Genomic DNA, 144,179 nt, shown 5'->3' with positions numbered 1-144,179 from the left:
ACATGCTACAAAAGACTTCATCCACAGCAGATGCTGCCATTTGTGTGGGATGAGGTCCTTGGAGATGCATCGTAATATTTCACTAGTAACAAGTGACATCACTGTCTCCCAGTGAACTGATTGGCTGACTTGTCACGCTGATCAATATAGCCCACAAAATGTCTGCCACTTTTCAATGCGCCTTTTAAAATCAGCAATAATAATATAAAAGTGGAAGGGAAACCTTTAATGGGATATTTGCTGCGTTACAGGAGGGTGGACTTGATGTTTTTACCTCAGAAAAGGTGGAATTAGAGCCTTATACTATACTTATAATATGCGCATTTTGAACCTTCCAGAAGTAGTTTTGGAAAAGGGCCTCTCTAGGGGATGATGCAAACAACGCATTAACGTGACAGATACAGCAAAGACCATTCCAATGTTCCTCACCAAATTTAAGCCAAGAAGTAATTTAGAATAAAAAAAAAAGTGTCCTCAAACGACAGGCTGCACCGAATGTGTTACTGTATTCGTTATGCATAATTTCTGATGGATCCGTAACTAGGCGCAGCTCTTTTAACATGCGCAATTTGCAAAACCAAAGAGCATTTTTGGATCAGTGCATTTTAAATTGCATTTCGTGAACATACCGTAATTCCAGTCTGTAGACAAGGCTCATTATGTATCTAAATGGCTGCTCAGTCACCTAGATGCAGAGGATTGATCCCCAATGTGAATTTTCAGACATCGACCTTCCGCGATGTGACAGCAGGCCTGAGATCACACAAATGTAACCTACCCTAACATCGGTGCGGTGATTGGTGACAAGATGGTCTCTTTGCACAAATGTGCAGACTTGACAGCAGGTGACAATGGGCGGTATTCAATGAGAATACCTGCGAGGTGCAGCGAATCCTTTTTAGGATTCGCTGCACATTCGCCACGTTCCGGAACCGGCGGGCTCCGGTATTCAACGTGTCAGGGGCTCGCTGCCCCTGACTGGCGAATATGAACTCCTGCGGCGTATGCCGCAGGGAGCCTGAGGACGGTGGCAGGCAGAGAGATGGAAGTCTCTCTGCCTAGCCCAGAACGTTTGTGGGGGTTAGGTGGGCTCCCCGGGTGCCAGGCAGCACAGGCTGCCCCCCGGGGGTGCCAGCAGGGGACCTATATTCACTATACCCTTGAATAGAGTGATTCACCGTTTTAGTCAAAAATTCGCCAAACAGCACAAATTCGCCATAAAAACATCGCGAATCAGGCTCATTGAATACCGCCCAATGTGTCCACTGTGTGCGATTCACGGTGGGAGAATTTGGAGCAGAAACAAATTTGCAGACTTAGCACCTATAGTAGATAGCAAGAAAGACTGAGAGACTCTGGTGCAGACTATCTGTCCATATAAAGAGGGGCCGAGAAGTGAATCGGTGCCCTCAGTGCAGGGCCGGTTAGGCTGTTTTTGTTTTCTTTTAGTTTGTGCTGAAAGTAAAAGTCATTCATTGATTTACCAGGAAAGTTGTGTGCGGACTCTGTCTACCTGCACAATACACCCCCTCTACTGAGCAGAGTGCCCTTATATCACCGCAGTACCAGTCAGACATCAGGGTTGCTAGAATAAGGAATGTTTACACATTCACCCATCCTGGGGTTAAAGTGTGTGTGTGTGTGTGGGGGGGGACACGTGGAATGTTAGGGCCACAGCCCTGCAAAGAAATTCAAACAGAAAAGACTGTCCCAGCAGCTTTCTTTTCTGGCACGGCATATGTGATGTCTAGCTGTCACATGGTACTACTTATGTGGGCATTGTGTATAAGCAACACTACTGTGTGGCATACATGTATAAGGAGTACTGTAAGGCGTAACATGAATAAGGGACACTACTGTGTGCTATAGGGTGAGTAAGGAGCACTACTATGTGGTGTAATATGAGGGAGCATGCAGAGGGATGCCAAAAACCCTGTCACTGGCCAGGCTCACCCAATGAGGAGGAAGGGGGGGATTAGTTCCACCTCCTCTCCAGGACCACTTTAAGCCCTGCATCCATCCATAACATTCCGTCGATGCTGATATAATGATAGTCTGCAACTTTATACTATATGCAATATACAGATAATCCATAATTATATCAGACCAACAGAACACAATAAACATGCAGGGACACAGCTGGGTGTATGGTCACTAAGGACAGCTTGTACATGATATACAGTGAGGACTATCAGAGTGTTGCCATTGGGAAATCAGTCACATCTCCTCCTGGTGTGTGATATCCTGGGCGCAAGGTGTGGTACGATTGCTGGCAATATTACAGGTTCCAAACAGCCATACTGAAAGTTAATCTGCCCCTATATACTATAATTTATTCCATCATATGGAGGAGTGTGTGTGTAATGGGAAATATGTCTCCCGTCCCCAGTGATGCTGAGATATAACACATTCTAACGCAAACCAAGAAGTGACGGTATCACTGTATTCACTATGCGCATTATTAGATGGCTCCATAACTGGAAACAGCACCCTCTACAGGACGGAGGACCAAACAACGTATCCCTGCTCCTTGTAATGCATGTAGTGTGAAAAACATGTCCACTATTTTAATTTCAGTTTGTGTAAGAGTCTTGTGTGACAGGCAGTTTATTCACCTCGACCGGTGAACAACTCGCTGATGTCGACCAAGGTTTGAGCCATCGGAAAAGCAGCGACCGCACTGGGAACACACAAACGGCCTCTCCCCGGTGTGAGTGCGCTGATGCTTCACAAGGTCACTCTTGTGCACAAAGCATTTGCTGCATTCTGTGCACTTAAATGGCCTCTCCCCGGAGTGAATCCGCTGGTGCTTCGTAAGAACAGATCTATCTGTAAAACATCTCCCACACTCCGGGCATGAAAATGGCCGCTCCCCGGTGTGAGTCCTTTTGTGTGACAGGAGGCGTGTCCTCTGATGAAAGGATTTCCCACAAAAAGAGCAATGGAATCGTTTGTCCTTGGTGTGACATTGCTGGTGGGAACTAAGAGCCAATTTGGAGGTGAAACGCGCTCCGGAAACAGAGTCTCTATACAGATTACTGGCACTATGCGTCTGCTGATGGGTGACGAGGGATGAACGATTAGGGAAACATTGCTGACACTCCGAGCACTGATGCTTCTTCTCGGGATAGTGTGAGGAGGCGTGCGGACCTGTTGGGGACAAAAGCACTGAGATAAACCCTCTGACATTAACGTTGCACACACTTCAGCATAATGGAAGCAGCAATCTTTTCTGGGACAGATGTTAGACAGAGCTGACATTGATTACATATACATCAGAGGCTAGCAGTTAATCATTACATACGTCAGGTTGTACCCTGACAATTCAATTCCGTTTTGGTTCATGTTTTAACCCAATTGGCATTTATGTTAGTGCTTAATTTTGTATACAGTGTAATCTTTAGATGGGTGATTGGTGTTTGTAATATGAATATAATATGGGTTTTTTAATAGTGTTTGTCACTTTGTATATCTCAAAGGGCATAACTCAACATTGATCGCAAAGCACATTTTTTTTATTCAATAATCTTTGTTTTTTCAAGAGATAACAAAACAACTAAAAGACTAAAATAGTAAAATCTCCAAACAGAAGGGCTAGCTTTTAGCAATCAAACACATTTGTAATATAGATTGTTTTAAAATACTGCAAATGCCACGTTCAACTGGCAAAGCGCATTTTTTAGCAAATGAACAAGACCATGCTGCACCGCATGTGGGGGAGATGTAACATGTGCAGAGAGAGTTACATTTGGTTGAAGTGTGTACAAATTAAAATCTAAATTGCAGGAATAAAAATAAAGCAGCCAGTATTTACCCTGCACAGAAACAATATAACTTACCCAAATCTAGCTCGCTCTCTGCATATATTACATCTGCCCCACCTGCAGTACAGCATGGTTTTGCCCATTTGCTAAAAATGTGCTTTGCAGTCAAGTCTGAATAAGGCTCAAAGGCCAATATCTGGTCATAGCAGATCAGACATGCTTCTGGATCCTAGGACAATATTGTTCACCTTGTGTCTTCAAAATCTAAAACCATGTTATATAAGGGGATTTTGGTCCTACCTGTAAAATCCTTTTTTCTGAATCCATGGTGGACACTGGGACAGTGGGGTGTGGGTGGAGCTTCAGCTACAGGCACCAAGTAGAATAGAGTTCTTCAAGTGCAGCCCAGGCTCCTCCTCCTCCACGCCCCTACAGGCTTCAGTTTGTTCAACAGCTTACCCGCAAGGTACAGGAAAAGGAAGAGAAATAGGAAAGAAACCAGCAACCCAAAGGAAGAATAAGTTTCAGGAAGGTGTAAGCCGACCCCCATTACTGTAGATCAGTGTGCGAGGGCGGGCGCCCAGTGTCCACCATGGATTCAGAAAAAAGGATTTTACAGGTAGGACCAAAATCCCCTTTTTTCATTCATGCCAATGGTGGTCACTGGGACAGTGGGACGTCCCAAAGCTGTCCCTTTTACGGGAGGGAACGCACCTGAGCTGCACTGATGACGCGTTGCCCAAAAGCAGAATCTGCCCTGGCGAACGTGTCAAAATGGTAAAATTTTAAAAAGGTGTGTGGAGAGGACCAAGTGGCCGCGCGACACAACTGTTCTGCTGAGGCTCCCTGATGAGCCGCCCAAGAGGCTGCTACCGAACGCGTGGAGTGGGCTCTGACAGAGGATGGAACTGGCTTATTAGAAGATACATAAGTCTGTTTTTATAGTTAGCCGCAACCATCGAGCCAATGTCTGCTTCGTTGCCGGCCAACCTCTCTTGTTTGCATCATAGAGCACGAACAGGGCCTCTGTCTTGCGTAAGGATTGGGTCCTATTAACGTAAACTTTTAAAGCTCTTGTAACATCCAAAGAGCGTAACTCTGGGGAGTCCTCCAACTGGGAGAAGGCAGGGACAACAATATCCTGGTTTATGTGAAAACTGGAAATAACTTTGGGCAGGAACTCCTTTTTAGTTCTTAAGACTGCCCTGTCCGGGTGGAACACCAGATACGGAGATGCACTGGATAATGCTGACAGGTCGGAAACTCTTCTGGCTGAAGAAATAGCCAGTAGGAACACCGTTTTCCATGTTAGCCACCTGAGCTCTGCAGATTCTAGGGGCTCAAACGGTGGTTTTTGCAGTGCTGAGAGTACCACTGTGAGGTCCCAAGGCTGGATTGGGGGCACAAAGGGAGGTTGTATGTGAAGGACGCCTTGTAAAAAGGTCTGTATAGCCATCCTCTTTGCTAATTTCCGCTGAAACAAAATAGAGAGAGCGGAAACTTGGACCTTTAAGGAGGACAACCTAAGGCCCAAATCCAGGCCCGCCTGCAAGAAGGCCAGGATCCTGGAAAGACGAAACTCCCTAGGCGGAAGGTTTTTCTTTGCACACCAGGCGAAAAAGGCATTCCAGATTCTATAGTAGATCCGGGAAGAAGCCGGTTTCCTTGCTGCTACCATGGTTTTTATGACCGGTAAAGAAAAACCTTTCTCTCTTAAAACTTCCGTTTCAAGAGCCACGCCGTCAAAGCTAGCCTGCCTAGATTCGGATGAAGGCATGGTCCTTGTACTAGCAAGTCCGGACGAGCTGGCAGCCTCCAAGGTGGCTGCAGAGACATCTCCCGAAGGTCCGAGTACCAGGCTCTGCGGGGCCAGTCTGGGGCTAGAAGGATTGCTGTGGTCCCTTCTTGTTTGAGGCGCCTGAGGACTCTTGGAAGCAGTGCTACTGGGGGAAAGATGTAGACCAGGGAGAATGGCCATGGAGCCGACAGGGCGTCCACCAGATATGCCTGTGGGTCCCTTGAGCGAGCCCCGTAGCGGGGTAACTTTTTGTTGACGCTTGAGGCCATTAGGTCTATTTGCGGGAGACCCCATTTGTTGACTAGTTCCTGGAACACGTCCTCGTGGAGCCCCCATTCGCCTGACTGTACCTCCTGGCGGCTCAGAAAGTCGGCCTCCCAGTTCTGAACCCCTGGGATGTGTACCGCTGACAAAGCTAACAGGTGATGTTCTGCCCACTGCAGAATGGATGTTACCTCCCTCATGGCAGCTAGGCTCCTGGTCCCCCCCTGGTGGTTGACGTATGCCACCGCAGTGGCATTGTCCGATTGTATTTTCACCGGTTTGGAGTGAATCAGAGGGCCTGCCGACTTGAGGGCTAGCAGGATGGCTCTTAGCTCCAGTATGTTTATTGGGAGCAGCGCCTCCTCCCTTGACCAACGGCCTTGGAAGGAGTGTTCTGCCAGAACAGCTCCCCACCCTCGGAGGCTGGCGTCCGTCGTTAACATCACCCACTGAGGAATGATAAACTGGCGCCCTTTTTGAAGGTTTAGAGGACTGAGCCACCATGTGAGCGACAGACGTGTCTGCCTGGACAGGACAAAGGTCTGTGACTTTAGGCCTGGTTGGGAACGGTTCCAGTGACGCAGCATTTCCCTCTGCAGTGGCCTGGAATGGAACTGCGCAAATTCCGCCATGTCGTAACAAGAGACCATCTTGCCTAGGACTTTCATGCACAAGTGCACCGAGACTCTGTGCTGCTTCAGGAAGAGCTTGATGAGGTCTCTGAGAAGTATCCACTTGTCCTCCGGTAGGTAAACCCTGAGGGTTTTGGTGTCTATCACGGCTCCGAGATGCACCATCCGTTGTGATGGGGTTGTTGAGGACTTTTTCCAATTTATGAGCCAGCCGTGGGTCTGCAGAAGGGAAACCGTTAGCTCCAGATGCCCCTGGAGTGTCTGTGCGGATTGAGCTAGTATCAAGAGGTCGTCCAGATATGGTAGTAGACGAACGCCCTGGGCCCTCAGGGCCGCTGCCATGGTGGCCATAATCTTTGTAAAGATTCGTGGCGCGGTTGACAGCCCGAAGGGGAGGGCCACAAACTGGTAGTGGTTGCTCTTGACCGCAAACCTGAGGTAGCACTGGCTGTCCGTCCGAATTGGCACATGGAGGTAGGCATCCTGGATGTCCAGGGATGCCATGAAGTCCCCCGGCTCCAGAGCTTGCAGGACAGACCTGAGGGACTCCATCCTGAACTTGGGAATGCAGAGGTGTTTGTTCAGGCCTTTCAAGTTGAGGATGGGCCGGAATGACCCGTCCGGCTTTGTCACCAGGAACAGGCTTGAGTAGAAACCTGCTCCTCGCTGAGAAAGCGGGACAGGCACTATGACCCCTGCTGCCAGCAGGGAGTGAATGGAGCTGGTCAGAGCAGCCGCTCTGTCCTTCTCCCGGGGCATGCTTGTTGTGAAAAACCGAGATGGCGGACGCCCCTGAAAGGAGAGGGAGTAACCCTGGGTCACTATGGTGTTTACCCACCTGTCGGTGGTAGTGGCCTGCCAAACCCCGGCAAATGACAACAGGCGACCGCCCACCTGATGTGGTTGGTGGGCCGCCTGATCCTCATGCTGAGGGCTTGTCGGCCTGTTTTGGGGCCTGACGGCGACCCGCCCAGGACTGTTTGGTCTTGGGAGCGGATGGACGCCTTGTGGCGGGCTGCGCCCTTGATGAAGGCTGACCCCTGGGTCTCCCCTGTGGACGGAAGGTCCGAAAGGACTGAGATCTAGGCCTAGCTGGTGCTGAAGGCAGAAAAGCTGTCTTGGACGTTGCAATGGTGGCTACAATCTTGTCCAGCTCAGAGCCGAACAGTACCTCCCCTGAAAATGGAAGGGCCTCTAATGCCTTTTTGGAATCAGAATCTGCGTTCCAAGTGCGCAGCCACAGTGCACGTCGGGCAGCAATTGAAGAGGCAGAAATTTTTGAGGAGAGGGCCGCTGCATCTATCGCTGCCTCTTCCAGGTATGTGGCCCCTTCCCTAATGAGGTCCACCGTTGATAACAATTCAGAGCGACGTGTACCTGAGGATATCTGCTCCTGTAGGGAGTCAGCCCAAGCTGCAATCGCCTTTGCCACCCAGGCTGAAGCCATAGCCGGTCTTGCTGACACGCCAGCATTGGAAAACACAGACTTTAGGCAGTGCTCAATCTTCCTATCAGTAGGATCTTTAAGAGAGGCCACTGTAGGAATGGGAAGGGTAGTAGCCTTAACTAGGCGGGCCACGTGAGCATCAACCTGTGGAGGCTCCTCCCATTTCTTACGGTCCGCTGGCGCGAACGGAAAGAAGGAAATCAGGCGTTTGGACACTAAAAACTTTTTGTTAGGGTGTTGCCACGCTTCAGATAAAACCTCATTTAAGTCTGAATTTGAGGGAAAAAGAGCCAACTCCTTCTTTTTCTTTTTAAAAAGAAGTGTGTCAGGTGTTGTGGCCTGGGTGTCCTGAATATTGAGAGACATCCTAACAGCCTTGACTAAGGAGTCTACTCTGGACTGGGTCATCCTTTCCTCCTTGTCAGGTTCATCTATGTCGACATCATCTATGTCAGGATCATCGTCTGTGTCGACCCCCACCTGGTCGTCCAAGTCATCCCCAGCATCTGATTGATTAGAAGCTAAAGGGGCCTGTGCTTTGCGTTTAGGTGGAGCCCTCAATGCAGACTGCAGAGAAGCAGACACTTGGACTAAATCCTGAACAGAGGAGGATAAACCCTGTACCCAGGATGGCTCTGATGCAGCAACAGCAGGCTGAGCTGGCAATGGCTGCGCAGCAGACTCTCTGTTTGCAGCTAACTGAGTTGCTAACTCCTTCATGGCTGCTGAGAGAGTGGAAGCCCAACTGGGTTCCCCATGTGTTGGGACTGAGGGGCCCCCCAGGGAGTCCTGTGCAGAACAGCGTTCACACAAACCAGCTTGCTCCTGTATGGAGGAATAATTCTCCTTACAGTTAGCGCATGTATAAGCATGCAGTTTAGGTGTATCCCTAGCTGGCTTTGCTTTGGGGTTTTTCTGTGACATGTTAACACAGACAGGCCCTGTGTGCACTGAGTAACAATAATACAGTGGACAGTAACACCCTCTGAAACTATAAAGGTATACAGATGGATGACAGTAAAAAAGACACTATACTCTCTGACTCTCAGCTAAATACTGAGGTACAGAGGGCTGCTGAAAAACCTGTTCCTGTAGCGTGTAGAGGAGCAGGGATTCTGGTGCACTTCTCCCACCGTGTAGTCCCGCGTAATGGCGTCTTCAGTACGCTGCTGGGGCGTGGGGAAGCTAAGCTCAGGCGGGAAACCAGCGTTATGCCGCTCTGAGCGTGGAGGCGGGGAGCTGTGGATCAAGGTCCCGCCTCCCCTGGAACCATCAGTGCCCTGCGCCATTAACAAAAATGGCGCTCCACAGTACGGCTCCCTGGTGGTCTAGTGGCCGCGCAGAAAGGACTGGGTGCCACTGCCAGGGTCACCCGGGCTGCACCCCGCCCGGTGACTCGACCGCTAGCGGTGCGCACTTAAAAGGTGCGCGCGTCACCTCACATGGAGGGCCCGCTTACCTGTGGTGGAGCGCGGCGTCCTCCGTGTCATGAGGAGAGCGGCGGGTCTGGCTATGGAAGTCAGCGCGCCGCTGCCAGCCACAGGGGAGCAGCGTAACGCTGTCTCCGTGTAAAAATAGAAAAAAATAAAAAATAAAAATGAAGATATCAGACAGGGCACGGAGCCCTGTCCCATGGTACCTGTGCCTTGAGGCACCAAGAAACAACTGAAGCCTGTAGGGGCGTGGAGGAGGAGGAGCCTGGGCTGCACTTGAAGAACTCTATTCTACTTGGTGCCTGTAGCTGAAGCTCCACCCACACCCCACTGTCCCAGTGACCACCATTGGCATGAATGAAAAATTGTATTTAGAGGTTATTTCCAACACTCAAAATTGAAAGTGCCCCTACTGGTTTTTTTTTTTTTGGTTTAATGATTTAGTTACTATGGGGAACATCTTATATTCAATAGAACTGCCATCTTAGTAAATTTACACCTAAAGGCTCACTCACTGAGAGGATTATTACATTATATTTATTAGGAACCTACAACGGATTGCATCTTCTGTTAGGAACATTCATAAGAAGGTCTCTCAAGGGGGATATAACCTTGTGTGATAATACAGGCAGAACCCTATTTGCTACAGCACCTTAAATTCCTACCTGTATCTTTAGGAAGCTTGTAGGTATTGGTCACGTCTCTCACCAATACCATAACTGAGGAAACTACTATGTACTGGCTACAATGTGGCTGTCCCAGGGCTTAGGTACTCTGGGTATATGATGAATATTAGGTATAACTGGATGGTCTGATACCAGGTATTAATGACTCAATATCTATTATTGAAGGAAATCCTTAAAGTCAAAATGATGAGTCATATGGTCTGAACGTCAGCCTCTCTCTCAACTGAACTGATCTCAGCAGCAAAGACCTCTGTGCATATCACCTGTATGACACTACTGTCTGTACGTCAGCCTCTCTCTCAACTGAACTGATCTCAGCAGCAAAGACCTCTGTGCATATCACCTGTATGACACTACCGTCTGTATGTCAGCCTCTCTCTCACCTGATCTGATCTCAGCAGCATAGACCTCTGTGCGTATCACCTGTGTGACACTACCGTCTGTACGTCAGCCTCTCTCACCTGATCTGATCTCAGCAGCATAGACCTCTGTGCGTATCACCTGTATGACACTACCGGCTGTACGTCAGCCTCTCTCACCTGATCTGATCTCAGCAGCAGACCTCTGTGCGTATCACCTGTATGACACTACCGTCTGTACGTCAGCCTCTCTCACCTGATCTGATCTCAGCAGCATAGACCTCTGTGCGTATCACCTGTATGACACTACTGTCTGTATGTCAGCCTCTCTCACCTGATCTGATCTCAGCAGCATAGACCTCTGTGCATATCACCTGTATGACACTACCGTCTGTACGTCAGCCTCTCTCACCTGATCTGATCTCAGCAGCATAGACATCTGTGAGTATCACCTGTATGACACTACTGTCTGTATGTCAGCCTCTCTCACCTGATCTCAGCAGCATAGACCTCTGTGCGTATCACCTGTATGACACTACTGTCTGTACGTCAGCCTCTCTCACCTGATCTGATCTCAGCAGCATAGACCTCTGTGTGTATCACCTGTATGACACTACTGTCTGTACGTCAGCCTCTCTCACCTGATCTGATCTCAGCAGCATAGACCTCTGTGTGTATCACCTGTATGACACTACCGTCTGTACGTCAGCCTCTCTCACCTGATCTGATCTCAGCAGCATAGACCTCTGTGTGTATCACCTGTATGACACTACCGTCTGTACGTCAGCCTCTCTCACCTGATCTGATCTCAGCAGCATAGACCTCTGTGCGTATCACCTGTATGACACTACTGTCTGTACGTCAGCCTCTCTCACCTGATCTCATTTCAGCAGCATAGACCTCTGTGCATATAACCTGCATGACACTACCGTCTGTTCGTCAGCCTCTCTCACCTGATCTGATCTCAGCAGCATAGACCTCTTTGCGTATCACCTGTATGACACTACCGTCTGTATGTCAGCCTCTCTCACCTGATCTGATTTCAGCAGCGATGGCCTCTTCTTTACATTGCTGGTAACACATCCCATCTTCTGGCACAGCCTGTCATACAATAACATGTGTCACATACGTGTACCACCCACACGTTACAAGGGACATGTCTATAGGACACATACAGGGCAGGGACACGGGAATAACACTGTATGCTGCACTGTGAGACATGTGAGGAAGCAGAGCTGGGAGAGGTCAGACCGGGTTCCTCTACCTGATAATCCTGGCTGATCATCCTGTTCTCTTCTCCCATACACCCCGGAGTATAGAGCGGGGTCTCATATGGGTCTGCGGGATGTGTAGGATTACACCCACCTGTGGGGAATGGGCACACACATGTATCTGTATAAATGGTAATGCAAAAGAACTCAGCCGACACAAACACATTATAGTGACGGATATGGCGGAGAAACATAGAACCAAAGTCATCCCAAAAAAACACTGTATCCCGACTCCCGGCTAATGGTCCATTCTCCTGCAGTGCCGCAGGCAGCAGCACAGGAAAAATCTTGGACACCCGCATAGTAACCAAAGTAGTGAAGAGGCGACGGTCGTTGGCCAACCGGAGTGGGTGGGAGGAAGTGTGTAGGGACATGTGAAAGGAGATATAGGGAGCAGTGCAGTTAGAAAGTCTATGTGAGGGTGAGGAGTCTGAAGAGGATTCTGTAGAGGAATGGGAACTAGTGTATATTTCCTTGAATAGGCTTGGCAGAAGTCTAGCTTCAGAGTTGAGGACAGACTGGAGGGGAGTGATCTGGTAGCACGGGAGGCCAGTGAGGAGATCAACCCATGAGGTAACCAGTGAGGATAAGTTTTGGGAGAGGAACGGCTAAATGTGAGTGATGTTGCGTAGCTGGGACTGACGAGATTGGATGTGGGGGCAAAGAAGAGGGAGGAGTCAAGAGTAACACCCAAGCAGTGGAGTTGGAGAACAGGGAGATGATGGTGTGGTCAACAGTGATGGAGATATTGTTGGAGTGGGGGAGATTGGACACTCTGGATGGAGGAAAGATTAGGAGTTCGCTTTTGTCCATGTTGACCACTCAGATAACTCTAGGAGGATCTGGATACCTGAGACGGAATAAAGGAGGAGAAGTATAGTTGCATGTTGCCACCATAGAGGTGGCATTGAAAGCCAAAGAAGCTTATGATAGCGCTTAGGTAAGCGGCGAACAAGCCAGAACAGTGCTAGAGGCCAAACATTTACCCCATACAGTAATATTGTACCCCCAGAGCGTCTGCGTCTCTCACCTGAGCTGATCTCAACAGGAATGGCCTCTTCCTTACACTGCTGGTGATAGATCACGGGTCCCGGCTCAGCCTGTCATGCAAGCACATAGAAACATAGAATGTGACGGCAGATAAGAACCACTTGGACCATCTTATCTGCCCCTTTTTTAAACATGTTACCTCAAACCATATTTGATCCTTATTTTTTTTGTAAGGATATCAATATGCCTATCCCAAGCATGTTTACATTGTACTACTGTATTTGCGTCTACCACCTCTGATGGTAGGCTATTCCACTTATCTACTACTCTTTCTGTGAAGTAATTCTTCCTCACATTTCCCCTGAATCTTCCTCCCTCTAGTTTCAGTGCATGTCCTCGTGTTCTGCTGCTCCTCTTCCTGTGAAGAATGTCTCCCACCTGTACCATCCTCCCTCTAGTGTCAGTGCATGTCCTCATGTTCTGCTGCTCCTCTTCCTGTGATGAATGTCTCCCACCTGTACCTTCCTCCCTCTAGTGTCAGTGCATGTCCTCGTGTTCTGCTGCTCCTCTTCCTGTGACTAATGTCTCCCACCTGTACCTTCCTTCCCCTAGTGTCAGTGCATGTCCTCGTGGTCTGCTGCTCCTCTTCCTGTGAAGAATGTCTCCCACCTGTACATTCCTCCCTCTAGTGTCAGTGCATGTCCTACTGTTCTGCTGCTCCTCTTCCTGTGACTAATGTCTCCCACCTGTACCTTCCTCCCTCTAGTGTCAGTGCATGTCCTACTGTTCTGCTGCTCCTCTTCCTGTGAAGAATGTCTCCCACCTGTACATTCCTCCCTCTAGTGTCAGTGCATGTCCTCGTGTTCTGTTGCTCCTCTTCCTGTGAAGAATGTCTCCCACCTGTACCTTGTAAAAACCCTTGATATATGTGAAAGTTTCTATCATGTCCCCCCTTTCCCTTCTCTGCTCTAAAGTATACATATTAAGATCTTTTAGTCTTTCCTGGTACGTTTTGTGATGTAGGCCATGCATCATTTTAGTTGCCATTCTTTGTACAGTCTCTAATGTATTTATATCCTTCTGGAGATATGGCCTCCAGAACTGAACACAGTACTCTAGATCAGGTCGTACCAATGACATATACAGTGGCATTATTACATATGTCACATACACGTCCCACCCACATGTTACACGGGACATCTCTATAGGACTCACACACAGGGCAGGGACATGGGAATAACACAATATCCTGCACGTGAGAAGCGGATGTACAAGGAGGAGAGGTCAGAGCAGGTTCCTCTACCTGATATTCCTGTGTCACGGTCCTGTTCTCTTCCTCTATACAGCCCGGAGAGTACAAAGGGGTCTCACAGGGGTCTGCGGGATTTCTAGCACTGCGCCCACCTGCGGGGAATGGGTACAGAGCATTACATTACAGTAGGTATAGTTATTCTATATACAGCCCGGAGAGTACAGAGGGGTCTCACAGGGGTCTGCGGGATTTCTAGTGCTGCGCCCACCTGCGGGGAATGGGTACAGAGCATTACATTACAGTAGGTATAGTTATTCTATGTACAGCCTGGAGAGTACAGAGGGGTCTCACAGGGGTCTGCGGGATTTCTAGCGCTGCGCCCACCTGCGGGGAATGGGTACAGAGCATTACATTACAGTAGGTATAGTTATTCTATGTACAGCCCAGAGAGTACAGAGGGGTCTCACAGGGGTCTGCGGGATTTCTAGCACTGCGCCCACCTGCGGGGAATGGGTACAGAGCATTACATTACAGTAGGTATAGTTATTCTATATACAGCCCGGAGAGTACAGAGGGGTCTCACAGGGGTCTGCGGGATTTCTAGTGCTGTGCCCACCTGCGGGGAATGGGTACAGAGCATTACATTACAGTAGGTATAGTTATTCTATGTACAGCCTGGAGAGTACAGAGGGGTCTCACAGGGGTCTGCGGGATTTCTAGCGCTGCGCCCACCTGCGGGGAATGGGTACAGAGCATTACATTACAGTAGGTATAGTTATTCTATGTACAGCCCGGAGAGTACAGAGGGGCCTCATAGGGGTCTGCGGGATTTCTAGCGCTGCGCCCACCTGCAGGGAATGGGTACAGAGCATTACATTACAGTAGGTATAGTTATTCTATGTACAGCCCGGAGAGTACAGAGGGGTCTCACAGGGGTCTGCGGGATTTCTAGCGCTGCGCCCACCTGCGGGGAATGGGTACAGAGCATTACATTACAGTAGGTATAGTTATTCTATGTACAGCCCGGAGAGTACAGAGGGGTCTCACAGGGGTCTGCAGGATTTCTAGCGCTGCGCCCACCTGCAGGGAATGGGTACAGAGCATTACATTACAGTAGGTATAGTTATTCTATGTACAGCCCTGAGAGTACAGAGGGGTCTCACAGGGGTCTGCGGGATTTCTAGCGCTGCGCCTACCTGCAGGGAATGGGTACAGAGCATTACATTACAGTAGGTATAGTTATTCTATGTACAGCCCTGAGAGTACAGAGGGGTCTCACAGGGGTCTGCGGGATTTCTAGCGCTGCGCCCACCTGCGGGGAATGGGTACAGAGCATTACATTACAGTAAGTATAGTTATTCTATGTACAGCCCTGAGAGTACAGAGGGGTCTCACAGGGGTCTGCGGGATTTCTAGCACTGCGCCCACCTGCGGGGAATGGGTACAGAATATTACATTACAGTAGGTATAGTTATTCTATATACAGCCCGGAGAGTATAGAGGGGTCTCACAGGGGTCTGCGGGATTTCTAGCGCTGCGCCCACCTGCGGGGAATGGGTACAGAGCATTACATTACAGTAGGTATAGTTATTCTATATACAGCCCGGAGAGTACAGAGGGGTCTCACAGGGGTCTGCGGGATTTCTAGCCCTGCGCCCACCTGCTGCTCATCCAGATAAACATTGTAATATTTATCCAATTAGCTATTTATATACAGTAGGATACAATTACACACAATGTATTGGTCATGTGACCCAATCCCCCTGCTGTCTCACCTGAGCTGCTGGGATCAGGGATCGGCTGCTCTTCCTTACACTGCGGGTGATACATCCTGTGTCCCGGCTCATCCTGTCATACAAGGACAGAGATATTATTACACCGAGCGTCTATACCAGAAGGATACACAGGATAAGGATATGACAGTAACATAATACAGAAGAGATAATGTAGCCAGTCCCGCTACCTCATATTCCACAATGATAATCCGGTTCTCTTCCTTTATATAATCCCGGGAATACAGAGGGGTCTCACATCGTCCTGGGGGGCTTCTAGAGCTACACTCACCTGCGGGGAGAACAGACAATGACAGCCATATAGCAATGCTTAGTAATAACAGCAGCACATATCACTGCACAGGACCTGGCACTAGGTGTCGGGGGTAACAGATGTCAGCTGGAATTGGCAGTCACTTTGGACCCACATGCAAAGTGAATGGAGGCCAATTAGGCCCAAGCTGCAGCGTTCAGGAACAGCCAGGAGAAGGGCGGAGAGAAGTGACTGGATGGTGCAGGATAGAGACACACCCCCTGACAGATGTTCTCTTACCCACTGAGTCAGGCATCTGCGAAGGGTCCATTACATCGTCCTTGTGTCCGCCTGAATAGTCCCACTCTGTCACAGAGAACGAGACCTCCATATCCTTACACTTCCCAGGCACCTGCAGCATAGGAGAGCTGGTTACATGACTTACCGCCACACCTAGGAGTACCGTGTAATACATTCCCCTGCAAGGCACTTTGGGAGATAATGGGTCAAGGATCAATTACCGAGTGCGCCCTGACCAATCACCAGGGGTCTAGTAATGCCTAAGTATTAATACACTTTAGCATAATATTTAGAATGTAAGATTCGACGAGCATGGCCTTCTCTTACTTAAACTATCTTTGATGGCACCAAATCCTGTGGTTTTCTGTCACACGGATACTTCTTCCAGTGTCCTCTGCTGATGCAGCTACATTTACCCTGTACTTGTCCTCTATTGGCTTCAGCTGTAAATCACTGTTTTACATATTCGTTTATGCTATTATTATCCTTTATATGGCGCCAAAAGGGATCCTTAGCGCCCAATGTACTCTGTAATTGGGCGCTGAGGATCCCTACTGGCGCATATAAATAAAGGACAATAATAACATAAGTCAGGTAACAATCAAACACCCTTATAGCATTTTTGGTACTTGTTTCCTAGCATGGCGCCCATCGTGTGCCATCGCGTATGCGATGGGACCCGACCGACTCGATTTCAGGCTTTTTTTCACCTTTCCTGACAATTGTAAAATCGGGTCCATCGCATGCCATTATAATGGCATGCGACGTGACAGACCCGATTTTACATTGAATGCATTGTATTCAATGTTAAATTCCTATGTAAAATCGGGTCCATTGTATGCCATTATAATGGCATACAATGCGACCAATGCGATGGACCCGATTTTACATAGGGAACAATGTTAAATGGCCCCCCATACCCGATTTTTGATTGTATACCCACCCTGATGGCTAATTTGTATGTGAAATGCCCCCCCCCCCCATTAACGCCACCCAACGATGAACGACAACCCGAAGCGTGGCGAGCGCAGGGGCAGCAGTACGCGTCCTCCGACCTTTTCATACCCCCACTATCCATGTCGGCGTGGAGTTAATTTTATATAGTGTGGCGAGCTCACCGAGCCCGAAGTGTGGCGCGGTGCCGCGTAATACCTGTGAAGTCATCCGCGTGCGCTCGCCACACTATATAAAATCAACGCCACGCAGACGTGGATAGTGGGGGTATGAAAAGGTCGGAGGACGCGTACCGCTGCGCTCGCCACGCTTCGGGTTGGCGTTCATCATGGGGTGGGGTTAACAATGGGGGGCGGGGGTGGGGGCATTTGACCCATCAGGGTAGGTATACAATGAAAATTGGGGTCTGGGGGGCATTTAACATTGGTTCCAATGTAAAAATCGGGTCGGTCGCATCGCATGCGATTTGGTTGCACCCGACCCGATGCATTTTTCCGACCCGATGGATACAATCAAAATCGTTGGCGCCGTGCTAGGAAACAAGTAATGTATTTTTTATTTAACAACAAAATGCAGCGTTCTCACAAAAAATATACAGCTATAGGTGCAATAAGAGCGCTCACCTCCTCTGTCTCTCTTTGATGTACCTCAGTAGGTGTCTGGATATGGTTCCTCTCAGTTGTTGGCACATGAGGCGGAGTCCCCATTTTTGGGCTCTGGGTGCGGCTGCTTCTGTCTGGCCGCTGCTTCTGTCTGGGTGCAGCTGCTTCTGTCTGATCGCTGATGTCTGTCACCTGGTCACCCGACTTTCTCACAACAATGAAATCCTATGAGAGCACCAATATGTAAGACGCCGCCCTATGTATATAATACAGTAATCTCCTCATATACAGTAATCCCAGCTGTATATATATGCGGGATAGCAGCTCTGCACCATCTCTGTGTAACAAAGGCTGCGCTGTATATATGGCTGTAACCATAAGAGGCAGGAGACACAGAGAGAGCATCTGCCTGCTACTACCCACAATTCCTGGCGGCCACTGCTCAGCGCCTCTCACCTCTCTCGTCAGCAGACTGATAATCTCCATGGTGAGGCTCAGCAGCTTGTCTATAATCAGGTCTTTGTTCCTGTCAGTCAGTAGCGAGTGCCGGATATGTTCCAGGACCAGGACCTCCATGGTTGGTCTTCAGGTGACGTCTCCTGAAGGAAGGGAATACAATGTTAGCTCCATATAGGTCATTTGAAGACACTGAGCAGCAGCGTTACTCAGCCGGGCAGATGTCACTCAAGAGACGCGGCATTATCATTGAAATGGGGTGTGGCCTCAAGTTGGTGGGCGTGGCCTTGTGGAAACATCCCCAATTTTCCTAATTTTGGGGAGCAGGACAATGTCCAAATAGAGGGACTGTCTAGTTGTATTCGGGACAGGTGGGAGGTATGTCATATGTAAGCATCACTGCTGCTTCCAAGAAAGCAGCACCTATACTTACTGCAAGCAAACCGGAATCAGACAGATTGCAAATACATTTAATAGTACACACTGTATCAAGATCCTGCAGATAACATAGCAGAGAACTGGGGTTGGAGCACACTCGCCTACTTTCCAACTGTTTCTATGGGAGAAGCCCCGAGAGGAGAAGCAGCAGGGCACTATGGGAAGAGGACTATACAACCATCATGGTAAATACCACAAATCACAGGTCCCTAGGGAAGAAGCGGGACTGAAATATCCACGATTACTGTCATTTTAGCTCCTCCGCCTGCATACGGACACCGATTTGAAGCTTTATCTCCCTACTCTGCACACTTCCTTATCCACAAAATTGGCTGCAGACATCAGCTTATTGACAGTCTGCACTCATATATGTAACAGGGGAGAGAGCAGAGCGGGAGAAATTTGTGGAGGAGCCGAGCGCAGAGTATATGACTACCCAGGGTGCTGGGTATAGGACAGGTAGGTGGCTATACCATGTGACAGTACAGTGTGTACACAGCACCATACAGCAGCCGCTGGTACCTGGCAGTGGTGGCTGCTGGGTATATGACAGGTAGGTGGCTATACCATGTGACAGCACAGTGGGTACACAGCACCATACAGCAGCTGCTGGTACCTGGCAGTGATGGCTGCTGGGTATATGGTAGGTAGGTGGCTATACCATGTGACAGTACAGCACATACACAGCACCATACAGCAGCTGCTGGCACCTTGCAGTGATGGCTGCTGGGTATATGGTAGGTAGGTGGCTATACCATGTGACAGTACAGCGGGTACACAGCACCATACAGCAGCTGCTGGTACCTGGCAGTGGTGGCTGCTGGGTATATGGCAGGTAGGTGGCTATACCATGTGACAGCACAGTGGGTACACAGCACCATACAGCAGCTGCTGGTACCTGGCAGTGATGGCTGCTGGGTATATGGTAGGTAGGTGGCTATACCATGTGACAGTACAGCAAATACACAGCACCATACAGCAGCTGCTGGCACCTTGCAGTGATGGCTGCTGGGTATATGACAGGTAGGTGGCTATACCATGTGACAGTACAGTGGGTACACAGCACCATACAGCAGCTGCTGGTACCTGGCAGTGGTGGCTGCTGGGTATATGACAGGTAGGTGGCTATACCATGTGACAGCACAGTGGGTACACAGCACCATACAGCAGCTGCTGGTACCTGGCAGTGGTGGCTGCTGGGTATATGACAGGTAGGTGGCTATACCATGTGACAGCACAGTGGGTACACAGCACCATACAGCAGCTGCTGGTACCTGGCAGTGATGGCTGCTGGGTATATGGTAGGTAGGTGGCTATACCACATACAGCAAATACACAGCACCATACAGCAGCTGCTTGCAGTGATGGCTGCTGGGTATATGACAGGTAAGTGGCTATACCATGTGACAGTACAGGGGGTACACAGCACCATACAGCAGCTGCTGGTACCTGGCAGTGGTGGTGGCTGCTGGGTAGAAGCTGTTACACAGCAGTGGGAGGAGTCAGTGTAACACAGGCAGCAGCTGCTGTCCCTCTGCCTGACTGACCAGTGTTAGAAGGCGGAGTCACCGGGGGACCAGTATCCGGGTATTACCTGAGGCTGTTGCTCTCCGGGTCACTGCTGGGGTCTTCCTCTGGGGTCAGAGCGCTGCCGGCAGCACTACCCGATATGTCCGGCCTATGTGATGGGGAATGGAGTTTCCGGCATCCATTCACTCGGTAATCAGCATCCTTCATCAGGGTTGTGCTTGTGCTCGATTTCTCATGTCTGGCCCATAGGCTCCATTCAGGATTCTTAGCTTCGCCGGTGTGAGGATGCAGTTTCCATCTTTAAGACTGGCGTTGATGGCCGCTCTGAGTTTTAGATGGCTGTGCCCCTTTTTTTCCCATGAGTGAAGCTGGCAGTGACCCGGAGAGTGGGACAGGTGTTTTTGCTGCTTTCACAGGATGTTTGATAAATATCCTCAGTACTGTATATGGGATATTTGGCCATTGAAGGCTATGGCGGCCATCATTGGTGTTGGTACTATTGCATACCCTCCAACATGACCCATTCCATTAGGTACAAAATGCTCTGTTTCTGGACTTCCCTGCCAGTGGCAGTTACAGATGTGAGCCTGTAGCACAGTCCAATATTCAAATAGGGGAGCCACACCAAACATCACTGTCCTGGACTCACTTGCAGTTGATGTGCCCCCCTCTTTGAATTTTGGACTGTGCTGGAGTCCAACCTCTGTAACTGCCACTGGCATGGATGGAAGTCCATGAACAGAGCATTTTGTACCTAATGGAATGGGTCATGTGACTCATGTTGGAGGGTATGCTATTGCCAGTTAGTAAGATGATAAAGAAACTTTTTATTGTGTGAGTGTAAACTACAATTAATCAGGACTTGAGGAAAATGCTCTGCTCCTGGGCTTCCCTGGTAATGTAGGATTGCCATCACCTGTGGTGAAACAACTTTCTTATCAATTACCTAGCTCCCCACAGGTGATGGCATTCACACATTGGCATAACTCTCGACATGACCCTCTCCAGGAGGGACACCATGCTCTGTTTCTGGACATCCTTTTTAATTTATGATTGCCATCACCTGTCCTGAACAGGTTATTTGGTATGAAAGGTGTTTCACCACAGGTGATGGTCATCAGAAATTAGGAAGGAAGTTCAGAGCATTCTGTCCCTCCTGGAGTGGCTCATGTTGGGAGGTATGCATTGGGGCAGATGTATTAAGCCTTAACAAGAGATAAATCCAAGGGTGATAAAGGGGCGCGTTTATCATTATATAGCGATGCCGGCGTGATGCCATCGCCGGGAATTGCATTGCGGTATCATGTGATACCTCCTGGATGTATCAATTTGAGGGCACAGGGCTCCATCCCTGCGAAGCCCTGACCCAGAAGCCGGGGGGTCTGCGCACGCGCGGTTATGCGCTGACCCCCACCGACCCCTCTGACCGCACTGCCCTGCCCGGGCAGTGCAATGTGTAGCCATAGGCTACATTGGGCTATCGCCATATCAGAATGGCGATAGCCCAGGGGTGCAAAGCCTGTAACATGGCAGTTAGCAGGTGATTGGCTGGACATTTATTTCTCTTTATCATCCTTGCATTTATCTCTTATGAAGGCTTAATACATCTGCCCCATTACCAGGGAAGTCCAGGAACAGAGCATTTTCTCCCTGAAGGAGAGGGTCAGGCACAAGTCCAGTTTAGGAGAGGGTTGCCTCTGCTTCTCCCAGAGAGGAGACAATCAAAGTAGTGCCCTAGGGATGGCGATACATACCCTTGCCATTGATGACAATAGTGCAACTGGCCAACGATAGTGTTAAACTATGCAATGGATGACCATTGATGTTTTTAACCTATCTATGGTCATCAATTTTTTTGAATCCACGCCGCCCCCGCCGGTATTTTAGCAGGCAGTGCCCCTCCCAGCCTAGTCTTACCCCTCCGCTTGCTGCCGCCGGGTCTGTGGCTGGGACCTGCATCTACTTGTCTGTGGGCCCGGCGCTCCTCCTGGCACTTAACGAAAAAGGACCTTCACAAAATGGCTGCCGCTCTGCTGTAAGGGGCAGACATTTTGTGAAGGTCATTTTTCATTAAGAGCAAAAGCCACTAGGAGTGCCAGGACCACAGACCCTGGATCTGTGGGTCCTGGCGGCAAGCAGGGGGGTGGGGGGTAAAGCAGGTCCCGGTGGCAGTGCAGAGATAGCCCCGCAGACCCCGGTGCCCACACTTGCTCAGTGCCTCCCCGCCATCGTTGGGTCTGCGGGGCTATTGTTATGCCACTGCCTGTAGGCCAATTAAAAACCGGGGCGGGCTGCACAGGTGTAGGAGGCGGAGCTACGCTCAGTGTGTCAGCACTTTGAAAAAAAAACAAAAGCAAAACATTGGTTTGCTGTGCCATCGATGGAGTGAAACCACCTGGTTCTTCACCATATATGGCAAAAGTAATCCATAAACCATAAATGATTTTTAATCCTAGTATGCCGCATCTATGGGCTGCTAAAGCTAACTCCCGTTCTGGCGCTGATTCTATGGGCTGCAGCTGAAGTAGCCCATAGAGGCATCACAGAGGGAGGGAACACTTCCCAATGGGACTGCCCCCAGTCACCACCAGCCACAGTGAAGCCAGTGCTGTCTCACAGTCTGCATCTGGCTTCACTTGTCGGGGGGGGGGGAATGCAATCACTGCAGATGACAAATGGAAAGCACAGAAAGGGCATAAAATAATCATTGCTTTTACTCTCATAGGCCCAGGGCTATTTTTGTGCAGGCTCCAGCAGGAACTGAGGCCCTTATTCTAGTTCACTCTTTCTGACAAAATATTTCTTAGATGGACAAAACCATGGGCACTGCAGGTGAGGCAGGTGTTACTTGTGCAGAGATAATTAGATTTGGGTGGGGTTTTACACCTGCCTCACCTGCAGTGCACATGGTTTTGTCCATCTAAGAAATATTTTGTCAGAAAGAGTGAACTAGAATAAGGGCCACAGTTCCTGCTAGAGCCTGCACAAAAATAGCCCTGCATAGGCCCTTATTTGGATCTGATCGCAGTACAAATTTGTTTGGAAAATGGGCAAAAACTGCAGGTGGGGCAGATGTAACATGTGCAGAGAGAGTTAGATTTGGGTGGGGTGTGTTGAAACTAAAATCTAAATTGCAGTGTAAAAAATAATGCAGCCAGTATTTACCCTGCACAGAAACAAAATAACTCACCCAAATCTAATGCTGTGTACACACGGGGGTGATAGGGGCTGAAATCGCTGGGAATATGGTCGCTGAGCGACCATATTGCCAGTGATTGGAGTGTGCACCAGCGATAAATCGGCGGGTGCGTGCTCCCATTTTCAGCCCCTGAATGGTCGCTGGTCGGAGGAGCATGCTCTCTGGTCGCAGATGAAAACGGGACACGGGGCAATATGATTGCTGAGCAATATATTGCCAGCGATCATATTGCCCCGTGTGTACGCACCTTGACTCTCTATGCACATGTTACATCTGCCCCACCTGCAGTTTTTGCTCATTTTCCAAACAAATTTGTACTGCGATCAGATATGAATAAAGGCCATAGGGTACTTATGTAGTATCTGGGCGCCCGATTTTGTGATTGTATGCCTCACCGAGCCCGAAGCGTGGCGAGCGCACGCGGAAAACAATTTAAGTAATCCGCGGCCGCTCGCCACGCTATATAAAATCAACTCTATGCCCACTTGGATAGTGGGGAAATGAACAGGACCTTGTTAACAATGATTCCTATGAAAAATCACATCGAATCGCATCTGATTGCATGCAATTTCGATGCGATTTTCCAAACCGATCCTAAAATCGGGCGCCCAGATACTACATAGGTACCGGCCACAGTCCTAATGGTATACAGAAAAAAAAGGTAGTTATTGATCTGCTGCAGGCCACCGTTCTTCCAAAACCAGGACTACAAGCAGCACTCGTATAATAAAGACAATATGAAAAAGGAGGGAAGATGGTATCTTGCGCTGAAAGGTCCAATATGTCTCTTTCCGTTTATGAAATGACCCTGGTAAAAGGGGATCCTCATGTAAAAACAATCCTCTGAGACAAGATTATATTCTCTAAAGACTTGTGTCCAAAGGCCATAAACATAAGAACAAATACAAAATGTGGTCTGTTGGGTTTACGTTATAAAGCCACTACCGACTAAAGGGGTGTGGTGAAAAGAAGAGGCTCACATTCGTCTTACATGGGTGGTGTAAAGATGAGCTCAAGGTTTCCCGCTAATAGGGGACAATGGGGCAGATGTATTAAGCTTTAAGAATAGATAAATGCAAGGGTGATAAAGAGAGATAAATGTCCAGCCAGTCACCTGCTAACTGCCATGTTACAGGCTGTGTTTGAAAAACATAGAATTTGACGGCAGATAAGAACCACTTGGCCCATCTAGTCTGCCCCTTTTATTAAACATGTTACCTCAAACCATATTTGATCCTTATTTTTTTGTAAGGATATCAATATGCTTATCCCAAGCATGTTTACATTGTACTACTGTATTTGCCTCTACCACCTCTGATGGGAGGCTATTCCACTTATCTACTACTCTTTCTGTGAAAAAATTCTTCCTCACATTTCCCCTGAATGTTCCTCCCTCTAGTGTCAGTGCATGTCCTCGTGTTCTGTTGCTCCTCTTCCTGTGAAGAATGTCTCCCACCTGTACCTTGTTAAAAACCCTTGATATATTTGAAAGTTTCTATCATGTGCCCCCAGTAAGGAGCTGATTGGCTGGACATTTATCTCTCTTTATCAATCTTGCATTTATCTCTTGTTAAAGCTTAATACATCTGCCCCATTGTTCCATGCACTGGGACACCTCAGGTGAGTATGACAATGGGGTGTGCTTACACAAATCTTACATGTGATTTGACTCATTGAAACCTATAAACTTTGGTATCAGTAAAAAAAATGCCTTCACCGGTCCAAATTTAAAATGTCATACGTGTAAATGTTGCTCACATTTGCTTACACTTAAGTGGAAGGTATCAGACACACTATGGTTCGACGTTCCTAGACGTCTTTTTCAAGCTGGAGTGGGAGTGTGCCTGTTGGGGTTTAAATACCCATATACCGGAAGTCATATGGGCGCTGCTTGTACCCGGTGTGGGATCGCCCGCACTTGGCTTATCCAGAAGGTCGGCTCCACGTCTGCCGGAAATTATGTCAACCGGACGTGTCCCACCAACATCACAACGGTGGGTTGTCCATCGATAGAATCATTGATGGGTAACCTCGATGATGTGCAACTATGTGTTGAGAACCATTAATGGTTTTACCCACCAATGGACAACCCTGCTCTAGTGTTCCATGACCTTTGGGCTAATCAGTTCCTGTGGATGTGGATCGGGACTCTGAGGCCGGAATGGGATCATTGGGTTGGCCAAAAGATGGTCTACAGTCATTAGGTCCACACCGTTGTATCAACTTGCTGGATGGTCGACAGGTGTCTAGGTCGACATGGGACAAGGTCAACAGGTGCATAGGTCGACACAAGAAATATGTCGACATGGTTTTTCACTGTTTTTACCTGAATGTCCACATGGACACAGTTTTAAGTGCACCGCGTCCCCTCGCTGCGCTCGGCACACCCTAGTGGATTGTAGGGCATGAAATACCACCTGTCGGCACATGTCGGCTCAAAAAAGCAGTCTACCTTTTGACTGTTGATCTAGCACATGTCAACCTAATGCTTGTGTCGACCTAGACACCTGTTGACTTTGTCCCATGTTGACCTAGACTCCTGTCAACCTTCCAGTATGGCGACCCAACAGTGTCGTGTCGACCATTGACCGAATTCCCCGAGGCCCTTCACATTTGAAGACAAAAAAATAAACATATTCAATAGCTTTATTTCATCGATGGCAGCAAAACGTGTGGTTTTCACCAATGATGGTAAAAGTAGTTCACATGGGCCATCGACAAATCAATGAATTCAGATCATTGATAGTCGATCCCTATCATCGGCCTGATGGCAGCATCACAACCTACAGCACTGTTTGGGTCACTGACAGCTTAATTTATTAAAAAAACATGTTACCGATTTCTCTTGAATTCCTGTTCAAATGATATATTACGTAGACTGTGTAATCTCGTCAGTGGACATGTCCAGGACTATCCGGAGATTGATCTGCATGTGTGGACTAATGAGGATTATCATTAAGCATCATGGTTTAGGACTGCTTGTCATGGCACACTGGTGGAGGCCAGCGGGCCAGTCAGGTTCGGTTCACGGGCCGCATCCGGCCCGCGGGCCATATGTTGCCCACCCCTATTTTAGGCTGACCGCTATTTACAAATGGGAGTAAAATCAATCGAAAATCAAATAAGTTTTCACCTGTTTGGCCGCATGCAAATAGGAGAAATCGCTCAGTGGGGGTGGGGTCAACGTTTGCCGGTTTGCGTTTACCTGTTCGCTAGGCAGCGAATACATACGCTGCCTAATAAACAGGTCTGAATCAGGCACAAAATGTGTACACACTAAACAATGTGATTGAATTATAGTTACAAATTGCCTCATGATGTTAAATAGGCCATACTGTAGCGTGTACGGTTGTACGCAGGTTCAGGGATCACTCCCAGCTCAGCTGCCAATACAGCCACCTTTAAATATGGCCGCAGCATCCTCACAACATCAGGAAACATCCATTCTCCTGAATGGGATCTATGTTCAGACCGGAGCAATCAATCATTCGCACAATCCCGAAGAAGCCTCCAGGCAAAGTATGATTGCCGAGTGAATGGATGCCGGAAGCAGTTCGTTGCTGTTCCCCATCACATAGATAGGCCGGACACAGCGGGTAGTGCTGCCGGCAGCCCCCCAGAGCAGCAATCTGACCCCAGCAGTGATCCGGAGTGCAGCAGCCGCAGGTAATACCCGGACACTGGTCCATCATCTGCTAACACTGCACACAGTCAGGCAGAGGGTGAGCAGCTGTTGCCTGTGTTACACTGACTCCTCCCACTGCTATGTAACAGCTTCTACCCAGCAGCCACCACCACTGCCAGGTACCAGCAGCTGCTGTATGGTGCTGTGTACCCAATGTGCTGTCACATGGTATAGCCACCTACCTGTCATACCCAGCAGCCACCACTGCCAGGTGCCAGCAGCTGCTATATGGTGCTGTGTACCAACTGTACTGTCACATGGTATAGCCACCTACCTGTCATACCCAGCAGCCATCACTACCATGTACCAGCAGCTGCTGTATGGTGCTGTGTACCCACTTTGCTGTCTCATGGTATAACCACCTACCTGTCATTTACCCAGCAGCCGCCACCACTGCCCGGTACCAGCAGCTGTATGGTGCTGTGTATCCGCTGTACTGGCCCACCTACCTGCCATATACCCAGCAACCACCATTGCTAGGTGCCAGCAGCTGCTGTATGGTGCTGTGTACCCACTGTACTGTCACATTGTATAGCCACCTACCTGTTCTATACCCAGCAGCTGCTGTATGGTGCTGCTGTGTATCAACTGTACTGTCACATGGTCTAGCCACCTACCTGTCACATACCCAGCATTCACCACTGCAAGGTACCAACAACTGCTGTATGGTGCGGTGTACCCCCTGAGTATAGCCACCTACCTGTCATATACCCAGCAGCCACCACTGCCAGTTACCAGCAGCTGCTGTATGGTGCTGTGTACCCACTGTACTGTCACATGGTATAGCCACCTACCTGTCATATACCCAGCAGCGCCACCACTGCCTGGTACTAACAGCTGCTGTATGGTGCTGTATACCCACTGTACTGTCACATGGTATAGCCACCTACCTGTCCTATACCCAGCAGACGCCACCACTGCCCGGTACCAGCAGCTGCTTTATGGTGCTGTGTATCCACTGTACTGTCACATGGTATAGCACATACCTGTCACATACCCTACATTCACCACTGCAAGGTACCAGCAGCTGCTGTATGGTGCTGTGCACCCCCTGAGTATAGCCACCTACCTGTCATATACCCAGCAGCCACCCCTGCCAGGTGCCAGCAGCTGCTGTATGGTGCTGTGCACCCCCTGCGTATAGCCACCTACCTGTCATATATCCAGCAGCCACCACTGCCAGGTGCCAGCAGCTGCTGTATGGTGCTGTGTACCCACTGTACTGTCACATGGTATAGCCACCTACCTGTCATATACCCAGCAGCTGCCACCACTGCCCGGTACCAGCAGCTACTGTATGGTGCTGTGTATCCACTGTGCTGGCCCACCTACCTGCCATATACCCAGCAGCCACCACTGCTAGGTGCCAGCAGCTGCTGTATGGTGCTGTGTACCCACTGTACTGTCACATGGTATAGCCACCTACCTGACATATACCCAGCAGCCACCACTGCCAGGTACCAGCAGCTGCTGTATGGTGCTGTGTACCAACTGTACTGTCACATGGTATAGCCACCTACCTGTCATATACCCAGGAGCCACCACTACCAGGTACCAGCTGCTGAATAGATGAGCGATGCGACTCCCTCTATGTGGCAGAGACTATGGCAGCAAATTACCTATATGGAGCTGACATTGTATTCCCTTCCCTCAGGAGACGTCACTAGAAGACAAACCATGGAGGTCCTGGTCCTGGAACATATCCGGCACTCGCTACTGACTGACAGGAACAAAGACCTGATCATAGACAAGCTGCTGAGCCTCACCATGGAGATTATCTGTCTGCTGACGAGAGAGGTGAGAGGCGCTGAGCAGTGGCCACCAGGAATTGTGGGTAGGAGCAGGCAGATGCCCTCTGTGTGTGTGTCTCCTGCCTCTTATGGTTACAGCCATATATACAGCACAGCCTTGTTACACAGAGATGGTGCAGAGCTGCTATCCTGCCTATATACAGCTGGGATGACTGTATATGAGGAGATTACTGTATTATAGACATAGGGCGGTGTCTAACATTTTGGTGCCCAAAATAATCATGTCTGACTTTCTATAGAAATAGTTACTTATTTTATTCTGAAATCTTTCTTGTCCCTTGTGCTGGTTCTTTACCATTAGTTTATATACAGGTATACAGGGTGTAATTCTGTTTCTGCGATCCAGTTCCTGATTGTGAGCCAGAACATAGGCCATTGGCTCTGCACCCTGCTGGTTTGTGATTGATATGAGGTCACTCAGCATGTGCAGTGACTGTCACATGTTATACATGGTCTGTATGTAGTACACAGCGTAGTAACATCTGTACATGTTGCTTTATCAGAGCATTCACTGTTGTCTCATAGGATTTCATTGTTGTGAGAAAGTCAGGAGACCAGGTGACAGACATCAGCGGCCGTCCTGTGCCAGACAGAAGCAGCAGCACCCAGAGCCAAAACAGGGAGGCTCCACCTCATCCACCAACAGAGGAGAGGAACCGTATCGGGGCACCTATGGAGGTATATAACAGAGAGACAGAAGAGGTGAGCGCTCTTATTTTACATATACTGATTTTTTTGGGGGGGTAATAAATGCTTTATGGCCTATTGGTTGGTCACTGATTTATGTTGTGCTATATAGTAACAATACTGATATATCACTGGAACCCTGGTGATTGGTCAGGGTGCCCTATGTAATTCATCCCTGACCCATCATCTCCCATAGTGCCCTGCAGGGGAATGTATTACACAATACTCCTAGGTGTTGCGGTAAGTCATGTAACCAGCTCTCCTATGCTGCAGGTGCCTGGGAAGTGTAAGGATATGGAGGTCTCGTTCTCTGTGACAGAGTGGGACTATTCAGGCAGACACAAGGACGATGTAATGGACCCTCCGCATCTGCCTGACTCAGTGGGTAAGAGGACGTCTGTCAGGGGGTGTGTCTCCTGCACCATCCAGTCACTTCTCTCCACCCCTCTCCCGGGTGATTGGCTGTTACTGGAAGCTGCAGTTTTGGCCAAATTTGCCTCCATTACTTTGCATGTGGGTCCAAAGCGACTGCCAATTCCAGCTGACATCTGACCCCCGTCTATTGGATGCTGGGGCTGGTGGAAGGTTGGATGACACCTTCTTCCCCCAGTGTCACTGGTCATGATGACCCTCGGGAGGTGACATCCCACCCAGATACACGTAACGGTGCAGGGCTGTTACTCCCGACACCTAGTGACAGGTCTTGTGCAGTGATATGTGCTGCTGTTATTACTAAGCATTGCTATATGGCTGTCATTGTCTGTTCTCCCCGCAGGTGAGTGTAGCTCTAGAAGCCCCCCAGGACGATGTGAGACCCCTCTGTATTCCCGGCATCATATAAAGGAAGAGGACTGTATTCTCATAGAGGATGATCAGGTAGCGGGACTGGATACATTATCTCTTCTGTATTATGTTACTGTAATATCCTTATCCTGTGTATCCTTCTGGTATAGACGCTCGGTGTAATAATATCTCTGTCCTTGTATGACAGGATGAGCCAGGAGACAGGATGTATCACCCGCAGTGTAAGGAAGAGCAGCCGATCCCTGATCCCAGCAGCTCAGGTGAGACGGCAGCGGGATTGGGTCACATGACCAATACATTGTGTGTAATTGTATCCTACTGTATATAAATAGCTAATTGGGTACGGTGGCAGGGACAGCATATTTTCACATGAGGGTAATGTGGAAGATCCAGTCCAGGTTTTAGAGCAGCAGCAGGAAAATTAATTCCAGTTCAGATTTCTTAACCAATGTGATAGAGGTTTCGCTGATTAGCAGCACCTGTGGCTTCCTGTTATGTGTGTCCAGGGTAGGAGGTCATCGCTCCCAATGTTAATAAAACAGCTGGGTGATTGGTCGGTAATGTAATATTACGTTAGGTGCTTTGGAGCCTGACTTTGATATCTGTGGAAAACCCCACGATGCTCTAAGCATGTGATTGGTGAATGATACATGTACACACTCCCCTTTACTCCAGCATGTGATTGGTACATGAGACATGCATACACTCCCCTTTACTCCAGCATGTGATTGGTACATGACACATGCATACACTCCCCTTTACTCCAGCACGTGATTGGTGCATAACACATGTACACACTCCCCTTTACTCCAGCATGTGATTGGTACATGACACATGTACACACTCCCCTTTACTCCAGCACGTGATTGGTGCATGACACATGTACACACTCCCCTTTACTCCAGCATGTGATTGGTACATGACACATGCATACACTCCCCTTTACTCCAGCACGTGATTGGTGCATAACACATGTACACACTCCCCTTTACTCTAGCACGTGATTGGTGCATGACACATGTACACACTCCCCTTTACTCCGGCACGTGATTGGTGCATGACACATGTACACACTCCCCTTTACTCCAGCATGTGATTGGTACATGACACATGTACACATTCCCCTTTACTCTAGCACGTGATTGGTGCATGAGACATGTACACACTCCCCTTTAATCCGGCACATTTGGGGCTATCTTACATGGCAGCACCATCTAGGACCTCTTCTACATGTTCCCTCTGTCAGTAACCCGCTAGTGCCAACTACTCCTATTGGTGCTGGTAAGCCGACACCCACTCGTCATCTGCACACCCCGTGGTGTCCTCGGTTGTAGGAGAATAGTCACTGCCACCACGAGGCTCCTTCCCCTGCACCGGGAACCACTTACTACTTGGTGTATGCACCTGCTGCAGCGCCTCTTTGCTGGGTCCTCATGGTTACTGCGGGTCATGGCTGCTGCATAGTAATCAGAGCAATAAGCACAACACAGGACAGGACAGCCGGGGGATGGCTTAGAGTTAGCTCTTATGTGTAAGTCCCAGAAGTACAGCAGGTGGAGGCGTCTTGCCTGGGCGAGTAGTGTAACATGGGGCGTTTCTGCCAAGTTAGTATGTGGTGCCCGCTGTTCCTGTAACATGTCCAGGCTGAGTCAGCGTGTGACATACATGTAACATGGTACTCGGTGGCAGGCGGTGGTCTCCTCATTACTCAGTAGGGAAGTCCTCCCCTCCCCACATCACTATACTTACTGTAATGTAATACTCTGAACCCATTCCCCGCAGGTGGGCGCAGCGCTAGAGATCCCGCAGACCCCTGTGAGACCCCTCTGTACTCTCCGGGCTGTATATAGAATAACTATACCTACTGTAATGTAATGCTCTGTACGCATTCCCCGCAGGTAGGCGCAGCACTAGAAATCCCGCAGACCCCTGTGAGACCCCTCTGTACTCTCCGGGCTGTACATAGAATAACTATACCTACTGTAATGTAATGCTCTGTACCCATTCCCCGCAGGTGGGCGCAGCGCTAGAAATCCCGCAGACCCCTGTGAGACCCCTCTGTACTCTCCGGGCTGTATATAGAATAACTATACCTACTGTAATGTAATGCTCTGTACCCATTCCCCGCAGGTGGGATCAGCGCTAGAAATCCCGCAGACCCCTGTGAGACCCCTCTGTACTCTCCGGGCTGTATATAGAATAACTATACCTACTGTAATGTAATGCGCTGTACCCATTCCCCGCAGGTGGGCGCAGCGCTAGAAATCCCGCAGACCCCTGTGAGACCCCTCTGTACTCTCCGGGCTGTATATAGTATAACTATACCTACTGTAATGTAATGCTCTGTACCCATTCCCCGCAGGTGGGCACAGCGCTAGAAATCCCGCAGCCCCCTATGTACTCTCCGGGCTGTACATAGAATAACTATACCTACTGTAATGTAATGCTCTGTACGCATTCCCCGCAGGTAGGCGCAGCACTAGAAATCCCGCAGACCCCTGTGAGACCCCTCTGTACTCTCCGGGCTGTATATAGAATAACTATACCTACTGTAATGTAATGCTCTGTACCCATTCCCCACAGGTGGGCGCAGCGCTAGAAATCCCGCAGACCCCTGTGAGACCCCTCTGTACTCTCCGGGCTGTACATAGAATAACTATACCTACTGTAATGTAATGCTCTGTACCCATTCCCCGCAGGTGGGCGCAGCGCTAGAAATCCCGCAGACCCCTGTGAGACCCCTCTGTACTCTCCGGGCTGTACATAGAATAACTATACCTACTGTAATGTAATGCTCTGTACCCATTCCCCGCAGGTGGGCACAGCGCTAGAAATCCCGCAGACCCCTGTGAGACCCCTCTGTACTCTCTGAGCTGTATATAGAATAACTATACCTACTGTAATGTAATGCTCTGTATCCATTCCCCGCAGGTGGGCGCAGCGCTAGAAATCCCGCAGACCCCTGTGAGACCCCTCTGTACTCTCCGGGCTGTATATAGAATAACTATACCTACTGTAATGTAATGCTCTGTACCCATTCCCCGCAGCTGGGCGCAGTGCTAGAAATCCCGCAGACCCCTGTGAGACCCCTCTGTACTCTCCGGGCTGTACATAGAATAACTATACCTACTGTAATGTAATGCTCTGTACCCATTCCCCGCATGTGGGCGCAGCGCTAGAAATCCCGCAGACCCCTGTGAGACCCCTCTGTGCTCTCCGGGCTGTACATAGAATAACTATACCTACTGTAATGTAATGCTCTGTACCCATTCCCCGCAGGTGGGCGCAGCGCTAGAAATCCCGCAGACCCCTGTGAGACCCCTCTGTGCTCTCCGGGCTGTATATAGAATTACTATACCTACTGTAATGTAATGCTCTGTACCCATTCCCTGCAGGTGGGCGCAGTGCTAGAAATCCCGCAGACCCCTGTGAGACCCCTCTGTACTCTCCGGGCTGTATATAGAATAACTATACTTACTGTAATGTAATGCTCTGTACCCATTCCCCGGAGGTGGGCGCAGCGCTAGAAATCCCGCAGACCCCTGTGAGACCCCTCTGTACTCTCCGGGTTGTATATAGAATAACTATACCTACTGTAATGTAATGCTCTGTACCCATTCCCCGCAGGTGGGCGCAGCGCTAGAAATCCCGCAGACCCCTGTGAGACCCCTCTGTGCTCTCCGGGCTGTACATAGAATAACTATACTTACTGTAATGTAATGCTCTGTACCCATTCCCTGCAGGTGGGCGCAGCGATAGAAATCCCGCAGACCCCTGTGAGACCCCTCTGTACTCTCCGGGCTGTACATAGAATAACTATACCTACTGTAATGTAATGCTCTGTACCCATTCCCCGCAGGTGGGCGCAGCGCTAGATATCCCGCAGACCCCTGTGAGACCCCTCTGTACTCTCCGGGTTGTATATAGAATAACTATACCTACTGTAATGTAATGCTCTGTACCCATTCCCCGCAGGTGGGCGCAGCGCTAGAAATCCCGCAGACCCCTGTGAGACCCCTCTGTACTCTCCGGGTTGTATATAGAATAACTATACCTACTGTAATGTAATGCTCTGTACCCATATCCCGCAGGTGGGCGCAGCGCTAGAAATCCCGCAGACCCCTGTGAGACCCCTCTGTGCTCTCCGGGCTGTACATAGAATAACTATACCTACTGTAATGTAATGCTCTGTACCCATTCCCCGCAGGTAGGCGCAGCACTAGAAATCCCGCAGACCCCTGTGAGACCCCTCTGTACTCTCCGGGCTGTACATAGAATAACTATACCTACTGTAATGTAATGCTCTGTACCCATTCCCCGCAGGTGGGCGCAGCGCTAGAAATCCCGCAGACCCCTGTGAGACCCCTCTGTACTCTCCGGGCTGTATATAGAATAACTATACCTACTGTAATGTAATGCTCTGTACCCATTCCCCGCAGGTGGGATCAGCGCTAGAAATCCCGCAGACCCCTGTGAGACCCCTCTGTACTCTCCGGGCTGTATATAGAATAACTATACCTACTGTAATGTAATGCGCTGTACCCATTCCCCGCAGGTGGGCGCAGCGCTAGAAATCCCGCAGACCCCTGTGAGACCCCTCTGTACTCTCCGGGCTGTATATAGTATAACTATACCTACTGTAATGTAATGCTCTGTACCCATTCCCCGCAGGTGGGCACAGCGCTAGAAATCCCGCAGACCCCTCTGTACTCTCCGGGCTGTACATAGAATAACTATACCTACTGTAATGTAATGCTCTGTACCCATTCCCCACAGGTGGGCGTAGTGCTAGAGATCCCGCAGACCCCTGTGAGACCCCTCTGTACTCTCCGGGCTGTATATAGAATAACTATACCTACTGTAATGTAATGCTCTGTACCCATTCCCCGCAGGTGGGCGCAGCGCTAGAAATCCCGCAGACCCCTGTGAGACTCCTCTGTACTCTCCGGGCTGTATATAGAATAACTATACCTACTGTAGTGTAATGCTCTGTACCCATTCCCCGCAGGTGGGCGCAGCGCTAGAAATCCCGCAGACCCCTGTGAGACCCCTCTGTACTCTCCGGGCTGTATATAGAATAACTATACCTACTGTAATGTAATGCTCTGTACCCATTCCCCACAGGTGGGCGCAGCGCTAGAAATCCCGCAGACCCCTGTGAGACTCCTCTGTACTCTCCGGGCTGTATATAGAATAACTATACCTACTGTAATGTAATGCTCTGTACCCATTCCCCGCAGGTGGGCGCAGCGCTAGAAATCCCGCAGACCCCTGTGAGACCCCTCTGTACTCTCCGGGCTGTACATAGAATAACTATACCTACTGTAATGTAATGCTCTGTACCCATTCCCCGCAGGTGGGCACAGCGCTAGAAATCCCGCAGACCCCTGTGAGACCCCTCTGTACTCTCTGAGCTGTATATAGAATAACTATACCTACTGTAATGTAATGCTCTGTATCCATTCCCCGCAGGTGGGCGCAGCGCTAGAAATCCCGCAGACCCCTGTGAGACCCCTCTGTACTCTCCGGGCTGTATATAGAATAACTATATCTACTGTAATGTAATGCTCTGTACCCATTCCCCGCAGCTGGGCGCAGTGCTAGAAATCCCGCAGACCCCTGTGAGACCCCTCTGTACTCTCCGGGCTGTACATAGAATAACTATACCTACTGTAATGTAATGCTCTGTACCCATTCCCCGCAGGTGGGCGCAGCGCTAGAAATCCCGCAGACCCCTGTGAGACCCCTCTGTGCTCTCCGGGCTGTACATAGAATAACTATACCTACTGTAATGTAATGCTCTGTACCCATTCCCCGCAGGTGGGCGCAGCGCTAGAAATCCCGCAGACCCCTGTGAGACCCCTCTGTACTCTCCGGGCTGTATATAGAATTACTATACCTACTGTAATGTAATGCTCTGTACCCATTCCCTGCAGGTGGGCGCAGTGCTAGAAATCCCGCAGACCCCTGTGAGACCCCTCTGTACTCTCCGGGTTGTATATAGAATAACTATACCTACTGTAATGTAATGCTCTGTACCCATTCCCCGCAGGTGGGCGCAGCGCTAGAAATCCCGCAGACCCCTGTGAGACCCCTCTGTGCTCTCCGGGCTGTACATAGAATAACTATACCTACTGTAATGTAATGCTCTGTACCCATTCCCCGCAGGTGGGCGCAGCGCTAGAAATCCCGCAGACCCCTGTGAGACCCCTCTGTACTCTCCGGGTTGTATATAGAATAACTATACCTACTGTAATGTAATGCTCTGTACCCATTCCCCGCAGGTGGGTGCAGCGCTAGAAATCCCGCAGACCCCTGTGAGACCCCTCTGTACTCTCCGGGCTGTATATAGAATAACTATACCTACTGTAATGTAATGCTCTGTACCCATATCCCGCAGGTGGGCGCAGCGCTAGAAATCCCGCAGACCCCTGTGAGACCCCTCTGTGCTCTCCGGGCTGTACATAGAATAACTATACCTACTGTAATGTAATGCTCTGTACCCATTCCCCGCAGGTGGGCGCAGCGCTAGAAATCCCGCAGGCCCCTGTGAGACCCCTCTGTACTCTCCGGGCTGTATATAGAATAACTATACCTACTGTAATGTAATGCTCTGTACCCATTCCCTGCAGGTGGGCGCAGCGCTAGAAATCCCGCAGACCCCTGTGAGACCCCTCTGTACTCTCCGGGCTGTACATAGAATAACTATACCTACTGTAATGTAATGCTCTGTACCCAGTCCCCGCAGGTGGGCGCAGCGCTAGAAATCCCGCAGACCCCTGTGAGACCCCTCTGTACTCTCCGGGCTATATATAGAATAACTATACCTACTGTAATGTAATGCTCTGTACCCATTCCCCGCAGGTGGGCGCAGCGCTAGAAATCCCGCAGACCCCTGTGAGACCCCTCTGTACTCTCCGGGCTGTATATAGAATAACTATACCTACTGTAATGTAATGCTCTGTACCCATTCCCCGCAGGTGGGCGCAGCGCTAGAAATCCCGCAGACCCCTGTGAGACCCCTCTGTACTCTCCGGGCTGTATATAGAATAACTATACCTACTGTAATGTAATACTCTGTACCCATTCCCCGCAGGTGGGCGCAGCGTTAGAAATCCCGCAGACCCCTGTGAGACCCCTCTGTACTCTCCGGGCTGTATAGAGGAAGAGAACAGGACAGTGACACCGGAATATCAGGTAGAGGAACCTGCTCTGACCTCTCCTCCTTGTACATCCGCTTCTCACAGTGCAGGATATTGTGTTATTCCCATGTCCCCGCCCTGTGTGTGTCCTATAGGGACGTCCCGTGTAACGTGTGGGTGGGACACGTATGTGACACATGTCCTTGTATGACAGGCTGAGCCGGGACCCGTGATCTATCACCAGCAGTGTAAGGAAGAGGCCGTTCCTGCTGAGATCAGCGCAGGTGAGAGACGCAGATGCTCTGGGGGTACAATATTGCTGTATGGGGGGGATATGTATATTACTGGGAATGTGGGGTACATGTTACATGTATATGGTCATCCCTGAACGATTCCTGGTCCCATCACAGTAAGTATAGCCGTCTGCGGTCGCTGGTGACTGCGGCGCTGCAGGAGAACGGACCATTAGTCGGGAGTCGGGATACGGTGGTTTTTATTTGCATGACTTTGGTTCTATGTTACTCCGCCATATCCGTCACTATAATGTGTTTGTGTCGGCTGAGTTCTTCTTTTGCATTACCATTGATATAGATACATGTGTGTGCCCCTTCCCCACAGGTGGGTGTAATCCTACACATCCCGCAGACCCATATGAGACCCCTCTCTATACTCCGGGGTGTATGGTAGAAGAGAACAGGATGATCAGCCAGGATTATCAGGTAGAGGAACCCGGTCTGACCTCTCCCAGCTCTGCTTCCTCACATGTCTCACAGTGCAGGATATTGTGTTATTCCCGTGTCCCCGTCCTGTGTGTCCTGTAGAGATATTCCGTGTAATATGTAGGTGGGACACATATGTGAAATATGTTCTTTTATGACAGGCTATGCCAGGAGATGGGATGTGTTACCAGCAATGTAAAGAAGAGGACATCCCTGTGGAGATCAGATCAGGTGAGAGAGGCTGACTTACAGACGGTAGTGTCATACAGGTGATACGCACTGAGGTGTATGCTGCTGAGATTAGATCAGGTGTGAGAGGCTGACATACAGACAGTAGTGTCATACAGGTGATACGCACAGAGGTCTATGCTGCTGAGATCAGATCAGGTGAGAGAGGCTGACATACAGACGGTAGTGTCATACAGGTGATACGCACAGAGGTCTATGCTGCTGAGATCAGATCAGGTGATAGAGGCTGACATACAGACGGTAGTGTCATAAAGGTGATATGCACAGAGGTCTATGCTGCTGAGATCAGATCAGGTGAGAGAGGCTGACATACAGACGGTAGTGTCATACAGGTGATAAACACAGAGGTCTATGCTGCTGAGATCAGATCAGGTGAGAGAGGCTGACATACAGACGGTAGTGTCATACAGGTGATATGCACAGAGGTCTATGCTGCTGAGATCAGATCAGGTGAGAGAGGCTGACATACAGACGGTAGTGTCATACAGGTGATACACACAGAGGTCTATGCTGCTGAGATCAGATCAGGTGAGAGAGGCTGACATACAGACGGTAGTGTCATACAGGTGATACGTGCAGAGGTCTATGCTGCTGAGATCAGATCAGGTGAGAGAGGCTGACATACAGACGGTAGTGTCATACAGGTGATACGTGCAGAGGTCTATGCTGCTGGGATCAGATCAGGGGAGAGAGGCTGACGTACAGACAGTAGTGTCATACAGGTGATACGCACAGAGGACTATGCTGCTGGGATCAGATCAGGTGAGAGAGGCTGACATACAGACAGTAGTGTCATACAGGTGATACGTGCAGAGGTCTATGCTGCTGGGATCAGATCAGGGGAGAGAGGCTGACATACAGACGGTAGTGTCATACAGGTGATACACACAGAGGTCTATGCTGCTGGGATCAGATCAGGGGAGAGAGGCTGACGTACAGACAGTAGTGTCATACAGGTGATACGCACAGAGGACTATGCTGCTGGGATCAGATCAGGTGAGAGAGGCTGACATACAGACGGTAGTGTCATACAGGTAATACGTGCAGAGCTCTATGCTGCTGAGATCAGATCAGGTGAGAGAGGCTGACGTACAGCCGGTAGTGTCATACAGGTGATACGCACAGAGGTCTATGCTGCTGAGATCAGATCAGGTGAGAGAGGCTGACGTACAGACGGTAGTGTCATACAGGTGATACGCACAGAGGTCTGCTGCTGAGATCAGATCAGGTGAGAGAGGCTGACGTACAGACGGTAGTGTCATACAGGTGATACGCACAGAGGTCTATGCTGCTGAGGTCAGATCAGGTGAGAGAGGCTGACATACAGACAGTAGTGTCATACAGGTGATACGCACAGAGGTCTATGCTGCTAGGATCAGATCAGGTGAGAGAGGCTGACGTACAGACGGTAGTGTCATACAGGTGATACGCACAGAGGTCTATGCTGCTGAGGTCAGATCAGGTGAGAGAGGCTGACATACAGACGGTAGTGTCATACAGGTGATAACGCACAGAGGTCTGCTGCTGGGATCAGATCAGGTGAGAGAGGCTGACATACAGACGGTAGTGTCATACAGGTGATACGCACAGAGGTCTGCTGCTGAGATCAGATCAGGTGAGAGAGGCTGACGTACAGACGGTAGTGTCATACAGGTGATACGCACAGAGGTCTATGCTGCTGAGATCAGATCAGGTGAGAGAGGCTGACATACAGACAGTAGTGTGATACAGGTGATACGCACAGAGGTCTATGCTGCTGAGATCAGATCAGGTGAGAGAGGCTGACATACAGACGGTAGTGTCATACAGGTGATACGCACAGAGGTCTATGCTGCTGGGATCAGATCAGGTGAGAGAGGCTGACATACAGACGGTAATGTCATGGGATATTATATATGGGAATGAGTACAGTGGGGAGCGAAAGTTTGGGCTCCCCAGACAAAAAATAATTAAAATGTGCAAAAAGAAGCCAAGGAAAGATGGAAAAATCTCCAAAAGGCATCAAATGTCAAAAAAAAGTTTGATTTTATTTCCATCATTTACACTTTCAAAATAACAGAAAACAAAAAATGGCCTCTGCAAAAGTTTGGGCACCCTGCAGAGTTTATAGCATTCACTGCCCCTTTGGACAGCTGAGACCTTGCAGTGTTATGGATTGTTCTCAATCATCGTCTGGGAAGACCAGGTGATGTCAATCTCAAAGGTTTTAAAAGCCCAGACTCATCTGACCTTGCCCCAACAATAAGGACCATGGTTTCCTCAGTCTAAGCAGTTGTGTAGAACACTGAAACTGAGAATAGTTGATGCTCACAAAGCAGGAGAAGGCTATAGCAAGATAGCAAAGCGTTATCAGATCCTCCATATCCTCTGTTCAGAATGTAATTAAGAAATGGCAGTATTCAGGAACAATGGAAGTTAAAGCAAGATCTGGAAGACCAAGAAAAATATCAGACAGCACAGCTCGCAGGATTGTCAGAAAAGCTAGTCAAAATCCACGTTTGACTGCACGATCCTTCCAGAAAGATCTGGCAGACACTGGAGTTGTGGTACACTATTCCACTATAAAGAGATACTTGTACAAATATGGTAAGAAAACCTATTGTACGTCCTCACCACAAAAATCAGCCTTTGAAGTTTGCAAATGAACATATAGACGAGCCTGATGCATTGTGGAATCAAGTTCTGTGGCCCGATGAGGTTAAAATAGAACTTTTTGGCCGGAATGAGCAAAGGTCTGTTTGGAGAAGTAAGGGCACAGAATTTAATGAAAATAAACTCTGTCCAACTGTTAAGCATGGGGGTGGATCAATCATGCTTTGGGGTTGTATTGCAGTCAATGGCCCAGGGAACATTTCACAAGTGGAAGGAAAAATGGATTCAATAAGATTCCAGCAAATTTTGGACGCTAACTTGATGCCATCTGTGAAAAAGCTGAAGTTAAATAGAGGCTGGCTTCTACAAATAGATAATGATCCTGAACACACCTCAAAATCCACGGTGGATTACATAAAGAGGCGTAAAGTGAAGGTTTTTGCATGGCCTTCACAATCTCCTGACCTCAACATCATTGGAAATCTATGTATAGACCTTAAAAGAGCAGTGCGTCACAGCCAGCCCAGGAATCTCAAAGAACAGGAAGACTTTTGTAAGGAAGAATGGGCAAAACCATATGGGCAAAATACCTCAAACAAGAATTGAAAGACTCTTGGCTGGCTACAAAAAGCGTTTACAAGCTGTGATACTTGCCAAAGGGGGCAGAACAAGGTATTAACTCCACAGGGTGCACAAACTTTTGCAGATGCCATTTTTTGTTTTCTGTTATTTTAAAAGTGTAAATAATGGGGGGAAAAAAATCAAACTTTTTTTGGCATGTTATAAGAATGTCTAATCTGTAATTTGGTGCATTTTGGAGGTTTTTCCAACTTTTCTTGGCTTCTTTTTGCACGTTAAAATGAATTTTTGCCTGGGGTGCCCAATCTTTCGATCCCCACTGTATGTTACATTAGTCTGGAGTATATGCCGGATGTGAGACCCTCTGAGTACCAGTAATGGGATAGTGACTTTTATCTGCAAGAGCTGGGGAAGGTGCGAGCGAGTGTGGTGAGCACAACAGCCTCAATGTGGACACACAGATCAGTCACTGGTGGGGGATGGTACATGGGGCCAGAGATTTAGAGCTAGGAGGGGAGGTGGGCTCTGCCCTTCAGTGCTTACAATATAAAGGGAGGGTGGTGTGGGAGGACATCTTCTTCATCACCATGGTGACCGGGAATTGGTAATTGTAAAAAATTTAATTGTTCTAATAATCTAGAAATAATACCTCCATACAGCCATATACACCAGGGAAAGAAGTAGGTGAGAGAGGCAAACTGGCTGCGGCCAACACGTATGTCCGGATATTCCTCCTGTCACATATGATAGTAATTACTACTAAACACAGACACCGGCCCCTTCTGTCTCTGCACACGTGTGTCTATGTGTAACACTGGCTGCGGGTAAAACGTATGTCTGGATATTCCTCCTGTCACATATGATAGTAATTACTACTACACACAGATACCGGCCCATTCTGTCTCTGCACACGTGTGTCTATGTGTAACACTGGCTGCAGGTAACACGTATGTCCGGATATTCCTCCTGTCACATATGATAGTAATTACTACTACACACAGATACCGGCCCATTCTGTCTCTGCACACGTGTGTCTATGTGTAACACTGGCTGCGGGTAACACGTATGTCTGGATATTCCTCCTGTCACATATGATAGTAATTACTACTACACACAGACACCGGCCCCTTCTGTCTCTGCACACGTGTGTCTATGTCTAACACTGGCTGCGGGTAACACGTATGTCCGGATATTCCTCCTGTCACATATGATAGTAATTACTACTACACACAGACACTGGCCCCTTCTGTCTCTGCACACGTGTGTCTATGTGTAACACTGGCTGGATATTCCTCCTGTCACATATGATAGTAATTACTACTACACACAGACACCGGCCCCTTCTGTCTTTGCACACGTGTGTCTATGTGTAACACTGGCTGCGGGTAACACGTATGTCCGGATATTCCTCCTGTCACATATGATAGTAATTACTACTACACACAGACACCGGCCCCTTCTGTCTTTGCACACGTGTGTCTATGTGTAACACTGGCTGCGGGTAACACGTATGTCCGGATATTCCTCCTGTCACATATGGTAGTAATTACTACTACACACAGACACCGGCCCCTTCTGTCTCTGCACTCGTGTGTCTATGTGTAACATTGGCTGCGGGTAACACGTATGTCCGGAAATTCCTCCTGTCACATATGATAGTAATTACTACTACACACAGACTCCGGCCCCTTCTGTCTCTGCACACGTGTGTCTATGTGTAACACTGGCTGCGGGTAACACGTATGTCCGGATATTCCTCCTGTCACATATGATGGTAATTACTACTACACACAGATACCGGCCCCTTCTGTCTCTGCACACGTGTGTCTGTGTAACACTGACTGCGGGTAACACGTATGTCCGGATATTCCTCCTGTCACATATGATAGTAATTACTACTACACACAGACACCGGCCCCTCCTGTCTCTGCACACGTGTGTCTATGTGTAACACTGGCTGCGGGTAACACGTATGTCCGGATATTCCTCCTGTCACATATGATAGTAATTACTACTACACACAGACACCGGCCCCTTCTGTCTCTGCACACATGTGTCTATGTCTAACACTGGCTGCGGGTAACACGTATGTCCGGATTTTCCTCCTGTCACATATGATAGTAATTACTACTACACACAGACACCGGCCCCTTCTGTCTTTGCACACGTGTGTCTATGTGTAACACTGGCTGCGGGTAACACGTATGTCCGGATATTCCTCCTGTCACATATGATAGTAATTACTACTACACACAGACTCCGGCCCCTTCTGTCTCTGCACACGTGTGTCTATGTGTAACACTGGCTGCGGGTAACACGTATGTCTGGATATTCCTCCTGTCACATATGATAGTAATTACTACTACACACAGACACCGGCCCCTTCTGTCTCTGCACACGTGTGTCTATGTCTAACACTGGCTGCGGGTAACACGTATGTCCGGATATTCCTCCTGTCACATATGATAGTAATTACTACTACACACAGACACTGGCCCCTTCTGTCTCTGCACACGTGTGTCTATGTGTAACACTGGCTGGATATTCCTCCTGTCACATATGATAGTAATTACTACTACACACAGACACCGGCCCCTTCTGTCTCTGCACTCGTGTGTCTATGTGTAACATTGGCTGCGGGTAACACGTATGTCCGGATATTCCTCCTGTCACATATGATAGTAATTACTACTACACACAGACTCCGGCCCCTTCTGTCTCTGCACACGTGTGTCTATGTGTAACACTGGCTGCGGGTAACACGTATGTCCGGATATTCCTCCTGTCACATATGATATTAATTACTACTACACACAGACACCGGCCCCTTCTGTCTCTGCACACGTGTGTCTATGTGTAACACTGGCTGCGGGTAACACGTATGTCCGGATATTCCTCCTGTCACATATGATAGTAATTACTACTACACACAGACACCGGCCCCTTCTGTCTCTGCACACGTGTGTCTATGTGTAACACTGGCTGCGGGTAACACGTATGTCCGGATATTCCTCCTGTCACATATGATAGTAATTACTACTACACACAGACACCGGCCCCTTCTGTCTCTGCACACGTGTGTCTATGTAACACTGGCTGCGGGTAACACGTATGTTCGGATATTCCTCCTGTCACATATGATAGTAATTACTACTACACACAGACACCGGCCCCTTCTGTCTCTGCACACGTGTGTCTATGTGTAACACTGGCTGCGGGTAACACGTATGTCCGGATATTCCTCCTGTCACATATGATAGTAATTACTACTACACACAGACACCGGCCCCTTCTGTCTCTGCACACGTGTGTCTATATGTAACACTGGCTGCTTATTGTCATACACAGGAGCTGAGGCTGGTGTAGAGCTGGATGCTGGTGACCATCGGGAGCTGCTGGAATTCCTCCCAGAATCCAGTGCAGGTCAGTGCTGCCCGTTCTCCTATCATGTGACTTATACCAGACTGCCCTATATCACATTGCCGGACACAACGGGAGGGCATAGACTGTGCCCGGCGGCTGTTCTGGGTGTGGCCTAGTTCTATGGCAGCTTACTGTTCCAAAGTATTTTGGGGAGATTACAATAGATTCCTTATCATCCGATGTTGAGGACACTGCTAGCAATGCTGCCTTTTAAGAGTTGGTCCAAAGATGTAGGCACTAAAAGACAATTCTGATTGGCTCCAACCCCCCACGTAACCCATCCCGCTTCCCTGATGCCCTATTTGTTTCCTAGTCATCTAAGGTTCATTTGTCTCACAGTTGGAGGTCATTACTTACAGTTCTGGGCACTTATGCTCGTTTATCTATGGATCTCAGGTTGTTTATGAAGATAATGGGCCCCCATTGGTAGCCTTACTCAGGAATAAGGGAGTTACATCATACAATCTTTGGATAACCTCTGGATAACGGCAAGCTAAGAGTGGACACTGATTCATCCTCATTCGCGTGGTGGAGAACAGGGATTGAGTACTACATCAGGAGGTTTTTTCAGGCCAAATCCGACCATGCCTGATATATAGACCTAATGGCCTTTTGTCTAAAAAAGTTCTGGGATCTTCAAGCAATTTTGGTGGATGCTCTGTCAGTTCTTTGGCCTCCAGTCTTTTGTCACCCCTGCCCATGGTAGCCAGAGTGCTTCAGAAGATTCAGTGAGAGGTTTTCTGGTCATTTTAGTTGCTCCGGTTTGACCACGCCAAGGTTGGTACTAGTCTCTGCTGGGACTTCTGGCCAATGCTCCATGGCTTCCTCTCAGGGACAAGCGCCAAGTCTTCGCTTCACTTTGCCTCATCTAACTTTGACGACGTACAGTAGCTCTTGATGCCAAGATCTTGAGAGCACAGGGTTTTTCAAGATCAGTGGTTTCTCCTGTGCTTCAGGCCAGGAAGCCTGTTACATGTCTAATTTACCACCAGGTCGGGCACAAGTGCATCCTATTATGTGAATGCCATCGTCTTTCAGCCAAGGTTTTCCTGCTCACTTGTCTTTATGTATTTGTTATAAGAATGGTTATAGAAAGGTCTCTGTCTTTGTTCTTCTTCTAAGGGGCTTTATTAGGACCGTTCGTTTAGTGATCATTCAGCCAACTTACCTTCCTCCTACTCCTCAGGATTTCTGTTGGGTCCTGGACACTTCAAAAACCTCCTTTTAATCCCTTGGGGACAAAGGCTGACTTGCCACACCCCTACACATGGGCCCCTACCCCCAGAATTCCCACGGTGGGCCCTTCATGTACCAATCTGACAGAGCCTGTGTATAATGCAATGTAATATGGGCTGTGTGTACTGGGCGTAAGTGGGTGGAGGCTGTGTGTACTGGGCGTAATGTGGGATAGGGGGCTGGGTGTAATGTGTACTGGGAGTAATGTGGGGGAGGGGTTTGTGTGTGCTGGGCAAAATGTGCGGTAGGGGCTGTGTGTACTGGGCAAAATGTGCGGTTGGGGCTGTGTGTACTGGGCATAATGTGGGATAGTGGGATGGGTGTAATGTGTACTTGGAGTAATGTGGGGGAGGGGGCTGTGTATACTGGGCATAATGTGTGATAGGGGGCTGTATGTACTGGGCAAAATGTGCAGGAGGGTGCTGTGTGTGCCGGCGGTTATATGGGGAGACTGTGCAAATTGCAACATAATATGGGTGTACTAGTGAAATATTGGGGAAGCAGGCTGTGCATAATGCAGGTCATTGTGGGTGTTGTGTGTACTAGGGGTTATATAGGGGTATTGTGATAAATGCAATGAATCTTGTGATTCCCTGCAATAATCAAGCGTGCTATCCCATCAGTTCACTGCTTGACACCCACCATTGTTACATTTACTGATGTATTCTTGCATCAATAGAACCTCCTATTCTTATAATTGTAAATCATAAAGCCAACAATTTATATAGGATCAATTTCTGCTGTAAAGTTGTAGTATAATTCTCTGCTATAAATGGAACAGTCTGAATGTATAAATCAGTCTATACCATTGTCGCCCTGCTTCTGCTTCTCGTGTGTGTGTGTGTGTGTGCAATTAGAGCAGTGAACATTTGTGTGAGAGTGCAGGGGAGGAAAGCACATAGATAGGTGGCTTAAAAGAGTTGTACAAGGATTTGTAGCATGGGTAAGTATCTACCTTGATAGTGAGTGCATATTCAATAGTACTAGATATTTAACCTTGTTTCCATGCTAAAATAACAGTCGGGCATTGTATAAACAATAAATGCAGATGCAAACGTCGGGAGCTGTATGGTGGGCTAGCGTGGGCAGAGACTGGAACCATAAGTTTTTTAAGAAAACTTGGTAACCTAGAGGTAGGGAAAAAAAAATGTGTACTTGGATGAAAAATTGGTTATACGATCGTGAACAGAGAGTAGTGGTAAATGGTAAACCCTCCAGTTGGGGAAAGTTCCAATGTGAAGTTCCGCAGGGATCACTATTGGGTCCCACCTGCAATATTTGCAGATGGCACAAAACTGAGTAAGGAAATGAACCCAGAAGAGAATGTGGAATCGCTGCAAAATGACTTAATTTAACAAGAGAAATGGGCAGCTAGGTGGAGGATGTAATTTAACTTAAATTAATTATGTAATTAGCAAAAATGTAACATGCTAGTTATAAGTTAAATTAATGATTTAGGGGTCATCATGACAGGTTGAGTAATAGTGCACACTGCTCAAGTGCTGCAGCAAAAGCAAACCTGGCACTGGCATGCATTAAAAGGGGAATGGATTCAAGGGATGCCAATGTGATAGTGCCTCTTTACAAGGCATTAGTGAGACCACACTTGGAATATTGTGTTCAGTTCTGAGCACTGCACCTTAAAAAATACTTAAATGAACTTGAACGGGTTCAGAGAAGGGCAACTAAACTGTACTAATATGTATACACTGAAAAAACGGAGGATGAAAGGAGATATGATCAGTATTTTCAAAAACAGGATCAGAAATCATAAGGAACTAGGATAATACTTCTTCAGTAACAAGACTTAGGACACGTGGGCCTGCACTGAGGCGAGAGAAATTCCACACGGAATTAAGGTTTTTTTCACCATAAGAGCAGTTAAGTTCTGGAACTCTGCCAGAAAATGTGGTAACAGCAATTACAGTAAATGAATTTAAACTAAAACTAGATAAATTCTTGGCCATAAAGGGAATCATATAGTTATGACTTAGACCCATATTCAGTGCGGCCAGTGAGGGGTTAAACATGGAGGATCGCAGAAAACAAGCCACCCTCGCAGTTTAAACATCTGCGCCGGCCGATCACCCTATTCAACGTTCCCGGTGAGGTTCATGGCTAAAGCAGGGAGGCCGCTGCATTTAGCCACGAATGTCACTGTTTTGGCAGCCGCACACGCCGTTTCCACCTCACTGTAAAAACCCAGCGTGGTGGAAACGGCGTGTGCAGGGGTGTTAGTTGAAACCCTCGGGGTGTTAGTTGAAACCCGTGAGCTATGACAGCGAGCAATCAGCACTGCTCACCATCACAGCTCGCAAAAGAGCATTGAATACTGCCATTAGTCAAGTTATGACTTAGACTAGTTAAATAGGTTGAACTTAATGGACTGACATCTTTTTCGACCTAAATTACTATGCTGCTATATGTTATGTTACCATTACCAGATGTGAAGTTATCAGAACCACCTTAACATTACTGAACCAACTACATTGAGGCGAAACGCGCGTCGGTAAGGTGGGTCCAGTCTTTGCACATACTGTACATTTATTCAAAGAGATAATTTAGGAGAGATTTCTCTACTTATATTATCCGACATAAATGCTGATTGAGAATCATCTACCCAGAAGATCTTTTCCCCCGTAATCAAGTAACGCTAATTGAGGTTGCACTAGGCTAAAACTCAATGATTGACACAGGATTGTACTCCAACCTACACTTTTCTGTATTTTGTCAATAGTAAATTATGCTTCCTTAAAGTCCAATTGTATTTTCACATTTACAATCCTAATAATTTTAGTGTTCTCAGGAGGGTGTATTAAACAACAGTTTGAGACACAATATTTTGACCAAAAGCTTCTATTAAGTTATGTTTTAATATACAGACACAAACAATTAAAAAAACAAAACAGCAAAAGTCTCCTTTTATCTTTGTTTGCTTTGTTATTTAAATCTAGGGGGCATCACCAACTATTTATGTTCAGGGATTCCGATAGTTCAGCCAGTCCCCGGTAGTATTAAGGAAGGAGGCGTGGCTAGACCTCCTCCTTAAAAAAAAAAAAAAAAAAATTACATAGTTCGGTGTCTAATCCGGTGGGTGTAATGCAGGGAGAAAAAGAGGACAGGCTGCCTCTCTCCCCCGCTCAGCACACAGCACTGTGCATCACGTGCTGGGATAGAATGAGAGGCTGCTGCAGAAGCTGATTCAGTCCTGTTCACTAGGCTGCGTGTATTCGCAGCCTAGTGAGCAGGGAATGCTTACTCATCCGCTTGCATGCAGTTGCATGGGAGGAAAGTCATTTTTTCCCTTTTGTCAGAGCCCGCCTCAAGCAGCCAGCGACACGCCTGCCCAGCGTTTCTGTTGGCGCACTCATAAACACCGCAATGATCACAATGTGTATAATAAGGGAGAGAACACGATTTGTTCCATCCTTCATTAATGTCTCTGGTGTGTACACACAATCTTTACTGAGGGGCATTCGTTCTGACATTCGGAAGCGTACCATCGGTATCCCGTCCCAAAATGACAATGTGATCTCTCTCCCTCCCCTAAACACGGGACAGCCCGAGCTCCTGTCTAGAGCTGCCCATTCTGGGATTGGTCGGATACTGGGATTTTGGCATAAAATCAGCGGATTGGAGCTTCTAATCCCTGGATTTCGGAACCCGAGTTCGCTGTATTTTATTTCTGTTGTTGTTTATTCTGGGTATCGCTGTGCACATGCAGCACTCACTCGGACACTGCCCGCTGACCACTGGGTGAGCAGGGCATGACTTCAGCGATCACACTGTGCAGCCCCACGCGGGTCTGTAGTGTCTCCTAGCCTCACACACAGAAGCCCAGGCAGCCACAGAGAGTGGACCAGGGTGAAAAAGAGGGAGTCTGACTCCTGGCCAGTACTCGGAGTGGGGGGGGTACTGAGAGACCTATATAAAATGGGGGGGAGAGATACGGACTGAGGGAGATATGGACTGTAGCCACTTCCTGCTGCGGCCAGTGTCACCACCAACTCAGTCCCGAGACCCTGGAAATCCTGGGATTGAGCATTTTTTATGAACCTGGGGATTGAAGAAACTGCCCAGGATCTGCCTCCATTCTTCTGTCTGGTGGAATCCAGTCATCTGACAGACCTCTTGTCCATAGTCCACTGGCCCTCATGTAGGGGCCATATTTTGTCGCCTAAACACCCCCCCCCCCCCCCCCCCCGGTGCTATTTAAGGGTATTATTAAATAATCCCTTTCTTTCTTCTTACTGTTGTGCAAACAGTCAGATCCCAACCTTTGTGATATTGCTTTAAACCTGAGGTCTGACTTGTACAAATGTATATATCCATATAGTTTTATCACACATAATGAGCGTCCGATCCATTGTACAGAGGGTTTATCTCCGTACTTTTGTCCCCAACAGGTCCGCACGCCTCCTCACTCTGTTCTAAGAAGAAGTATCGGTGCTCGGAGTGTCTGCAATGTTTCCCTAATCATTCAACCCTCGTCTCCCATCAGGAAACTCATAACCCCAGTTATCTGTACAGGTGCTCAGACTGCGGAGTGGGTTTCCGCTCCAAATTTGCTCTTGCCGGACACCAGCAATGTCACACCAAGGACAACCTCTGTCACTGTCCTTTCTGTGGGAAAACGTTTCATCAGAGGTCACATCTCCTGGCACATAAGAAGACTCACACCGGGAAGAGGCCATTTTCTTGCCAGGAGTGCGGGAGATGTTTTACCAGGAAGTCTGCCCTCAGTATGCACCAACGACTGCACTCCGGCGAGAAACCTTTTCACTGCATTGAATGCAGCAAGTGCTTTGTCCGGAGATCCAACCTGGTCATGCATCAGCGCACTCACACCGGGGAGAGGCCGTTCGCGTGTCCGCAGTGCGGCCGCTGCTTCACCCAGAGCTCCGCTCTCGTCCGTCACCGGAGAATTCACACTAGGGTGGATTCTTTTGCTTTTGTGCTCCAGACAGATTAATCTGCCCTTTTTTGCTCATAAACTGGTCAGTACGCAAAAGTAGCATTTGCGCCATTCTGTAACATTGTGAGTGTTCGTCATATTCCGCTGATGATCATTTTCCGTAGCCCAGGACTGGCCTCAAACATCCACATTTTGAATCTTTTTGAAAGCCTGTGATTTAATAGAAATTCCAAGTTGGAGGTCACTTATTTTCTATTGTACTGAATGGTGTATTTGTGACAATGTTGCTGTACGGCCAGAACATGTTCCTGGCGCTTGTTACATGGTTAATAGATGTGTAAATTATTGCATAAACGTAAAACATTTAGCAGCGGTTACGTTATCTGGGGACTGATTCAGGCCTGTTCGCAAGACTGCGATTTATGCAAAAGGAACAAAACCATGCTGCAGTACAGATGGGGCAGATGTAACGTGCAGAGAGAGTTAGATTTGGGGGAGTTATTTTGTTTCTGTGCATGGTAAATATTGACTTCTTCATTCTTACACTGCAATTTAGATTTCCGTTTGAACGCATCCCATCCAAATCTAATGGGGCCTACACACGGGACGATTTCAGGGTATTTTCTAAGCAATCTCACAAGATCATGTGGAAAATACCCCTACCTCGCTCCACGTGTAGGGGCCATAGCGATGCCCGGTCCCACACGCTGCTATCACCCGGTTATTAATATCCAGCATGCTGGATAAAGCTTGTAAGATCGCTGGTCAGGGCCAGTGTACTCACCGGAGAACACTGGCCACTGACCGATCGCTCAGCACAGAGCGCTGGCACATTGCTGTACGACATTGTATGCTGAGCGATCTAGCATTACTCGGCCAATCTCCCCGTGTGTAGGTCTCTGAACTCTCTCTCTCTCTCTGCACATGTTACATCTGCCCCACCTACAGTGCAGCGTGGTTTCCTCCGTCTGCAAAAATTGCAGCCTTGCCAACAGGTCTCAATTAGTCCCCTGATTTCTGCTCCTGCTACTGTAAGTAAACGCACAAAGAGCGCAGAGCCCAGGACATGTTTTTTTTTGCTTTTCCAGTGTCAGGAATGTAACAAAATACATACCTTTAATATGAAATAAAAAGTAAGGAATGGAAACATTAACTATTACTTTGGGAAAAGGGACGCGGGAAGCCGAGAAGCGTTACATTTACAATATTGCAATAATTCTAAGATGGAAACGTACAGGAAGCTGTTCTACCACACAGTTACAAACGCAAATCCCTGATCCAGGCCCTCATTCAGGTTCGGATATATGATCCTTAGAAATGCATGCCACCTCCTGCCTGCATATGCGATTGCAGTTTGGGATGAACATCGTGCCTGCAACTTGAGTAAATATGACGTTACTTGACTCTGGCTCGCAGTTGCCGGGAGTCTTGCAAGGCCAAGTAAAACTGCATTGTAGAAAAACTAATTGACCTCGCTGCACCCAGAAAATGACAGTTACACGCCCCCCGTTTTCCTGAATGCCAGCTCTCCCAGCGAACGCCTCTCCCTGTCAATCAGGAAAGGGCGTTGGCAATACAGTGGTCCCACGAGTCACCATCGCCTGCAGGGAGAGACAGTGTATGTCTTTCCTGCTAAGGTAAAGCCCGGCTTAAGCGAATCGATTAACACCGCCGCTCCCATCTCCTCGTGTGTACGGGGCTTTAGAGAGTTGCGATAGGATGAAGCAGAATGGAGGCATGAGGAAAGATTACCTAGCGAGAGGATAACGGGAAGGACACCGAGACAAGTCAAAGCTATCAGAGGATCCTCACCAGCTACAATTAAAGCGTTTACAAACAACCGAGTCAGTCAGGGGACAAAGAGAGAGAAAACTGGAAGACAGACGGAGAAAACAATAAGTGCATAAACACGGAACAGTCCCGGCAAGAAGTCACCGGTGGTGCAAGAGTTGATCACATGGTGACATATTCCACAAAAATATACTAAACCAATACCACCAAGACTGCAGAATATAAGTTGGAAAGTAGAACAATTATCACCTGTGATGAAGTTTTCCGCCAGGAGTACGGGATCAAAACCAGTTCTAGGTCCTTCTACTGGTAACCGCACATAGAAGATGCGCACTATAATGACGGAACTTCTGCTCATCTATAGAGGAGCACCCGGAGTGTATAATACAGCAATCATGTCCTAAATGCCACATCACACGCGTGTACACCAGCACTGTGCACACTACAGCGTCATCCCTCAGTCCCCCACAATACCAGTGATGGGCGGTTCCAGCTTATCAGACTGTAGAACCGGGGACAGTTACATTAGGTGCGGCTACCAGGGGTGACAGAAATGCTGGAAGCGGCCTCTCAGTCTGAGATGACGCAGGTCTGGGATGTAGGACTCTGCCTTATATTGTGTAATAAGGGGAAGCAAAGACATTGATGTGGCCACTGAGGGGGGCGCCTGTGATGTGAGTGGATATTAGGGTTCCTCTGCACTAATACGTCCGTCGTCAGCTTTGTGGTTTCAGTATTATCCGCCCTCCGCTTATCCAACGTGTTTCTTGGTTATTTCTATATATTATATTATTAAGCTAATGTGGCATTGCTCACATTACTGATCCGAGCTGCGGGTTTAGATGCAATATTGGCTTACCTACCTCTCCATCCCATGGGACCACACAAGCTGTCCACCACTGATACAACAAAGAGGCCAGGATAGTGGAGGTGTAACCGGGCATCGAGATCTACCATCAGTAGGTTATTCTCTCCTGGTAATGTGAGTGACTAGGACCATGCATCGCTATACTCACCCATACCCCCCTCTCCCCAGGCCATACATGGTCTCTCCTGGTAATGTGTGTGACTAGGACCATGCACCGCTATAGTCACCCATACCCCCCTCTCCCCAGGCCATACATGGTCTCTCCTGGTAATATGTGTGACTAGGACCATGCACTGCTATAGTCACCCATACCCCCCTCTCCCCAGGCCATACATGGTCTCTCCTGGTAATATGTGTGACTAGGACCATGCACCGCTATAGTCACCCATACCTCCCTCTCCCCAGGCCATACATGGTCTCTCCTGGTAACGTGTGTGACTAGGACCATGCACCGCTATAGTCGCCCATACCCCCCTCTCCCCAGGCCATACATGGTCTCTCCTGGTAACGTGTGTGACTAGGACCATGCACTGCTATAGTCGCCCATACCCCCCTCTCCCCAGGCCATACATGGTCTCTCCTGGTAAAATGTGTGACTAGGACCATGCACCTCTATAGTCACCCATACCCCCCTCACCCCAGGCCATACATGGTCTCTCCTGGTAAAATGTGTGACTAGGACCATGCACCGCTATAGTCACCCATACCTCCCTCTCCCCAGGCCATACATGGTCTCTCCTGGTAACGTGTGTGACTAGGACCATGCACCGCTATAGTCGCCCATACCCCCCTCTCCCCAGGCCATACATGGTCTCTCCTGGTAATGCGTGTGACCAGGACCATGCACTGCTATAGTCACCCATACCCCCCTCTCCCCAGGCCATACATGGTCTCTCCTGGTAATGCGTGTGACTAGGACCATGCACCGCTATAGTCTCCCATACCCCCCTCTCCCCAGGCCATACATGGTCTCTCCTGGTAATGTGTGCGACTAGGACCATGCACCTCTATAGTCACCCATACCCCCCCTCTCCCCAGGCCATACATGGTCTCTCCTGGTAATATGTGTGACTAGGACCATGCACCGCTATAGTCGCCCATACCCCCTCTCCCCGGGCCATACATGGTCTCTTCTGGTAATGTGTGTGACTAGGACCATGCACCGCTATAGTCACTCATACCCCCCTCTCCCCAGGCCATACATGGTCTCTCCTGGTAATGTGTGCTACTAGGACCATGCACCGCTATAGTCACCCATACCCCCCTCCCCCTGGGCCATACATGGTCTCTCCTGGTAATGTGTGTGACTAGGACCATGAACCGCTATAGTCACCCATACCCCCCTCCCCCTGGGCCATACATGGTCTCTCCTGGTAATGTGTGTGACTAGGACCATGCACCGCTATAGTCACCCATACCCCCCTCCCCCTGGGCCATACATGGTCTCTCCTGGTAATGTTTGTGACTAGGACCATGAACCGCTATAGTCACCCATACCCCCCTCCCCCTGGGCCATACATGGTCTCTCCTGGTAATATGTGTGACTAGGACCATGCACCGCTATAGTCACCCATACCCCCCTCTCCCCAGGCCATACATGGTCTCTCCTGGTAATGTGTGTGACTAGGACCATGCACCGCTATAGTCGCCCATACCCCCTCTTCCCGGGCCATACATGGTCTCTTCTGGTAATGTGTGTGACTAGGACCATGCACCGTTATAGTCACCCATACCCCCCTCACCCCAGGCCATACATGGTCTCTCCTGGTAATATGTGTGATTAGGACCATGCACCACTATAGTCTCCATTACCCCCCTCTCCCCAGGCCATACATGGTCTCTCCTGGTAACGTGTGTGACTAGGACCATGCATCGCTATACTCACCCATACCCCCCCTCTCCCCAGGCCTTACATGGTCTCTCCTGGTAATATGTGTGACTAGGACCATGTACTGCTATTGTCTCCCATACCCCCCTCTCCCCGGGCCATACATGGTCTCTCCCGGTAATGTGTGTGACTAGGACCATGTACTGCTATAGTCACCCATACCCCCCTCTCCCCAGGCCATACATGGTCTCTCCTGGTATTGTGTGACTAGGACCATGCACCTCTATAGTCGCCCATACCCCCCCTCTCCTCAGGCCATACATGGTCTCTCCTGGTAATGTGTGTGACTAGGACCATGCACTGCTATAGTCTCCCATACCCCCCTCTCCCCAGGCCATACATGGTCTCTCCTGGTAATGTGTGTGACTAGGACCATGCACTGCTATAGTCTCCCATACCCCCCTCTCCCCAGGCCATACATGGTCTCTCCTGGTAATGTGTGTGACTAGGACCATGCACTGCTATAGTCTCCCATACCTCCCTCACCCCAGGCCATACATGGTCTCTCCTGGTAATATGTGTGTGACTAGGACCATGCACTGCTATAGTCTCCCATACCCCCTCTCCCCGGGCCATACATGGTCTCTTCTGGTAATGTGTGTGACTAGGACCATGCACCGCTATAGTCACTCATACCCCCCTCTCCCCAGGCCATACATGGTCTCTCCTGGTAATATGTGTGACTAGGACCATGCACTGCTATAGTCTCCCATACCCCCCTCTCCCCAGGCCATACATGGTCTCTCCTGGTAAAATGTGTGACTAGGACCATGCACCTCTATAGTCACCCATACCCCCCTCACCCCAGGCCATACATGGTCTCTCCTGGTAACGTGTGTGACTAGGACCATGCACCGCTATAGTCACCCATACCCCCCTCTCCCCAGGCCATACATGGTCTCTCCTGGTAATGTGTGTGACTAGGACCATGCACCGCTATAGTCACCCATACCCCCCTCACCCCAGGCCATACATGGTCTCTCCTGGTAATATGTGTGACTAGGACCATGCACCGCTATAGTCACCCATACCCCCCTCACCCCAGGCCATACATAGTCTCTCCTGGTAATATGTGTGACTAGGACCATGCATCGCTATAGTCACCCATACCCCCCCTCTCCCCAGGCCATACATGGTCTCTCCTGGTAATGTGTGTGACTAGGACCATGCACCGCTATAGTCACCCATACCCCCTCTCCCCAGACCATACATGGTCTCTCCTGGTAATGTGTGTGACTAGGACCATGCACCGTTATAGTCACCCATACCCCCCTCACCCCAGGCCATACATGGTCTCTCCTGGTAATATGTGTGATTAGGACCATGCACCGCTATACTCACCCATACCCCCCTCTCCCCAGGCCATACATGGTCTCTCCTGGTAATGTGTGTGACTAGGACCATGCACTGCTATAGTCACCCATACCCCCCTCTCCCCAGGCCATACATGGTCTCTCCTGGTATTGTGTGACTAGGACCATGCACCTCTATAGTCGCCCATACCCCCCTCTCCACAGGCCATACATGGTCTCTCCTGGTAATGTGTGTGACTAGGACCATGCACTGCTATAGTCACCCATACCCCCCTCTCCCCAGGCCATACATGGTCTCTCCTGGTAATGTGTGTGACTAGGACCATGCACCTCTATAGTCGCCCATACCCCCCTCTCCACAGGCCATACATGGTCTCTCCTGGTAATGTGTGTGACTAGGACCATGCACTGCTATAGTCACCCATACCCCCCTCTCCCCAGGCCATACATGGTCTCTCCTGGTATTGTGTGACTAGGACCATGCACCTCTATAGTCGCCCATACCCCCTCTCCCCAGGCCATACATGGTCTCTCCTGGTAATGTGTGTGACTAGGACCATGCATCGCTATAGTCACCCATACCCCCCCTCTCCCCAGGCCATACATGGTCTCTTTTTTTTTTTTTTTCAAAACAGGTGGTATTTTATATTTGACACCCTACCATCCATTAGTGTACAGGTTCTCAAACTTGGTCCTCAGGACCCCACAGAGTGCGTGTTTCTCAGGTCTTCTCACAACATCACAAGTGAAATAATTAGCTCCACCCGTGGATCATTTAAAATGTGTCAATGAGGAATGAATGGGCACCTGCCTTCGAATTGTGAACTATGTGGGGTCCTGAGGACCGAGTTTGAGAACCCCTGCATTAGGGCATGGGGGAGAGCAGCGAGGCACCATCTCTGAAGCATGGCGAGGGCAGCGACTGGACGCAGTACACTGATAGTGTCCATGTCGACTTAAGTCGAAATTCAGGACAAATTAATTGAAAAACTAATGTCAACCTTCCCATTGTCGACCTAATGCTTGTGTCCACCATCCAACCTTGCAAACCTTAGACATTTATTTATATATTACCAGTTATTTATATAGCGCACACATATTCCGCAGCGCTGTACAGAGAATGTTTGAACAGTCACATCAGTCCCTGCCCCAGTGGAGCTTACAATCTATATTCCCTACCACATGTGCACGCACACACAGTCATTCTAGGGTTAATTTTGTTGGGAGCCAATTAACCTACCAGTGGATTTTTTGGATTGTGGGAGGAAACCGGAGTACCCAGAGGAAACCCACACAGGCATGGGGAGAATATACAAACTCTGCACAGTTAGAGCCATGGTGGGAATGGAACCCATGACCTCAGAGCTGTGAGGCAGTAATGCTAACCATTACACCGTCCGTACTGCTCCATGTCGACCTTTTCCATCTTTCGACCTTCATAGTGTCTACCCTGTGACCCCCACACTGTTATATCTGCAGTGCTGGGACTGCCTGTCTGGTAGATGGGGCAGGATGAGTTGGCTAGTCGTTATAGGAATAGGTGGGAGTGATTACAAAACTGTCCCCTGGGCCGGTTGGGGTTCCATATAACATGTCGCAAAAATTTCTAACATCTATTCTGTCAGTGGCGTAACTATAAATTTTGCTCCCCCCTGCTAAAAAAATTGTGGCGCCCCCCCCCCACACACACAAAAAAAAAAAAATATATATATATATATATACTGGATGGGGAAGGGGGTAATATATTTGCAGGGCACTGGCCTGGATGGGAAGAGGGGCAGTAAAATGGGGATGGAAGGGGCAATCACTAGTCTGGGAACACTGTGCGTGGGGCACTGTAACTGTGGGCTAGAACAGGGCAGTGGGATGGGGTCAGTTATCCCACCGGGAAAAGAAGGAGGGGGCCGGGTGACAGACACTGGGATGGGGGGGGGGGGGGGGTGCTGTGCTAAATAAAGGGCATTGTTAGTTAGATAATGGGACACTGAGGTTGGGGTGACGGGGGATGGCAGCACTGACCTGGCCCATGCACATGCTGCTGCTTGGAGACTGCCGTGTCCGTCATCTGTCACTGCTTACTCTCCTGCCCTCTGCGGTGGTACAGATCGAGTGGGAGAAGAAGCAGATGTTGCGAGCCCCAAGCAGCCAGTATTGAATGGAGAGGCTGCTTGAGGAGATGGGTCCGTTCCCATGTGGAGGTCTCCTGCTCCCGATCAGCGTGCGGGGGTGGGCGTCGGTGCGGAAGTGGGGATGCAGACAGTAGCGGGAGGCAGGTATCTCCAGTCCAGCAGCTGCATCTTCTCCTGCCTCCTCCTGTACTCTGCCGGCTCGGGATGTGACGTGCTGGCATCACACCGCGCTCTCCCCCGCCCTGCGCTGTACTGACTCAGGAGGAGTACAGTGCAGGGTGGGGGAGAGCATGGTGTGACGCCAGCACGTCACATCGTGAGCCGGCCAGACGAGCATTGATATGGGTGGGCTGAGCCAGCCACCAGTTGACGGTCGGTGGGACTGGACCGGAATCTATGCCGGGGATGCGGGGTGGGCAGCGGCAGTATAAAGTGCTGAATGCCGACGCCCACACAGACAGCGCTGCCACTCGCTCCCCCAAGCATTGGCGGTGGCTGCCTTAGTGTAGTTACGCCCCTGTATTCTGTCTGTGAATTGGTGGTTTCCCATTAATGCTAGTAAGGGAAGGAGACAGATTTATTAACATTCTATTAGTGTAAAAACAAAGATGGCTGCTTCCATTTATTTATTTACAGTTTCTTATATAGCGCAGCAGATTCCGTTGCGCTTTACAATAGTAGACAGTGATAAGACAAACTGGGTAACAACAGACAGACTTGGAGGTAGGAGGGCCCTGCTGCAAGCTTACAATTCCATTGTGCTGATGTGAGTGGAGTGATGTCCCTGCAACATTAATTAAGGTTTTAAATATACATAAAACCAGATGGTTCTAGATCGACTCCAAAGAAGTGTGGTATTGACGGGGTTAATTTATAAGCAACCATTTTATATGGTATTAAATATATTCAGCAATATCTTATATCTATATGGTACATGTGTATAAATATACAAAGGTCTCGCAGGTGATGCCTCAACCCATCCGCTGATGTACAAAGGGTTTATCTCAGTGCTTTTGTCCCCAACAGGTCCGCACGCCTCCTCACACTATCCGGAGATGACGCATCAGTGCTCGGAGTGTCAGCAATGTTTCCCTAATCATTCAGCCCTCGTCACCCATCAGCAAACACATAGCGCCAGTAATCTGTATAGAGGCTCAGTTTCCGGAGGATGTGTCCGTTCCAAAGTGGCTCTTACCCCCCACCAGCGATGTCGCACCGAGGACAGAGTGTTTCGTTGGGACGGTGGGAAATCCTTTCCTCAGAGGTCACGCCTCCTGTCACATAAAAGGCCGCTTTCTTTGGATCGGCCGTATTCATGCCCAGAGTGCGGGAGATGCTTTGTTTGGAAATCTGCTCTTACGAAGCATCAGCGAATTCACTCTGGCGAGAAGCCGTTTTCATGCCCAGAATGTGGCAAATGTTTTCTCCAGAAGGCCGACCTTGCCATACATAACCGCATTCACACCGGGGAGAAACCGTTTCAGTGCACAGAGTGCGGGAAGTGCTTTGTCCAGAAGGGCGACCTCGTGAAACATCGGCGAACTCACACCGGGGAGAGGCCGTTTGTGTGTTCCCAGTGCGGACGCTGCTTTTCTGACAGCTCAAATCTTCGTCGACACATTAAAGTTCACACCGGTCTGAGTGATTGATATGTCAAGTTTATAGCCAGGCTTATTTGCGAACTGAAACGTTGTGTGGTCTTCCGTCCTGTAGAGGGCGCTGTGTCCAGTTATGGATCCATCTAATAATGCGCATAGTGGAGACAGTGATACCGTCACATGGATTACTTCTTGGTCTGTGTTATATTGGGTATGGGACAGGAATTTGGGATGGTCGCAGTTACTTCTGTGACCATTGTGTGTATGAATGTAGTGATTACTTTGACTCATCATCCCCTTTGAGAAGAACTGGCGGATACAAAGTGCGGACACATCAGTAGTGTCAGATGAGGCCCAATTTCTGCCATGCCAGAGGATTTGGAAAGTAATTTCCTCCTGCCAGGGATTTATTTAAGGTTCCAGGTGCCAAGGCTAATACACATGTAGCTCCCCTTGCTGCTATGCACATGTGTATGGGCGCTCAGGGACTCGCCAGTCATACTGCCCATGTGCATGTAAAGAAGGGTATACAACTGGCATGTAGGATCTAATGCTTGTGGTGTGTGAAAGAGACTTTGGCTTTAGGCTGCCTGGCTGGCGCTGTAGCACAATGTACATAAAGCAGGGATGGGGAACCATCGGCCCTCCAGCTGTTGTGGAACTATCAGGGCCGGTGCAAGGCACCGGAGCGCCCCAGGCGAGTTGGGGTGGGGGTGCCCCGGTGCCGTGGGGGGGGTGTACCTGTCCTGCGGCTGTGTATATAAAGCTTGCGGCGGTGGCGGCAGCTGGGGGTCCCTGCAGTCAAGAAATAACGAGCGCTATCCGCCTGGCTACGCGGAAGCGCTTCTGTTGTGAAAACACTGGCCGCGCGGCGCACGCTGATTGGCTGAATCTCAGCCAATCAGCGTGCGGCCAGTGTTTCCACAACAGAAGCGCTTCCGCGTAGCCAGGCGGATAGCGCTCGTTATTTCTTGACTGCAGGGACCCCCCGCTGCCGCTGCCGCTGCCGCAAGCTTTATATACACAGCCGCAGGACAGGTACGCCCGCGTGGGGGGGGGGGCGAAATGCCGCCCTCCAGTGGCCGGCGCCCTAGGCAAATGCCTAGATTTGCCTAGTGGTGGCGCCGGCCCTAGGAACTACACATTCCAGCATGCCTTGTTACAGTTTTACTATGTGGCAATGCCACTACTGTTGCAGTGCATGCTGGGATGTGTAGTTCCAGAACAGCTGGAGGGCCGAAGGTTCCGCTTCCCTGACATAAAGTAATGGTTCCATCAGTAAGTTACATTGGCACAGCCACCTGGCAGTCACCTTAAGAACTCCCCCCCCACAGTACACCGGGGCGGGTGATAGCTAATAAGCATGGAATGAAGGAGGCCAAAATGTTGTCACCTGCAGCCCAATCAGCCTATTGTTAATCAGGCACTGGCTCTTGCTGAGTGGAACAGGTTTTGCTTGTGTTTCTATACTGTATACAAGATTAATAAATATACTCAGTGAGAGGTCTTGTTACCTTTATGTATTGAACCTCTTGTACATGTAATCCCATCCCATAAAGCATTAATCTGTTCCCCCATCCACTCACCATCACATCCTGCAGCCGTTCCCTCCTCAATTCCTCATTGGTAAAACTGGAACATTTGCGCAAAACCAGACGGGCGATGTCACACAGCAGCATTTGTGCTCAGTCTGTCATGGAACCTCAAATTGAATTAAACTTTGTAGTTAATGAGTTCAAATAAAACATATTATCTTACATTGCTTCTCTTCTTCATACATGTCCCCAGTCTTCACATAATGGTGGCAGCCATTTTGTCGGTGGAAGCAAAAACTGTGGCAGTGCTGCATGCATAGTTCTATGTCCTCATGTCCTAAATCCCATCCCTACCCAGTAATTACTATTTTAGTACTGTTCGCATTGTCATTTTTTTTAATATCATGTAATAACGCATCAATATTTTATTATACTATAGATGCCACATTTACCCAGAATTCCCTTTACTCTGATTCACAGCCCACATATGGTATATGGTATAGGTTGACTGCTAAAGATCAACGGGGCACAGTTCCTTGGTGGGAATGGAACCCATGACCTCAGTGCTGTGAGGCAGTAATGTAACCATTACACCATCCGTACTGCCCCGTATATATAACACATGGTGGGGATAGAACCCATGACCTCAGTGCTGTGAGGCAGTAATGTAACCATTACACCGTCCATACTGCCCCGTATATATAACACACGGTGGGGATAGAACCCATGACCTCAGCGCTGTGAGGCAGTAATGCTAACCATTACACCATCCGTACTGTCCCGTATATATAACACATGGTGGGGATAGAACCCATGACCTCAGTGCTGTGAGGCAGTAATGTAACCATTACACCGTCCGTACTGGCCCGTATATATAACACATGGTGGGATTAGAACCCATGACCTCAGTGCTGTGAGGCAGTAATGCTAACCATTACACCGTCTGTACTGCCCCGTATATATAACACATAGTGGGGATAGAACCCATGACCTCAGCGCTGTGAGGCAGTAATGTAACCATTACACCGTCCGTACTGGCCCGTATATATAACACATGGTGGGGATAGAACCCATGACCTCAGTGCTGTGAGGCAGTAATGTAACCATTACACCGTCCATACTGCCCCGTATATATAACACACGGTGGGGATAGAACCCATGACCTCAGCGCTGTGAGGCAGTAATGCTAACCATTACACCATCCGTACTGTCCCGTATATATAACACATGGTGGGGATAGAACCCATGACCTCAGTGCTGTGAGGCAGTAATGTAACCATTACACCGTCCGTACTGGCCCGTATATATAACACATGGTAGGATTAGAACCCATGACCTCAGTGCTGTGAGGCAGTAATGCTAACCATTACACCGTCTGTACTGCCCCGTATATATAACACATGGTGGGGATAGAACCCATGACCTCAGCGCTGTGAGGCAGTAATGCTAACCATTACACCGTCCGTACTGCCCCGTATATTCCATCTGTCGACCTTCATAGTGTGTACCCTGTTACCCCCACGCTGTTATATCTGCAGTGCTGGGACTGCCTGTCTGGTAGATGGGGCAGGATGAGTTGGCTAGTCGTTATAGGAATAGGTGGGAGTAATTACAAAACTGTCCCCTGGGCCGGTTGGGCTTCCATATAACATGTCGAAAAAATTTCTAACATCTATTCTACATGTCCCCAGTCTTCACATAATGGTGGCAGCCATTTTGTCGGTGGATGCAAAAACTGTGGCAGTGCAGCCTATCGGCTCACTAGGAATCAGTGACATCACTGAGGCAGGACGCCTGTCTTGTGATCTCATCACTCACCGGCAATGATGTCCCTCATTCCTAGTGATACAAGGGGCATCTTCAGGAGCATGGGTGCAGCCACCACTGTGTGTTTCATTTCCTCTATATCCTGCAGGTGTCAGTGTTGCAGCCTAGCAAGCAGGTCTGAATTGCCCCTATAGTATAGAGCAGTGGTTCCCAACCTGGGGTACTAGTACCCCTGGGGGTACTCTGCATACCAGTTGGGGGTACTTGAAAATAATATTGGTAATGGCAGAAGATAAAAAAAAAAGTATTTCGATGGCAGAAGACCCATTGCCATGGAGAAGAACCATGTTGTGTCACATTCTGTCTTCAGTGTCATCAGCGTCATCAGTGTCTCCTTGTACTTTTGCCTGACCAGCACTGGGAGCTTCCCATGCTGCCCTCAGACATCAGCAGTCATCTGCCCAGCGCTGATACAGGTAGAGGAAGCAGCGGCATTAATCCTACGGTGTTAGTGGGAACCCTGGAGACCATACACAGCCAGCGGCCAGACATGGAAGGGCACGATTCCTGTCCGCTACTCCTTAATATAAGGATATGCATAAGGATACGCATACCGCTCACTTCCACTCCACTCGTAAGTACTAAATTGAGAGGAGGGGTACTTTTCAATGAAAAGCCTAATCAAGGGGTATGGGAGAGAAAAAAGGTTGGGAACCACTGGTATAGAGAATAAACATTAGATATACCAACTATGTTTCCCTGATAGGATAGTCAGGCTGGTTGATGGGGTGTGCACATGCGTATTTCTGTGCAAGAGCAAACCCTCGGCAGCGATCAGCTTTGGCACTTTACACACTCCCCAGGGCCGTTCACTGCGTGGAGGGAGGGCTGGGGGGTTGCAGGGGGCGGCGGCAGGGGAACGCCCAGTGCAGGCTGCTTGGGGCGGGCGGCTGACATCACATGACCACAGAACCTGCCCCATCTTCGGCGAACAGTGACGAAAATATAAGTCGGTATAGACTGAGTTTTATTACCAAAGGGGAAAGATCCTTTGATGGTTCCTTTTTTGTCTCCTTCACTATTATTACATCTGTCATTCAATAATGAGGCAATCACACCCTGGTGTGTAGACGTCCCAGAGGCCTTGTCATGACCGTGGCCGACACCATAAAGGAATATGGGCGGTATTCAATCCGAGATCCCGACTTTCGGAATGTTCCGTTCCGCAGAATTGCAATTAACGCATAGTAGGAAAATATGATTTTTCGGGGTTTTACGAGTGACAGGCAGTGAGGGGCCACATTCCCAAAACTGAGCAGGTCCTTCAGGATGTGCTGTGAGTCACTGATCTTGTGTGCGCCGCAGCAGCTACTAGTAATCCTCAGAATCTCCCCAACCAATTACCTACTGTAATCCCCAACCAATCCCCACCAGAGACATCACCTTCCCGCTCTGCCCACCAGCACCCTGTCTAAGGGGGCTCTGCAGTGTCTGGCAACCCTTCTCCTGATCTCCTCTTGGTGTGATCACTAGGAGCCTCTTGCTAGTGGAGACACCAAGCGTGCTCCAGCTAAATCTAATCCTGGTTCTGCACGGTGCATTCTCCACCAAAGCCCAGGCTTGGCCTCGGAAGCCAGCTCCCTCTCTCACAAGGAACAGCACCCTACCTCATTTAACCACCATTGGGACTTTCCTGTAAGTTGCAGCGGTATTGTTGGTGGTGGTGGGCTCCTCCAGAAGCCTGCACTCCATCCCAGACTCCTTCAGCCAGCTCTCTGCACACAGGAGGCCAAGGAGGTGGACACTGCCCGGACAGGAAGGGGTTGGAGGTCTACATCTGGCTGCTGAGGGACTAGCTGAGGCTGCAGCTCAAGTTGGAGGCGGACAACAGTGTTCTGGCTGGGGATCCTAAGCAGGAGGAAGAAGGTAACCACTGCTCCAACTGCTATCTACCCCAGCAGCCCTCCACACTCTGAGCACTGCCCCAGCTGTTATCCTGATCCCCTCCCTATCCCCCACTATTGCCTTCTCCTAACCCCTTCCTAAGAATATGACAATAGATAAGAACCATTTCCCCATCTAGTCTAACAACCCCCCCCCCCCCCCTTTTTTTTTCCCCCCCATAGCCACAGACCTATATGTTCCTTAGTCCTTGTAAGGATATTCATGTGCTCATCCCAATTATGTTTAAAATTTTCTAATGACATAGGGCTTCTAAAAGTGATCTCCTCCTGTACCTATACCAGCCAATCATCTCCTCCTGTACCTATACCAGCCAATCATCTCCTCCTGTACCTATACCAGCCAATCATCTCCTCCTGTACCTATACCAGCCAATCATCTCCTCCTGTACCTATACCAGCCAATCATCTCCTACTGTACCTGTACTCAAACACTGAAAACAGCGCTAGTGGAAATGAAACAATTAAAACAGGGGTGGGGAACCTTTTTTCTACCGAGGGCCATTTGGAAAATTTGAAAACCCTTCGGGGGCCATATAAAAATGATCAATTATCGTCATATACGCGTGGGCATTATACACAGGGCAGCGGCATATACATGTGGGCATTATACACAGGGCAGCGGCATAAACATGTGGGCATTATACACACTGGCAGCGACATATACATGTGGGCATTATACACAGGGCACCAGCATATACATGTGGGCATTATACACAGGGCACCAGCATATACATGTGGGCATAATACACAAGGGCAGCGGCATATACATGTGGGCATTATACACACTGGCAGCGGCATATACATGTGGGCATTATACACAGGGCACCGGCATATACATGTGGGCATTATACACACTGGCAGCGGCATATACATGTGGGCATTATACACAGGGCAGCGGCATATACATGTGGGCATTATACACAGGGCAGCGGCATATACATGTGGGCATTATACACACGGGCAGCGGCATATACATGTGGGCATAATACACAGGGCAGCGGCATATACATGTGGGCATAATACACAAGGGCAGCGGCATATACATGTGGGCATTATACACACTGGCAGCGGCATATACATGTGGGCATTATACACAGGGCAGCGGCATATACATGTGGGCATTATACACACTGGATGTGGCATATACATGTGGGCATTATACACAGGGCACTGGCATATACATGTGGGCATAATACACATGGGCAGCGACACCATAAAAAGTGACAGTGTGGAGGAAGGGGGGTGTCACCCCCAAACAGGTTAATGTGATTATGTCTGATTTATGAGAATCAGATATAATCACATTAACCTGTTTGGGGGTGAATCCAGGGGTAAATGACAACCCCTGGATGTGTCAGTCACAGGGGAAGGGAGGGTGAGAGAAGCAGCATTGGCGGGCGCATCTTCTGCACATTTCCCCCGCCACCAGCCCGGCTATATTACCGATTAATCAGCTGCCCGCCTATATAACTGATGTATCAGCCGCCCGCCCGCCTATATTACTGATGTATTATTATCCGCCTGCCCGCCCTCCCTCCTATATTACATACCAGGCGCCGGGGATGGCTGCTACTGCTGCCGTCGGGGAGATGTGTAGAAGACGTGCCCGCCAATCACAGTGGCTGTGGAGGGGATGCGCCGGCAGTGATTGGCGGGCGCGTCTTATGCACATCTCCCCGGCGGCAGCAGCCATCCCCGGCGGCTGTATGAAATATAGGCGGCCGGGCGGATGATACTTCTGTAATATAGGCAGGCGGTCGGGCGGCTGTAATATAGGCAGGCGGGCGGGCCGGACATACTGGGTGCGGGGGCCGTATCCGGCCCGCGGGCCGGAGGTTCCCCACCCCTGAATTAAAAGGACACAAATCACATATAAACACATAAAATAACAATATTATACCATCCGGTATCACAATAAAATAATTATTAATACTGTTGTTATTATTATTGGCAGTGCTAATTTATTAAGTGTAGTCCTGCCAATTAATTTGAAGCCTTGCGAGTCCACCAAACACCGCCTTGCGAATGGTGGCCTGGCCTCCACCCATTCGCAAGGGCGATTCCCTCTCAGGGCCTGCGAATGGATGTTACGCAGCCTAGTGGGATCCACCCACATCATTTGACGGTTGGTGACCATCGAATGATGGCGAAAGTTCACGCATATAAAAGTGACTCAAGCCACTTACATATGCATGGAGCCTTGGGAGGAAGTGGGCAGTGATGTCAGTTGGCCGCACCCCGCAACCGCGTCATTGGGGCATTTCCATGAGAACGCCCAGTGTTCTCATGTGAATGTTGAATGAAACGCTGGGCATTCTCATATGCAAATGGCCTGCCACCCCATGGCCCTCCATGCCGCCCGCACATTTCGATTTACAAATTACATATTAAACCACACGCCAAAATGCCCATTACATATTATATCACACACCGTAATGCCTATTACATATTATACCACATAAGTGTCAGTTACCTACATGCTCATTGCCAGGGTCTTCATGCTCGCTCCAGAGGGTTCCTGCTCAATGCCAGGGAGATTACAATGCTCATTGCCATGGAGGATTACAATGCTCATTTCCACAGGGGATTACAATGCTCAGTCGAGCAATGTAACACCAATACAGCCGTATCATAGACACGGCTGTATCAGAGGCTCAGAGCAGGTCCGCGGCTATTTCAAATGCAGCGCCGGCTCGCAAGCCAATTGGAGATTGTGGCTCGGCAGTCAATCAAGAGCCACCACTGCCGCTCCTGATTGGCTGCCAGACCATGTGCTCTGAATAGCTCGCGAGCTAGCGCAGCATTCAAAAAACTTGCTGTACCCATGTTACAACAAGCACACCGCTCGTTGCTCATCTGCACAGTCTGCGTAATGGGCCTGATTCTAATATGTCTCACCCAAGGAGTGATGTTAGGTTAAATTGGAATCCAGTTAGAAACAGAGAAATTTATTTGACCAATATACAACCAAACCCGGAAATAATAAGTGGTTTCTTTGTAAAGCGTACTATATTGGTCATTACACTTCTTTTAAACCTGCAGCTAGACTCCAGTGCTATGTGGGAATTACTGGACTAATATAAAACCTGATGTCTGTGTTGTGTACATATGTATAAGTATTAATAGACCCCCTGTAGAAGTCACATTTGATGAAACGCGAGTGATTTGCTTTTGGAATCTCTGCAGGTAAAGGTAGTTATCAATAGGCTCACGCACCCTAAAGAGGACAAAAAAGTGCATACATATTGCTATTTGTTATGCTGTAAACATGTTGTTTTATGTACTATTTTGGATTTTAGACAAAATATGAATTTCATCATTTTAAAATCGCTCCTAAATGATGGATTCCTTATATTTTATTTTGGAGTTATTCAGAGATAGACCTGGTCATTCAATACTGACCTTTTGTCATATCGGGCCTTATTCTAGTTCACTCTTTCTGACAAAATCCTTCTTAGATGGACAAAACCATGTGCACTGCAGGTGGGGCAGATGTTACTTGTGCAGAGAGAATTAGATTTGGGTGGGGTTTTACTTCAAAGCGAGATCTATATTGCAGTGTTAAAATAAAGCAGCCAGTATTTACCCTGCACAGAAACAAAATAACTCACCCAAATCTAATTCTCTCTGTACCTTTTATATCTGCTCCCCTGCAGTGCACATGGTTTTGTCCATCTAAGAAGGATTTTGTCAGAATGAGTGAACTAGAATAAGGCCCATAATTCTGGTGAAAAAATAATAAGGTATTGTTTTCTAACAGGGCGCTCCCTAAAACTACTATCTCCATATAAATAATTATGTATAGTTTAACACGTGATAGCTTAATCCATCCATTGATGTGCCAGAGGGTTTATCTCAGTGCTTTTGTCCCCAACAGGTCCGCACGCCTCCTCACACTATCCTGAGATGACGCATCAGTGCTCGGAGTGTCAGCAATGTTTCCCTAATCATTCAGCCCTCGTCACCCATCAGCAAACGCATAGCGCCAGTAATCTGTATAGGTGCTCGGTCTGCGGAGTGCCATTCACCTCCAAACTGGCTCTTACCGCCCACCAGCGATGCCACACCGAGGACAAACGGTTTCACTGCTCTTACTGCAGAAAATCCTTTCCTCATAGGTCACGTCTCCTGGCACATAAGAGGACACACACTGGGGAGAGGCCTTTTTCATGCCTAGAGTGTGGGAGACGTTTTCCCAGCAGATACGGCCTTACTAAGCATCTGCAGATTCACTCTGGCGAGAGGCCATTTAAGTGCACAGAATGCGGCAAATGCTTTGTCCAGAATCCCGACCTTGTGAAGCACCAGCGCATCCACACCGGGGAGAAGCCATATGTGTGTTCTCAGTGCGGACGCTGCTTTTCAGATAGCTCAAATCTTGGTCGGCATAAGAAGGTTCACACCGACCTGGGTAAATAAACTGCACGTCACATATATAACAAGAATTGTATACAAATTGAAGACAGACTTCTTTTCCCACTAAATGCTGGACTTGGAATTGCACAAGGGACTGTGGGATTTTGTAAAAATGTGCATTAATAATAGTACATCAAAGAAACCTGTACTTTCTGGACTGCATCTCAATCCCCACTCATGAACACCACTCCTCTCCATACCAGATTTATCCCAGCTGAGTGGTCCGTGATCGCAAATTCTGGACCTTTTTACAGATCTTCCTCCATTACATTTTCCTTCTGAAAGCACTATTCAGAGAGAGAGAACAGAAAACATCTATTATTTCCATATTTGGACACTTTATGTATAATAATCAGGTTTCCTGTCACATTCACCTAATTTCAGTAAGATGCATGCATATAAAGTTTTTTTTTTATTCACTCTGGCTGTAATTGTATTTTTTAAATATAGTGACCCACACACTGCTGAGATCCCCCCCCCCCCATAGATAGAATACTCACCTGGGACAAGGTATAACCGTTCACAGGCCAAGGATTTTAAATTGTCCCAGTTTCCTTAGTGGTTTGTAGCTTGGGACTATCCTGGTTCCCATGGCAGTACCAATAAGTTGTAATTAAAATGTGTCCTCAAACCAAAATAGTTGTTTTTGTAATATTAAGTCAATCACTTCCAATACAAAGCTATTAATGATGTAAAGTGATGTCACTTTAGTTTTAACCAGTTTATATGTTGATTTCCACTCAACTTGATGTAATTCCCTAATAACGGCAATAGTATCCTTAAGATATAAGTTATTAATTTTTACTGGAGGCTGTAACAGATGGTCTACATAGGGTGAAAAATCCAACAACACAAAATTGGTCCCTGCCACAATGGGGTGGCAAGGGTTTTTTCCTTATTTTTATGTATTTTCTGAAATACATATATTATTGCTATTGCAGGTTGTTGAATGGTAATATATTCTCGTTCTATCCATAATGTCTTTTTACTTATTTTTTTTTTACCCTTTTGCAATATGGAATAAATTATATATTTTTTTAATATGGTCCTGATATTTTTTTCATACGGTCTTGATACTTATCATGGATTTATTGAAAGAAATGGCTTGGCACATGGAATAAAAACTTTCATTTTTTACTTCTACTTCATTAAGTGAATATATGTGACACATGACTGAGGAAATGGAGCAAATGTAAAATCCTTGACCTGTGATAAAGATACCTTCATGTGAATGGTTATACCTAGTCCCAGGTGAGGGTTCTACCTTTAAGGGGGATTGCATCAGGATGTGGGTGTTCACTTCCATTTACAGCTGGAGAGAAAGTAAAAGGAACCTTTATGTGTATGCACCTCACCGACTTTGGTGAATGCTTTAGAAATCCTAAGGCTAGCCAGGTTAGCTATGGTTACATTGGGCTATGTGGAAAGGCTAGCCAGGTTAGGGGTGGTTACATTGGGCTATGAGGAAAGGCTAGCCAGGTTAGGGGTGGTTACATTGGGCTATGAGGAAAGGCTAGCCAGGCTAGGAATGGTTACTTTGGGCTATGTGGAAAGGCTAGCCAGGTTAGGGGTGGTTACATTGGGCTATGAGGAAAGGCTAGCCAGGTTAGGGGTGGTTACATTGGGCTATGAGGAAAGGCTAGCCAGGCTAGGAATGGTTACTTTGGGCTATGAGGAAAGGCTAGCCAGGTTAGGGATGGTTACATTGGGTTATGAGGAAAGGCTAGCCAGGTTAGGGATGGTTACATTGGGTTATGAGGAAAGGCTAGCAAGGTTAGGTATGGTTACATTGGGCTATGAGGAAAGGCTAGCCAGGTTAGGGATGGTTACATTGGGCTATGTGGAAAGGCTAGCCAGGTTAGGGGTGGTTACATTGGGCTATGAGGAAAGGCTAGCCAGGTTAGGGGTGGTTACATTGGGCTATGAAGAAAGGCTAGCCAGGCTAGGAATGGTTACTTTGGGCTATGAGGAAAGGCTAGCCAGGTTAGGGATGGTTACATTGGGTTATGAGGAAAGGCTAGCCAGGTTAGGGATGGTTACATTGGGTTATGAGGAAAGGCTAGCCAGGTTAGGGATGGTTACATTGGGTTATGAGGAAAGGCTAGCCAGGTTAGGGATGGTTACATTGGGTTATGAGGAAAGGCTAGCCAGGTTAGGTGTGGTTACATTGGGCAATGAGGAAAGGCTAGCCAGGCTAGGAATGGTTACTTTGGGCTATGAGGAAAGGCTAGCCAGGCTAGGGATGGTTACATTGGGTTATGAGGAAAGGCTAGCCAGGTTAGGGATGGTTACATTGGGTTATGTGGAAAGGCTAGCCAGGCTAGGAATGGTTACTTTGGGCTATGAGGGAAGGCTAGCCAGGCTAGGGATGGTTACATTGGACTATGTGGAAAGGCTAGCCAGGTTAGATATGGTTACATTGGGTGATGAGGAAAGGCTAGACAGGTTAGCGATGGTTACATTGGGCTATGAGGAAAGGCTAACCAGGTTAGATATGGTTACATTGGGCTATGAGGAAAGGCTAGCCAGGTTAGGTGTGGTTACATTGGGATATGAGTAAAGGCTAGCCAGAGGTATGGTTACAATGGGTTATGAGGAAATGCAGGCCAGGTCAGGGATGGTTACATTGTGGTATGAGGAAAGGCTAGCCAGGTTAGGTGAGGTTATATTAGGATATGAGGAAAGGCTAGCCAGGTTAGAGATGGTTGTATTGGAATATGAGGAAAGGCTAGACAGGTTAGATATGGTTGCATTGGGCTATGAGGAAAGGCTAGCCAGGTTAGGTATGGTTACATTGGGCTATGAGGAAAGGCTAGCCAGGTTAGGTGTGGTTACATTGGGCTATGACTAAAGGCTAGCCAGAGGTATGGTTACAATGGGTTATGAAGAAATGCAGGCCAGGTCATGGATGGTTACATTGGGGTATGAGGAAAGGCTAGCAAGGTTAGGTGTGGTTACATTGGGATATGAGGAAGGCTAGCCAGGTTAGGGATGGTTACATTGGGCTATAAGGAAAGGCTAGCCAGGTTAGGTGTGGTTACATTGGGTTAAGAGGAAAGGCAAGCCAGGTTAGGGATGGTTACATTGGGTTATGAGGAAAAGCTAGCCAGGTTAGGGATGGTTACATTGAGCTATGAGGAAAGGCTAGCCAGGTTAGGTATGGTTACATTGGGTTATGAGGAAAGGCTAGCAAGGTTAGGTATGGTTACATTGGGCTATGAGGAAAGGCTAGCCAGGTTAGGTGTGGTTACATTGGGATATGAGGAAAGGCTAGCCAGGTTAGGTATGGCTACATTGGGCTATAAGGAAAGGCTATCCAGGTTAGGTATGGTCACATTGGGTTATGAGGAAAGGCTAGCCAGGTTAGGGATGGTTACATTGGGTTATGAGGAAAGGCTAGCCAGGTTAGGGATGGTTACATTGGGCTATGAGGAAAGGCTAGCCAGGCTAGGAATGGTTACTTTGGGCTATGAGGGAAGGCTAGCCAGGCTAGGGATGGTTACATTGGGTTATGAGGAAAGGCTAGCCAGGTTAGGGATGGTTACATTGGGTTATGTGGAAAGGCTAGCCAGGCTAGGAATGGTTACTTTGGGCTATGAGGGAAGGCTAGCCAGGCTAGGGATGGTTACATTGGACTATGTGGAAAGGCTAGCCAGGTTAGGTATGGTTACATTGGGTGATGAGGAAAGGCTAGCCAGGTTAGGTATGGTTACATTGGGTGATGAGGAAAGGCTAGACAGGTTAGCGATGGTTACATTGGACTATGTGGAAAGGCTAACCAGGTTAGGTGTGGTTACATTGGGATATGAGTAAAGGCTAGCCAGAGGTATGATTACAATGGGTTTAGAGGAAATGCAGGCCAGGTCAGGGATGGTTACATTGTGGTATGAGGAAAGGCTAGCCAGGTTAGGTGTGGTTATATTAGGATATGAGGAAAGGCTAGCCAGGTTATAGATGGATGTATTGGAATATGAGGAAAGGCTAGACTGGTTAGCTATGGTTACATTGGGCTATGAGGAAAGGCTAGCCAGGTTAGATATGGTTGCATTGGGCTATGAGGAAAGGCTAGCCAGGTTAGGTGTGGTTACATTGGGCTATGAGGAAAGGCTAGCCAGGTTAGGTATGGTTACATTGGGCTATGAGGAAAGGCTAGCCAGGTTAGGTGTGGTTACATTGGGCTATGACTAAAGGCTAGCCAGAGGTATGGTTACAATGGGTTATGAGGAAATTCAGGCCAGGTCATGGATGGTTACATTGGGGTATGAGGAAAGGCTAGCCAGGTTAGGTGTGGTTACATTGGGATATGAGGAAGGCTAGCCAGGTTAGGGATGGTTACATTGGGCTATAAGGAAAAGCTAGCCAGGTTAGGTGTGGTTACATTGGGTTATGAGGAAAGGCAAGCCAGGTTAGGGATGGTTACATTGGGTTATGAGGAAAAGCTAGCCAGGTTAGGGATGGTTACATTGGGCTATGAGGAAAGGCTAGCCAGGTTAGGTATGGTTACATTGGGTGATGAGGAAAGGCTAGACAGGTTAGCGATGGTTACATTGGGCTATGATGAAAGGCTAACCAGGTTAGGTGTGGTTACATTGGGATATGAGTAAAGGCTAGCCAGAGGTATGGTTACAATGGGTTATAAGGAAATGCAGGCCAGGTCAGGGATGGTTACATTGTGGTATGAGGAAAGGCTAGACAGGTTAGGTGTGGTTATATTAGGATATGAGGAAAGGCTAGCCAGGTTATAGATGGATGTATTGGAATATGAGGAAAGGCTAGACAGGTTAGCTATGGTTACATTGGGCTATGAGGAAAGGCTAGCCAGGTTAGATATGGTTGCATTGGGCTATGAGGAAAGGCTAGCCAGGTTAGGTGTGGTTACATTGGGATATGAGTAAAGGCTAGCCAGGTTAGGTATGGTTACATTGGGCTATGAGGAAAGGCTAGCCAGGTTAGGTGTGGTTACATTGGGCTATGACTAAAGGCTAGCCAGAGGTATGGTTACAATGGGTTATGAGGAAATGCAGGCCAGGTCATGGATGGTTACATTGGGGTATGAGGAAAGGCTAGCCAGGTTAGGTGTGGTTACATTGGGATATGAGGAAGGCTAGCCAGGTTAGGGATGGTTACATTGGGCTATAAGGAAAAGCTAGCCAGGTTAGGTGTGGTTACATTGGGTTATGAGGAAAGGCAAGCCAGGTTAGGGATGGTTACATTGGGTTATGAGGAAAAGCTAGCCAGGTTAGGGATGGTTACATTGGGCTATGAGGAAAGGCTAGCCAGGTTAGGTATGGTTACATTGGGTGATGAGGAAAGGCTAGACAGGTTAGCGATGGTTACATTGGGCTATGAGGAAAGGCTAACCAGGTTAGGTGTGGTTACATTGGGATATGAGTAAAGGCTAGCCAGAGCTATGGTTACAATGGGTTATGAGGAAATGCAGGCCAGGTCAGGGATGGTTACATTGTGGTATGAGGAAAGGCTAGCCAGGTTAGGGATGGTTACATTGTGGTATGAGGAAAGGCTAGCCAGGTTAGGTATGGTTACATTGGGCTATGAGGAAAGGCTAGCCAGGTTAGGTGTGGTTACATTGGGCTATGACTAAAGGCTAGCCAGAGGTATGGTTACAATGGGTTATGAGGAAATGCAGGCCAGGTCATGGATGGTTACATTGGGGTATGAGGAAGGCTAGCCAGGTTAGGGATGGTTACATTGGGCTATAAGGAAAATCTAGCCAGGTTAGGTGTGGTTACATTGGGTTATGAGGAAAGGCAAGCCAGGTTAGGGATGGTTACATTGGGTTATGAGGAAAAGCTAGCCAGGTTAGGGATGGTTACATTGGGCTATGAGGAAAGGCTAGCCAGGTTAGGTATGGTTACATTGAGCTATGAGGAAAGGCTAGCCAGGTTAGGTATGGTTACATTGGGCTATGAGGAAAGGCTAGCCAGGTTAGGTGTGGTTACATTGGGATATGAGGAAAGGCTAGCCAGGTTAGGTATGGCTACATTGGGCTATAAGGAAAGGCTAGCCAGGTTAGGTATGGTCACATTGGGTTATAAGGAAAGGCTAGCCAGGTTAGGTATGGTTACATTGGGTTATGAGGAAAGGCTAGCCAGGTTAGGTATGGTTACATTGGGCTATGAGGAAAGGCTAGCCAGGTTAGGGATGGTTACATTGGGTTATGAGGAAAGGCTAGCCAGGTTAGGGGTGGTTACATTGGGGTATAAGGACAGGCTAGCCAGGTTAGGTATGGTTACATTGGGCTATGAGGAAAGGCTAGCCAGGTTAGGTGTGGTTACATTGGGATATGAGGAAAGGCTAGCCAGGTTAGGTATGGCTACATTGGGCTATAAGGAAAGGCTAGCCAGGTTAGGTATGGTCACATTGGGTTATGAGGAAAGGCTAGCCAGGTTAGGGATGGTTACATTGGGCTATGAGGAAAGGCTAGCCAGGTTAGGGATGGTTACATTGGGTTATGAGGAAAGGCTAGCCAGGTTAGGGATGGTTACATTGGGCTATGAGGAAAGGCTAGCCAGGATAGGTGTGGTTTCATTGGGATATGAGGAAAGGCTAGCCAGGTTAGGGATGGTTACATTGGGTTATGAGGAAAGGGTAGCCAGGTTAGGTATGGTCACATTGGGTTATGATGAAAGGCTAGCCAGGATAGGGATGGTTACAATGGGTTACGAGGAAAGGCTAGCCAGGATAGGGATGGTTACATTAGAAAAGAGGCGTCTAAGACAACATATGATTACACCAGGCATGTCCAACCTGCGGCCCTCCAGCTGTTGTGAAACTACAAGTACCAGCATATCTTGAAATAGTTTTGCTATTAGGGAATGCTTAAACTAGGGCAAGGCACGGCATGCTGGGATGTGTAGTTTCACAAAAGCTGGAGGGCCGCAGGTTGGACATGCCTGGATTACACTATACAAAAACATTAAGGGTCAATAAAGAGAACTTTCAAAGGAACATTTTACACAGGACACACGGTCACCGCCTAAGGTTTCACACCCAGCGTAGAAAAGGTTTCTTCACAGTAAGGGCAGTAACATATGGAATACTCTGCTATAGAAGGTTGTAATGCCAGACTCAAATGATATGTTTAAGAAAGGGTTAGTACACATGTACAGGGAAGATGGGCAAGTCTGTAGCCCCGCATACCCCTGGAGCCGCTGAAACAAATTCTGTCATTCGTGGCTCTTTGGGGAGGGAGCGGGACTCAAATGATGCAGCTTTGCTTAGCAGCAGGGAAGAGATGCTGTGCACATACGCACAGTGTCTATTCACAGCAGAAAGGAGGTGGGACATGGCCAGCAGCTCTCACGGTGCTGAACATGCCCCCAACAGCGGTTTAAACCGGAGGGCATGGCCTCGCAGGATTCCCACTGGCATAGGCCATGCATACCTTCCAACTGTCACGATTACAGCGGGACAGTCCCGATTTTCGGGTCCTGTCCCGCTGTCCCACCCGCGGCAGGCATTGTCCCGCTGCGGGGGGTGGCAGTTGGGAGACCCCCCAATCTAATAGAATAGACGCTGTGCGCACGCGCACAGCGTCTATTCTCGTATGAAAATGAGGTTGCGGCTAATTAGCATAAGCCGTGCCCTCATTTGCATACGCCACCCCCCCCCCCCCTTTTCGGACGCGCCGCGCGAGTGTCCCTATTTCTTCATCATAAAAGTTGGGAGGTATGCCCATGCTCCCTAAGGGGAAGCCACATAGGCAAGCTCCCTGAGGGGAAGCCATGACCCCTATCCTTCGTTGCATGCCTGTGTCCCTCCTCCACTACCACCAATGTTGGGAGGTATGACTAAGCGGAGGTATCGCATGCAGCCTATAAAGCGATACCTCGGCGACTGCCTGTCTGGAAGCCGCTGAGCATGCTGGGAGTCAGGATCACACGTGCTGCCTTTGCATGAGATGTATCATATGCAATGCCATTTATCTATAGATTGTAAGCTTGTGAGCAGGGCCCTCCTATCTTTTTGACTATCTGTAAATACCCAGTGTGTTGTAGTATCTCTGTCTCCAATTTGTAAAGTGCAACGGAATATGCTGCGCAATATAAAAAACTGTTAAAAAAAATATATTTATTGCCTCCGGATCCAATAAATTCTTGTGGCAGCCATGGCGATCTCCGGATCTGATGCGATGCTCACGGCCCCACGCATCATTTTTGATCTGGAAGTAAAACACTTGAGATATGGCACTTTTCACACTGATTATTGGGCCAATGGGTTAAAATCGCACATTTACTCTGTAATATTAGATCATACCATGTTATCACCTACACATCTTTTATATTTTAGATATGTGGTTTGGGTTGTGTGTTTCCATGTATTTTGTGCATAGACTATTCACAAAATACAGTCTTGCAGAATGCAGGAGGGTAGTCAACTATGAAGTAGTTTGTACTCCAATATGAAGCTGTATCAGCACCAAAGATGGCCGCCATAGCCTCAATAAGGCATATATCAACAATCAACAATAATGTCATGTCTAGAAAACATCCTGTCCATCAACGGACTCTTAGCATATGCAGCACCCGCCCCACTATCTACTTTGCTGATAGCTTGAATTATGAAGAGAAAGGGCACAGCCATCGGAGCTAACCATTAAGCCAGCTTTAAAGATGGCCGCCGCATCCTCACAGAGGCGGAACTTTAGGACTCTATGAATGGGATCTATGTGCCAGACCTGAGGAATCAAGCGCAATCGTGATGAAGTCCCCAGACGAAGCCTGCCGATCACCGAGTGAATGGATACCGGAAGCTCCGTTTCCCCATCACATAGGCCGGATATAGCGGGCAGTGTTACCGGCAGACCGACAGCGCAGCGCCCTGAGCCAAATAGTGACCCGGAGAGCAGCAGTCTCAGGTAATACCCGGATACTGGACCCTGGTGACTCCGCCATCTGCTAACACTGCTCAGAGAAGAGATACTAATAGCAATGACATCTCTGGTCTGCATATAAATAATGCTCATTCACTATAATAAATGGGACCAGATCTATTACTTATTTAGGTATATTTCATATGTCAAAGTGTTACGCCTATTCACACATCAAGCTAAGGCAATTACACATATGTTACATACAGAATGACCCTTTGTGGTGGCTGCAGCAGTGTTATTAACCCCCTCGGGACAGGGGTGCAGCCAATGGCACTGGAGTGGCACTGAAACCCACACAACAGGGGGGGCAGGGAGACCCCACTTTCTGAGCCCCTGAGAGCACATGTGTGGTCAGCCCCAGATCACCTCTGGAAGCTGCGGCGATGCTGATCATTAACATCAGGAGCACTGGGATGCATCGGAGGAGAGTGCACAGAATGACCTAGGGGCAGATGTATTAAGCCTGGTGAAGCGATAAACCACTTTTTAAAACTGCGTCTGAACTAGGCAGTTAGGAGCTGGTTGGCTGATGTGTTATCGCCTTCCTTTTTTATCTATTACTGGAGGTTAGACCAGTGATGGCTAACCTTGACGCTCCAGCTGCTGTTGAACTACATATCCCAGCAAGCCCTGCAGCAGTTGGCATAGCCAAATAGCAAAACTAGGTACTTATGTATTATCTGGACTCCCATGTTAAATGCACCCCATTTTTTCATACCCCTACTATCCAACTACGCATGGAGTTGATTTTATATAGTGTGGCGAGCGGACGCGGTCTCATAAGAAAAACGGGAGTCCATATATTACATAAGTACCCAAAACTATAGCAGGGCATGCTGGGATGTGTAGTTCAACATCAAATGGAGTGTCAAGGTTAGCCATAACTGGGTTAGATATTGTTATGCCTGTATGTGGGTATGTATTTACATATTGGATGTAAAAAGTATTAAAATGCAATATGTACGTGAGCCCGGAATCCATGGGGGCAGGCTGGCAATACCTGGAGCATTGTGCCTGCCCCCAGTGTGACAAAATAGGAGCAGGGTTGTGACATTGTTTCCGACAAAGGCAGGTATTCAATGTGTTCGGTGAGGGGGTTAAACAGCGAGGATTGCAGAAAACCAGCGATCCTCGCTGTTTAACCCCCGCGCCGGCAGCTCGCTCCATTCAACGTTCTGGGGAAATCCTCGCCGTCACAGGACGGCGAGAATTCCCCAAAACAGCGAGACCCACGGTTAATGCAGAAAACTCGCTGTATATAGCCGCGAGTCTCGGTACTTCTGGAGCCGCATATGCCAATTCCCCCTCGCTCCAAAAATCAGTGCATTGAATATTGACAGGGTGAGTGGTGACAGCGAGCAGGAAGCCCTGCTCGCTGTCGCCGCTCGCCCACAGCATTGAATACCTGCCAGTGTCACACCTCCTGACACCAGACCATGTCCCCTCTCGTGCTTCAAAAAATTGAGGGGAAATCCCATAATCCTTACATTACAGATTGAATTTTATTCCTTCCCTCAGGAGACGTCACCTGAAGACCAACCATGGAGGTCCTGGTCCTGGAACATATCCGGCACTCGCTACTGACTGACAGGAACAAAGACCTGATCATAGACAAGCTGCTGAGCCTCACCATGGAGATTATCAGTCTGCTGACCAGAGAGGTGAGAGGCGCTGAGCAGTGGCCGCCAGGAATTGTGGGTAGGAGCAGGCAGGTGCCCTCTGTGTGTGTCTCCTGCCTCTTATGGTTACAGCCATATATACAGTGCAGCCTTTGTTACACAGAGATGGTGCAGAGCTGCTATATACAACTGGGATTACTGTATGTGGGGAGATTACTGTATTATATACATAGGGCAGCGTCTTACATATTGGTGCTCTCATAGGATTTCATTGTTGTGAGAAAGTCGGGGGACCAGGTGACAGATATCAGCGGCCGTAGTGTGCCAGACAGAAGCAGTCACACCCAGAGCCCAAACATAGAGGCTCCGCCTCGTGCACCAAAAGAGAAGTGGAAGCGTGATGGGAGTATCCTGACACCTGCTGAGGTATATCACAGAAAGACCGAAGAGGTGAGCGCTCTTATTGTACATATAGCTGTATATTTCTAGGGAGAACACTGAGGTTTGTTGTTATAGAATAAGTGCTATAAAGGTGTTTAATAACTGATTTATGTTATGCTATAGTGTAACAATACTGATAAATCACTGGACCCCTGGTGATTGGTCGGGGCGCACTCTGTAATTGATCCCTGACCCATCGTCTCCCATAGTGCCCTGCAGGGGAATGTATTACACGGTACTCCTAGGTGTGTGGGTAAGTCATGTAACCAGCTCTCCTATGCTGCAGGTGCCTGGGAAGTGTAAGGATATGGAGGTCTCGGTCTCCGTGACAGAGTGGGACTATTCAGGCGGACACAAGGACGATGTAATGGCGCCTCCGCAGCTGCCTGACTCAGTGGGTAAGAGGACGTCTGTCTCGGGGGTGTGTCTCCTGCACCATCCAGTAACTTCTCTCCTCCCCTCTCCCGGGTGATTGGCTGTTACTGATCGCTGTAGATTGGCCCTAATTGGCCTCCATCACTTTGCATGTGGGTCCAAAGCGACTGCCAATTCCTGCTGACATCTGACCACCATCTATCGGACGTTGGGGCTGGTGGAAGGTTGGATGACACCTTCTTCCCCCAGTGTCACTGGTCATGATGACCCTCGGGAGGTGACATCCCACCCAGATACACGTCACAGTGCAGGGCTGTTACTCCCGACACCTAGTGCCAGGTCCTGTGCAGTGATATGTGCTGCTGTTATTACTAAGCATTGCTATATGGCTGTCATTGTCTGTTCTCCCCGCAGGTGAGTGTAGCTCTAGAAGCCCCCCAGGACGATGTGAGACCCCTCTGTATTCCCGGCATCATATAAAGGAAGAGGACTGTATTCTCATAGAGGATGATCAGGTAGCGGGACTGGCTACATTATCTCTTCTGTATTATGTTACTGTCATATCCTTATCCTGTGTATCCTTCTGGTATAGACGCTCGGTGTAATAATATCTCTGTCCTTGTATGACAGGATGAGCCTGGACACAGGATGTATCACCAGCAGCGTATGGAAGAGGAGCAGGTCCCTGTTCCTAGCAGCTCAGGTGAGACAGCAGCGGGATTGGGTCACATGACCAATACATTGTGGCCCTTATTCAGTTCTGATCGCAGTACAAATTTGTTCTCAAAATGGGTAAAACCATATGCACTGCAGGTGGGGCAGATGTAACATGATCTGTGTAAGATATTTTGTTTCCGTGCAGGGTAAACTCTGGCTGCATTATTTTTACACTGCAATTTAGATTTCAGTTTCAACACACCCCACCCAAATTTAACTCTCTGCACCTATTACATCTGCCCCACCTGCAGTGCACGTGGTGTTGCCCATTTTGAGATCAAATTTTGTACTGCGATCAGATCTGAATAAGGGCCTGTGTGTGATTGGAGACACATCCAATGTGATTAACTTGTAGATCATCAGCGATTTTTTTTTTATATTTTTTTTTTTTTTTTTTAATGGATAAGTTGGTACATTTGGGAACAACTTACCCTTGGGAGAGTCTCAGATAGGAATTGATATGTTAATGACTCTGGCACCTACAATGGGGTCTCTGGACAAGCAATTGTTATTTTGAATGCAGCCCAGGGGAGTATTCTCGTGTCTGTAAAATAAACACAGCCAAGCAGTTGTCTTTAAGAATTTCTATGAATGCAATTAAAGCAGGTGGGCGCAGACCCCTGTGAGACCCCTCTTTACTCTCCGGGCTGTATATAGAATAACTATACCTACTGTAATGTAATGCTCTGTTCCCATTCCCCGCAGGTGGGCGCAGCGCTAGAAATCCCGCAGACCCCTGTGAGACCCCTCTGTACTCTCCGGGCTGTATATAGAATAACTATACCTACTGTAATGTAATGCTCTTTACCCATTCCCCGCAGGTGGGCGCAGCGCTAGTTATCCCGCAGACCCCTGTGAGACCCCTCTGTACTCTCCGGGCTGTATATAGAATAACTATACATACTGTAATGTAATGCTCTGTTCCCATTCCCTGCAGGTTGGCGCAGCGCTAGAAATCCCGCAGACTCCTGTGAGACCCCTCTGTACTCTCCGGGCTGTACATAGAATAACTATACCTACTGTAATGTAATGTTCTGTACCCATTCCCCGCATGTGGGCGCAGCGCTAGAAATCCCGCAGACCCCTGTGAGACCCCTCTGTACTCTCCGGGCTGTATATAGAATAACTATACCTACTGTAATGTAATGCTCTGTACCCATTCCCCGCAGGTGGCTGCACAGTGCTAGAGATCCTGCAGACCCCTGTGAGACCCCTCTGTACTCTCCGGGCTGTATATAGTATAACTATACTTACTGTAATATTCTGTACCCATTCCCCACAGGTGGGCGCAGCGCTAGAAATCCCGCAGACCCCTGTGAGACCCCTCTGTACTCTCCAGGCTGTATATAGAATAACTATACTTACTGTAATGTAATGCTTTGTACCCATTACCCGCAGGTGGGTGCAGCGCTAGAAATCCCGCAGACCCCTGTGAGACCCCTCTGTACTCTCCGGGCTGTACATAGAATAACTATACAAACTGTAATGTAATGCTCTGTACGCATTCCCCGCAGGTGGCTGCAGCGCTAGAAATCCCGCAGACCCCTGTGAGACCCCTCTGTACTCTCCAGGCTGTATATAGAATAACTATACCTACTGTAATTTAATGCTCTGTAGCCATTCCCCGCAGGTGGGCGCAGCGCTAGAAATCCCGCAGAACCCTGTGAGACCCCTCTGTACTCTCCGGGCTGTATATAGAATAACTATACCTACTGTAATGTAATGCTCTGTACCCATTCCCCGCAGGTGGGCGCAGCGCTAGAAATCCCGCAGACCCATGTGAGACCCCTCTGTACTCTCCGGGCTGTATATAGAATAACTATACCTACTGTAATGTAATGCTCTGTACCCATTCCCCGCAGGTGGGCGCAGTGCTAGAAATCCTGCAGACCCCTGTGAGACCCCTCTGTACTCTCCGGGCTGCATATAGAATAACTATACCTACTGTAATGTAATGCTCTGTACCCATTCCCCGCAGGTGGCTGCAGCGCTAGAAATCCCGCAGACCCCTGTGAGACCCCTCTGTACTCTCCGGGCTGTATATAGAATAACTATACCTACTGTAATGTAATGCTCTGTACCCATTCCCCGCAGGTGGGCGCAGCGCTAGAAATCCTGCAGACCCCTGTGAGACCCCTCTGTACTCTCCGGCCTGTACATAGAATAACTATACCTACTGTAATGTAATGCTCTGTACCCATTCCCCGCCGGTGGTAGGCGCAGCGCTTCAAATCCCGCAGACCCCTGTGAGACCCCTCTGTACTCTCCGGGCTGTATATAGAATAACTATACCTACTGTAATGTAATGCTCTGTACCCATTCCCTGCAGGTGGGCGCAGCGCTAGAAATCCCGCAGACCCCTGTGAGATCCCTCTGTACTCTCCGGGATGTATATAGAATAACTATACCTACTGTAATGTAATTCTCTGTACCCATTCCCTGCAGGTGGGCGCAGTGCTAGAAATCCCGCAGACCCCTGTGAGACCCCTCTGTACTCCCTGGGCTGTATAGAGGAAGAGAACAGGACAGTGACACAGGAATATCAGGTAGAGGAACCTGCTCTGACCTCTCCTCCTTGTACATCTGCTTCTCACAGTGCAGGATATTGTGTTATTCCCATGTCCCCGCCCTGTGTGTGAGTCCTATAGGGATGTCCTGTGTAACGTGTGGGTGGGACACGTATGTGACACATGTCCTTGTATGACAGGCTGAGCCGGGAGCCGTGATCTATCACCAGCAGTGTAAGGAAGAGGCCGTTCCTGCTGAGATCAGCCCAGGTGAGAGACGCAGATGCTCTGGGGGTACAATATTGCTGTATGGGGGATATGTATATTACTGGGAATGTGGGGTATATGTCATCCCTGACCGTTCCCTGGTCCCATCACAGTAAGTATAACAGTCTGTATTTCCCGGTCGCTGGTGACTGCGGCACTGCAGGAGAATGGACCATTACCCGGGAGTCGGGATACAGTGGTTTTTATTTGCATGACTTTGGTTCTATGTTACTCCGCCATATCCGTCACTATAATGTGTTTGTGTCGGCTGAGTTCTTCTTTTGCATTACCATTTATACAGATACATGTGTGTGCCCATTCCCCACAGGTGGGTGTAATCCTACACATCCTGCAGACCCATATGAGACCCCTCTCTATACTCCGGGGTGTATGGGAGAAGAGAACAGGTTGACCAGCCAGGATTATCAGGTAGAGGAACCCGGTCTGACCTCTCCCAGCTCTGCTTCCTCACATGTCTCACAGTGCAGGATATTGTGTTATTCCCGTGTCCCCGTCCTGTGTGTGTGTCCTATAGAGATGTCCTGTGTATTGTGTGGGTGGAACACGTATGTAACACATGTTCTTGTATGACAGGCTGTGCCAGAAGACGAGATGTGTTACCAGCAATGTAAAGAAGAGGACGTCCCTGCTGAGATCAGATCAGGTGAGAGAGGCTGACATACAGACAGTAGTGTGATACAGGTGATACGCACAGAGGTCTATGCTGCTGGGATCAGATCAGGTGAGAGAGGTGACGTACAGATGGTAGTGTCATACAGGTGATACACACAGAGGTCTATGCTGCTGAGATCAGATCAGGTGAGAGAGGCTGACATACAGACAGTAGTGTCAAACAGGTGATACGCACAGAGGTCTATGCTGCTGAGATCAGATCAGGTGAGAGGCTGACATAAGACAGTAGTGTCATACAGGTGATACGCACAGAGGTCTATGCTGCTGAGATCAGATCAGGTGAGAGGCTGACATAAGACAGTAGTGTCATACAGGTGATACGCACAGAGGTCTATGCTGCTGGGATCAGATCAGGTGAGAGGCTGACATACAGACAGTAGTGTCATACAGGTGATACACACAGAGGTCTATGCTGCTGAGATCAGATCAGGTGAGAGGCTGACATACAGACGGTAGTGTCATACAGGTGATACGCACAGAGGACTATGCTGCTGAGATCAGATCAGGTGAGAGAGGCTGACATACAGACCACCTATTTCAGGATATAAGTGGGAATATACTGCTGGGGCTGCTGTATTTGCTCAGATGGTGACCAGTCATTCTAAAAAATTTAAATTGTTCTAAAGTTTACTGTAATTGGAATATATCCTCCATACCCCCATATACACAAGGGGAGGAAGAAGGAGTAAGCATGTGTGAGAGGCAAATTGGCTGCGGGTAACACGTATGTCCGGATATTCTTCCTGTCACATATGATAGTAATTACTACTAAACACAGACACCGGCCCCTTCTGTCTCTGCACACGTGTGTCTATGTGTAACACTGGCTGCGGGTAACACGTATGTCCGGATATTCCTCCTGTCACATATGATGGTAATTACTACTACACGCAGACACCGGCCCCTTCTGTCTCTGCACACGTGTGTCTATGTGTAACACTGGCTGCGGGTAACACGTATGTCCGGATATTCCTCCTGTCACATATGATAGTAATTACTACTACACACAGACACCGGCCCCTTCTGTCTCTGCACACGTGTGTCTATGTGTAACACTGGCTGCGGGTAACACGTATGTCCGGATATTCCACCTGTCACATATGATAGTAATTACTACTACACACAGACACCGGCCCCTTCTGTCCTGCACACGTGTGTCTATGTGTAACACTGGCTACGGGTAACACGTATGTCCGGATATTCCTCCTCTCACATATGATAGTAATTACTACTACACACAGACACCGGCCCCTTCTGTCTCTGCACACGTGTGTCTATGTGTAACACTGGCTGCGGGTAACACGTATGTCCGGATATTCCTCCTGTCACATATGATAGTAATTACTACTAAACACAGACACCGGCCCCTTCTGTCTCTGCACACGTGTGTCTATGTGTAACACTGGCTGCGGGTAACACGTATGTCCGGATATTCCTCCTGTCACATATTTTAGTAATTACTACTAAACACAGACACCGGCCCCTTCTGTCTCTGCACACGTGTGTCTATGTGTAACACTGGCTGCGGGTAACACGTATGTCCGGATATTCCTCCTGTCACATATAATAGTAATTACTACTACACACAGACACCGGCCCCTTCTGTCTCTGAACACGTGTGTCTATGTGTAACACTGGCTGCGGGTAACACATATGTCCGGATATTCCTCCTGTCACATATAATAGTAATTCCTACTACACACAGACACCGGCCCCTTCTGTCTCTGCACACGTGTGTCTATATGTAACACTGGCTGCGGTAACACTCATGTCCGGATATTCCTCCTGTCACGTATGTTAGTAATTACTACTACACACAGACACCGGCCCCTTCTGTCTCTGCACACGTGTGTCTATGTGTAACACTGGCTGCGGGTAACACGTATGTCCGGATATTCCTCCTGTCACATATGATAGTAATTACTACTACACACAGACACCGGCCCCTTCTGTCTCTGCACACGTGTGTCTATGTGTAACACTGGCTGCGGGTAACACGTATGTCCGGATATTCCTCCTGTCACATATGATAGTAATTACTACTACACACAGACACCGGCCCCTTCTGTCTCTGCACACGTGTGTCTATGTGTAACATTGGCTGCGGGTAACACGTATGTTCGGATATTCCTCCTGCCACATATGATAGTAATTACTACTACACACAGACACCGGCCCCTTCTGTCTCTGCACACGTGTGTCTATGTGTAACACTGGCTGCGGGTAACATGTATGTCCTGATATTCCTCCTGTCACATATGATAGTAATTACAACACACAGACACCGGACCCTTCTGTCTCTGCACACGTGTCTGTGTAACACTGGCTGCGGGTAACACGTATGTCCGGATATTCCTCCTGTCACATATGATAGTAATTACTACTACACACAGACACCGGCCCCTTCTGTCTCTGCACACGTGTGTCTATGTGTAACACTGGCTGCGGGTAACACGTATGTCCGGATATTCCTCCTGTCACATATGATAGTAATTACTACTACACACAGACACCGGCCCCTTCTGTCTCTGCACACGTGTGTCTATGTGTAACACTGGCTGCGGGTAACACGTATGTCCGGATATTCCTCCTGTCACATATGATAGTAATTACTACTACACACAGACACCGGCCCCTTCTGTCTCTGCACACGTGTGTCTATGTGTAACACTGGCTGCGGGTAACACGTATGTCCGGATATTCCTCCTGTCACATATGATAGTAATTACTACTACACACAGACACCGGCCCCTTCTGTCTCTGCACACGTGTGTCTATGTGTAACACTGGCTGCTTATTGTCATACACAGGAGCTGAGGCCGGTGTAGAGCTGGATGCTGGTGACCATCGGGAGCTGCAGGAATTCCTCCCAGAATCCAGTGCAGGTCAGTGCTGCTCGCTCTCCTATAATGTGACTTATACCAGACTGCCCTATATCACATTGCCGGACAGAATGGGAGGCCATAGACTGTGCCCGGCGGCTGTTCTGTGAGTGAGCCGGTTCTATGGCTGCTCTGTAATATGTTGGGGAATAGATGTGTGACCGTCGGGTATGAGAGGGATCGGGCTGCTCCTCTGGTCACATATAATGATGGGAGGCCGTGGTTCTGGCTGTAGGGGGCAGTATGTGAGGAGCATGGACAGATACATAGGTGGCTACAGGTGACCTCACAGTAGATGCTCTCTCACTTCTACACGGCATCAGTCGGCTACGCCAGCTGAGGGGGGATTCATTAGGACATATAGTGATCTGCACCCTTATTGCAGTTTGGGGGTGTTGGCTCTCCAAATGGCTGTGATTGTGAGCAGGCCCATGGGCTCCAGTAGCAGCATACGGTACGGTAGGCAGGACACCTTCCCTGTGTGACAGCAGGTGTGCTACATGGCGCTGGGGTCTCAGAACGCTAAGTGTCCTTTTACTGAAGTACCAGTAACTAGCTGTTTATAGCATGGGCGAGTGTAACAGAAAGGAGGAGAACGGCGTTACTATGGTGCCAGAGTGTACATTAGGATTGCTAGGTTTCATCTTTTGTCCCTCTTGTCTGTTTGCGCTATGGTCTCTAACGTGAACTTTCTGACCGTGCGCCTGGTCCTCCCGTGGTCAGTATTGTTTTGTGCTGGTCAAGGGACTGATTCCAGTTTATGGACGTGACCTCGGACAGGCTTACTCCCAGCAGGCACTTCTCCATCATCCACTAAACAACTGCTGTTGTAATCACTTTGCATCAGACAACAAGACTACAACTCCCAGCAGAGACATTCTAGTCTTGTAGTATTAAGGTGGTGGTCTCCATCACTGGCTCCTCAGCGGATTCTGACAGAGTGGTCTCAGGAACAGTCGCCCCCTCCCACTGGACCCAGCACAGCGCTATGGTTACAGGCCTGGGAATATTACATTACTTCCAGGCTTCTGCTTCACATTCCAAAGATCAATTCTGCTTTTGGTGCAAAACTGGACAGAATTCTAAAGGAAACCTAAGAAAGGACAACAACAAGACACAAGAGCTACAATACAATATGATATTGTCACATACAGTGGAGGTAGAGGTGAGATGTATGACCCCATCTCCCAGTGATGCCAGAAGGAACGTTTCCCACCAGTGACAGGAGATGGGGGTAAAGAGCATTCGGGAGGATTAATGCTGTGCTCAGTTCATCCGTCTGTACCCTGGCTTGGTGATATGTTGGCTGCGGCCATCTTTGCAGAGACCGGCGTCTTCCCTCTCAGAATTACAGGGAAACTGTAACTGTGTCATCTGTGAGTTGGGTGATAAATGTGACAGCACAGAACATAGCCCCCACCTTAGTTACCCGGTACAGTGTTGGTAATGTCAGAACAGGTGGGACACGGTCACATTGCTGGGGGGCTCGGGGTGTAATAGCTGAAGGTCTATGGACGAGGACATGCACTGAAACTGGAGGGAGGTAGGTTCAGGGGAAATGTTAGAAAGAATTACTTCACAGAAAGGGTAGTGGATAAGTGGAATAGCCTCCCATCAGAGGTGGTAGAGGCTAAGACAGTAGAACAATTTAAACATGCTTGGGATAGGCATATGAATATCCTTACAAAGAAATAAGGATTAAAAAGGGTTGAGTTTACCTGAAGGGTAAAAAAGGGGCAGACTAGATGGGCCAAATGGTTCTTATCTGTCGTCAAATTCTATGTTTCTATGGTGTAAGCTGAATGGGAGAACACTGGCGACATCTGGTGGCTGCAGGTAACACCTCATGTATAGCACAGGATTTACTGAGCCTTCATGGGGACTGATTTACTGATGGTGTAAGGAGAACGCACTGCAGCCTATCAGATATTGGCTTTCATGTGCCCGAACGTTCTACCAAAGCTGATTGGTTACTGAAAATGCTTAAAAATATTGTATGAAATCACTTTCCCACTATGTGTATATGAAATATAAATTCCTTCTGTTCCCGTCCCCGATATATCCCGATGGTATGCACATATTCCAACATACGGGAACATCCCAAATACTTTCAGTGCCGAGCCTGTCAGATATGAGACCTCACAAAAAAGGGGGGGTCACACAAAGTGACAGAAAAAGGAAGAACGCAAAGGCTTTTTGGGGCACACTTTACTGTAAATTAGTTATAAAATTTAATACATAACTTTTGATGAGTATTTAGAGCTAAAACAAATGTACTGAGTCAAAAAAATTGCACATCATAGATATCGTATAGGCATCAAGACACTTTGTGGCGAAGATAATCAAGGTAAATTTTGTGCTCCCTTGGTGATCAATCAATACATTGGAAAATATATGATATCTCAATTGGTAAGAGCAAAAGGGGTAAAAGACACATGACACTTGCCCCCTGCTGTTGGTGTTAATATTATTCCCGGTATACAGAAAAAAATGTATATTGATGGTGAAAACAAAAAGGAGAAGAATAGGAGACTCCCTTAGTCGGACAAGGGTGTATCTGCTGTCCACGCTTAGTTACAGCAACTGGTATTCCCAAACGGTCTCCCGGAGAGGTACTAGCCAGTCCAATCACTGCTTAGCTGCTGAGTGCGGGATGGAAATCAGGCGGACCAGTGATGTATGGCCGTATTTAACACAGATGAGAATACCACAATGTCTTATAATGGTAAGCCAAGGTGTGCTTCTGCTTTTTGCTCAGCAAGCACTCGATCACCCTGTTGCCTGGTGCATTGCAGGGGGAACAGGCTCACTAGAACAGATGAGAGAGTCACAGAAAATTTAGGAGGGGTAGAGATAAATGGATGGTTATCTGTGACACCCCTTCTGCTGTCCACCATCAATCACAAAGGTCAAATAGCGGATGAGAGAGATAGTAGTCACAAATAGGGCCACCCAGAAATCGAAAGAGTCCCAGGATTTGGGCTCAAAAAAATATATATTTGTACCCTTGTCTCCACACCGGGAGTGGTACGGGCGGTGTCAGTATTAATTTGCACTGATCACCACTCCATGCCAAAGGGATGATTTAATGAGAAACAATAACTGTCAGTACATTGGGTACATAGTCAGAGAAATAGATAAATAGATTTTCACCCATACGGTAACCAATACACATATATAGTCACATAAACTGCTGACTTTGAGGTAATCAGGGTTATCTACTGTGTAATCAGGGTTTGGTGGAGAGTACAATAGTTAGGTATAGTTCTAACAGATTGCTGATTGGTAGATAATCAGAAAAAATATAAGTGAGCAGGCAACCCATGTAATTAGTAATAACACTAACAGACTTCACATAAATGGCTCTATTATCATTGTTACATACAGAATTTGCGAATGCACAGGCTGTTCAGTTTAATACCTAGAGCAATTAGCGTAATTAGCATCAATAATTAGTGCAGTCCAAAAGGTGCAGACAGCAAAAAACTTGAAGCAGAAAGCAATCAGTGCAATAGGAAGAAAATAGCGCAGGGTATAATAGCAAAGTCACCAGTATAGACTGCACTGATGCTTTGTAAATAAATAACAGATACAAAGCCCCTTTAGAAACGGGGTGAGAGCTACGATCTTGTGGCTGTCAAAAAGAGACCCGCTAATTGTGGCTAGGAATAGCCGCTGGTAAAGCTGGCTGCCGCGGCTGAGTTCACGCTGCACGTTCCGACATAACACTATGTGTAATGTCGGTGCAGGCTGTGCTCTCCAAGCCGGGCTAGGGCAGCAAATTGTTACCTGACCCGTGGGTGTGGGGTTCGGCTGGCGGCTGGCGGTGGATTGCCTGTAAGGACGCTGGTATTGTGGTAACGGCAGCGATGGCGTCCAGGATCTGAAAAGCAGGAGATTGAGCCGGGACTCAGCAGGAGGGGGGGGCGTGTCAGAGGCGTGTACCTCTTACACGTGTTTCGCCGGTAGGCTTGATCACAGATGACGTGTGATCCTAGGATTCCCTCAGTCTATCAATATAGGAGGGTGCGGCCAATAAGATCAGTCAGAAATTGACTGATGGGAATGTAGACCAATGAAATAGTAGAGGAAAATTGTATACTATGATACTATGATGCTATGGTAACGGAGGCTCCTACTGTGTTGCTGGTTGTTACTGCATGGCTGTCGCCCTGTGCGGGAAGGAATATAAGCGATCAAAAGCATGGCACTTGAGGGATGGTCACAGGGGGGCACTGGGGGCACTGTGGCATCAATAAAGTGACGCATAATTGACCAATTGATATTCAAGAGTAGAAAAGTAGACGTCATATGGTTAAATACATATTATATTGAAATTATATTCTAAAAATGAAATTGACATTGAAATTAAATAAAATAAAATGGGTGGCAATGACACTATATTTATAAGTGGCAGCAGGTAGCGAGATCTCGGCCCTAATGCTGCATAACCATTGACCCCCATTATCCCGCTGGTGGTGACGACACCCGGCGACATTTTAATAAAGGCGAAGGCTTGAATTAGTATGCAGGACGCTGTACTGGAAGAAAAAAAGGAAAAGGAAAAAAAAGGGAAAAGAAAAGGGGGGAGTGTCAGGGAATAGTACTAAGATGCTTGCTGGGACATACCCTCGGCATGTTGGTTGTAGTAAATTGGTGGAGACTAATGAGAATGGTGGCCGGGTATTTAAAGAAGGGGGGACCTCAGTGGGTGAATTGGATGGTATCTATTAACCAGGTTTAGGAAAATTGCTGATTAAAGAAGGTGATGTTTAACTTGTTGACATTGGCCTGTCGACACTTATGAAGCAGTGTGCATTTTGCACATTCAATTGAGGACATGATGTTAAAACATCTGAGTGATTAGTCGTTGTTTCTTTTAGTCAGAGGCAAAACGCTAACTATATTAGTTGCAATGGATTAGTAACATAAAGAAAAAGTAATAATCATAGCATTAATGATGGTAATAAACTTGATAACAATTGTTCTGATAAACAAGAGCTGACGAATAATTGATTATGGAATTAATGCTGGAAAGAATGGGGGATAGGGGTTTACTTTAACCAGGGTGTAAGTGGAGGTTATCAGGGGTGAAATAGAGGATGGATGAAGTCACAGAAAGGCACTGAAATTGATATCCTCGTTTAGACCATTAGGTGTTAGCGTTCCCAGATGAAAGATCCACCAACTTTCTTTCCTTAACAATGCCTGATTAATATTGCCTCCTCTGCGACCCAGATGGACCTGTTCAAGCCCAAAGAATCTCAGGGTGCTGGCATCGGATGAGTGCATCTTTAGGAAGTGTCGGGCGACAGTGGTCAGTGGTTTCATCTTCTGTCTGTCCGTGGTGGCGTTCCTGATGTTGCCCATGTGCTCCATAACTCTTTGTTTGAGTGGGCGAGAGGTCATCCCTACGTACTTCAGGTTACATGGGCAAGTGAGACAATATATAATATTCTCACTCTTGCAATTGTGATATTCTCTGATCTTAATGGGTTCATCAAAACGGTCCTTTATTACTGTGGTATTGCTTATCAGTTTGCAGATTTTGCAATTACCACAGGGATGACTGCCTGTCAGGAGTGTTTTTTTCTTTTGAGTGGAGATATAGTGGCTGTGTACTAGGGTATCCTTCAGGTTGGGTGCCCTTCGCCAACTCATATCCACCTTCGGGTTTAGTTTGGTTGCAAGGTCTTTATCTGACAGCAGGACTGGCCAGTGTCTCTGCACGATATCTTTATTATCCCTCCATTCGTTGCAGAAATTACCAACCATCCTAATTGTGTTGGTGGTCTCTGAGGTGGTAACTGCGGGAGGAGTTTTGAAAAGTAGGTTTTCCCTGGTAGTAAGCAGAACAGATTTTTTGGCTTTTTTAATTAATATGAGACCTCGTATTGTCCTGTAACATGTAACACAATATCCCGAGTATTATAAGTGCTGGTTATATTTCTTCTAATATTCTGCAAACCTCAATATATTCACCATCGTATTCACCAAGTGCAAAACAAGCTGACGGCGGGTGCTGGGGAGAATGCGGGCGCTGGGGAGATGCTTGGTGAACGTTTAATGAGTACCGTGCAGGGAAGAGTTCCATAGAGTCGGAGCCGCTCTCACACATTATCTCACTTCTATAGAACCTGTCACATTGCAGGAAACATGACGTGTGCGCTCTGCTCCTTCCTATCCCTGCTATAATCGCTGACACATGTCACCACTCAGCCGCTGACACATACGGATATGTTGACAATATGACGTGATCAGATTCTGTCTGCACCTGTGTGATAGTAAGACAGAGAATCCTATAAGCCAAGACTTGTTATCACAGGTGACCTGTAACCCCCCATAGACAGAGGAGGGGTCAGCGCCATGTCAATCTGGTCGTCACTTCTCACTCACACTACTTATATCCGCTATGTATATAATGTATCTGTGATGTCCTGTATGACACTATTTACACCGACACGTTCTAATGTGTAACTGCCTGGTTTCATATAGATATGGGGTTGTCAACACAATGTTTCTACTTTCAGTATAGTAACAGCCTCCATTACCACTTGGTGCTGCTGAGGACCCTGCTCCTCCCACTATATAACTCTCAGTCTGAGGCTTCCTGCTGCCTCCATTCCCCTCCTCACATCATGTCACTGCCCCTGTCACATGCAGCCCTGTCCTCACTGACACATCCCTCATCTCCTGATATACTCTGTGCTGCTAGGGACCCTGCTCCTCCCACTATATAACTCTCAGTCTGTGGCATCCTGCTGCCTCCATTCCCCTCCTCACATCATGTCACTGCCCCTGTCACATGCAGCCCTGTTCTCACTGACACATCACTCATCCCCTGATATACTCTGTGCTGCTGGGGACACTGCTCCTCCCACTATATAACTCTCAGTCTGTGGCTTCCTGCTGCCTCCATTCCCCTCCTCACATCATGTCTCTGCCCCTGTTACATGCAGCCCTGTCCTCACTGACACATCACTCATCCCCTGATATACTCTGTGCTGCTGGGGACACTGCTCCTCCCACTATATAACTCTCAGTCTGTGGCTTCCTGCTGCCTCCATTCCCCTCCTCACATCATGTCACTGCCCCTGTCCTCACTGACACATCACCCATCTCCTGACATACTCTGTGCTGCTGGGGACCCTGCTCCTCCCACTATATAACTCTCAGTCCTCCATTCCCCTCGTCACATGCCACAGGCAGCCATATCCTCACTGATACAATCTCAGTCGTGTACAGGTTGCTGCTTCCCTGAAGATCCATCGGCTTGACAAGAGCTTGTCACACTGCTACATTTTTCTATCACTTACAGTACCTTGCCCCTTGTCCTGCAGTTTTGGGTTTCTGCCTGACCTTGTTTGGGATGACCTCACCGTCTTCGAGCTTGTCAACGGATTGCATTTCTCCATATATTTTTGTTTTTCAATGTCCAGTCAAAAATGAGATCATATATTTTACTTCTATGCAATAGTTCATGAACGGCAGATAATTAGCGATAGGGGAGGACGGTCACCAGATAGGAAATTTGTTTGCATAAAAAAAGTTAGAGATGTTGTCTAAATCCCTTTGATGATGAAAGGTGGTTCTGACCATAGTGCGTAGTATGTATACATATAATGGGAAGGGGGTAGATGATGACTTCATTTAAATGTACAAGTTAATTGTCTATGTGATGATGATTTGTATATATGTGTACATATAGATGTGTATACATCACACCAATGCACCCCCTTTGTAACTATGGGGGTTATTTTGGTTCACTCTTTCTGACCAATTCCTTCTTAGATGGACAAAACCATGTGCACTGCAGGTGGGGCAGATGTAACATGTGCAGAGAGAATTAGATTTGGGTGAGTTATTTTGTTTCTGTGCAGGGTAAATACTGGCTGCTTTACTTTTACACGACAATATAGATCTCACTTTGAAGTAAAACCCCACCCAAATCTAATTCTCTCTGCACAAGTTACATCTGCCCCACCTGCAGTGCACATGGTTTTGTCCATCTAAGAAGGATTTTGTCAGAAAGAGTGAAGTAGAATAACCCCCTATGTTCTGATCACATTTCACAATCATAATAATACTTAGGCTTGCGGAGAGCAGGTGTATTTTACCTTTCTCCACAGTAATTTATATCTTCATTAATTGAATCAGCAAGTTTCTGCGTACACTGCATGTCTGATTCATAGCCTATTACAATCTGGTAGTATCAAAGGTCACATAATAAGAGCAGAGAAGTTTTTAGATTTATATCCCCAAATATCCACCATGCCGGTCACAGGGGGATTAAAAAAGGTGTAAATCTAATCAGCGGCAAAAATTTATACTCAAACTATTCGTCGACTAAGGTTTTTATCTGGGACTAAAATGTGACGATAACGAAAATAGATAAACGGGATTAGTCGGTGTCTTCATGATGAAAATTGACTAGATATTAAAACGCTGTATCAATTTAATCTGGACATCTCAAGGTTGTATTTTTCGAGTGACTGATTTATGGTATTCTTTAATAATACTGTATTTTATATGGTTTTACCCATCCTCTGGGCTTAGATTTACTTAAGGATGTAGCGCCGCTCATCCAGCGCTGGGGCTCGCCAGACCACCCCAACTGGTGAGCAGATGCTACATCTGACTGAGACACTTGTCCCAGTTTCCCATCGGTGGGGGACGGGAACCCTGCCCGTCTCTGTTCCAGGGAGATGGACAGGGTTAAGTGGGGGAAGGTGGCGGGGACCCGGGGGGAGCTCCGGTTGAAAGGGATGCACGTGTGTCTCGTGCGCGCGCATCCCCTGGGGTCACCGCCAGCCTCTGCAAAGGCAACGAGTGCTACATCTGTACTTGCGATGCGGCTGCGCAACAACATTTTGTCATGAATTCTGGGATGTTTAGATCAATAACTGCTAGGGTGCAAAAGGTTCTCCATCACTTACCTAGACCATGTCAGCAATCCGGATACCATACACCATACACTAGTTATCAAAATGTCACTGTTATGTTTATTGTAAACTGAAAACAACTGATATTTGTCTGGGACAACAATGTTACTTAAGCACTAATGTTCTGTTGATATATGATGCCTCAATAAAAATATATATTAAAAAAAGCATTACCAAAATATAGATATGCAATGACCATGGCCCCCTTTAATCTATTCAGCCACCCAGTTAGTCAATAAGATTTGTTTGTCAGGAATCTCCCCTCTATTAAAAATCCTTGCTGTTTGTAATCCTGTTAATTGCTGGTTTTGAGTGATTCCACAATTATTTATTGAACAGTGTTTCCATCAGTTTACCTGCTGCAGATGTAAGGCTGTCCGGTTGATAGTTGCTTGCCTCTACTTTGCTTCCACTTTTGTTTAGTGGGACTACTTGCACTATTGTCCAGTCTTCTGGAACTACACTTGTACTGGTTAATAATTATGTTAATGGTGTTACCAGCACCTCCTTTTTAAGCTCTTTTAGTATCCTTGGATGGGGATAATAAAAGTTACACTTTGGTCATGAAATCACATGTTTACGCAGATGAGTTTGCATGAGGGTGACAGCAGGTTGGATTTGCTGGTAGTGCCATTGATTCTGAGAGGAGTTAAAGGTTTTTCCTTTAGTTTACATCTTGAGTAAGTCCTGTATAAGTTTTTCATTTTTCTTACAAACACTTCAGGAAGTAAAATAAAGTCCAATCTGTGTACAGACTAATATTATAATTGCTGATAGACATATTTGCAATTATACCCAAATTACCCAAAATACCAGCATTCTGAATGCTGCAGAAACTTAATCTTAATGTTCTCAATCCTTTTTTTATATATTTTGTTTATGTTTATAAAAAAGTCCAGTCATTGTCCTGCTTTTTTATTTTTTGACTGATCGCTATAGTGCAGGGGTCCTCAAACTATTTTGGTCTGGGACCCCATCAGACAATAAAAATAATTACGGCACTCCAGAAAGTTACTGCAGAAGATCACATAACATGTGTAGTCATCAGAGAGCACCTGCATGGCAGCATTGTGGAGGCATAACATGATGGGAAGAGTCTAAAATAAACAATTCAACTGATTTTTGAATAGTTGCAACCCCATACTGAGAAGGTCGGGACCCACTTGGGGGTCAGGACCCACAGTTTGAGAACCGCTGCTATAGTGAGTTAAAAAAAATGGTGTAGAATTAGACTAATTTATTTGAGCTGTAGCGCAGTGTGCGAATGTGTGGTGTGATTATAGCTGTGCGCTCTGCCCCACAGATAGAAGTCTCATGGTTGCTCTGCTCAGCAAGCTGGACACATTGGTGATCCTAAGCCATAGGCAGTGAGGATATCTTCGCCCCACCCAACTCCTCACTACAATATCTGCTCCTTCATAAGCGCTAGTAATCCTGCTCTACAGAACAATGCGCTGCAGTACAAGCACCCGCTGGGTGCGGCATTGCTTCTGGGAAGAACACACGGATCATGGTGCTGTGCCACGGATGTCGTCCTGCAGTCTGTTAGCAGTCAGTGTTATACCAGTCTCCTAGTAACAGTACTGTGTGCTGGCAGCGGCCAAGGGCCCCCAGAACTAGAGGACTGGAGAATATTACCTGTTTCTGACATTTACCACCAATGTGATCCACAGAACATAATCTACCGGTCACGGATCTGGGTGTGAATCCACCATTGGAGCAACGTGACGGGCACGTGGGGACGATGGTGGTGGGCTGAGCCCTCAGCCATGACCGCTGTTTAGGACGGTCACGGCGCACCCTACTCTAACTCTATTGGCCTTCTCAGGCAGGTGACCGTAGTGTGCGGAATGATAGGCTTCTCCTGTAGTCGCCGCGTTCGAAGGAGCGAGTTAAGCCAGCTCCGACCCCGATGCATCCAGGTTTCAAGGTGTTACAGGTCTACGGCGACTGCCAGAGATAGGACTAAGAGGAGGATCTAACTACAGGTGCTAACTGGACAGGACTCGCTGGCTAACTGCACCAAGCCAAGGATGGGGAGTGTGACCAAGTCACAGGCACCGGACCGACTAATAACGGGGTGCCACCAAACAAAATACACGCCAACATAAAACAGTACACTCAAAGTAACGGTACCCCAAAACAGGCGTGAACCCACAGCTGTGGGCCTCCCCGAATCACGGAGAGCTGGACTAGGACAACAATAGTAATAACTCAGGTAAAGGGCAGCTTGCCAGCAGAAATAAAGAGATAAGGAAACAGGCTCCACTGGAGCACTTACGTGACCGAAGCCTCCGGCAGCACCAGATGGTAACATGCACGCCAGGAGTGACTTGGCAGGACTGGATGGAGATACGCTGACCAAGACGGAACCGGATTAAGACTGGACCAGGACAGGACCGTGACAAGACTAGACTGAAACCGGACCAGGACAGGACTGGACGCTGACAGCAGCCAGATGGCAGCTGGATAATGACTGGACCACAACCGGACCTAGACAGGACCAAATCAGGACGGAACCAGGACAGGATAGAGACTGGACTACGGCAGGACTGTGACTGGACCAGGACAGCAACTGGACAATGACTGGACCCAGACTGTAACTGGACGAGACTCTGACAAGATCAGGACTGACAGGACCAAGGCCAGACTGGACTGGACAGCAGAGCCTCTGCTCTGAACAATATCACCGGTGGGGCTGAGCTCGGCCAGATCCCTTAAGAGGGATAGCCCAGCCAATCAGCCCCCGCTGTGTGTCCAGCCCACTGTGATTAGAATCACATTCCGCTGGCCAGGCGCGTGCCACCCAGTGTCCCATCCTTCATGTTCCCGCATTGGCGCCCCCTGGCCGGGCAGGAGTACTGTGTCCCGGCCAGGCGGAAGTGACGCTGCGGGACCCGGCAGTGCCGCAGCAAACAGGTCAGCGCTGCTGACCAGAGTACCCGGAACGCCCTCCTCAGGGTGCCGGGGAACCCTGCTGCGGTGGAGCCGCAGAACCACACGTGTCAGCACTGCTGACACTACCATTGCTTGGTGCCACTGGGCAGACTACTTAAAGATGTTGGTATAAACCACTATATTTGAGTAATTTGCAGAATTTCAGCACAAGAGACTGTCCGTGAAAGCCTAGGAGCCCTGTAAATGACCTGTGTCCTCCATCACCTAGGACAGCATTGGTGTCTTGTGGGCCTTAGTTGAGTTACACATCAGGTTGACCATGCCCAGTTAAAGGAGGATGTTCTCATCTCATTGGGTTCCATCTGCTTGATACTTCAGAAAAAGCTTGGCCTGAGCAAGGTGTTTGCACACTGGGTGCTACAACATGTTGGCCAGGTTTGATAGCTGTTTCTCAAATTCTGGGGGATTATCAGCGGTTATGAATCCTGGATCTACAGCTTCAACCCCAAGACCAAATAGGCAGCCCAGTTGGAGGTGTGCCACCACAGATGTTCCAATGTGAGTGCCGCGTGACCAAGCAAATGGTGGCTAATTTTGTGGCCAAGACTGGTCATGCAGCTCCTTATGCAGCAGTGCACCATCGCTGGGGACCAGTTCTACAACCAATCAATTGACAAACAATGACTGATGCAATTTCCAGGCACCTTCCAAGATTTCTTGACCACAAGTCCAGGAAGGTGGTAGAATTTATGGCCCATGAACGCAACCATGAATTGGTTATCTGCGGTACAGTCCATACCTGGCCTCCTGTGACTCATTTGTGTTCCAACAAATGAATCTCAAGATGTGCGGGATTTGTTTTTGAGTCACCAGAAGTTGCAGTGGAGACCTTCATCCAACATGTAGAAGACATAACTGCTTCACCAAGTGGTGTGAGCGCATTTATACTCTGGTTAATGCTATGAAATAATGTAATAATCATTTTGTAAAATTATTTTTTTTTTTCTGTATATGATGACTTATTGCTCACACCTCGTACATTTCCTCTTCCATCTTTGACCAGGCATTTTGTAGACTATGTTTCTCCAATTTTCCAGGGTAATCTGTGTAGCCTGGAGTCATAGTTTGGTGGCTATGAAGCCTACCATCTCCTCCCAGGTCTCTAAGCAAAACATAGGCCACCATAACCTAGAGTTATACCTGTATAGCTATACCGCTTCCATCACGGCGAGTCACTGACCAAATGCTATAAGATATCACATTGCTGGGTCAAGTAAAACAAAGGATAGGGCTGGGGAACAAGTGGTTTCTCCACACCACCGCCTGGTACATAGTGACCTGAGACACCGTAGTCTAAGATAGAGGTGGGCGTATGATGGGAGATATCCCCAGGACAGACTGGGGTCGCATATAACAATGTAACATGGACATTCCTTCCCATTCCCTTCTTGGTGTTTCCACCACTTATTGGAGTAACAATGGTGAAACACTTGGGAGAAGCCTCTAGTAGTGTATAATGGGAGATGGCTGCTTCCATTGTGCCAGTGTGGCTAGGATGTCTGAGTTGTACATATGTGTAAGCATGTATAATATATCACACATGATGACACCACGACCCATCCACTGATGTACAGAGGGTTTATCTCAGTACTTTTGTCCCCAACAGGTCCGCACGCCTCCTCACACTATCCTGAGATGACGCATCAGTGCTCGGAGTGTCAGCAATGTTTCCCTAATGATTCAGCCCTCGTCACCCATCAGCAGACGCATAGCGCCAGTAATCTGTATAGGTGCTCAGTCTGCGGGGTGCCATTCAGCTCCAAATTGTCTCTTACCGCCCACCTGCGATGCCACAACAAGGACAGACTGGTTTTGAAATCCTTTCATCAGCGGTCAAGTCTCCTGTCGCATAAAAGGAGCGGGGAGGGGCGATTTTCATGCCTGGAGTGCGGGAGATCCTTTACCAGGCGGTATGGCCTTACTATGCACCAGCGGATTCACTCTGGCGAGAAGCCGTTCAGCTGCACAGAGTGTGGCAAACTCTTTGTCTGGAGATCGAACTTGGTGATCCATCAGCGCACTCACACCGGGGAGAGGCCGTTCCCTTGTTCTCTGTGCGGCCGCTGCTTTTACCAGAGATCAGATCTTGTTCGCCATCAGAGGATTCATATTAGAGGGAAATCTTTTGTGTTCTAGCTGCATACTGTATATATAGTAAAGCTGGTTTACAAACCACAAAAATGTATATGGTCAATGGCAGCTGAATTCAGGTTGTGACTGAGCTCCGGTCACTAAAACTGGGCGTGTAAGAGGGGTCGTGTCCACTTACGGATCCATCGGACCATGCACAGGCTGGTGAGCGTGAAACCGTCACACTGCCTCCCACCTGCTACCACTGTAGAGTCGTCCGCCCCATTTATATACACCTTGTGTTATTCTACTACTCCACCTCTCGCCCAATCTTCTGTGCTACATGGCAGATAGGACAAAAATCTCATGCAGCGAGCAAAAAGAGAACACACCCTTGTGTAATGCAGAGACTAGACTATAAGTCCACGAGAACGGCCCTCATACCTGCTTTGTGTCTGTTATTGCTCTGTCCTGTTTTATCTCTCTTAGTTCTCAATTGTAAAGCGTTCAATTTACACTCTTAACTTTATATAACTAAATGTATTTTACTCCATATTATACAATTGTATACAAAATTGTTTTAGCGTGATATTAAAAGTAGGTCCGTGATTATGTAATCCCCTTATTATATAGACACTTCCCATCAGATTATTTAGCAGTTTTGCCCACAAATCCATGGCCCAACCAGATCATCCCAGGCATGGCGCAAAAGTAGCCGGGTAATCGCACAATCACCATGTGTGCTGCGCTATGACCAAGTGAAGACTGCGTAGTGTTCTAATTCCGCTCATGAGCTTTCTCTCCGGCACAGAAACCTTCTCAAACACAAAGATTGTGACTTTGAAAATGATCCCTAATAAACTTGCTTTTTATTAGATATTCCAAGTTAAAGGTCACTTATTTTGTATTATGGGGTATTTGTGGCAATGTTATCAGAACACATATGGACCTGTCTAGGCCACTGATGCTTATTACATGACTGATTAGATTTATATTAAATTGGGATATCCAGATTAAGTCTTGTGGGCAAGACATGGCGGCCCCAGTGGAAGATGGTGGGGGTTTATTTTAAATAGTGCATATCTCCCAACATGACCCATTCCAGGAGGGATAAATGTTCTTTACTTGGTTTTCACACTTAATATAAAGTTGGCGTCACCTGTGTTGAACTATTTAATTGATAACAAAGGTGTTTAAACACAGCTCAAACACATAGCGGTTTAGCGGGGCCCGGTGAGCACATGGTCTCCTATAGCGCTGTCCGCACATATGCAGCAGTGCCGCAACCACCAGATCAGACCAGGGAGACAAGACAACCGGATTTCAAGTAGAACACATACATTTTAAATGTATGTGTTCACATAGTGCGACTGTCGCACTGTGTTCTATTCCAAATCTGGTTGTGGCACTGGCTGGATCCTCCGCATCAGCATCATGTGGACAGGTTAGTGTGCAATCCCAAAACGCTCTTGCCTGCCCAGCAGGTCCCGCTTACCTGCTATGTGTGACCCTAGCCTTGGAGGGAAGTGCATTTTGTCCCTGCTGGAATCGGACATGTTGGGATGAATGGATTGTGTACAAAATACTTAAACCAATGGCGTGTATTAGATTTAAACTAATACTGTGACTATACTCAGACTGGCTGGGAGGGGGAGAAACGGTGATCCCTGTGCCACTTACAGCCTCTCCACCCTCCTATCTCTCCTCTGGTTGGAAAGCTCCATCAGTAGCTCATGAAACCGGATGTGTGTTTGCCTGCATTGCATACTGCCCTGCTTACGTGCTGGCTGCCTGATTCTGCTGCTGCACAAGAGGGAAAGCTATTGATGCCAGTTCACTCTGGCCAGGGGGTGCCGGGGTACAGTATACCCTTTAATCTGGCTTTATACTGATGACTGACAGACCGTGCCTGAGTCCACATGGTGAAAAGGTCTGCACAAGCAATCACACACATGATTGGCTCCCCACATGCTCAGGTGTCAACATTGACACCAAAAATAGTCAACATTTTCATGTGGGGTTTTCTGTGTTGACCTTCTGCTTGAATTTAACTTTTTGGGTTGACCTATTGACTGTCGATCTAGACATTGTCTATGAGTTATAGCACACCTGTTAATTGTTGCATAAATGTAAAACACCCTATACTGTAAGTCACATTAAGGGAGAAGATTGACTTACTGTATATCCATCCGCTGCTGGATTAGTGGAGCATTTTCCACCCAGTGGTGGAGATGTGTATTGCATGCTGTGTATGTTGTCGTGCCCAACTCAATGTGTCTGAGTGTGTTTCAACTGTGGCGAGACCAAACCCACATCTACACGATATCTACGCTGTCAGGGTGAATAAGCGAGGCTCTACCTGTAGCCGTTACGGTATCTGACTGCTGCTGGCATCTCCAGCTCCTGAGCGCAACTGCACATTGCCTCAGGGACCCATTCTGGCATATGTTGTGCTTAACAGTATTTCACTATACGTTATTTTATGATTCTACGTTTCCAGTATAAAAGATGTAACCGAATATATATAAATAAGTTTAGTTTAGTTGAGAGCCCCCTGATTCAAGGAGGGTGCATCTAAATTCTGAAAAGTGGCCTCCACCTACTTATAATTGCAATCCTAAAAAGAGAAAAGAGGAACGATCGCTCACAACCAGGATAGAAATCACATTTCTACAGGAATGAACAAATTGTTCCAAAATTTTGTTGAAGTGTTTTTGCTCCGATCATTCAAAAACTTGAGCACCTACAAAACATAAGGAGATCACTTCTCATCATGCAAATCCAATTCATTATATTCATCAGAGTTATAGTGCAGAAGTTTAGGTGATCCATAACCTTTTTTAGGCCTCTACTCAGAACAGAGAAACAGCGCAAGTTTTTAGGGTTCCTCAGAAATCCTTCCTCATCTCTATTTGGCCATCAAATTCTCCAGTATACCGCAAAGAGATACAAGGTAGTCCCATATAGTGTAAAACCATATAGGCTATTAAATCAAACTTAGCACCATCTAGGGCTTTATAATCAAGGCTTAATGGTCAACCGGCAAGGTTGGGTGAAGGTCCCGGGTCTCCAAACATCTCCCTGGATCCCAGAAGGTCTAGTTAAAGTTGCTATACAGTGACTGCTTCACCTCCTCCACCAACGCTTGGTCAGTCTCACTCTGATTATTTGCAAAAAGACCTGCTTCATCGAATACCTGTGTGTTTGCCAATAACTTTGGCTCATAATTGGATTATGCCAGATTCAATACTCTATAGATATATTATTTCTCTGAATAACTATATACTGTATACCTCTGCCCCGTTCCATTCTTCTTGGAGTGTTGTCCTTATGCCAGAGAGGGGAGGAGACCGATTCAGCCAAGTTGTAATAGTGTAAAAAGAAAAATAGCTGCTTTCAATTGTGCCGTTGTGTGTGGAGTGATCATGTCCGTACAACAGTCCAGTTGTTATGTTCTTTATACAACGTAAACTAGACGGTTCTATACAAACTCCAAGGTTATGTGGGAATGACCGGGCTAACTTATGAGTACCAATGGTAAATGTTACTGAATACATTCAATAAAATCAGATTTCTATATGGTACATATGTATAACTGCACAGAATGTCTCACACATGATGACGCGACCCATCCGCTGATGTACAGAGGGTTTATCTCAGTACTTTTGTCCCCAACAGGTCCGCACGCCTCCTCACACTATCCTGAGATGACGCATCAGTGCTCGGAGTGTCTGCAATGTTTCCCTAGTTATTCAGCCCTCGTCACCCATCAGCAAACACATAGTGCCAGTAATCTGTATAGGTGCTCAGTCTGCGGGGTGCGATTCAGCTCTGCGTTGGCTCTTAACGCCCACCAGCGATGTCATACCGGGGACAGACTATTTCCTTGTGACAGTGGGAAATCCTTTCCTCAGAGGACACATAGGAGGACTGTAATTGGGGAGAGGCCATTTTCATGCCCGGAGTGCGGAAGATGTTTTACAGCCAGATCTACTCTCGTCATGCATCGGCGCATTCACACCGGGGAGAAGCCGTTTCAGTGCACGGAGTGCAGCAAGAGCTTTGTCCAGAAATGCAGCCTGGTTAAGCATCAGCGCACTCACACCGGGGAGAAGCCATTTTCATGCAAGGAATGCGGCAAGTGCTTTGTCCAGAGATGCCACCTTGTCAAGCATCATCGCACTCACACCAGGGAGAGGCCGTACATGTGTGCCCAGTGTGGTCAGTGCTTTTCTGAAAGCTCAAATCTCGGTAGACATCAGAGAGTTTCACACTCGTCTAGGTGAATAAACGAACATCTCTTCCTGCCAAAAATACATGATAAGGAGCAGGGATACGTTGTGTGGTCCTCCGTCCTGTAGTGGGCGCTGTGTCCAGTTATGGATCCATCGAACTATGCACATAGTGGATACAGTGATACCATCACATGAATAGGTAGTGATTACCTAGAAATGAACAAATGGAAGGTACAAGGTGTGCGCACATCGGTGGTCTAGGATGCGGACTAATTCCTACCATGTCACAGGAGATGGTAAAGTCATGTCCTCTTGCTGATCGGTGTCATGGTCATCCCTGGAAGTAGCCATGAGATTTCATACTGTTTTTCAAAATGTGCATGTGTGTGTTCAGTGTACATTAGTACCCTACACCTTCATTTAGGGCAATATGCTCCTTTTGATGCATCTGGGCAGGAAATAAGGCGTTTTCTCAGAGGTTATGGAAATGTCCCCTGGTCCAAGGATCCACTACTAAGGAATTGTGTGTTCATCTACTTTCGCTAAATCATCTTCACTTTCGGAACCTTATTTAGGTGTAGGGGAATGTGTGTAACTAGGGTCGACCACTGTTGGTCTACAGTCAAATGTCAACACAAGAAAAGGTTGACATGGTCAGAAGATCGACACAAACAAAAAGTAAAAATGAGATAAGCTTTTGTTTTTGTTTTTTTAAAAGGACTTGTTAATATTTTACCATCCTGGTGGACATTGAGGTAGAATATAATTATAGGCCAAGCGCAGCGATGCACCGTGCACTAAGGGTGGCGAGCAGACACATTACGTTTATATGCTGTCCATGTCGACGTAGACACCCGCGTTGAAAAATAACAAAAAAAAAACAATTTTGACCTTTTTCACGTTTACCTTTTCAAAGTCCACATTTTGCTTATGTGGACAATATCATTCTAATGCATGTCACCCTTTTTCATGTGTCAACTTTTTGACTGTCGACCAATAGTGGTCGACCTAACAATTGGTACCTAGAATGGGGAACTAATTTGCATGGATGCGTAAGGTGGGGGCTAGGAGCCGTCAGATCAGAACCGGATGCTCAAATTTACATAGGGTTAAAGTTACTAAGATGGGAGTTCTCTTGAAAATGTGATGTTGCCCATAGCAACCTGTCTGTTCTATTCAAGATGTTGCTATGAGCAAACAATCAGAATCTACCATCTTCGGAAATTTATGCCATAGGGTCCATTACTTAAAGGACTGTGTTCTAGACTGGGCTGTACCAAAGGTTTCTCCTGACTCCTTTTCACAGCAGAGTCCTCGACTCATTGCGTAATTTATATATATATATATATATATATATATATATATATATATATATATATATATATATATATATATATATATATATATATATATATATATATATATATATATATATATATATATATATATATATATATATATAAAAACAAAAATGGATACACTTTCAATGCGCTGTAAGTTGTGGGTGGGCAGCAACTAAGTTAGTCCCCCCTGTTAGTGGGGGAGATGGGGAAGGAATAGATAGCGAGAAACAAAGTGCGCCCCTAATAGGAAGTATCCACCACCAAATATCAAAAAGTAACAATCAAATTACTGTTCAACAGTTTTAATACAAATTTTTAAATGACAATAAAACACTTTTCATCTGTGCGGAGTCATTGATTCAATTTCAGTCAAGTGTAAGGAAAAACCAACGCGTTTCGTCGTTAAAAATGACTTCCTCAGGGGTAACTTTCCGTAGGTAACTCAACCTTGAATAAGGGTGTTTTACTCCAGATGTCAAAGAACTTTTTTTTGACCCAGTGTGAAAAGGTATGAGAATAGATCCTTTGGAGATCTTAATCTTGATGCATGACTGCATCTAAAACGTAATCATTTTTCATATAGGACCCTTTTTCTGAAAAAAAGGGGGGGAATGTCCTGAAAGGATTCAGACAGATTCCTATAATATATCAACAGGTTCCTCAAACAATAATGCTCATATAGTAGATATATATATATATATAGATATAGATATATATTTCTCTCTCTCTCTCTATCTATCTATCTATCTATCTATCTATCTATCTATCTATCTATCTATCTATCTATCTATCTATCTATCTATCTATCTATCTATCTATATATATATATATATATATATATATATATATATATATTACTTCTGCAGGGCGCAAATGACAAAAAAATGCAAATAATATTAATCTGTTTGTGTTCAGACATCTTCAGTGGTATCTTCATGTGACTGATATGATAAAACAGCCTTATGTATACATTTTAGGTCTGAAAAAAATATAGCCACCATGGTTGAACAAAAAAGTTAGGTCAGCAATCAACAATAAAACAAGAACATTTAAATTCTATAAAAATAACTTAAATGAGGAGGCGTTCACCAATTACAAAGAATCAAACAAAATTTGCAAAGGGGCAATCAAAGTAGCTAAAAGGGATTATGAAGAGTGATTATAGTCACTGAAAGCAAAACTAACCCTAAGAAGTTTTTCAAATACATAAATAGTAAACGTATAATTAAGGACAACATAGGCCCACTAACCGATATCAATGGAAAAAGTTTTACGGAGGATAAGGGAAAAGCAGAACTGTTAAATGAGTTCTTCTCATCAGTGTTTACTAAAGGAGAGCAGACTGTGGAATGCACACATACCACAAATGGGATGAACAAGCCGGACCTCAATATTGATTTCTCTACCGAGGAAATAATATATTGAGGCTCAGCAAAATCAAAACAAATAAATCACCTGGGCCAGATGGGATTCATCCTAGGGTACTAATGGAATTAAGGGAGGAATTAGCTTCCCCTCTACATTATATCTTCAATAATTCACTATCATCAGGAAAGGTGCCAAAAGACTGGAGAATAGCAGAGGTACATAGTGCCATTATTCAAAAACTAACGCTAATTACAGACCCGTTAGTTTACCCACTATTGATGTTAAACTATTTGAAGGATTTTTAAGAGATGGGATCCAGGAATATTTAGACCTTTATAGTTTACTCAGTTATAACCAGCATGGGTTCGTGAAAAATCGTTCATGCCAAACTAATCTACTTGGTTTCTATGACAATCTAGATGAGTGGGCAAAAAAGTGGAAGATGAGGTTCAATGTGGACAAATGCAAGGTCATGCACCTTGGGAGACATAACCAGTGTGCTAGTTATAACCTAAGCGGGGATGAGTTGGGTAATTCAGTACTCAAAAAGGATCTAGGAGTCCAAATAGACAACAAACTAGGGTGTAATATAGCAACTAAAAAGGCCAATAAAACTCTAGCATGTATTAAAAGGGGCATGGAAACTAGGAATTCAAAAGTAATTATGCCTCTGTACAAATCATTGGTTAGACCGCACCTCGAATACGGAGTACAATTCTGGGCCCCACACTATAAAAAGGACATCATAGAATTAGAAAAAATCCAAAGAAGAGCAACAAAGCTTATTAGGGGAATGGAGACTTTAAGCTACGAGGAGAGATTAAGCAAACTGGGACTATTTACACTAGAGAAGAGACATTTAAGGGGGGAAATGCTCAACATGTACAAATATATCAGGGGCCAATATAAGGAACTGTCAAACACCCTTTTTTCTACTAGAAAGGAATCTAGGATGCGAGGGCATGGATTTTGTTCATCTAGAAGAAAACATTTCTTTACAGTCAGAGCAGTCAAACTTTGGAACTCTCTTCCTGAAGAAGTGGTGTCGGCAGACACTATAAATACGTTTTAAAATAAGGTTGGATAAACATTTATTGGTTAAAAACATCCATGGGTACGAATAAGTAACAATCTGTCTTTAAAATATCAGAACATACCATACAACAAGGGATAAGCTACTATAAACATAGGTTGAACTAGATGGACGCAAGTCTTTATTCAGCCTCAACTACTATGTAACTATGTATTTAATTACATCTTCATATTTATCCCAGGAAAAACTAAATGCAGCTGACTTTTTACCATGTTTTGATATCAGATACAATATCATATAATATACAATATATATACACATCAGAAGGACACCGGCAAAATTTGTAGCAGCCCTTGAATAGTCTGTCACACTGAGTACTCTTCACAGTGGTCACTTGCTTACGTTCTAACAGCTTGATCTATTAAATGACTCAGAAAACCTAAGATATGCCATAGTGTAGTAGGTTCTAAGTAAACCCACGGGCCATAACTTGAATGTTAGTAAATACAGCAGATTTTTTTACCGTGTTTTGAGATCAAACAAGATGGTTCTAATTATTTTTGCTAAAATATCGCCTATTTTTAGAAATAATAATTAGTTACACAATTTGAACTCTAAATGGCAGTGTAACAATAAAGCAGCCAGTATTTACGCTACACAGAAACAAAGGAACTATCCCCAAATCTAACACTCTCTGCACATGTTACATCTGCCCCACCTGCAGTGCAGCATGGTTTTGTCCATTTGCTAAAAAAAAAAGCAGCCCTGCGATAAGACCCTATGGCCGATGCTTTTATAGATGCGTATGAATACTTGTAAAACGTTTATACATCTGTATTCTTTGCCATGAAATAGCGCTTTACCTATATTCGGAAATATCTACTTACACAATAATGTCCTGAAAAAAAATCAGAACATGCCACAGCATAAATGTGTCAGGCCTTGCAGGTTTTGTGAGTCCGTTTGCGGATCCGGAGATAGTGGGTTAGCTGGAGGATTGAAGGAGACAGACCGAATGGAAGTCCTTCGCATAGACAGCTCAGGCAGAGGGAGTGAGAAGGTTAGGCCGAGGGCAGTTCAAGAAGACGGATCACCCAGTGGTGGAGCACTTGAAAGCGTAAAACGAGTTTAGCAGGAACAATGGAAGACCAGGTGCTGGAAGCACGGAGTAGATGCTGCCAGGGGTACAGGTGCTGGAAGCAAGGAGTGGATGCAGCAAGAGCACAGGTGCCGGAAGCACGGAGGGAATGCAGCAGGAGTACAGGTTCCGGAAGCACGGAGTGGATGTAGCAGGAGCACAGGTGCCGAAAGCATTGAGTAGATTCAGCAGGAGCACAGGTGCCGGAAGCACTGAGTAGATTCAGCAGGAGCACAGGTGCCGGAAGCACGAAGTAAATGCGGCAGGAGCACAGGTGCCGGAAGCACGGAGTGGATGCAGCAGGAGCACAGGTGCCGGAAGCACGGAGTGGATGCAGCAGGAGCACAGATGCCGGTAGCAGAAGCACGCAGGTACAAGTGGTCACAGGTGCTGGTAACTGAAGCACGCATGTGCAGGTGGTCACAGGTGCTGGTAACTGAAGCACGCATGTGCAGGTGGTCACAGGTGCTGGTAACTGAAGCACGCAGGTGCAAGTGGTCACAGGTGCTGGTAACTGAAGCACGCAGGTGCAGGTGGTCACAGGTGCTGGTAACTGAAGCACGCAGGTGCAGGTGGTCACAGGTGCTGGTAACTGAAGCACGCAGGTGGTCACAAGTGCTGGTAACTGAAGCAGAAGTACAGGTGCAAGTGGTCACATGGATCAGAAGTCTAAAGCATGGAAAACACAGAGTGGCAGAGGTTGCTCTGGAAGTTCTGGAGCTCAGGTCACAGAATACTGCCTAGGGAACTGGTAACGAAGCACTGGCGCTAGCCAGTTCCCAGGTGAGGGGCTTTATCCCCTGGCCTTGCTCCTGATTGGAGGAGCAGTTGTTGTAGCCACAACAAGATGGTGGCGCCCAGTGGGGGACAGGACCTACTCCTGTATGGCGGCCAGGAACACACACTGGTAGCCGCGGGGCAGGAGGGGATGGACGTGGACGGACGGAGCAGCAGCACTCCCCTGGCCGGTACCAGTGCGGAGGGAGCGGAGACCCTGCCCCCGGACCGGTAAGCGCCACCGCCGTCCGTCGGCCGCGACAAAATGCATATATATTTAAATAATAATGCACAGTGTACATGTTTATACATTGTTAATCAGTACTACCAAAACAATTATTGTTTGATATCAAATTTATATAAAAAAGGGTATTGGTACAAATTAAGTATGACAGAAACGTGTGCGTACTCTAAATATGGAAATCTGTCTAACATCAGTTGTGTCCCAGAATTATTTACATTCATAGTATTGTCCTATCCCCCTCTTTTCTGAGGTTGTACAGGTGTGTAAGTATGTACAGTATAATATATCACACATGATGATGCGTCCCATCCGCTGATGTACAGAGGGTTTATCTCAGTACTTTTGTCCCCAACAGGTCCGCACGCCTCCTCACACTATCCTGAGATGACGCATCAGTGCTCGGAGTGCCAGCAATGTTTCCCTAATCATTCAGCCCTCATCACCCATCAGCAGACGCATAGCGCCAGTAATCTGTATAGGTGCTCGGTCTGTGGGGTGCATTTCAGCTCCAAATTGACTCTTACCGCCCACCAGAAATGTCACACCAAGGACAGATTGTATTCCTGTTCTTACTGTGGGAAATCCTATCATCAGAGGTCACATCTCCTGACACACAAGTGGTCTCACACCGGGGAGAAGCCATTTTCATGCCAGGAGTGTGGAAAATGTTTTACCAGAAGGTCTGCCCTTACTACGCACCACAAGATTCACTCTGGTAAGAAGCCGTATAGGTGCCAAGATTGCAGAAAATGTTTTACTCAGAAAGCCGATCTTATGAAGCATCAATGCACTTACGTCGTGGAGAGGCCATTTCCATGCCCGGAGTGTCGGAGATGTTTTACCAACAGAGCTGATCTCATTGTGCATCAACGGATACATTCTGGCGAGAAACCATTTAAGTGCTCGGAATGCGGCAAATGCTTTGTCCAGAAATCCAGCCTTGTCACGCATCAGCGCACCCACACCGGGGAGAGGCCATATGTGTGTTCCCAGTGCGGTCGCTGCTTTTCTGACAGCTCAAATCTTTGGCGACATAAGAAGGTTCACACTGATCTAAAATAATAAAGTGCGCGTCACATATATACTATAACAAGACTTGCATGTGAACTGAAACAGGCATCTTTTTCCACCGAATGCAGCACTTGGAATTGAACAAGAGTATGTGGGCCTTATTCTAGTTCACTCTTAGAGGCAAATTCCTTCTCAGATGGACAAAACCATGTGCACTGCAGGGGGGCACATGTAAAAGGTGCAGATAGAATTAGATTTGGGTGAGTTATTTTGTTTCTGTGCAGGGAAAAATACTTTATTTCTACACTGCAATATAGATCTCACTTTGAAGTAAACCCCCACTCAAATCTAACTCTCTCTGCACAAGTTACACCTGCCCCACCTGCAGTGCACATGGTTTTATCCATTTGAGAAGGAATTTGCCTCTAAGAGTGAACTAGAATAAGGCCCTGTGTCCCGTAATGGATCCATCTAAAATTGCTCATTGTGGATACAAAAAGCATCACTTTCACTGTTCCCCCTACAGATGGGGCCACGCTTATTCATCCTGACAGCATGGCTAGACAATGGTTTTGTCGCGCCACTGGTGTAGCACGCTCAGACGCATTGAGGCGCATTTAGGCACGATATACAATATAATACAATAAGGATGATCACAGGCATGTTCCCATTTAATAATAACCAATTGTTATTGGTACACCAACTTCTTGATAACGGTAGCTCTTCCGTCTAGTAGTATAAGATGGGACACAGTTGACTGATTTTCAACTAGTGCCCTATGTACACATAAAGGTATCTTTCAATCTTCTACGTAATGATGGACAGATGGAGCTGTACAGCTGACCAAATCTTCTCAAACCATAAGAATGATAACTCACCAAGGGTCAATGCCCTATGTGCGCCAAAAGGTTTATTTTCACCCAGACCTTCTCCAATGCATCAGACAGTCGAATCCAGCTCACCATACAAAAACATTTTATTTCCACAGATGATGAACAGCAACAATAAAATCCAAATAAAATCAAAATCCAAAAAATGGATAAAAAGGTTCCTATGGCGGATTAGGGTACTTTCCTTTCCAGATGGAAGGGCTCCCCAAATAGGACACAAGATGATATATAGTCCAAATTGCCAACAGGTTCCCAGGTTGTCCTCTCTTCTCTTCCAACGCGTTTTGGGCTTGTGAATAAGCTCTTTTTCAAGGTGTGGAAAACCCTGCTGCGGCTCCATCTGTACAGTACAATGCAAGCTCTGGTGAAGGGACCGTTACAACTGTAATGTACAGTGGGGAGAATGAAAAAAAAAAAGAAAAACCAATACTCTAAGTCATTAAATAAAATCGGTGTATTCAGAAACAAACAAATGGTTCAAAGCAACAGTCTATTAATGTCAGGCTTGTGTGCGCGTCCGGGTCGCCTAGGAAAATAATTTCATAAAATTAGCGCCCTGTATATACTGTAAACACAAATCAGCGTGTTGCAGAAATCTTCTTTCTGCTGGGTAGAAAAGGCTCTTCCTCCCAGTGTAGGGAATGGTACTTCATTGAGGCCTAATCTCAAGAGAGATATAAATACATTAGGTATGGTACAAAGAAGGACAACTAAAATGGTGCATGGCCTACATCACAACGCTAACCTTGAAAGAATTCAATAACACAAAGGGGGTACATAATAGGAATTTATGAATAGAAAAGCAAATATATCAAGGCTTTTAACAAGGTCCAGGAGGGAAACAGTCTTCAAATGAAGAAAAGTATTAGAACATGAGGACATATTTCGATCCTGAGGGCGGGCGATTCGGGGAACATTTGAGAAAATATTGCTTCATAGAAAGGGCAGTGGACAAGTGGAACAAACCCAATAGCATCAACTCTGTTTTGTATTCGGTGTTTGGAAATGGTCACAATTTATATAGAATGTCTGTTTGCTGGAAGCTTGTTCACGAGTATGCTATAATTCAAAAAGGCCCATCTTCCCATACAGCCCAATGTTAGCATACAATTTTTAATCTGTGTCAGCTGTTTTCCTTGGGGTTTTACAGGTATTCTTGGTGCAGTGGTTCCCAAACTGTGCACCTAGGCTCCCTGGGGTGCCTTGGAGCACTTGCAGGGGTGCCTCAGGTTGGTGGTCCAGAATCAATTCACGTTATTTATGGCCAATGAAATAGGCAAAATCAGTGCTTGTGGCTTCCAATAAGAATATGTGGGTAAACAGAAGTGAATCATATTTCTCACTACATAAGTGGACCTAAGGAAAACCATTTAAATCACAACTTTTTTTATATTGGTCCTGAAAGTAGTAACTTTTGGCCTAGGGGTGCCGTTAAAAATATTCTGATACTCTAGGGTGCCGTCGTTCAAAAAGTTTGGGAACCACTGTCTTGGAGGCTAAATGTGGCTGGGGCCTGGATTTGGTGATATGTTACAAGCTAGTTGAATAAGAAGGAGAAAGTGATCTGTATAGTTGTAGGAGGTAGATAAAAGTTTTTTTTAAGGAGACATGTTGAGGATGTTACAATAAGTGTATATAGGTATGAAACAAGCTCTTGAGTGTTAATAAGAGGGTAGTGGATTGCTGTGGCTGCAATGTGCACAGAGGGAGGAATTGCAGGGAAAGTGAATTATGTAATGGCCTTGAAGTAGCTACCATGGAGTGAGATTAGAAAATATACATTATGGTACATGGTGATTTGGATAATAATGCAGGATTTGTGTATGCATTTTACATAACTTTCACGGGTTATTTTTTCCAACCTCACAAGGTTCCGGGAGAGGCAGTCATCTTGGGTGCACTGTGTACAATTACTCTGGGTGCAATAGGTTAGATGACACAAAATGGGGTGATTGCAGAGTCCCAAAGCTAATGTAAACCGTCAGGTCCATCCATAAGCGTACAAGATACGGCAGCCATGTTGGGTGCACTATGAAGGTTACACTTTAGGAGGTGAGCCAGAAAAAGTTTATTGTCTATATGGGAAACTAACACAATTGTGAAGTAATATCATTTACCCTGTGGAAAGATCCACATGAAGCAGATCTTGCCCATAGATGAACCACCTGAGACAACTATTTGGGGTACACTGCATAGGTTGCTGCTGGCATTGTGTGCAATTGAAGGTACACATTACAGGGATAGCATATGGTGGGGATGAAGTATGTTGTGTGGGGGGAAAAACACATGGTAAGAGCACATTTTCAGGTAACCAACGTAAGAGGGAAAATTAGTTATTTTTTTTATATTATTTGGACATAGTTTGATTAACTATTTTCCAGCTAAATTCCAAGTTGTTTACAGTAAAAAGTGCATCAAAAATTATAAAGTAGTAGAAGCAGTCATCTAGTTTTAAATTGTGCCAAAAACTCTCAGGCTAAAAAGAAATCTACTACTTTGAAGAATATTTCTTGCAAAAAAATCTGGAACTGCGATGGGGGCAAAATCTACCCCAAATGATGCTTATCTCTCTGGCTTTTTTTTTTTTTTTTTTGAGAAGAATACCTTATATGATAGAATAACTTGGGGCATCCAAAGGCAAAACTGGCCATGATACATTGACATTTCTGTGATATGCGAGGGCCCTGAAGACACCTTAAGACTTATTTTATTTTTTAAATGATAATGTTAACATCCAATTAAGTTTCGCTCTTGGTAACTAAACAATAAATTTTCCAGATCTTATCTATATTAAAGATTACGATTTTTGAATCATGATATAAAACAAACCTACAGGTGCTAAATACTATACACCCCAGTGGTTGGTGAACACCTTATAGATTGGTTGAATGAAGCGATTGGTTGAACGAAAGGTCAACACTTTAGAGTAAGGAGAAATTCTAGTGAATGTACTCGTGTAATTTCATATCTAAAGACTATGAAAAATACTGGTTAGAAGCCATCATTGAAGATCAATGAAGAAAGATAGAGCTACTCTAATTAATCCAAAAAGAGAAAATAACACTTCATCCCACCCAATAAAGGAATGGGCATTAATAACTTATGTCTCACAACATAAACAAGTTGAAACCATTGCCCCAAAAAATTGGCAAACGCTTGTTATTTCATCAAGGCCACGATTCTTATATAAAAAATCTGCAAATCTTGAGATCAAACATGACAGAAGTCTTTCCATAAACAACTAACCCGCTCCGTTCCAAAGGGTTTCAAATATTTGAGTCATGTTTTAGGTGTAAACAAGTTAAAATAAATACCTAAAATGATGAAATCACCATCAACCATATCACAATCAGAAGACTTTATTCCTTGTCACGCTACTAATTTTGCCTATTTCATAAAATGGGACTGTATAGTTATATACTTTGTACAAACATCTAGGGTCTTGTTTGTTATATCTAAACTAATGGGAGCTATTCAATTGTTGCTCCGAGCAGACACCCATTAACCTCTGCGACACATCTCAGCTTTCACCCACCGAAGTTGCCAAACTGAAATGTGCATAAAGTCCGCTGTGTGGGCACCAAAACAGCATTTTTCCCTGTCACGCCCATTGGTTTACTTGTGTTTATTCACTTAACCGGCTAATTAGGTGTAATATGATTGATAATTAAAGGGCACTCAAAACAACCGAATCCACCCTAAAGAGTTGTAAACAATTGTTATTTCATGCCAGATCTTACATCTAAAGTGACAGGAGATCGCTAGGCAATATTCAATGAATGTTTATTTCATGCATATTGTGCTCATTATGGTCGGGTTAAGCCGTTCATAGCGGCTAAAGTTGACCAAAGTAATGGGGGCAACACACACAAAAGGTCCTGTTTAATAGCGCTGATATGGGTGAATATTCACACATTTCAGCCCACCACCCCTGGGGATAGCAAGCTGAAATTCCAGTGATGGAATGGAGCAACAATTCAGCAGCTCAGTTGGGCGCCAACTAGTGGCTGTCGATGGCTAAAACAATAGAATCCAAATTGTTAATTGAGAATTCCATTTTCTTCCCCTTTAAAGCCTGGGGTTTTTATTCTGTGCTATATGTTCTCTCTACTCCCCATTGTTCACAGCCACATAGGGCTTCGAACTAAAGCACAAGAATCTAGCACTAGAAGGGCTGAGTTTGGATGCAATTGACCACATTTACATGTGTGTTGATTATGGTTAATCTGTAATCTGTGTGATTCTATAATCTACAGTTGTATAATTAAATACATTATAAGGTTTAGACTGTATACCTTCTATGTGATTCTGTAGTAGTTTTACTCCAACAGTGGCAAGTTTCTTTAGAATTTTTTTCTTGCATTAACGATTTTATCACACTAAATGTAACTTTCAAGATCAAAACTTTAACAGTAGTATTAGTGGAATATCTCTTTTTGATGCAATTTTACAGAAAATTTCATAGTGATCCCTTGATATCGCATTGCAAGTCAGACAGTATAAAGTATACAAGCATGTACTCACACGTAATGCCTAAGACTATAACATTTGGGATAAAGAGAACATTGGCTACCTTCCTGCACTTGGTCACTGACCAGCTACTAGGGAGTGAAGGCCTCTCTCTGGTCTACTGGAACAATATGGCCATTTTCATTTAAATTGAAGACCCCATCTACTGATGTTCTCACAGCTTCCAATGATCCGATATCACATACCTGTGAGTGGCAGAAGTATGAGACACTCTAGGTTTAGCAGATATAAGGTGAAATTTAAAGTCCGGTATTTTCAGTCTATGAGATGACCATCAGGTGTGAACGGGATGACCATGTATGGGATGACCATGAGGTGTGAGCGGACAATGTATGGGATGATCATCAGGTGTGAGTGGACAAGCTATAGGATGACCATCAGGCGTGAGTGGACAATATATGGGATGACAATCAGGTATGAGTGGACAACCTGTCTTTTTAAAAGACCTGGGATCTATCAAAGTCTGATGTTCACAACACATGTCTGTGGAAGTTTATCATGCCACGAACAGAGGACCTCAAAGTCTGAGGACCTCATAAGAACAGTTGTTGATGGGCATCAGACTGGAAAAGGTCACAAAACTATCTCTAAAGAGCTTGGATTTCATCAAACAATGATCAGATTGTGTACAAATGGAGTAAATTCCAGACTGTAATTAACACAGGAAGGAGACTAATAGTTGTCAAGGTCACAAATGAACCCAAGATAACCTCTTAACAACAGAAGGCCTGTCTCATATTTAGCTAATGTAAATTTCAGGAGCCACCATCAGAAGGACACTCTCTGGTCTACTGGAACAATATTGCCATTTTCATACCTGTGAGTGGCAGAAGTATGAGACACTAGGTTTAGAAGATATAAGGTGAAATTTAGAGTCCGGTATTTTCAGTCTATGAGATGACCATCAGGTGTGAGTGGACAATGTATGGGATGACCATCAGCTGTGAGTGGACAACCTGTCTTTTTAAAAGACCTGGGATCTATCAAAGTCTGATGTTCACAACACATGTCTGTGGAAGTTTATCATGCCACGAACAGAGGACCTCAAAGTCTGAGGACCTCATAAGAGTTGTTGATGGGCATCAGACTGGAGAAGGTCACAAAACTATTTCTAAAGAGCTTGGATTTCAGCAAACAATGATCGGACAGATTGTGTACAAATGGAGTAAATTCCAGATCGTAATTACCACAGGAAGGAGACTAATAGTTTTCAAGGTCACAAAGGAACCCAAGATAACCTCTAACCAACAGAAGGCCTGTCTCATATTTAGCTAATGTAAATGTTCAGGAGCCACCATCAGAAGGACACTGACCAACAATGGTGCACATTGCAGGACTGCATGGAGAAAGCCGCTTCTCTCCAAAGAGAACATTGCTGCCCATCAGCAGTTTGTTAAATATCACTTGGACAAACTAGAAATCTAAGAAAACAATGGAACTACTTAAGACTTGATAACAACGCTGATTTTTTTTTCTCAGATGGACAAATAATGCTGCCGCTGCAGGTGGGGCAGATGTAATGTGCAGTGAGAGTTTAGATTTGGGTGCGTTTGGGTGACCTCCTTTTTCGTACCAGATACTGAAATCAAAGTTTCGCATACTTCTGCCACTCACAGATCTGTGAAATTGTGTCATTTCCCTCAATAAAAAAAAAATGAACACGTCTTTTTTTTCTATATTTTGTATATTTCCTATATTTTTTATATACTTGTGTGAAAAGCTGAGGTCATTTTAGGCCAAATTTCAGCAGAAATCTAGAAAATTAGGAAGGGTTCACAAACTTTCAAGCATTACTGTATATATTATCTGATATCTTTATGGTACATATGTATAAGAACACACAATGGGGGAAATTTACGGAGATGTATTTTTTCACATGGATGTTGCTATGGGCAACCAATCAGATATTTAATTAGAACTTTTATAGAAGATAATATTAAGTAGATTCTGATTGGTCACCCATAGCAAGATCCTAGAATGTCTCACACATAATTACGCAATGCATCCGCTGATGTACAGAGGGTTTATCTCCGTACTTTTGTCCCCAACAGGTCCGCACGCCTCCTCACACTATCCTGGGATGACGCATCAGTGCTCGGAGTGTCAGCAATGTTTCCCTGATCATTCAGCCCTCGTCACCCATCACCAAACGCATAGCGCCAGTAATCTGTATAGGTGTTCAGTCTGCGGGGTGCATTTCAGGTCCAGATTGGCTCTTGCCGCCCACCAGCGATGCCACACCAAGGAAAATCTGTCGCATACGAGGAATTACACCGGGAAGAAGACATTTTCATGCCAGGAGTGCGGGAAATGCTTTACCAGAAGTTGTAGTCTTATTGCGCATCAGCGGATCCACTCTGGGGAGAAACCCTTTAGTTGTGCAGAATGTGGGAAGAGTTTTGCGCAGAGATCCAATCTTGTGACCCACCAGCGCATCCACACTGGGGAGAGGCCGTATGTGTGTTCCCAGTGCGGTCGCTGCTTTTCTCACAGCTCAAATCTTTTGCTACATATGAGGGTTCACACCGATATAGCCGAATGAGTCACCCCTCATGTACATAACATGACTTCTTTAGGAATTTCAAATATAATTATTTGCCTGGCGACTGCAGGACCTGGAATTGCGCATTTAAAGGAAATGACCTCTTCTTTCATACAATCTTTATGGAAGGAAGCGGACATAAGATCCAACGGTGCAGAATCATTGCACCTACCAGAATAATCTTGGAACTAGTGACATCAGCCTAACAATGCTTTCACTTTGGGCCTGATTCAGACCTGTTATCAAAGCTGCAATTTTGCACTATGTAGCTAGTCTCTCCATGGTTCTTTTACCCAAATTGCTATAATGTCCCATTGTATACCCTGTTGCAGTGGGAGAGGCGATCTCTACGTTATTCATTCCTTCATACCCCCTCCAATATGATAATTTAAGCACTGGGTTTTTCATCATTAAATACCAATAAACTGTTCTGAAACTTTGTACTGTTCTGTTTATTCAATAAACATAAGATAGTTTGTTGTGGACACAAGCTGCGTCTATTAGCATAGCATATCTCTGGTTTAGTTATGCACACCGAAATACCTTTAAGAAAGAGTGTATATAATTATAATTGTATATACTATTGTATTGTCTAATGCATAAAACACATTTACTTACCAATCCATCCTTTGGTAGTTGACCCAACCTCTGCGTGTGTGGAACCTGGATCCCGGACGAGCCCCCAATTCTGTCATGTTAAAATAGCAGTTGCTACAAAAAATAAAGATAACTTTAACCACAAAGTGATTGAAGCAATAAAGGTTTCAACCCAAGTAAAAAGTACAAAGCATTAATCCAAAACCACAGGTTGTAAGAGGCAGCTCACAGCGAATTCCCATCCCAAAAAATGTACAGCAACTCGTGCTTCAGGGGTCAGTGTATCAGCTTATATTAACAATAGACAAAATGTGATGAGATCAATTTTTCCGGTGTCTACTATTGGTCAGTCCCCTCGGGTTGCTGGAAGCTAGTTGGAGGGTACCTTGATCTTTTGTTCACATCATGGAGCTGGAAACAGGTTCCCCCAGATTTAGGCAGGGGTCAGCCCGCCATTCATTTCCTGTTGTTACTATCGGTAATTATCTAAATCTATAACTTTAATACTAAACAAGCTATCATAATATAAACCATTACATAATTTAAATAATCTAATAAACACAGTGATACTAAACATGACTATGCTGATACTATCTATCCTGATACTAAATAGCAGACAGTTGCTGGTCAGGGCCTCTGGAGAAATATGATCAGCAGTACAGATATATACTGATATTTTGAGCTTCACCTGAAAACAGTAAGAATATTAAACCTGCAAGTACTGTGATGGAAACACATACATACATACATACATACATACATACATACATACATACATACATACACATATGTATATGTACTCCTTAAATAACAGCCACCGGGGTGCCCTCAGGTTCCCTGCTGGGAAATGTAGATATAGTCCAAGCAGTGGCACTCACACGGATTTTTCAATATAAATAAATAGAGCCCACTTGTCCCTTGGTGTGGGCTCTATTTATTTATGTTGAAAAATCTGTGTGAGTGCTGCTTCTTGGACTCTATCTACATTTCCCAGCAGGGAACCCTTAATCTCTGAGTGGGCAATATTTGGCATTGTGCCAGAGAGAACCTGAGTGACACAAGGAGTTAGGAAACTACTGATTATCATATCAGCAGCTGCTAAGAAATGTATTCTTCAGCTTTGGTTGCACCCTACAGCTCCCGTGTTCTCCCTTTTTGTAAACTATTTCACATTTTTAGAATGGAGTGGCTCGGAGCGTCATTACAATAATAAAAATGTACTGAAATGTATTTAGACACTTGGGAGGGCTATATAGAAACCCCATCTCAGTCACTGAAGGAGTAGATTGGGAAATGTTTTAAAAACACATTATGGTATGATATCTATGCACAAGACCTCCTGATTTCATTGACTACCATTTATTTGGAACTCTTTTCACCTATATATGTATATATGACAATATTTGTTGTAGATGTACTGCTGTGGTGGCAATGGACCCAGACACTTCATGTATTTGTAGATTTTTCTAAACAAGGGATACTATTACGTAGTAATATTGCAATGAAATACCCTTTTATTTGACAAAAACTTGTTATAAGTAATATATATTAAATTGTGTACACAATCTGTTTGTATTGTTTTAATTTATAATACTTCAATAAATAAAAAATTATATAAAAAAAATACAAAATAATTGCAATATTAATATTCCCTGCCCACTCATGGCAAAATGCTGCGATTCGTGAGTCTATTGGGAGGGGCTAAAATCACACGATTCCAATGGAATCTCATGTTGGCTATGCCCCGTTGACCTGCTAATTGCGGAATTGCTGCGAATCGGCATGGAGCCCAATTTAGTCCTGATCGCAACAGCAAAATATTTCTCAAATGGACAAAACCTTGCATTGCAGGTGGGGCAGATGTAACATATGCAGAGAGAGTTAAATTTGGGTGACACACTGGCTGCTTTCTTTTTACACTGCAATTTAGATTTCAGTTTAAAAAATGTAAACAAATCTTACTCTACACACGTTACATCTGCCCCACCTGAAGTGCAGCATGGTTTTGCCCAAGGCCATAATATTGAGGCTACAGAATGCACCAACCACCTTCCTGCACTTGGGCAGTGACTGGCTGGTAGCGGGTGTGAAGGCCTTACTCTGGTCTACTGGAACAACATTGCCATTTTCAGTAAAATAAAGGACAGCATCTAGTGAAGATCTCACAGCCGCTAAAGATCCAATATAACATACCTGTGAGTGTCAGAAGTAGGTGACCCTTTAGATTTAGCAGATATTTTGAAGGTGAAATTTGAGTCAGGTGTTTTTAGTCTATGGGATGATAATCAGGTGTGAATGGACAATCTATGGGATGATAATCAGGTGTGAATGGACAATCTATGGGATGATAATCAGGTGTGAATGGACAATCTATGGGATGACCATCAGGCGTGAGTGGACAAGCTATGGGATGACCATCAGGCGTGAGTGGACAACCTGGCTTTTTAAAAGAACCGGGATCTTCCAAAGTCTGATTTTCACAGCACATGGCTGTGGAAGTTTATGATGCCATGAACAAAGTAGATTACTGAGGATGTCAGAAGAGGAGTTGTTGATGGTCATCAGGCTGGAAAAGGTCACAAAACCATCTCTAGCTTGCACTAAACCAATCAAGAGTCAGACAGATTGTGTAGAAATACAGGAAATTCCAGACCATCATTACCCTCCACAGGAAGGTGTCTAATAGTCACAAAAGAACCCAAGGTGACCTCTAAGCACCTGAAGGCTTTTCTCACATTAGCTAATATTAATGTTCATGCCTCCCAACATTGTCCTGGTTGGAGGCGGGACTCCCGGGTGGCCCAGCCGGATTTGCTCCAGAAAAGGGAAGTGGTCTCTGTAAAAGGAGGCATGGCTTTGTGGGAGTGTAAGTGGTCACAAAGCCACGCCTTGTTTCATTGCTGGTGGGGTATGGCTACCCCTCTGTGAGCTCCTGCCTAGAGAGGGCAGTTTGTATTCCCCCTGCTAGATAGAGCAGCCGGGAAACTCCCAACTGCACCCCTCCAACTCTCCAAAAAGTACATTGCTGCCCATTGGCAGTATCCCATGGAGAAACTAGAAGACTACTAAAACATTGGGCATAATTCAGACTGGATAGCAAAGACAAAACCATGCTGCACAGCAGGTGGGGCAGATGTAACATGTACAGAGAGAGTAAAGGTGCGTGCACACGGGGGGTGATTATTTCTAATATCGCGGGCAATATGGTCGCTGAGCGACCATATTGCCCGCGATGGGAGAGTGCACCGGCGATATATCGCCGGGTGCGCGCTCCCATTTTCTCCCCTGTGGTGATCGCTGGTCGCAGGAACATGCTCCTGCGACCAGCTGATTTCCACTGCCGGGCTCCCCCGGCAGTTTCTTTTTCATCAGCGACTATGTCTGGTCGCTAATGCAAACCGGACACTGAGCGATATATCGTTCATTGTGAGCAATATATCGCTCAGCTATATATCCCCCCGTATGTACGGGGCTTTAGATATGGGTGAGTTATTTTGTTTCTGTGCAGGCTATATTCTGGCTGCTTTCTTTTTACACTGCAATTTAGATGTGCATGTTACATCTGCCACATGCAGTGCACCATGGCTTTTGTCCATTTGAGAGAAAAATCATCTAGGTGAATTAGGCCCAATGTTTTGTGGACAGATCAGAGCAAAATAGAGCTTTTTGGTTTGAGTGAGAAGCGCTATGTTTGGATACAGTAGAACGCTGCATTCCAGCATAAACGCCTCATATTCCTTCGTGATTTTTTTAATCTAATTTCTTTGATTTGGTCTTTACCTACTTTTAGGACTTGTGTGAAAAGTTGTGTAATTTTAGGACAAATTTCAGCAAAAATATAGAATATTATGAAGGGTTCACAAACATATAATCTTATATCTGTATGGTACATATGTATAAGAACACAATGTCTCACACATCACGATGTGACCCATCCGCTGATGTACAAAGGGTTTATCTCAGTACTTTTGTCCCCAACAGGTCCGCCCGCCTCCTCACACTATCCTGAGATGACGCATCAGTGCTCGGAGTGTCAGCAATGTTTCCCTAATCATTCAGCCCTCATCACCCATCAGCAAACGCATAGCCCCAGTGATCTGTATAGGTGCTCGGTCTGTGGAATGTGTTTCAGCTCCAAACTGGCTCTTACCGTCCACCAGCGATGTCACACAGAGGACAGACTGTCCGATACGAGGACTCACAACGGGGAGAGACAATTTTTATGCCAGGAGTGCGGGAGAAGTTTTACCAGAAATTCTACTCTTATTACGCATCAGCGTCTACACTCTGGAGAGAAACCCTTTAGCTGCGCAGATTGCGGGAAATGTTTTACGCAGCGGTCTAGCGTTGTGAGACACCAGCGCATCCACACCGGGGCGAGGCCGTATGTGTGTGCCCACTGCGACCGCCGCTTTTCTAACCGCTCACATCTTTTGCAACATAATAAGGTTCACATCAGTTTAGGCGAATGAGTCGCCCCTCACGTACATAACAAGGCTTCTTCATGAATTTTAAATATACTTATTTTCCTGCCGACTGCAGGACCTGGAATTGCATATGTAAATGAAGCAACCTCTTCTTTAATACAATCTTTTAAGGGAGGCCCACTTGGGCTGAAACACGTTGGAGCTTACACACCTATCGCCTACTACCTCACCATACTTACTATCACCATCATTAAAGCTCCTCCCGCTGGGAGTAGAGCACAAACTGATCAAACAAACCATCTACGAAGTCTTCTCCCAGCTGGCAGTTGAGTGCACAAACGCAAGAGCAGACCTTCTACACCAGGCATGTCCAAACTATGGCCCTCCAGCTGTTGTGAAACTATAAATAGTTTTAGCATTTCCTAATAGCAAAACTGTGGCAAGGCATGATGGGACTTGTAGTTTCACAACAGCTGGAGGGCCATAGTTTGGACATGCCTGATCTACACAGTCTCCCCCAGCTCGGAGTTCAGCGCACACGGGCAATGTGACCCAGAGCCGAATCAGGAAGTTTACACAAGATTCAATGGTGCGGAGCAAGTGGGACAGGGGCGGATGAGACAGCAGTCAAAGTCCGCACAGCATTAGGTGATACCCCGTTTAGGGAACTGAGCCTGTGAACAGCCATGACTGTAGCACCAAACCCTTCGACTGCAGTACCCCCATTCAAGTGACCAGCCGCAGCCATGACAAGAGCCGGGCTGAATGCAGATACTTCTGGGGAAAGACAGAGTGGTCAGGATTCTCAGGGGGACTCAGCACCAACATCCCGTCCTCCCTGCACCACCAGTGCAACGTTCTAGCTCGCCTTCACCGGACATTGAGTACCCAGGTGCACAGAAGCTGGACACCGCACTGCCTGTGTATCAACACTTCCGCACAACAAGCAATGCCCATTACTGAAATATTGACTGAGGTTTTTTTGTTTCAGTGAACATTCAAAAGCTGGTATCTATTTATATGTCATTATGTTATTTTTTCTATCATTTGTTAGTGAACACTGTTATAGCCCCACGTGCAACCGTGCGTGCACCCAAGTCCACCGAGATCACCCACCTTGGTAATGGTGGCCTGGGCGCCACCCATTCACAAGGGCGATTCCCTCACAGGGCCTGCGAATGGATGTTACACAGTAACAAGCATTTGCAGCCTGGTGGGAGAGGCAGAGCGTTCTCATGAGATCGCCCATGAAATGCTGGGTACTCCCATACGCCAATGGCCCGGCCCACCACCCCACCCACCCACACACACTTGGTTGTGTGCGCCTGGCGTACCTACCTACATGCATAAATACAGACATACAAATGTCCTCTTTATGAGACTCGTGCATAGAGGAAATCCTTACTACCATTTTTTTCTCAACATCGGTTTCGAGTGAGTGACGTGGACACGGTGAGCAGACTGGACTGCACTACCTGGCGATCTCCTGCCGCCCCCCCCCCCCCTCCCTCCGGTCTCCTTGCGGGTGGCTGCCTGTACTTTGGTGCCTGGGCTGGCTGTGCTTCCAGGCTCCGGCGGCCATTTTGGATCTCGTGCTGCCACGCAGTTACATAGTCCAGTTACGCTGAAGGTGCTATCCACCATACTCCCGCTTTCTGCCTGGCCAGTTCTCATTCCCATCAATATGGAATCCTCTCATCACCAAATCCTGCAGGCTATACATACCTCTACAGGAAGGCTTATTGCTCAGCTCACTGAAGTACAATGAGAGGTACTCTCTACCCCCTATATTCCTGATACGTATGCTGCTGGAGAAGATATAGCTGTGCATCAAAGCTCTAAGCCTGTGAATTCCATGCTATCTATGTATGCTAATATACTGGATGTACTCTCTCACCTAACTCTGAGTACTTATGGCTCCCTGTTCCTAAACCTCCTCCATCTTTCCATCCTGCAGCAGTACAGCCCTTTACTCTACTATATATTTACGCTTCTGGATATGTTCCTTCATATCTCCGGAAATTTGGATACACTGATAAGTATGCTGCTGGAGAAGATAAGATTATACCTCAATGTTTCAATCCTGTGGCTTCCACTGTACTTATGTATGCTAACAACCTGGATGTATTTTCTTTGATGGCCTGCCCTGACGCGGAGTACTTTCGGACCCAGGTCCTTATATGCGTGGATACAGCTTCACTGCAACCTACTCCATTTCTCCTACCTGCAGCGGAACAACTCTTTACCTTACTTTACCTTTTTCCTTCTGGATATACTTTTTTATATCACCGAAAAATAGAATATATCTCATCTGCTACATTTTTACCAGTCTTCGGCCTTGATAAATCGGCATTCCTTGGGAGAATGGATGTAGGCAATACTTACCGGTCTATCTTCAAATACCGCATCTGTTACATTTTGGTATCATATGTCCATTGCCCCAGATAGTCCATACTATTTTTATCCTTTTGTTGGATGGGTGGGAGGGATGGGAAGAAGGGGTAGGTTAGGTTTTTAGGCACAGTTTAGCTAATATAGACGCGATTATACCTATTGCTAGTATACATTTGATCTGGTCTTAGCTAAATGCCACTAACTTATTCCCATTCTACAAATAGTTAGTATAGTTAGTTGGGATGTTCGGGATCCAGGTATGCCTAGATTGGGGTTAGGTGATACAGGGTGGGGGGTTAATTAGAGTTTTGTTTTTTGTAAGGGTTTTATTTTATTGTAGTTAATGCACGTCATTGTTGATACAATATTATGATTCTGGCTGGAGGGGATATCCTGCCATTACTTTGCATCAGTGGGATCATACATTTCATTTATTACAAGCCTGTCACATATATGTTCCTGTTCCTTATATTAGATACTGACCGGAATGGCGCCTTCAGAGATTTCAACTGTTAAAATTTACACAGGAAATATTCGCTATTCGGTATATCCTGCGACAGTTACCTGTTTCCTATATGATTGCACTGCACTATGATTTCCTTTGTTGTATTGTTGTATACCACCCATACATTGCCGTGACTACGTGTTTGGATGTCGTGTTTGTCTGTTTGCACAAAACCAATAAAGATTACTGAATTAAAAAAAAAAAATATTGTGATATTGGGTCATTTCCCTCAATAAAAAAAAATGAATGTGTATTTTCTACATTTTTTTTTAATCTTCTGTTTGATTTGGTCTTTGTCTACTTTTGGGACTTGTGTGAAAAGCTGAGGTAATTTTAGGCCAAATTTCAGCAGAAATATTGAATATTATGAAGGGTTCACAAACTATCTGATATCTGTATGGTACATATGTATGAAACACACAATGGGGTAAATTTACTAAGACGGGAGTTCATGGGATGTTGTTATGGGTAACCAATCAGATACTATTATCTTCTAAAAAGGTGCTAAATAAATTAGCAGATTCTGATTGGTTACCCAAAGCAACATCCTAGAATGTCTCACACATGATGACATAACCCATCCGCTGATGTACAGAGGGTTTATCTCAGTACTTTTGTCCCCAACAGGTCCGCACGCCTCCTCACACTATCCTGAGATGACGCATCAGTGCTCGGAGTGTCAGCAATGTTTCCCTAATCATTCAGCCCTCGTCACCCATCAGCAAACGCATAGCGCCAGTAATCTGTATAGGTGCTTGGTCTGCGGAATGTGCGTCAGCTCCAAACTGGCTCTTACCGCCCACCAGCGATGTCACACTGAGGAAAATTTGTCACATAAGAGGACCCACACCGGGGAGAGACCATATATATGTCAGGAGTGTGGGAAATGTTTTACCAGAAGTTCTACTCTTATTACGCATCAGCGGATTCACTCTGGCGAGAAACCCTTCAGTTGCGCAGAATGTGGGAAGTGTTTTTCACAGAGATCCAACCTTGTGACCCACTGGCGAATCCACACCGGGGAGAAACCCTTTCAGTGCACAGAGTGCGGAAAGTGCTTTATCCAGAAGGGAGACCTTGTTAAGCATCGGCGCACTCACACCGGGGAGAGGCCGTTCGTGTGTTCCCACTGCGGCCGCTGCTTCTCAAACAGCTCAACTCTTTCGTTACATAAGAGGGTTCACACCGGCTTAGGCGAATGAGTCGCTCCTCATGTACATAACAAGACTTCTTCATGAATTTCATATAAGACAATGGGAAAGGAAAGGGGTGGGGTTAAGGGAAATGGGGAGGGTCATGGGTATATCCAGAATTTGGCATAAAAACACAATAACAAAGGGTAAATCATGTGAACAACAATAAAATATTAAAGATACATGAGGTCAACAGTGAGAATACCTGTAATTCAATATGAGAGATAAGTGGTAGCAATTAAACGGGAAACATAACAAGTGTTAGGCCAACAGGGGGGGTGGAACAACCTCAGTGGTTAGGCAGAGGGAGTCTCATTCAGACTAAATTGGAGTGGGTCAGTATGGAAGAGATTTGGGAAATATTGGGTTCCTTCACCATCGGTCATAGAAGCATGCCATGGAGACCAGCGTACAAAAGGGGAGGAGGTCGTATAGGAAATAATATAGAAAAAATAAATTCTACCATAGGCGCTGCAATTCCACAAGCTGCATATAAGACTATAAAGATGGTCACCGGACCACTCAAATGGATAATAATGGAAAGGCTAGGTCTCACAAATATACCCGGAGTGTCCGGGTATATTTCCTCCAGATAAGTTTTCACCCTCACATAAACGCCAAGATATATGGAAAATAGAGGGGAGAGAATATACAATAGTGTAATACTGTATAAATACAATGTTCTCCTTTGGTGCAAATGGAGACAATGGAAAGAGAGTTCCCAGAGATTCCAAAGTTCCGGGGATATTACGGGATCACCTCACTCGTGCAATTTTATAATATTGCTCACATGTATGCTTACATGTCACAGGCTGCGTAAACTCTATAAAGGTTTCTTTGGATGGATTGTCATGGAGACCAGATAAAAATGCTTTTATTTAAAAAAAAAAAGCAATGCAGGATCAGATATAAGACACCTGTAACCATACTAGATGTGACCCGGGTAATTGGTATGGTATAGAGGTGTTGAAAAAAATGTTCCACACACTGCTAATGTATAAAATTTAGACACTCAATTCAACACGTTTCGGTATACTGCGATGCCTTTATCAAGAAGGTGTCTATAAAAAATACAGATAAATACTCATATATGAATATAATATGAATATATATGGCTGATAAAAGGTATAAGCCGGTTCTTACCAACAATCGTAGTCTCCAAGCATGTGAAGCCGAGGGTCTGGTGCATACAGATCCCTCCACATGCACAGTTATATACAAAAGAAACCAACATTCATAACCCGGAAGTTAAAAGGCGGCTACTATAGGAAGTTCCATTATGTCACTTCCACCTCCTATGTTTAATAGTTAAATGACCTTCTTCCCATCATGCTCTGTTTGGAAGGTCACATGGTAGTTTCTTACCAATAGAATGCCCTGGTGGCCATTTTGGAGTAGACTAACTCCGTGGATGTATACCATACCAGGGGTTTAGCCCCGATCACATCTTCTTTACATTTAGGTATACTTATGTTTACCATATAAATTAACATATGAATGTAGAACTACATAAATGGAAAAATAATACAATAATAAAAAATGAAACAACAATAAAATAAAAAAATGAATAAACATACTTATAAAAACCATCTCAATTCAAAATCATGATTAAGACCAGCAGGGAAGAGGGTTTTGAGATCATAAATGTACATCATTTCAGTTTTTGCCAGATGTATGTCCCTGTTTTTAGTTCGCCAATTTTACTTTACCCATGCAGTAGCACAGAACATTTTAATCCCTTCAGTTTTACAATGATATTTTTCTTTGAGTTATAGGGAATAGGGGTGGTTGGGATTCCCATTTACAATATTACGTATATGCTCGGCCCATCTGAATTTAACTTGGTGCTTCGTTTTTCCTATATATATATATGCAAGATCACAGGAACATACTATTGGCATAGGTAACATAACTGGTATGGTATGTAATGAAATCCTTAATTTTTAACAAAATTCCGTTCACATTAAATTCTACATATTTTGCTACCAGACTTTTACATGATTTGCACATTTTGCAGTCTCCGCAGCGAAATAAACCCTTATTCCTTGTTAGGAACCACTTGCCATCCATATGGAGGGCACTGGATACTAATTGATCTTTAATAGTGGGTGCACTCTCATATATGAAGGTGGGCTTAGGTGGTAAAGCTTTTTTCAGGATCTCACCTTTTAGAAGGATGTTCCAATATTTTCTCGCCACTCCTTCTATTTGTTTATGTCTTTTGTGATAGCCGGTATTAAATGCTATAGTATAATTATTTTTGGCGATTTGTTTCATTCTTGGTATCAGACAAAAGGGTACTCCTGTCTATTTTCCCCACCTCTTCAACTGTGTTTTGTAGCTTTTTGACTTCATAGCCTTTGATAGAGAATTTTTCTACCATCTCTTTGGCTTGTTCTTCAAATTTTACTTTAGTTGAGCAATTTCATGGGTGAATTGCCCCTTAGGGACATTCTCAAGCCACACCGGTAGATGGTTGCTTGTCCTATGTATGTAGGTATTACAGTCCGTGGTGCTAGTTTCTATGTGTCCATCTATTACTTCAATTTGTAAGTCTAGAAACCTCACTGACTTCTGGCTAATGTCAAAAGTTTAAACAATATTGGCTTGATCATTATTTAAATGAGTGCAGAACTTCTGAAGGTCAACTTAATTTCCTTCCCAAATAAGAAATAACATTGTCGATATACCACCACCAATGCACCAGACTTACGCCCCAGCCATGCCCTGCCCATTCGTGTGACTCCTCCCACCTGGACATGAAAAGTTTGGCATAGCTGAGTGCAAATCTGGTGCCCATGGCGGTACCGACCAACTGTTTGTAAAAACACCCATCAAAATTAAAATAATTGTTTTCCAAAATAAAAGTAATGCCTTCAACAATAAAGTTATACATCCCCTAATCAATTTTTGTTTTACATAAGGTTTTCTTAATTGCCTCTATCCCTAAACCATGAGAAATAATAATGTAAAGGGATGATCCTTAACCCTTTTGGGACAATGTTTGCAGCTATATACTGTTCAAGGGTAAAGATTTCCCACCATGTCTTTTTCTCCTTTATGAGAACATTCTCCAATTTGTTCATCAGTCCATCTAAGGTTTTGTCCTCTAAATCTACATGGTTGGTATCATTATTAAATAAGAAAGCATCATTTATCAATTTGTTTCTATTAACTATGCTGAAACATGCTGCAGCCTAAGTAGAATAAACGGTGATATAGCAAACAATATAGGTATAGCCTATGGAACAATTTAATGTGCATTTCAGTGTGGTTGAGGCATCTAGACATGGAATAAGAAGATATGAAAATCTTATGCCATTGGGCAGGGGAGAGCGCCTTACTTAAATGACTCAATCGAGTTTATCAAACTATTGTACCAGAAAGATATGTCACTTTTTGATTGAGATAAGAAGGGCTGGGCAAGAAGTATCTGTGAAAGTGTGTTTGGAAAGATGGAGGCAATGAATGATTTACACCAGTGTGCAATTTGAAGGTAGAGGAGGTGTTCCGAGGAGGGGAGGGACAATTTCTGTTGTAGGGAGGGGAAGGGAAACAAAAAATGACCATCTAAAATGTCCCCTAGAGGAGAGATACCAAGAGAGTTCCATCTATTCAGATTCAGGTTAGGGCCTACCCTCACTACCGTTGTAATAGGTATTTTTGGTATGGTACAGGCTGGAGAGGACATAGTGGTGGGATGCCGGTGCGGATGGGAGTATGGTAAGGTGATCATGTCTGAAGGGCTTATGGATCCACAACAAGTCCACGAGTGTGAAATAAGAGGCAGAGGCCTGTTAAGGATCTACCCATCCCATCAGCAATTCAGTATTTGAGTAATACTTGAGGGAGGCCAGAAGACATGCTCCATGATATAAGTGTAAGTCGGGGAACCTAGTCCACCAAAGGCTCTTGGCGCGAGCCAAAGTGGGGGTCTTGGAAGAACATATGTATTTAGTTAAGATGGAGATACATAGTTGTAAGGATTTTTTGGGGAAAATATAAGGGATTGTGTGGAACAGATACATTAGTTTAGGGAGAAGGGACGTTTTGAACGCAGCCATGCGGCCTAACCGTGAGACATCGTATGCAAGCCAGGATTTAGACAAGGTAGTTAAAGTCGCGAGGAATGGAGTGAGGTTTGCAGCAAAAAAAAACAAAACAGCAGAGGTTTTGGTGGGGATAAATATGCCTAAATACTTTATCGTTTCCTTCTGCCAGTTATATTGGTAGGTCGAGTGCAAGTGAGCTAGGGAATGAGATAGGTTAATAGGGAGGGCATCAGTGTTTAGTTTGTAATAAGACACTGCGCAGTCAGCTTTCATACAATCGTTTAAGGAAGGCCCACTTGGGCTGAAACACTGTATATTACACACCTAGTAATCAAGTAAACCCTCTATGATGTCTTCTCCCAGCTGGCAGTTGATCCCACACACACAAGAGCAGACCATCTACACAGTCATCTACACAGTCTTCCCCCGGCTGAGAGTTTAGTGCACAGATGCAGGGCACACAGGATGATCATGTGACCCAGAGACAAATCAAGTGGATACAAGATCCAATGTTGCGGAGCGGATGGTACTGGGTGGATGATACAGCGGTCAAAGTCCACACGGCATTCAATGAATCTCCATACAGGGAACGAGCCCGTGAACAGCCATGACTGTAGTAACAAACCCTTCGACTGCAAAACCCTCATTCAAATGACCAGCCACAGCCAGGACTCTGCAACAAGAGCTGAGCTGAATGCAGATACTTCTGGGGCAAGACAGAGTGGTCAGAAGCCTCGATTCTCAGGAGGACTCAGGGCCAGCATCCCATCCTCCCCACACCACCCCGGCAACGTTCTAGCTCGCCTTCACCAGAAATTGACTATCCAAGTGCACAGAAGCCGTACGCCGCACTGCCTGTGTATCAACGCTTGTGCGCAACAAGCAATACCCATTACTGAAATATTGCTGATTTTTTTATTTTGTTTTGTACCAACAGTGAACATTAAAAAGCTGGTGTCTATTTGTATGTTATTTTTTTCTATAATTTGTTAATGAAAACTGTTAGAGCCCCACGAACAACAGTGCGTGCACCCAACTGGGGTGCCCTATGATCATTGCACCAATCAGAATAATACATTTCGGGCCTGATTAATCATGACGTCATGAGTCTGCCATGCCCCTGTCTCCATGCATAGACATCTTTTCTATCAGTTAAGATTTGGGTGAGGTTTTTACTTCAAACTGATATCTATATTGCAGTGTAAAAATAAAGCAGGCAGTATTTACCCTGTACACCCAAATCTAGCTCTCTGCGCCTTTTACATCTGCCCCCCTGCAGTGCAGCATGGTTTTGTCCGTTAGAGAGAAAATTTGCTTTTGCGAGTGAACCAGATTAAGGCCCAATGTCTCATACATAATGAAGTGATCCATCCGCTGATATCTTGGTACTTTTGTCCCCAACAGGTCCGCACGCCTCCTCACACTATCCTGAGATGACGCATCAGTGCTCGGAGTGTCAGCAATGTTTCCCTAATCATTCCGCCCTCGTCACCCATCAGCAAACGCATAGCCCCAGTGATCTGTATAGGTGCTCGGTCTGTGGAATGTGCTTCAGCTCCAAACTGGTTCTTACCGCCCACCAGCAATGTCACACCGAGGACAGACTGTCCGATACGAGGACTCACATTGCGGAGAGACCATTTTTATGCCAGGAGTGCGGGAGAAGCTTTACCAGAAATTCTACTCTTATTACGCATCAGCGGATTCACTCTGGAGAGAAACCCTTTAGTTGTGCAGATTGTGGGAAGAGTTTCGCACAGAGATCCAATCTTGTGAGACACCGGCGCATCCACACCGGGGAGAGGCCGTATGCGTGTTCCCACTGCGACCGCCGATTTTCTAACAGCTCAGATCTTTCTCTACATAAGAGGGTTCACACCGGCTTAGGCGAATGAGTCGCCCCTCGCGTCCATAACAAGACTTCTTTATGAATTTCATATGTACTTATTTTCCTGCCGACTGCAGGACCTGGAATTGCACGTGTAAAGGAAGCAGCCTCTTCTTTCATACAATCTTTTAACATCAATGGTTTTTTATTTAAAAAAACCCTCAGTTTTTGTATGGGGTACAGAATAAAAAAGGAGACGATGGAAAAGGAAAGGGGGGGGTTAAGGGAAATAAGGAGTATCATTGGTACATCCAGGATTTGGAATAAAAACACAACAACAAAGGGTAAATCACGTGAACAACAATAAAATATTAAAGACACGTCGTCATAGAGCACATGAGGTCAACAGTGAGAATACCTGTAATTCAATATGAGAGATCAGTGGTAGCAATTAAACAGGAAACATAACAAGTGTTAGGCCAACGGGTGTATAACAATCTCAGTGGTTAGGTAGAGGGAGTCTCATTCAGACTAAATTGGAGTGGGTCGGTATGGGAGAGATTTGGGAAATGTTGGGCTCCTTCACCATCGGACACATAAGCATGCCATGAAGACCAGCGTACAAAAGGGGGAGAGGTCATATAGGAGTATAGGATAAATTTGGTTTCCATGAGGAATATTACTTTAGTAATAAAAGCAAATACATTATTCCAGTACTGTAATATCACTGGGCAGGACCAGAAGATATGGAATATGTGGCCAACATTACCACATTGTCTTCAGAACATGTTTGAACAGGAACTCCAAAATGTCTGGAGGCGATCTGGGGGCAGGTATAGCCTATGGAACAATATAATGTGCATTTCAGTCTGGTTGAGGCATCTAGACATAGAATAAGAAGATAAGAAAATCTTATGCCATTGGGCAGGGGAGAGGGTTCTACCTAGGTCCAACTCCCATTTCTTCTGAGTGCCTGACTTAAGTGACTCAATCGAGTTGATCAAAATGTTGTACCAGAAAGATATGTCACCTTTTGCTTGAGATAAGAAGGGCAGGGCAAGGAGTGTCTGTGAAAGTAGTGTCTGGAGAGATGGAGGCACGGTGGAATGATTTACACCAGTGTGCAATTTGAAGGTAGTGGATGTGTTCCGAGGAGGGGAGGGAGAAGGGGAGAGAAGTAAAAAAATGACCATCTAAAATGTCCCCTAGGGGTGAGATACCAATAGAGTTCCATCTATTCAGATTCAGGTTAGGGACTAACCTCACTACCGTTGTAATGGATATTTTTGGTATGGTACAGGCTGGAGAGGACATAGTGGTGGGATGCCGGTGTGGATGAGAGTAGGGTAAGGTGATCTGGTCTGAATGGCTCATGGATCCGCAACAAGTCCGCGAGTGTGAAAGAAGAGGCAGAGGCCTGTTCAAGATCTACCCATCCCATCAGCAATTCAGTATTTGAGTAATACATGAGGGAGGCCAGAAGAAATGCTCCATGATATAAATGTAAGTCGTGGAACCTAGTCCACCCAAAGCTCTTGGCAGCACCGTTCTGCTGCGAGCCAAAGTGGGGGTCTTGGAAGACCATATATATTTAGTTAAGATGGAGGTACAGAGTTGTGGGTATTTTTTGGGAAAATATAAGGGATCGTGTGGAACAGATACATTAGGTTAGGCAGAAGGGACGTTTTGAACGCAGCCATGTGGCCTAACCATGAGAGCCAGGATTTAGACAAGGTAGTTAGTCACGAGGAGGGGAGTGAGGTTTGCAGAAATAAAACATCAGAGGTTTGGGTGTGGATAAATATGCCTAAATACTTTATCGTTTACTTCTGCCAGTTATATTGGTAGGTTGAGTGCAGGTGAGCGAAGGAATGAGATAGGTTAATAGGGAGAGCATCGGTTTTTGTGGTGTTTAGCAACGTTCTAGCTCAACCATCACATTGACTATCCAGCTGCACAGAAGCGGGACGCTGCACTACCTGTATATGAACGCTTCTGCGCAACAAGCAATACCCATAACTGAAATATTGCTGATGTTTTATTTTATTTTGTACCAACAGTGAAGATTAAAAAGTCGGTATCTATTTGTATGTCACTATATGTTATTTATGTAATCATTTGTTAGTGAACACTGTTATAGCCCCACGTACAACAGGGCGTGCACCCGACCGGGGTGCCCTATGATCATTGCACCAATCAGAATAATACGTTTTGGGCCTGATTCAACATGGATCACTAAGCAGATTAGCTGCTTAGCGAGCGTTGTAACGCCAATCGCAGGGGGAACGAATGGCTGCCCCCACACAAAGGTCCCCCATGCGTAGGGATATGTTCACATACATATCCCTTTGCATGTGAGCGAATGGGGGAGAAATCTTTAGACGGGCATTAAACCTCAATTGATTTTTAATAGGCACCATACCATAGGTGGGTGTTATTATTGTTGTAATTGTCTCCTAAACCCTCTGGGGACATTGTGGTAAGGCGGCCAACCTTAAAAGGTTCTTTAGTTTGTATAGCGCGAGTGGATTATTGGCTTTTATCTATATATTTTTATCTCCTTTATTTGATTTGGTCTTTATCTACTTTTAGGACTTGTGTGAAAATCTGAGATAATTTTAGGCCAAATTTCAGCAGAAATATAATATTATGAAGGGTTCACAGACTTTCAAGCACTACTCTATATAATATCTTATATATGTATGGTTCATATGTATAAGAATACACATTCTGCAGTGTATTTCTCTCTAATACACTGCAGGTGGGGAAGATGTAACATGTGCAGAGAGAGTTAGATTTGGGTGGGGTTTTTACTTCAAATTGATATCTATATTGCAGTGTAAAAATAAAGCAGCCAGTATTTTCCCTGCATAGAAACAAAATAACTCACCCAAATCTAACTCACTCTACGCCTTTTACACCTGCCCCCCTGCAGTGCAGCAGGGTTTTGTCCATTAGAGAGAAAATTTGCTTTTGCAAGTGAACCAATGTCTCATACAAAATGAAGTGACCTATCCGCTGATATATAAAAGGTTTATCTCAGTACTTTTGTCCCCAACAGGTCCGCACGCCTCCTCACACTATCCTGAGATGACGCATCAGTGCTCGGAGTGTCAGCAATGTTTCCCTGATCATTCAGCCCTCGTCACCCATCAGCAGACGCATAGCGCCAGTAATCTGTATATATGCCCCATCTGCGGAGTGCGATTCAGCTCCAAACTGGCTCTTACCGCCCACCAGCGAAGTCACACCGAGGACAGACTGTCAGATAAGAAGACTCACACCGGGGATAGACCATATATATGCCCGGACTGTGGGAAATGCTTTGCCAGAAGTTCTACTCTTGTTACGCATAAGCGGATTCACTCTGGAGAGAAACCCTTTGGTTGCGCAGACTGTGGGAAGAGTTTTACGCATAGATCCAATCTTGTGAGACACCGGCGCGTGCACACGGGGGAGAAGCCGTACGCATGTTCCCACTGCGGCCGCTGCTTCTCTCACAGCTCAACTCTTTCGCTACATAAGAGGATTCACACCGATTTAGGCGAATGAGTCGCCCCTCACGTACATAACAAGACTTCTTTATGAATTTTTATATATACTGTACTTATTTCCAGCCGACTGCAGGACCTGGCATCGCGCGTGTAAAGGAAGCAGCCTCTTCTTCCATACAAGCTTTTATTTATTTTATATTTTTTACACAAGTAATATTTATAAAAATTTTTGCAAATAATAAAATAAAAACCTGTGCATGAAAGATAAAGTTAACAAAGGCGACTTGTATAGTAGGACACGTATACCTTGAACCATCATAATAATAAAAAATAAGACAAAGGGGTGGACATGACGTGGCAGCTGAATCAGAGAAACACAAAAACAAATTCCAAAAACATAGACAGATAATTGAATACAGAACAACTTATAACCTCCAACATAAGAGAAAGAGAAAACAGAATATAGGCCCTCATTCTGGTCAGCTCAGTACACCGCGAAGCTCGCAGTTTACAGAGCAGTTGTGCGACGTCAGCTTCCCGCCCCCGGCACACATCGGCACGCCCGCATTCCTATGGGAAAACCCAGCGTTTTCATGGGGACGCCCATGAACCGCTGGGCGTTCCAACGGGCAAACCCTGCTCCTGCACCGCACCACTTCAAGTGAATGGCTCGGCAACTATGTAAGTCCCCGAGCCCCTTCGCCCAGGGACCCTGCACATGCGCAGAAGAAAAACATTGGACCCTGAGCGAATGAGTCGGGGACGAAGCAACCAGAATCAGCGCCATAATCTAGAAATGGAGAGTCCCAATAAATTGATTACCTGTGTGATGACAAGTGTAAAGTCTCCAATGTAGAAAAACACACAGCGATCCAAAAGAAACTGCTACGGGAGTGAAATATCCTTACTCTACCGTAAGTTGGGTACGCCCACTATTCTTCTTGAAACCTTTTAAAGAAACCAATATAGGCGAGAACCACTTACCGTATATGATGAGTTAGGTAAGCACCAATATATTTTGCAACATTGATAGTTATCTTCACTTTTACCATTTATTGGTCACATTTATATCACCGTGACTACACATTGGTTGTTTAATTTTATTTTTCATGAATGATATACAACAATACGGAGCACATCCATAGGATTGTCCGGCGAGGCAGGGGTCCATTCACAAAGAAACCTCTATGGGCCAGATATATCAAGCTTCAAAAGTGATAAAATGGACAGTGATGAACAACCAGCCAATCAGCTCCTACCTATAATTTTTCAAACCCAGCCTATAGCATGGCAGGTAGGAGCTGATTGGCTGGCAGTTTATCACTCTCCATTTTATCACTTTTGAAGCTTGATACATCTGGCCCTCAATGTTTGAAATATCTATTGGGCACTGTAAATTGGGTACAACATCTGGTCTTCAATTATAGAGAAAGCGTGATACTATTATCCTGTTATATTCTTTGGGGCGTTAGGTACACTCATCACTGTTCATTATTATTCCGCTTGGGTGTTCACTTCAATAGAAAAACAATTCTACACATTGTATTTATTATTTCTCTTGTAAGAAAGTTCATCCACGGAGATCATAGTCGTACCGGAAGGCTACAAGGACAAGCAACAAAGAAAACGCTACAGGTTTATACACCTTAATACTTACCGTGAGGATGCCCAATTATCACCTTCCTGGTCATTATAACACCAATGAATTTATTGAACATTAGCCAATGATCACCTTCGCAAAAGTTTTCTGCGTAGGTTTATGAATATATGGATTCAGAGTGACGGAGAAGCAAGGCTAGCCGAGCGCTGGAGAACAACACAAACTTATTTCATTTTTTATTTCTCTATTTCAAGTTTCAGTTTATATCATACAACACAGATATGAGAGCATGGGATATGGTCGGTTGGTCGACTTAAAGATGGTCGACAGCACTAGGTCAACATACTGCAAGGTTGACAGGGGTCTAGGTCATCATGGGACAAGGTTGACGGGTCATTAGGTCGACATGGTCTAGGTCGACAGTCGAAAGGTTGACATGGGGCTTTTCACTGTTTAATGAGCCGACATGTGCCGACAGGAGGTATTTCATGCCCTACCATCCACTAGCGCGCGGCGGGAGAATAAAATAGTGTTCTGAGCACAGCGAGGCACCGTGACTGAAGCATGGCTTGTGGTGCACTTAAAACTGTGTCCATGCCGACTGTGTCGACATTCAGGTAAAAAAAGTGAAAAAACCCCATATCGACCTTTTGACTGTTGACCTAGACCTTGTTGACCTAATGCTTGTGTCAACCTAATGACCTAGACCCCTGTCGACCTTGCAGTATGTCGACCTAGTGGTGACGACCTAATGACTGTTGACCATCTTTAGGTCAACCACACTATCCACACCCGGGAGCATAATATTGCTCCACAATTCAAGATATACCTGTACAAACATACATATGTCTTTTACAAAACGACATAAGACTCAACAAGAAGAAAATAATAAAGAAAAACAATATATACAGAAATAATTAGACAAAACCCTAGAGTTACAGGACCTTCTTATAATGTTTTTGTTATACTCTATGCCAGTGGTAGCCAACCTTATTTGGGGTGTGAGCTACTCAAGAAAAATAAAACCGCTTGAAGAGCTGCTAAAAAATGTTTTATATAATATAATATATATAAAATCAACTCCATGCGTAGTTGGATAGTAGGGGTATGAAAAAATGGGGTGCATTTAACATGGGAGCCCAGATAATACATAAGTACCGGAAAATCTCATGTGATCCCTGTACCTGTCTGGCCAACTTCCATCTTCATCTCGCGGTGACTCCCAACTACCTTCCCACTTATCTCTGTGTGTGTTCTGCTGTCTCCCACCAGTGGCTACCTGTGGTCTGCATCTTTGTGGGTCCAAGCAGCAGCCTTCAGTCTGCTACGGGACAATGACACTGGATCCCTCTGCAGCTGCCAGTGGATTCAGGGTTCTCTCTTCCTGCCTTGTGGTGGCTCCCGGATTCAGGTCCCGATTTCAGGCACTTAATCCCAGCTGATAGCAGTACTGTAGCTAGGCAAGCTACCCAAACTATGACTGTGAGCTACAGGTTGGAGAACACTGCTCTATGCTCTATATCTTAGTAAGTTTATTCCCTGCGTTTTTCTGCCCTCTCTCGCCCTCCCTATCCAGTTCCATGGCTTCCGCCTATTTTTCCCATTTCCTCCTAATCTTGGCTAGGTATTAAGTACCTAGGGTTTCCATTTTATAGCTATAGGTTATATTATTCATAAGTTGTAGGATATCTGGCGCTTTCTCTTGTTTTGTTGGCTGTGCTATGGATGTTCTAGAAGTTATAAGTATCGGTCCTTAGAGATATTTATATGCACCAGGGATCTCTGAAGGGAAGGTATGCAACAGCGCCCCCTGTGGGGTCAGGGAGAGTCCCCGTCCAGCAGTGTGGAAAATAAGTTCTTGTATCTCTTTCCAAAATAACGCTAGCTTTTTACATCTCCAGAATATATGTAGTGTCTCCGATATCCTCTCTACGCCTCCAACATAAATCTGGCTGTTCTGGACAGAATTTATGTATCTTGGACGGAGTTAGTTAGGTGTTATAGAAGATCTTCATATATCTCTCAACATGGAGATTTGACCTTGACATCCCCCAGATGTCCATAAATAACTGAGACCATTGTGCATCATCTAATGAAAATCCC

The 144,179-nt window shown here is 46.5% G+C and overlaps 1 protein-coding gene and 1 pseudogene across 7 annotated transcripts in view; one reads left to right on the top strand and one right to left on the bottom strand.

Annotated features, from left to right (window-relative positions):
- LOC146058575 (uncharacterized) overlaps positions 1-20,677 on the bottom strand; it is a 279,259-nt pseudogene extending 258,582 nt beyond the window's left edge. The window contains exons 1-5 of the transcript XR_014469871.1: positions 20,266-20,677; positions 18,234-18,376; positions 17,799-18,002; positions 16,222-16,333; positions 15,860-15,960 (exon numbers count right to left, since the gene is read on the bottom strand). The product of XR_014469871.1 is annotated as an uncharacterized LOC146058575 (transcript). The remainder of the gene's footprint in view (positions 1-15,859; positions 15,961-16,221; positions 16,334-17,798; positions 18,003-18,233; positions 18,377-20,265) is intronic.
- Positions 20,678-25,667: 4,990 nt separating this feature from the next.
- Positions 25,668-136,085, top strand: LOC146058210 (uncharacterized). 6 transcript variants are annotated; one of them, XM_083170342.1, is made up of 13 exons: positions 25,668-27,066; positions 28,740-28,882; positions 29,422-29,598; positions 29,857-29,968; positions 30,359-30,459; positions 30,575-30,647; positions 37,484-37,584; positions 37,744-37,813; positions 38,148-38,248; positions 38,410-38,479; positions 88,834-88,908; positions 113,369-113,728; positions 130,537-136,085. In XM_083170342.1, exons 2-13 carry the CDS (start codon positions 28,763-28,765, stop codon positions 131,109-131,111), a joined length of 1,935 nt encoding a protein of 644 aa, XP_083026468.1. In that variant the 5' UTR covers positions 25,668-27,066; positions 28,740-28,762; the 3' UTR covers positions 131,112-136,085. The 6 variants fall into 6 exon arrangements, with proteins under 6 accessions (XP_083026468.1, XP_083026467.1, XP_083026466.1 ...); XM_083170341.1 differs by lacking the exon at positions 38,410-38,479 and adding an exon at positions 85,925-85,994 and having other exon boundaries at positions 25,668-27,122; XM_083170340.1 differs by lacking the exons at positions 37,744-37,813; positions 38,148-38,248; positions 38,410-38,479 and adding exons at positions 85,264-85,333; positions 85,659-85,759; positions 85,925-85,994 and having other exon boundaries at positions 25,671-27,066; positions 130,537-136,084.
- The last annotated feature ends 8,094 nt before the right edge of the window (positions 136,086-144,179 follow it).

Source organism: Crinia signifera, chromosome 2 (genome assembly GCF_055691185.1).
Source record: "Crinia signifera chromosome 2, ASM5569118v1, whole genome shotgun sequence".
NCBI classification, from domain to species: domain Eukaryota; kingdom Metazoa; phylum Chordata; class Amphibia; order Anura; family Myobatrachidae; genus Crinia; species Crinia signifera.
The sequence above is the reverse complement of the archived record's forward strand: the minus strand, read 5'-3'. Positions and strand labels throughout refer to the sequence as shown.

Bases quoted from the DNA above. Each gene is read 5' to 3' on its own strand.
- LOC146058210 (XM_083170338.1), top strand. From the start codon at position 80,946: ATGGAGGTCCTGGTCCTGGAACATATCCGGCACTCGCTACTGACTGAC. The intron at 88,909-113,368 runs GTCAGTGCTGCT...TGTCCCCAACAG, and splicing joins CCTCCCAGAATCCAGTGCAG to GTCCGCACGCCTCCTCACAC. The intron at 113,729-130,536 runs GTAAGAAGCCGT...TGTCCCCAACAG, and splicing joins GCACCACAAGATTCACTCTG to GTCCGCACGCCTCCTCACAC.